Here is a 144,179-nt window from a genome sequence, read left to right as displayed (position 1 = left end):
CTTCACAGAACACACTGTAAAGTGAATTGACTGTATATTTGTGGGCGAACGCGGCAACCAATTGCGCACAGCAATGTCCCACAAACAGTCGTAGATTGAAAATGACCAATTTTATTATTGTTTTTGGTTTTGGAGGGATTATTATTAGGCTCTGTGTGGAGTAAGGAAACTTGCCCAAGGTTTCGCACATCATTGTAATAACAAGATCATTTTACAATCTGTTCATCCACCCGGGTGGTAAAACTACCCTCTGTGATTTATCATTTGTTAATCCCATATCCGGCCCTCTGGACAATGGGATGCTAGAATAAAAGCTTTGCAGAATTATCAACATACCAACATACCAATCCAGTGTCATTTTAATTCAAATTATTTGCCTACTACAATGAGAGCCTTAAATAATAATAGTGATAATCCCTACCTTTGATATAACGACTGTTTCATCGAAACATCTCAAAGAGTCCCTCCAGGGAGAGAGTGCGCATTCCATTTCAACAAATTACTTCTGGAATTTCCAGGTGTAGATGGGATACATTGAATTCTCAATGTAGTTTGAATACTCTTAAGCATGGTGTTGGGTTTCCACATGCGTCAGACACCTGATTGACCCCCAAAAAAATCTCAAAAAGCTTTGCAGAGTTTTGTATACAGTGCAGTTTCTGTGTGTTTATAGGCGAACACAGCAGCAACTTGCATTTAGCAATGTCCCGTGGGCAGTGAATGACTGATTTTATTGGTCAGTATGTTGAGAGAATCTCCCTACTATTTTCAAATAGTGTCATGGGATCTTTAACATGCACTTGGTAGGGCAAACTGATGCTTCAAGTGCTCTGAGACGCAAGTTGTTGTTGTAAATACAAAATGCATCCCATTCCTCATGAGTAAATTAAGGAGAAATGCCCAAAAGTGAGATAAAAATCTTATCTCTTGCTTAGCATTACAAGTCCTCCTTCAAGTTCCTCCTGGGTGGAACTGGTTACTGAGGAGGGAGATTGAGGCTATGCCCCTGGACAGAATGATTGACGGATCGCTTTCCAAGGGGTTTGCCTTTAAAAATCCCTTTAAAAATAAATAAATGAATAATTTGGTCACTCAATCAGCGACTATTTGTGGGACACTGCTGTGCGTAATTGCCTGCTGCGTTTCGCCCACAAAATATACAGCCACAATTCACTTTACAGTATATTCTGTGAAGTGGTTTGAGATGTCTCAACAATGTGATAAGGTACTATATCAATTGCAAGGATTATGATGATTATTATCATTATTATTCCTATTCTAACCAGATGTCCAAATGCATACACCTTCTATTAAAGGGCACTAGCTAATCATAGAATCATAGAATTATACAGAACATGAGGCCATTCAGCCCATCTTATCTTTGCCGGCTCTTTTAAAAGAGCTTCCAATTCAATCCCACTCCCCCACTCTTTCCCCATAGTCCTGCAAACTTGTCCTCCCCAAATAATTATCTACTTCTCTCTTAAAAGTTGCTATCAAATCAGCTTCCACCACCCTTTCAGGCAATGCATTCCAGATCCGAACCACTGTCCTCGGGTTACTGACCCACACGCTAATGGAATGACCAAGAATGTGAATGTGAGGCAATTCTCAGCGCCTTGGGCCGTCCTTCCGATGTGAAATGGGCTTACAAATATAATTTTGTTGTTGTTGTTGTTGATTATCCCTTGAAGTTAATTGTAGCTCTCATCTCATTCCATTGGGCTGTATTTCATGAACTTTGTTGAACAGAAACACACCATTTAAGTCAATGTCCTGCCTGAGAACCAAAGAGAATAACCATTGGGCAAATGGAGTATCTGTGAGCATGATACAGAAATTTACAGCACAGAAGAAGGCCATTCAGCACATCATACTCATATGTGAAGGTAATGCCAGTGAACAGGACACATAATGTACAGCGTAGATGTTAATCACCATGAAACATTTGAACCATTAAGCTGACAGCTATATATGCCATTCATATTGTTGTGTTATCTGGTATCGTTTTAGATAATAATCCTTGCATTTGATACAGCTCCTTTCATGCTGGGCAGGTTTTTTCAAAACATATCGCAGGATTCACTGTGAAGTACAGTGGCTGTACACTTTGCAGGTGAACACAGCTAATAGATTTTAAATTACATTAATGTTTACTTATTATTGTGATCAGAACAGGCAATAGTTTGAGGCTGTGTTTGTTAGCCTGCATTCATTTCACAGCGTAATGAATCATTGCACATGGATCTTGCACTGCACCATATGTGGTGGACTACTGGAGGCTTTGGAGGAAGATCCTGACAAATAAATTGCACGCTGCACGGTTAACATTTGTGGCATCTCACTGGCAGCATTTGAAGTGCAGGCTGGAGGCCTGGAGCTGTCAGGCTTGATAATGGTGTGAATGCCACTGACTTATAATGACACTGAGCTGCAACACGAAGAATTTAAGAGGAAAGAGAGACAGTTCTAAAAGGAGTTTAACCTTCACGTGTGCCAATTATCTTCTTAAGAATACACTTCGGCACGACGGGTTAAACTAGTCCAAAATTGATTGGTTAATGGAGAGAGAATCAAGGGTCATGATGATGACATTTTAAACTGGTTTATCAAGTGTAACGTCTCGTAAACCCCTATCACATGTGGTGTCAAGAACCTCACGTGCCTCGTACCATAATTACCCTAGCTAATGTCACGGACATCATCTCTGTCAAAATGTAATATTCATAAACCCCAATAGATTATTAATACCTAAATGCACTCACTAATTAAATCCAGTGATTTTCTTTAGCATTATTGTGAACAAATGTTGCAAAACAATTTCCAGCAGCTCCACTTAGGGTAATTGATGGCAACGCCCCTACATACAAACCAAAACAACAAAATAGACATGTGCGTGTACCAGTGCACTTTAACCCAACAACAACTTACATTTATTTAGCGCCTCGTGCAAGATAGCATCCCAGAGCGCTTGAGTGAGGGCTATGCTATTTCATTGCTTCACCCTGGCAACCGAAACCAGTTTTGAAAGAAATCCCTCTTATAAAAATACGACTCTTACAATAACCCTTACATGTCGGGAGGACATCTCAAACCGTTTAACAGGAATTTACTGTAAAAGGTAGTAACTCTGTGTTTTGTCGGCAAACGCGACTGCACAGTGACTCTCCACAAACAGCCGTGCAGTGAAAAATCTAATTTAAATCAACATGAAAGCCATTTTGGTCTTTCAACATCCACAGAAAATATCCGTCATAAAATTTAGCCAGGTAGTACCCACTCCAGGAATAAATCTGCTGGTTAGACTCCAGCAGTACCCCAACACACAATCTGGAGTCCCCAAGTCTTGGCTCTAACCAACCTGCACTTTTCGGAATTAGCTAAGCAGGATGCATCCCTCCAGGGAAAGAGTGCGCATTCTATTCCAATAATCTATCTCTGGGATTTCCATGTGTAGGTGGGATGCGTGGAAATCTCAGTTTGGTTTGGATACTGATGGTGACGGGTTTCTGTATGTGCTAGATACCTGTCTTCTGACCAAAAAAAAGAATAACCATATCTCCGATGCCCTTAAATTGCTCTGAGATATGCAGAACAGTTTGCTTTCAGTTGATTTTTTTTGAGGGGGAGGGTCAAAAAAATTTTCTTCATTTGCCTACAAAATACACAACAACAACACCACCAAAATTACATTTGTATAGCGCCTTTCACGTCGGGAGGATGTCCCAAGGCACTGGACAGTGTGCAGCATTTCAGACCCAAGCTGGGGTTGTGGGGATAAGGGAAGGGAGGGGAAGGGTGGTGGCCGATGGCATGGTCAAAGAGGAGGGTCTTGAGGTGGGACTTGAAGGAGGCTAAGGAGGGGACAAGGCGGAGTGACTGGGGGATGGAATTCCAGAGGTTGGGGGCAGAGTGGCTGAAGGCACTCCCGCCAATGGTGGGGCGGATGGGTCAGGGGATGTGGAGCAGGCCGGAACCGGCTGAGTGGAGGGAACAGGCGGGTTGGTAGGGGATTAGGAGGTCGCAGAGGTAGGGTGGGGCGAGGCCATGGAGGGCTTTGTATGTGAGGACCAGGATCTTGAACTGGGTCCTCTGAAGGATAGGGAGCCAATGGAGTCGGGCGAGAATAGGGAAGATGGGGTCATGGAGTTTGGTGCGGGAGAGGACACGGGCTGCAGAGTTCTGGATTATCTGCAGCCTGTGAGGGAGGAGTTGGGAAGGCCGACAAGCAGGGCATTTGCATAGTCGACCCTGGAGATGATGAAGGCATCAACAAGAGTTTCAGCGGCCTGAGGGGTGAGGCAGTGGCAGAGTCGGGCAATGTTACGGAGGTGAAGGAAGGCAGAGCAAGTCATGGCTTGAATGTAGGGGAGAAAAGAGGGTCGAACAAGACACCGAGATTCCTGACTGGCTGGTGAGTTGTAGTGTGCAACCATGGAGGTTGATGCTGGCGCGAGTCAATCAGGAGGGCCTCAGTCTTGTTCACGTTCAACTGTAGGAAATTTGCCCTCATCCAGGACTTGATGTCCAACAGGCAGTCTGTCAGGACACCAGTGGTCCTGGAATTGAGGGTGGAGGCAGAAAGATAGAGTTGGGTGTCATCCACATACATGTGGAAGTTGACCCCATGTCTGCGGATGATGTCACCAAGGGGGAGCATGTAGATATTAAAGAGGAGAGGTCCAAGGACAGAGCCCTGGGGGACGCCAAATGTGACAGTGTGGGGGCTGGAGGAGAAACTATTAGAGGCAACAAAGTGGAGATGGTGAGAGAGATAGGAATTAAACCAGGCAAGGACAGATCCATGAAGATTGAGTAAAGCGGAGAGGCGGTGTATGAGGATGGCGTGGTCGACATTGTTGAAGGCGGCAGAGAGGTCGAGGAGGACAAGGAGGGAGAGGGAGCCCTGATCACAGATGTTCAGAATGTCATCAGTGACTTTGACCAGGGCTGTTTCTGTGCTGTGGGCGGCACGGAAACCCGATTGGAGGGGTTCAAAGAGGGAATGACGAGAGAGAAAGGAGCGGAGCTGGGACGCGACAACTCGTTCCAGGAACTTGGAGAGGAATGGAAGGTTAGAGATGGGGCGGGAGCTGGAGAGGAGCGATGGATCCAGGGAAGGTTTTTTAAGGATGGGGGTGATGATGGCTGTTTTTAGGGGGTGGGAACTGAACTGGTGGACAGGGAGAGGTTGATGACATCGGACAGGAAGGTGGAGCTGGGAGACAAGGAGAGAGGTGGGGATGGGATCGAGGGAGCAAGTGGTGGGTTTGAGTTTGCGGACAGTCGTGGTGAGGGAGAAGGGAGAGATAGGGTCGAAGGAGTATAGAGGGGGATGGGTGGGGGGTGGGTCATGAGGGAGAGATGATGTGGGGGTGGCTGTGTATGGGGCTGAGGTTGCTGAATGTCTCCCCTCGATTTTAGATTTGAGGAAGTCCAGCATCTCCTCACAGTTGAAGTTTGAGGAGAGGATGGACGAGGTATGGGAAGGTCGACGGAGGAGACAGTTAGTTGTGGAAAAGAGAAGCCTGAGATTGTCCTTTGCCTCCAAGATAACCTTGGAGTAGAAGGAGAATTTGGTGGAGGCAAGAGCGCAGCGGTAGGTCTTGGTGTGGTGAAGCCAAATCTGCCGATGGACCGTTAGTTTGGATTTGGTGCAGGCGCTTTCGGCAGCTCGCACTTACGCCTTGAGGGAACGGAGATGGCTGGTGTACCAGGGGGATTTACAGGAATATGAGGCAGTTCAGGAGGTGAGGAAGGCAAGGGAGTCCAGAATGGAGGAGAGGGAGTTATGGAGAAAGGAGAGTGAGGAGGGGAGATCGGTCAGTGAGGGTCAGAGGTGTAGGAGTTCAGATGACTCCAGGGCAGTGGAGGAATGTTTTTTCCATGGACGGTATGTATGGTGGAGGGTTGGGAAAGGAGAAGGGGTACAGAGGTGTTGAGGGAGATGAAGTGGTGGTCCAAGATGGCTTCATTGACGATGGTGATGTCCGAGACTGTGAGGCCCCGGGTGATCACCAGGTCAAGGGGGTGACCACGGACATGGGTGGGGGAGTGGATGAGGAGGGAGAGGTTGAGGGAAAAGAGGAGGGAGGAGAAGTCGGCAGAGGAAGAGCAAGAGGGGATGAAGTGGAAGTTGAAGTCGCCTAAGATAAGGAGACATTCAGACCAGAAGGAGAGGGAAGATAGGAAGGTGTAGATGTCCGACAGGAAGTTAGGTGAAGGCTTGGGGGCACGGTAAACAAGGAGGATTGTGAGGGAGAGCCTGGAGGGTTGGTAGAGGGTAAGGTATTCAAAGGAGGGGAAGGTTCCGGAGGAGTAAGGGGAAAGGCCGAGTGGGGACTGGGAGATGAGAGCCACACCACCGTGGGGGAGGCCGTGGGGGAATCGAGGAGGGAGTCGGGGGAGGTGGAGGGAGAGGAGGGTTGAGCGGGAGTAGTGGAGGGAAAGGGACGGGGGTGAAAACATCTTGGGGAAACGGCTCGGGTCAATTGCAGTAGCCAATGTGCGCACGCTGAGACTCGGAGCGGACAGGAGTATTCAGCGAGCCATGGTTAGCCCGCTGGGCTGAGCTGGTAGGCTCAGTGAGGAGATGGGGGCAGTGAATCACTATACTTAGTAATCTCTGTGAAATGAATTGAGATGATAAGAAGCTGCATCAAATGCAAGGATTATTATTTGGGGAAAAATTAGATAAATGTTTCTGAACTATAGTTTGCAGCATTGGGGGGAAGTCAAAGAAAATGGTTATGGTTCAATTCACTAAGCAACAAGGTTCACTGTTTCCATGATAACTGGAGTAACAATGCATTCCTTTCAATTGGTAACAACCACCTTCCATGGATAAGATAGATTTGACAGAATTATGGAGTTTACTGATGCACACATTCAGAATGACAAAGCTACTAATCGCAAGAGGGGGCATTTGCCAAAAGCCGGCTAACAACGAAAACCTTTGGGATGGCAAAGCTTTTCTTTTTTTTAATTTGTGAAAGAAAATTAAGTGTTCACCAATCAAAAACATAATGTGACCAAGTGTTTATTTTAATTCCTGACTATTCATGATAAGTAAATAGCCAGTCTGAACGGGAAAGAGATTTCTAACGCAATGTGAGGTTTCCTCCTAACTGAGGATGCTTGGCTTACTTATTAGGTTTAAAAAAATAATTATTTGATCCCCTAATCCATGCCTATGTGTGGGACATTGCTGTGCACAATTAGCTGCTGCATTTCATCCACAAAATATACAGTCAATTCACTTTCCAGAATATTCTGTGAAGCAATTTGAGAAGTGTCAAAGACGTGATAAGACTCTATATCAAATGCAAGGTTTATGATTATTGATGCTTAAACAAGCTTCTAGAATTTTATTGATATTGCGCTGCCTGAAATCAGTTATAGACCTTTTTTTTCACAATCTTTTGGGGGAAAGGGTTTTCTCCACTTTTTAACCTCACCTTTAGCCAGAGATATTGCAAGGTCAAAAGATTGTTTCAGATGAAGAAGGCCCTTCAGCCTATCTGATCGCATCCTCCCAGGACACCCACACAATGTCCTCCCCTCCCATCACAGCATCAAGCTGTTTTTAAATGAGTTCAATGTTCCAGCATCAACCACTTCTTGACAACCCTGCTGAAGCCGTTAATGACCTTGTAAAGGGTAATGAAAAAAAATTCCTGGTTCTAAAATTGCAGCTTTATCATAGAATCATAGAATCGTACAACACAAAAAGAGGTCATTCAGCCCATCGAGTTTGTGCCGGCTCTTTGAGTAGAGCAATTAATGTCAGTCCCACTCCCCAGCAATTTGCCCATAACCCTGCAAACCTGTCCTCCACAAATACCCATCCACCGCGTTTTTGAAAGTAGTCATTGAATTGGCCTCGACCACGCTTTCAGGCAATGCGTTCCAGATTCGAACAACTCGATGCATGAAAAAATGTCCTCTCACCTCCCCTCTGCTTCTTTTAGAGACTATTTTGAATCTATGACCTCAAGTCACTGACACACCCACCAGTGGAAACAGTTTTTCCCTTTCTAACCTATCAAATCCCCTCATGATTTTGAAGACCTCTATTAGGTTTCCTCGTAACCTTCTCTGCTCCAATGAGAATAATCCTCACCTCTCTAGCCTTTCCTCATAATCAAGGTCCCTCATTCCTGGTACCATGCTCATAAATCTCCTCTGCACCCTTTCCAATGCCTTAAAGAAATCAAGAAATCAGTGGAGCATGTAGAAAAGGTAAAGCGATAATAGTGGGTGATTTCAATCTCCACATAGATTGGGAAAACTAAATCGTCAAAAGTAGGTCAGAAGAAGAGTTCATTGAGTGTCTAAGAGATAACTTTCTAGAGCAGCATGCCGAGGAACCAACAAGGAGACAGGCCATCCTAGACCTTGTTTTGTGTAACGCAACAGGGCTAGTTGGCAGTGTAGGTATTAAGAATCCTCTAGGGCAGAGTGATCACAATATGATTGAATTCTGCATTCAGTTAGAGAGGGATATAGTTAAATCCGAGGCAAGTATTCTGAATTTAAATAGGGCTAATTTTGTAGGTATGAGGAGAGATTTAGGTAAAATGGATTGGAGAATAAGATTAGGGGGTAAAAATGTAGACCAACAGTGGCAAATATTTAAGGATGTAATGCAAAATTCTCAGCGGTCGCATATTCCCTTTTGGAATAAGAGCACCACAGGGAAAGCAATTCATCCGTGGCTAACCAGAGCAGTTAGGGAAAGCATCAAATTAAAAGAAAAGGCTTATAAAACTGCCAAGAAAAGCAGCAAATTTGAAGATTGGGAGAATTTTAGAAACCAGCAAAATAAAACTAAAAAACTCATTAAGAGCGAGAAAAAGGAGTATGAAGGTAAGCTCGCTAGAAACATTAAGTTTGATTGTAAAAGGTTTTACAAATATATTAAAAGGAATAGGCTAGTGAGGGTAAATGTAGGTCCACTTCAGTCAGAGACGGGAGAAGTTGTAATGGGGGACAAGGACATGGCAGCAATAGAGATGCATCAAAGGGATAAGGACAGGGAGCAACTTAGGGAAATTTTCATTAGTAGAGAATTGGTGCTCGGGAAACTGTTAGCACTAAAAAGTGACAAATCCCCTGGTCCGGATGGCTTGCATCTCAGGGTTTTAAAAGAGGTAACTTATGAGATAGTGGAGGCCTTATGTCTGATCTTCCAAAATTTCTTGGATTCTGGAACAGTCCCCATGGATTGGAAGATCGCAAATGTCACACCACTATTTAAAAAAGGTGGAAAGGAAAAGATGGGGAACTACAGACCAGTTAGTCTCATATCAGTGATAGGAAAAATTTTAGAATCATTGATTAAGGATGTGGTAGTGCGGTATTTAGGGGAGCACAATATAATTAGGCCAAGTCAACATGGCTTTACAAAAGGGAAGTCATGTTTGACAAATCTCATAGCGTTTTTTGAGGATATTTCCAGTAAACTAGATAAGGGTGAATCGGTGGATGCGGTCTATTTGGACTTCCAGAAGGCATTCGATAAGGTGCCACATAAAAGGTTAGTCCAAAAGTTAAGGGCCCATGGAATTGGGGGGAGTATATTAACGTGGATTGGGGAATAGTTAACGGGTAGGAAACAGAGAGTAAGGATAAACGGGTCCTTTTTAGATTGGCGGGATGTGACTAGTGGAGTGCCACAAGGATCAGTCCTTGGGCCTCAGCTATTTACCATCTACATCAACGATCTTGATGAGGACATCGAAGTTAATATATCTAAATTCGCAGATGACACAATAATGACACGGATGACAGCTCTGCTTCAATGTCTGACAATACTAGAAGCTTTGTTGACTAGCTGCGAAACATACTATATTCTCTAGAATATAGAAGAATTAGAGGGGATCTTATAGAAACCTATAAGATCATCAAAGGGCATGATACAGTAGATAGTGGGAGATTGTTACCCCTGGTTGGAGAAACTAAAACCAGGGGTCACAACCTTAAAATCAGAGGCAGCCCTTTCGCACTGAGTTGAGGAAGAACTTCTTCACTCAAAGGGCGGTGAATGTATGGAACTCACTACCCCAAAGGGCTGTTGACGCTCAGTCCTTGAACATATTCAAGACTGAGATAGATATATTTCTTATTGCAAAAGGTATTAAGGGATATGGGGATAAGGCAGGGTCAGGTTATTAGCTGGAGTTAGATTAGAAGATCAGCCATGATTGAATGGCGGGGCAGGCGCGAAGGGCCGGATGGCCTACTCCTGCTCCTACATGTTATCTTATGTTATGTTATGTTATGTTATGTTATGTTATGTTATGTTATGTTATGTTAACATCCTTCCTATAGTGTGGTGCCCAGAACTGGGCGCAGTATTCCAAATGAGGCCTAACCAGTGTTTTATATAGGTTAATCATAACCTCCTGACTCTTGTACTCTATGCCCCTATTTATAAAGCCTAGTATCCCATATGCCCTTTTTACAGCTATATCTACCTGTCCTGCCACCTTCAAGGATTCATTTACCTGCACCCCCAGATCTCTGTTCTTTCACCCCCCCTTAAGATTGTATTACCAGCCCATATTGCCTCCCCTCATTCTTTCTACCAAAATGCATTACCTCCCATTTCTCCACATTGAAACTCATCTGCCATGTGTCTACCCATTTTACCGTTCTGTCTATGTCTTCCTGCAGCTGGCTACTATCCTTCTCACTGTTTACCACCCTACCTTACTTTTTCTAAACCAGTGTTCTCTTGTTCCTCTGTCTCTGGGAGTGTGGATAAATAGTATCACCTACAAAATATACAATCACTACGCTTTAGTACATTCTGTGAAGCACTTTGAGACATCTCAGCAATGTGATAAGGTACTATATCAAATGCAAGGATTATTACTATTATCTGAAAGTATTGTTCTGGGTTTACTATTTCAATCCCTTTTGAAATGTTATACACTTCTATAAGGTTTCCTCTGAGACATCTTCCCTTAAGACTGAAGAGCTCAGGGCTCATTGAGTGAGATAATTGTGTGTATGAAGGACAACGTGAGTGAAGGGAGGTCACAGAAGGGTCTGTGAGACCTTTTCCCTTCCTTAATGTTTATGAATAAGTCAACATTTTTGTCAGAGTTGTGTTTAGATATAAGTTTAGACGATGTTGAATGGGTTTTTCCACCTTACAATATAATTGCTCATTCTCAAAGTCTTTTTATGTATGAGTGGAAATTTCAAGATTCTGATTCATAAACCCTGACAGGGACTGAGACTGGGAGAATGCATTTATCACCTTGAGGCGGTCAAGAAGAAGAAAAAATTCTGGCCCATCCAAATAACTCTCTTGGATTCAGGAATGATTTAGGGATTTGGAATAAATCAAATTCCTTCTCACAATACAAAACCTTGTCCCATAAATTCTCAGATGAGTTATGTCACACTAATAGCTTTCTCTTGGTTCATATTTCATATTAAGACAGTAGTGGCCCACCTCTTTGGTTGGCCAACAAAATAATTTTTTCTTGAGTGAATAGTTCTTGATTTATGGCATAAATCTATGCTATTTTATTATTTCTATGATTATTTTGTTGGCCAACCAAGCCCTCAATAAATTATAGCATCAACATAATAATAATAATAATAATAATAATAGTAATAATAATAATAATGATCTTTACATTAGGCCTAGAACCTATCATATTGGGAGGAAGTCCTAAAGCTCCTTGCAAAATCTATTGTAAAGTGTAATGACTGTGTATTTTGTGGGCGAAACATATGAAACGAATGTACAGCATCTCACCTTAGTAGGAGGCAAAAGTGACACAGTAGTGGAACTTACAATAATAATGATGGAACTTATTGACTTGATTATAAAACTTACTTGAAGCAAAGGAAGCCTGGTCAGAAAATGATTAACTGGAAGAGGATTAGAAATAGTCACAAAATGATATGCAGTTCACTTCAACAAAAATCTGCTGGTTTCAGTGGTACCTAATTACTCTGACACCCTGCTTCCCCCCGCTGCCCTCCACCTTCCCCAATCTTGACCCCCAGCTCAGAAACATTGGCTGTCCAGCACCTTGGAACATCCTCTCAATGTGAAAGGCGCTATACAAATGTAATTTTGTTGTTGTTGTTATCCTGTCTCAGCGCCTTGGGACATCCTCCCGATGTGAAAGGCGCTATACAAATGTAATCTTGTTGATGTTGTTGTCTTATCTTGTGGAGTTGCGACGGTTCTCACCCCTAAATGTAGGCCCGTGTTATGACAATGCGCACAGCGTACTAAGTGGCCTCTGTGTAGATCCATCGCCGTAACATGCAAGTTTCCTCTCTGAGTGAAACTCCAGTAAATGAGAAGTAACACGACAGGTAATCCCAATGCTTCATAATACAGTACTGGAATGCTTCACTCGGCGTCCTTTGCACTACCACTATCTCTCAGTGACTTCCACAGTAAACTGTTCGTATATCTTCCTCCCTCCTTGAATTTAACAGAGACTCGAGATGCACTGTATAGAAAACTCAACAGTGTTTTATTGGTCCTTAAAACCCAATGCCTCACTTACACTGCCCGGAAGATAAACGGTCGCAAAATAAGAAATAGAAAAACCCTGACGCTGTATCTATGACACTAGCAGCTTTACAACAACACAACAACAAATTACACTTGTATAGCACCCTTCACATCGGAAAGACATCCCAGGGTGCTGGACAATCAAGCTGGGAGTTGGGGTCAGAAGGGGAAGAGGGCAGGGGGTGTGGTCGAAGGTACGATCGAAGAGTAAGCTCTTTAGACTGTACGTGAAGGAGGCAAGAGAGGGAGTGAGTCTTAGGGATTGTGGGATAGAGTTCCAGAGTGTGGGGACAGAGATGCTGAATGCCCGACCACCAATCATGGGAAGGGAAGTGTGGGGGACTTGAAGAGGGCTAGTGTCCGTCGAGCAGAGGGAGCGGACAGGCTAATATGGGGTTAGGAGGTCAGAGAGGTGGGGGGAGCAAGACTGTGGAGGGTCTTGAAGGTAAGAACAAGGGTTTTGTACTCAATTCTCTGAGGAATGGGGAGCCAGTGAAGATGGACAAGAACGGGAGTGAGAGGTTCCCACAGCCTGGTGGGGGAGAAGACACGAGCTGCAGAGTTCTGAATAATCTGCAGCTTGTGGAGGGAAGAGTTGGGAAGTCCAGTGAGTAGGCAGTTGGCATAATCAACCGGGACATAATGAAAGCGTGGATTAGGGTCTTGACGGTCTGCGGTGAGAGGCAGTGGCGGAGGCGGGCAATGTTGCGGAGGTGTGGAAAGGCAGAAAGGGTCACGGCATGAATGTGGGGTTTGAAGTGTCAAAAAGGACATCGAGGTTTTGGATTGGCTCGGTAAGGTGAAGAATGGTGATAGTGTCAGCAGCTGAGGTGAGGAGGTGCTGCCTAGAGCCAAGCAGGAGGGCTCCGTCTTGCCAAGATTGAGCTGGAGGAAGTTAGCTCTCATCCAACACTTGATGTCAGACAGACAATTAGCCAGGCCTTCAACAGTCTTGGAGTCAAGGGTGGAGGCGGCGAGATAGAGTTGGGTGTCATCCACATGAATGTGGAAATGACATCGCCGTACGGGAGCAATTATAGATTGAAGAGGAGGGGACCGAGGACAGAGCCCTGAAGCATGCCACGCGTGACAGTGCGGGGGCTAGAGGAGAAACCATTGGTGGCCACAAAGTGCAGACAGTGGGAAATATAGGATTGGAACCAGGCAAGGACAGAACCATTGAGGTGGAGGTGAGAGGAGAGGCAGTGGAGAAGAATAGAGTGGTCAACAGTATCGAAAGCGGTCTAGAAGGACGAGGAGGTAGAGAGAGCCCTGGATGCAGGTGGACAGAATGTCATTTGTCAGTTTGACCAGAGTTGTCTATGTGCTGTGAGCAGCACAAGACCCAGATTGGAGGGGTTCATGGAGGGAATGCTGGAAGAGGAAAGAGCGAAGCTGGGAAGCGACGACTCGTTCCATGACTTTTGATAGAAAAGGAAGGTTTGAAGTCGGGAGGTAGTTGGAGAGCAGGGATGGGTCAAGGGAAGGTTTTTTTGAGGGTAGGGGTGATGATGGCTGTCTTTAGGGGATGGGTACTGTGCCAGTAGACAGTTAACAAGGTCTGTTAGTAGGGCATAAGGAGGTGGAGCTGGAAGGTGAGTGAGGAGAGGGGTAGGATGGAGTCAAGGGAGCAGGTGGTGGATTTCATACGGGAAATGATGCAGCTGAGCGAAAAGAGGGAGACAGGATCAAAAGTGTGTTGGGGGGGATGGGGGCTGGAAGAGGAGCGGGAGGTGGGGATGGGATGCCGGTAGAGGGGCTAGAGGCAGCAGAGCAGATCCCCTCGACTTTGGACTCGAGGAAATCCATCATATGCTCACATTTGGTGTTGGAGGAGAGGATGGCAGAGGCATAGGAGGGTGGACAGAGGAGTTGGTTTATGGTAGAAAAGAGGAGTCTAGGGTTGTCCTTAGCTTCCAAGATAATTTTGGAATAAAAGAATGGCTTAGCTGAGGAAAGTGTAAGAACGGTAGGTCTTGGTGCAGTCCTGAAAGATCTGACGGTGAACCCTTAATTTAACAATTATGGTCTTCACACCAGATGACCATTCGGTGGAGCGCACCTGAGATTTGAGGGAGCAGTGTACCGGTGCTGGTGTACCGGGGGATTTGTGTGAGTGGGAGGTGGTGCGGGAGATGACGTGTCGAGAATGGCCAAGCGGGAGTTGTTTAAAAAGGTGATCAAGGAGGTTAGGTCATTGCAGGAGGAGAGCTAGAGGGGTAGGAGTTCAGATGCCTCCAGGGCAGTGGAGAAGGCATAGACGGGGATTTTTCTCCAGGGGCAATAGGATATGGACGTGGGGTGGGTGGCAGGAAGGGGGATGGAGTAGGTAAGGGAGATGAAATAGCAATCTGAAATCTTTACCCAAAGTAGACAAAGAGAAAACAATCTTGACCTGGAGTTAAGGCTCTCAAGTCACGCATGTACCTCCTTGATGACACTAAAGTCGAAGAGCGATCCCGAGTTCAACGAACCCCCTCCATTTATATTTTTATAACTCCTCCCCTTCCAATGCATCACTTGGTTCTCGCTCCAGGATCCACGTGACCCTTTCCTGACTTTTCTGTTGCAACACTCACCCAGGTCACAGACTTTGTGTTGTCAAGGTTGTATCACTTTAAAATTATATTCTGGTTCCTAGACCATAATTGTGCTTGAAGCGAAAGCGTCTGATTTTACACAAACTCTATGTACACAGACTATCTACAGCAAATATCATTAGAAAGAGGTGGAGCATTAATTAAAACAATTATTTTGGATGCAAAAGATCCCAAGACACTATTCAAAAAGAGAAGGGAGTTTCCTCCCGTGTCCTGGCCAAAAATCAACCGAGGTAAAATTGTTCATTCAATTCATGGCTGCTTGTGACACATTACTGTGCTTAGACTGGATGCCATGTTTGCCTGAAAATACAGTCACTACATGTTGCAGCAGAATCTCCATGAAGCGCTTTGAGAGGTTTTGACATAAAAGGCACTATATCAAATGCAGGATTTTTATTACTGTATTTATAACAAGCTCAGAAAGGGAAGTATGCAGATGACTTGACCTGAACAGATTTGACGTACATTTAGAGACATCTTACTTACAGTACAGTGTGGTTGAAAATAGAAATCTGGAAATAGAGGGATGTAATATTATATTGCTGGTAAAAGCTTTGCTAGTACCCTGCTAAAATTCTTTCCACAGTTTTCATAAGTGTTTTCTGTCTACGTTTATCTGTCCGTGGAAAGAAGATGCTTATTTCTAACCGAATGTGTAAAAGTGCTAAAATTGTGTGAATATTTTTTGTGTGGAGTTGAACCAGGTTTTACAAATATATATTTTCAACCACATTTGTCGGCTTCTGTTCTTTCACCTGGCAGATAGTTCCCAAATCTAAACAGATTACACAGAATTACATAAACTATACAGCACTGAAACAGTGTCATGGTTACCCTGTGTATGCAATCCTTAGTAATATGTAAATAATATATATATTATTCAAGGGAAATGGGGAGGCCTGTAGGGAGGCCTTTAATTAGATTCAGGTTAAGCAAAAGCTTGCAAACGATTTAGTTGCAAAGCTGTTCATAAAAGAAGTAGCAAACAGCAGACACCAGGTGCCCGAGTGGCAGCTTGATCTGGGCTCGAGGTTGTTTGATTGACAGACGGTTAGCAAACGGCCTGGAACGTCACGTGGATGCTCGCGCGGGAAAAAGCCCTCGCATACCGGTCACACGGTCTATAAAAAGCAATGCTCGCTGCCTCATGGCCGTCATTTGGTGTGTACTAGCATGTGCGGCTTACTGTGCAGTCAGGCTGGTTTAAATCACTTCACGCCAATGTAGTTTTGTGCTGCTGGTTGTTACAGTTATGTGTGTTGGTTGAATTTGATTCCATTGTTGTATTACTTAAATTGTTGTGTTTCTTACAGGCAAGATAGCCTGGGGTTACAGGTCTTAATAAAGAGCTATGGTTTTCACCGATAGTATCTTCTAGTCTCTGATATTCTAAAACAAGAAAAGAAGTAAATCAGTTGGAGAGTAGCTGTCGACATCGGAGTTCTGGCAATGCAGACAGATTCAACATCCCAGTTACCGGCATTGGAGTTTACTGGGAATACCTGTGAGTGACTGATTCTGACTCGGTTGAGACACCTTTGAGTAGGGACTCACACTGATAGGGTTAGGAAAGAGCAGAGGCCACTTAGTACATAAGCGTCACTAAAATTCACAACAACAAGGAGTGAGAACAAGTCCATTCAGCCCAAGTAGTTTGTGCTGGCGTGTATACTCCACACGAGCCCCAACACCTCCTATTTTCTTCTCCTATGCCCAATGTATTCCCTGCTCCCTCAGGAATGCATTGAGTTTCCTCTTAAACTCGCCTTGGGATGTCCTCCCAACATGAAAGGCGCAATACAAAATGTAATTTTGTTGTTGTTGTTAAATATATTGTTGCTTTCTGCTTCAACCACACCTTCCGGCAGCAAGTCTCACATTCTCACAATCTTCTGTTGAAGAACTTCCTCCAAAAGTTCCTTTTAAATCTGCTAGCGGCTATCTTGTATTCATGCGCTCTTGTTTTGAAGCCACCAGCAAGTGCATGGAGCTTATTAATGTCCATCTTATTGAACCTTTGATAATTTTAAAGACTCCAAACAGTAACCCTGACCTAGTCATTAGTCCAACAGATGTGGATTGATGCATTTCCTTGACTCTGCTTTTGACGCTAAACACACTGGGAAGCAAACCTGGGTATAGACATTATCAGCGCTAAAAGATACTGTCCTGCTCTATAATTGCAAGTTGTTGTTGGTGGTGTAAATATTACTCTGCAACATTTTAAAGTGTGAAGAATTTGGCTAATTCTTAAATTCGAAGCTGGTTTTCTATAGGTTTCTTTAAAGAAATATCCTCTAAACAACAACAGAACAACAACAGCAAGAACAAAATTGCATTTATAGAGCACCTTTCACTTCATAAGAAGAACAGCAGCAACTTGCATTTATATAGTGTCTCAGAGCGCTTAAGAACATAAGAATTGCTAGACGAAAGACCAAAATCCATCCAGTTCGCCTAACACCATCCTGGCAGTCGCATGCACATGTCATGTCCCAAACTATATACTGTATCCCAAGATAATCCTAAAACAACATTGGGACATTGTTGTTTTAAACAATGTCCCACAGCAGCAATCGTAGTGGTTCAGGTTCATAGATGTGATGAATTGCTTCCTAAATAAACTCAAGCATTCTCTCTCTACAATGTTTCCCAATCTTTCTGAGGGCCATCATAGTGCTGTAAGGAAATTTCATTGGTTTATGTTGTTACTGCAATGGACACACTTTGTTTAGTTCATTATTTGATGGAACGAATGAGAAAAATGACAGATATTTAAAATCTTGACATCAAAGGCATAATTGATGAAATCTAATAAAACATCTGTAATGAAAGCCCTTTTCGCCTGGCCAGCATGATTGTAGCTTCGAAACTTCTGCTATTCTGGTTCTGCATTAAAAACCTAATGACATTTCTAGCCAAGCTTCAGAAGAAATGGCGAGCAAATATGCGAGTCAAAGAAAATTAGAATTTAAATTGAAATGGAAAAACATATGGGAATGTATGTGGTTTCTGGAAATAATACGCAAGGGACTGATAACCTATTCTGTCATTGTAAATAGACCCAGTACTCTGTACAGTGCTAATGAGCTGAAGGGACACGATGCCAATAACTTGGAGGGTCCAATATTGAATCTTGTTCTTTTGAATGCTGCAGTGCTACACTCTGAATAATCAATGTTTTCTGATCTGTTTTTAAAATCTCTGAACCACTGCTGGAATAACCTGCTCCAAGCAGTTATACTATGTGAGGGATGTTATGTAAATGCAAGTTGTTGTTGCTCTTGCTGTCATTGTAGTCATCTACCTTTACATGTGGAAAATGATCATCATTGAACACTCAAGAATCGTTAAGATAAAATGGGTCATTAACTTCATGGCCAGTGGAGTCCTGTAGCTCAGTGGTTAGAGCACTCGCTTTGCAAGCGAGACACCTGGGTTCAATTCCAGGCAGGGCGAAACCTTGGGCAAGTTTCCTTACTCCGCACACCTAATAATAATCCCTCCAAAACAAACATTAATAAATTGGTCATTTTCAATCAACAACTGTTTGTGGGACATTGCTGTGCGCAATTGGCTGCCGCGTTTCGCCCACAAATATACAATCAATTCACTTTACAGTATATTCTGTGAAGCGCTTTGAGACGTCCAGAAGACGTGAAAAGCGCTATATCAAATGCAAGAATAATTATATTATATTATTTGTGAGACATTGTATGCAAATTGGCTGCAGTGTTCGCCTTGAGTTACTACACTTGACAAACTTTGTGAAACACTTTGAGACATTTTCAACATAAAGGCGATATATCAAAAGGAAGGAACATCTTATTAATACAAGTCATTAACAATAACATGAGACCAGATTCTGGTCAAAGTAGCAGCACAAAAACTTCAGGATTAAAACAAAACTAGAATAAATGGGACCAAGTAAATCGCACCTTTACAAATGTTCATGAATGTAACAAACAAGGCAAATGCCACCTTCTTCAGGGAAGATTTCACATTCTCACTTGAAGCAAGGTGAGAGTGATCCCTGCCTTTAGACACTTATCTTGTCCTTTAAGGAGCATAATTGATGTGACCACAGATGATTTAAAAGATCAGGATGTATTATTGGCAATGATAAAGTGTAGCTTTGCTTTTTAAAATTGGACGCGTGCGCTATGATTTTTCGCCAAAAATTGTGTTTTTGAGCTTTTAGTTCCCGCAGAGAATATCATTTGGATGCAAGCCAGACAAACTCACAGCCAGAAACTAAAACATTAATGCCCATGACTCACGCTCCAGATTGTCTGAACACTTTAAATCATTGTTCCCATTCTGCTAGTATCTTTAAAGCTGATCGTAGCTAGACATACCACTGAAAATGTAAACGGCTTCTTAGATTAGATTGGCTGGATTCTGGGCTACCTTCTTACTTATTCTCGTCCGCTGAATCGCTTATCTTTGTTACAATAAGATCCGTCTTCCAATCATTCCTTCTTGCCTCTGAGACGCCGTCCGGCGTGGAGGACGCTATATAAATCCAAGTTGTTGTTGTTGCGTCTGGCGCAAAACGATTCGTATCAACAAAGGACTGAGTTGAAAAAAATCAGGCAGCTCCACTCAAAATTTCTTGATTTCTCAGTTTCTCTACAGAGCAACAGAAACAACAACAACAAAAGAAAGTCTCTTTAATCTGAAGATCTCACTTGTCATCTGATGTCAAAACCTAACTACCCCTGAGTCACAACTTCCTGTTCTTCTCTTTCATCAGATGTTCAGGCTGTGGAATTAATGAATATTTTATTCATTTTATCTCGTGCCCAAAGGCAGTCAGTTTTCTTAAAAAAAACAGTATTTTTCCCCTGAAATCTCTGGAACAGAAATTAAATAATCCTATACATTTACACAGAAATTGTTAAGACTTGCTACAAGTACAATATGTTAATATTTCACAAACTAAAATATGCATTCAGTTCTTAAGAGAACGCTGTTAAAAGTTGCCATAAATAGAAATTATGTAAATGGTGGTCTGATTGTGATTTTAATGAACTGGTGGGGTTTTTTTTGCCTTAAGCTGTGAGGTAAGAGCATTATTATTTTAGGTCTTTGCAACTGACACAGGATTGCGATGGAACAAACCGTTTTTTTTATTAATGGCCAGTTTATAACCGTAGCAGAAAACGTAGCATCAGTCGGCTTTAAGCGCTCTGGGACTCTACTCTCTGTAAGGGTCGCTATATAAATGTATATTGTTGTTTTGAAGTGTCTTGGTGGAGTCTGGCCTGTTGGGATCACCTAGGCGTAGTATCCAGGACATTGATTTGTGCAAATTTGTTTGGTGCAAAACCATCAGTCTCTACTCAAGCACAATGCTTAAACATTCATGGGTAACACAGTGATTAGTGGAGCACTCCTGAGTCCTTGGATGTAGCATTAAGGAGAGGGGGGCATATAAATTTTGCATCCTGCTCAGCTGGTGGAAGACAATATAACATCTCTTCCAGCAATATTAACCACAGCAACTAGACACAGCAATGGGCCTTTGCCTTTTTTTTTGATGTCAGCATTCTTGAATTTGTTCTGTCCAGATGTGAAATATATTATGAGGCAATAATTGTCTTGTTTGTTCCAAGATATGACATTTATTTAAGCAATTATTTGTCCTAAAAAAAATCACCTTTTAGTAATTATAATTATATTACATTATAATAATAATCTTTGCATTTGAATTAGTACCTTATCAAATCATCAAAACATCTCAGAGTGTAGCACAGGATTACTGTGAAGTGGAGTGACTGTATTTTGTGGGCAAAACATGGCCACCAGTTTGCACACAGCAGTGTCCCACAAAAGGTGATTGAGTGAGCAACTAATTCTATTTGGGGGATTTGTTGGCCAGGACACCAGGAGAGAGAAACTCCCTTCTTATTTTGAGGAGCGCCATGGGATAATAATAATCCTTGCATTTGATATAGTACCTTATCACATCTTCAAGATGTCTCAAATTTTCGGTTGTACATGTGAAGGAATTTTCACACAAAACACACATATTGCTTTACTGCCAATGGAATGGAAAAGACGTCAAGTGGAAACTCTTTAAAAAATGTAGGAAAACAAGTTTTATTATTAGCTTGAAAACCACCTTTTCACATGGATGTTATAGATCCCACGGACTGCTCATAAAGATGAGTTTTTCCCCAGTGTCCTGGCTGACAATCACCTAATTAAATGGGTCACCATGTTTGTGAGACACTGCTGTGCACAAATTAGCTGTCATGTTTACCTTGAAAATACACAGTCACTACACTTCATGGTAAATTATGTGAAGAGCATTAAGACGCCTTCTCGGTGTGCAAGATGCTATATCAAGTGCAAGTATTGTCATTGTTAAAAATCGTAAAATATAGTAAACCAACGATTTGACATCTATTCAGTTCACTGCAGCTGATACCCAGATTTTGAAAATCTGATACTCCTGCAAAAGTATTTAATCTTTTAAAGATTTTTCATACAGAATCAAAACTAGTAACTTATAGTTGAATAATTGCAGCAACTTATGAAGAAAGAAATTCTCTACATAATCCATGATATTATGCTACGATTAATGGATATCAATCTTGACAGCATGCAGCTTTCTTTTCAATGATTTAACACAGAATATGTCACATGAAACATTCAATAGGAGTGTTGTGAGGACTACAAACTCTTTATTCCATTGAATTCCTGGGTCAAGTACATTTAAAAATTCTAAACATTTTGTTCATTATACAACAACAACAAAATTAAATTTGTATAGTGCTTTTCACGTCAGGACAACATCCCAAGGCGCTCGAAAATCAGTTTTTCAGAACCGAGCTGGGGGTCGGGATCGGGGAGGGTGGAGGCGGGGGGAAAGAGGGTGATCAAAGGCTGCAGAGTTCTGTATGATCTGCAGCCTATGGAGGGAGGAGTTGGGGAGGCCGACATGCAGGGAGTTTGCATAGTCAAGCATGGATGTTATGAATGCATGTATGATGGTTTTGATGGCCTGTGGTGTGAGACAGTGGCGGAGCCAGGCAATGTTGCAGAGGTGAGAGAAGGCAGAGCAGGTCATGGCACGATGTGGGGTAGAAAGTTAAGTTGAGGATCAAACTAGACACCAAGGTTATGGACTGGTTTAGTAAGTTGGAGTATGCAATCATGGATGGTGATGCTATCAGCGCCTGAGGTGTGGAGCCGCTAACTGAAGAAAGTTAGCTCTCATCCAAGACTTGATGTCTAACAGATATTCTGTCAGGATAACAGGTGTCCTGGAGTCAAGGGGGGAGGCAGAGAGAGTTGGGTGTCATCCACATACATGTGGAAGTTGACCCCATGTCTGCGGACGATGTCATCAAGAGGGATCATATAGATATTGAAAAGAAGGTGACCAAGGAGAGAGCCCTGAGGAATGCCACACAAGACCATGCGGGGGCTAGAGGAGAAGCTGTCTGTGGAGATGAAGTGGAGTCGGTGTGAGAAGTAGGATCTGAACCAATTCAAGGACAGATCCATGAAGGTTGAGATGAGTGGAGGGCGGTGGAGAAGGATAGAGTGGTCAACGGTATCGAAGGCAGCAGAGAGGTCAAGGAGGATGAGGAGACAGAGGGAGCCCTGGTCGCAGATGGACAAAGTGTCATTTGTCACTTTGACTAAAGCTGCTTCTGTGCTGTGGGCAGCACGGAGTGGTTCATGAAGCAAGTGGTGGGAGAGGAAGGAGCAAAGCAACAACTCATTCCAGGACCTTGGAAAGGAAACGGAGGTTGGAGACGGGGCAGTAGTTCGAGAGCAGGGATGGATCTAGGGAGAGTTCCTTAAGGATAGGAGTGATGATGGCTGTTTTTAAAGAGGTGGGAACAGTGCCAGAGAACAGGGAGAGGTTTATGATGTCAGTGAGTAAAGGTGCAAGGAAGTGGAGCTGGGAGGTAAGGAGAGGGGTAGGGCTGGGTTCGAGGGAGCAGGTGGTCGGTTTAATGCGGGTTATAGTGGTGGTGAGTGAGGAGTGGGAGACAGATTCAAAGGCATGGAGGGAGGGATGGGAGGAGCCGGGGTGTGAGGGGAAGATGGGAAGCGGGTAGTAGATGGAAGGGCAGAGGCAGTTGAGTGGATCCTCTCGATTTTGGTTTTGAGGAAGTCCAGCATCGCCTCACAGTTGGCGTTGGAGGAGAGGATAGGTGAGGTATGAGAGGGTGGGCGGAAGAGCCAGTTGGTGATGGAGAAGAAGAGCCTGCGGTTGTCCTTGGCCTCCAAGATAGTCTTGGAGTAGAACAACGATTTAGCGGAGGTCAGGGCGGAGCAGTAAGATTTGATAAGGTTCAGCCATATCTGCTGACGGATCGTTAAATTGGATTTTGTTTCATTCTGCGACATGCACCTGTGCCTTAACGGAGAGGAGGTGGCTGGTGTACCAGGGTGACTTTCATGAGTAGGAGATGCATCGGGAAGTGGTGGAGAGTGAGTTGTGGAGGAAAGTGACCGAGGAGGATATGTCATTGCGGGAGAAAGCCCAAAGGGGGAGGAGTTTAGATGACTCCAAGGCCGCCTGGGTGGGGGGGGGGGCATTTTTTTCCAGGGGTGGTAGGAGATGAAAGGTGAGTTGGGTGGCGATGGGGAGAGGGATTAATGAGTGAAGGAAGATGAAGTGATGGTCCGATACATACAAGTACACCAGAAATATGTGCAAGTCTTTCTGTGATGCATATATACATCTCCTGACCTATTCTACCTCATGATGTAGTAAAGTGTCTGAAACATTGGCTGAGCTTTCCAAAGCTTTTCTCAATGGTAAAACTGAGTGCCTTGGGACGTCCTCCCGACGTGAATGGCACTATACAATTTTGTTGTTGTTGTTAGTCTTATTCGCCTCATTGTCAGATTGCTCCAAAGAGATTTGCAGACTGCACCAAGGCTGAAACCAGCCTGAATTGATAGATTAACTTAAATGTAACAAGTCATCAATTGGCAAATGCATGCAGGAAATTGCAGGAATGATACAATGAAAAATGTTAATAATCCTTGCATTTGATACAGCGCCTCGTAGAGATGTCTCAAAGCGCTTCACAGTTTAAGGGATTGACTGTATCTTGTGAGCGAAATACAGCAATCAGTTGGGCATAGCAATGTCCCACAAGTGAGTGAAGCAAGTGATTAATTTTATCTGGGGGATTGTTGGCCAGGACACCAGGAGAGAGATCTGATAACTCAGAGAGAACTCCCTTCTTTTATCGAATAGTGCCATGCGATCTTTAATACAGTACAAAATTACATTTGTATCGTGCCTTTCTCATCGGAAGAATGTCCCAAGGCGTTGGACAGTCAGGGATTTGAATCCAAGCTAGGGGAGTGGGGGAGGGTTGAGGTCAGGGAAGGTGTAGGGTAGGAGGGTGGCCAAAGGCATGATCGAAAAGGAGGGTCTTGAGACGTGCCTTGAAGGAGGCAAAGGAGGGAGTGAGGCAAAGGAAACATGGGAGTCGGGTGGGGTCGGAGAGGCAGAAGGTCCGACCGCCGAAGGTGAGGTGGGCCTCATGGAGTAGGCTGGAGCAGGCTGAGTGGAGGGAGCGGACAGGTTGATAAGGGGTTAGCAGTCACTGAGGTAGGAGGAGCCAAGGCCGTGGAGGGCATTGAAGACTAGGAAAAGGATTTTGAACTCTATCCTATGAGAGTTCACCTGAATAGGCAGACGGGATCTCAGTTTAACATCTCATCTGAAGGATGGCACTTCCGACAATGAAACACACCCCCGTCAATGCATTGGTGTCATCTTAAGCTATGTGATTCCAAGTCTCGATGTGGGGCTTGAACCCACAACCTTCTGACTCAGAGGTGAGAGTGCTACCAACCGCTCAAGGCTGACTCACAAGTTAAATCTTGGAGTCACTATATTCCACTGAATTGAAGTTTGACTCCCACAGCTCTACACAGGTCCAATTGAAAATTCCTGGAACTGGAGCAAAGGCTGTTATGGTGAAGCACTACAGTCATTTGGCTTCTCGCTACTACCAGATTTGGGGAAATTAATAATTCTAGAAACCAGGATGCTGAATTGCTGTTAGAAGTTGTTGCCATATAAAATGTTACTGTGTAGTGCATGGAAGCAATCTGTTGTGTAAAAATTCAAAGCCGCAGTCACTTTCACAGCTACAAGCAGTGCACTTGCTACCAATGAGGTGTGATTCCAAGTTAAAATTCAGTGCAAGGTAGAGTTCATTGAGCCCATCTCTGTTCAGACAACATCGATGCCGATTGTGATTCCGGTTGTTTTTCTGACTGGAGGGAAGTGTGCAGTGGTGACCCCCAGGGGTCAGTATTGGGACCACTGCTGTTTTTGATCTATATAAATGACCTGGACTTGGGTACAGGGAGTACAATTTCCAAGTTTGCAGATGACACTAAGCTAGGAAAAGTAGTAATCAGTGAGGAGGATAGCAGCAGACTGCAAATGGACATAAACAGACTGGTAAAATGGGCAGACACGTGGCAGATGAAGTTTAATGTGGAGAAATGAAAATGAACCTCAACCCCTCCCCCCGCCACCCCAACACCTCAAATACTCCTCCCACCACCTCAACCCCAACCCCCCTCCACGCCAACCACCATCTCCACCCCACCCCACCAACCACCTGAAAGCAGCTTCAAGTTAAAATTATTGAATGGGCAGGTCACTCGAAGTCTTCCTACAGTATTGCCCAGGAATTCATTGGTCTCTCTCCTATAGGGCCTCACCTAATCGCCCACAAAACAGCACTTACTTTACAGCATTTGTTTTTGATCAGCTGGATGTCAGATGCTTGTGAAAACTTGTGAATCACCTGGAGTATTCAAACAACAACAACAAAATTACATTTTATAGAGCACTTTTCACTTCGGGAGGATGTCCCAAAGCGCAGAACAGTCAGATGTCGGGGCCTGAGTATGGGGGAGGGGTGGTGTAGGGGTGAGGGAAGCAGAGAGGTGGGAGGGACACCAAAGGAACAGTCGAAGAGAAGGGTCTTGAGACCAGCCTTGAAGGATGCAAGGGAGGAAGCGAGGGGAAGGGACCATGGGATGGAGTTTCAGAGTGTGGGGGCAGAGAGGCTGAAAGCCCGGCCACCGATGGTAGGGCCGGTCGAGCGTGAGAAATGGAGCAGGCTGGAGCCTGATGAATGGAAGGAGCGGGCAGGTTGGAAGGGAGTCAGCAGGTCAGAGAGGTAGGAGGGGGCAAAGCCATGGATGGCATTAAAGGTGAGGATGAGGATCGTGAACTCGATCCTCTGGGGGATGCGGAGCCAGTGGAGTCGGGCGAGGGTAGGAGTGATGGGGTCGCGGAGCCTGGTGCTTGAGAGTACACGGACTGCGGAGTTTTGGATGATCTGCAGCTTGTGAAGGGAAGAGTTGGGAAGGCCGATGAGGAGGGAGTTCCTGTAATCAAGCCTTGAGGTGACGAATGTGTGGGTGAGCGTTTCAGCAGCCTGAGGGGTAAGGCAGTGACGGAGTTTGGCAATGTTGCAGAGGAGATGGTAAGCAGTGTCGGTCATGGTTTGATGACATGATAAGGTGCTGTTTCAAATAAGGTGCTGTGTTAAATTATTTTAATTAAAATTTTCAAAACATCTGATTTCTGTTTATTTTTATTTTTTCCATCTTTACTGCACAGCTTAAGACACGTTTACTTACAATCAGTTGTTTCCTCTTAATTATGCTTGGATGGATGCTTGTGCCATCGGCTTATGAATGTGCATCTGAAGTGCTCTTCATTGGGAATGAAATGACACTCTACATATCACAATCCATTTGGAGCACACCTCCTACTCACTGAGACATTGCCATGAGAACATAAAAATTGCTAGGCGAAAGAAAACCAAGGTCCATCCAGTTCGCCATACATCATCCTTGTAGTCGCATGCATAGGTCGTGTCCCAAACTATATATTGTATCCTGAGATATTATTTACTTTTAATTTTCCATTTAATGTATGTGCCTTGTTTTTCTGGCCTTCCAGATGCCAGATGATATTTTACAGTCACCAGGCTGGGACCCCAAATTCTACATAGTCTTGGCCTGTAAAGACCATTCTGCCTTGAAATTTAAGGTTGCGCAGAATTTTGGAAAATTCTTCAATTCAGTCCCAGTTTCAAAGCTGGTTTTCTGCAGATTTTATAGGAACCGTCTTCCAAATTAAGGCTGCATTGGGGTATTGTGCTGCGTTGTATTGTCCACAAATCTTAATCACATTCTTACCTTGGTGGAGTTCTATTCAGATGAGCTACTGTATTGACACTAGTAAAAAGAAGCTAAGATGCCTGTGTGAATTGTTTTTTTAACTGATTTGAGGACAGACTGTCTTTAAACTGTAAACCCCTCAAACTCTTGGACCACAGAACCCTAGAAATTTACAGCACAAAAAAAGACCATTCAGTCCATTGTGTCTGTGCCATTCCCTCAAGAGTAATCATTTCAGTCCCATTTACCCGCCCTTTCTCCATACCCCTGTAGCTGATTCTTTTTGAGGTATTTGTCTGGTTCTCTCCTGATGACTAATATGGGCTCTGCCACAACCCCAACTCCAGAAGAGCATTCCTTATCCTAACTACTTTGTGCTTGAAAATATTTCTCCTAGCAAGATGTTGGAATAGCCATTTATATCTCCCACCCTAACCTGACCCCACCCCACACCCCACTCCTGTAGGGTGGATCAAGCAGAACAAACGCACTTACTATTGCACTCACTCAATACAGTCCTGTAAGTACCTTCAGTCAGAATCAGCAGTCCATCGCCAGTTAAATGTTAAAGCAGTGTCAGACCCAGTGGGGGTTAATACTAGCAAAGTGAATGGGTGTGGAGCATAGCATTTGTTCTGCTTGATCCACCTTACAGGAATGGGGTGTGGGGTGGGGTCAGGTTAGGGTGGGAAATTTAATGTTTGCAAGGAAATTAGCAAACACATAGGAAGCAAATATGCCAAAGGACAGCCATATGTTTGTTCAGGCATTCCGCTGAAGAAAACCTGATTAAAATGATCCCATTTGAGTATATTTTCTGCAAATAAAATTTATTGAGATAATATTGAACTTTCTGTTGAAAATTAGTATCTCTTATGTTGTCATATTTCAAGTTACATTTTGTTAATCTCAAAATCATTCCCCCCCACCTCTGTAATATTACTTGATCCAAATCAAAGATGCGTTTGTAGCTTCTTTATTTGGCTTTCCAAGCACTCAATAATTCACCGCTCTCAACCACACATCCTTTGTCCCCACTCCAGTGTCCTTTTTATACTTCCTGCGCTTCTTCTCATTGTCCCTTTGTTAATTGTCCAACTGCCACTTTATAGTACAAAATACCCAGTCACGACACTTTACAGTGTATTCTATGAAGCACTTTGAGACATCTCGAAGACATGTTAAGGCTCTATATGAAATACAAGAATTATTATTATTATCAGCCAAGACTCTAATTCAATGTCCCAAAATGGGGATTGAACCCACAACCTTCTGTCTCAGAGGCAAGATGACACCCTTAAAGGATTAATCACATTCTGATTAATATTGAACGGGGCAGAGTCCATTAAATTAAATGAAGATGCACTTTCAAAAGACAAAGCTTGTATTTTTAAGCCCTTTTGTAACGGAATTCATGCTCTTTTTGAATGATAAGAAAATTAAGTCCAGCAAATGTAATATACACAGATGAATAATCTCTCCTTTGGCAACTGCACTTATCACAAATTATTGTTTTACTTCCTGCTGGTTTGAACTATTTGTTCCGAGGTCTTGTTTCAGAACATTAAATTTCAAAAGCATGTGCTTTTGAAGATTGCTGACTATGCAAACCTATTGGTAATGAGTTATTATATTATCTTCAAATATGCTAACCTAACCCTTGCTGCTCCAGAGAAATAGTCCGATAAAGACGCCTTTAAACTGAGGAGAGAATGTCTTCAGAAGTAACTTGCTCAATTTAGATAACTTCTAAATGGATGAATTCATCAGAGGTTGCCCACTGATGCTTGCTTATCTTGGAGAGGTTGAATACTGTACAAGCATTTATTTAGCAGAACCTTGCGCATGTTAAACGCCATATACTGTTGCCTTTGAGTGTGCATTCCATTCCAACAATCTATCTCTGGAATTCCCACGTGTAAGTGGGATGCATGGATTCCTCAGTTTGGTTTGGATGCTCTTAAGCGTGGTGATGGGCTTCCGCACGTGTCAGACACCAGGCTGACCGAAAACAATCAAGAACATTGGAATTATAGATTCATAGAAGGTGCAGCTCACAAACAGACCATTCAGCCCATTCAATCCAGCTGCGTTTATACCCCACATAATTCTTCCTTTTAGATCCCAATCCTAGTCCTATAGTTTTCATAGATTCATAGAATGTTACGGCACAGAAGGAGGCCATTCGGTCCATCGAGTCTGTGCCGGCTCTTTGACAGAGCAAATCACTTTCACTAACCCCAATCACCAGCTTTCTCCCCATAACCCTACAAACCCGTCTTCCCCAGATACCTATCCAGTTCTCTCTTAAAAGCTGTTATCGAATCGGACTTCACTACCCTTTCAGGCAGATCATTCCAAATTCAAACAACTTGCTGAGTGAAAACATTTCTTCTAACCTCCCCTCTGCTTCTTTGGGTAGATATCTTAAGACTGTGACCACGGGTCACAGACACACCTACCAGCGGAAACAGCTTTTCCCTATCTCGCTTGTCGAAACCTTTCATGATCTTGAAGACCTCTATCAGGTCCCCGTGTAACCTTCTCTGCTCTGATGGGAAAAGTCCTAACTTCTCCAGCCTGTCCTCATAGATAAGGTTCCCCATTCCTGGTATCATTCTCGTGAATCTCCTCTGCACCCTTTCCAGTGCCTTAATGTCCTTCCTGAGTAAGTAAGGTGCCCAGAACTCGACGCAGTACTCCAGCTGAGGCCTAACCAGTGTTTTGTATAGATTAACCATAACCTCCCTACTCTTATACTCTATGCCCCTACTAATAAAGCTCAGTACACCAAATGCCTTTTTTACTGCCTTATCTACCTGCCCCGCTACCTTTAATGATTCGCTTACTTGAACACCCAGATCTCTCTGTACGTTCACCCCCCTTAAGATTGAGCTACCAAGTCTATATTGCCTCCTATCATTTTTCCTACCTAAGTGTATCACCTCACACTTATCCACATTGAAATCCATCTGCCACATGTCAGCCCATTCCACCATTCTGTGTATGTCTGCTTGCAGTTGGTTACAGACCTCCTCCCTATTTACTATCCTACCTAACTTTGTATATCCTGATTTTTTTCCCATATCCCACAACTTTATTCTCTCTTAACCATGTGTCCAGTCTTTTTTTTGGATGTGCGCATGACAACCGTGTAATTGACATCATTACAACTGATTTCTCAATCCTTCCTCCACCCCCCCAACCCTAATCTGTCTGCATTTCCTCCCATTCATTTGAAACATTCTGACCACCACCCACCCTGTTGATTTCTTGATCATCAAAGGGGCTTGTTTCCTGCTTCTTTAATGCGCAGAATTGTGATTATTTCAGCCAAATGCTGATTGTGTAAACCAGTCCTTGTTGGAAAGTGGATGATAATGGAGGCAATTACTTAACAACGATCTCTCTTAAGGGCCTGGGTGACCTTCAGACAGATAATCACTGCTGTTTCCTTTGTGCAAATTACACTTTACTTTCCTGAATCATGTCCATAATTGACATTTCCTTAATTTCAGACATTTGCTGAGAAATATGACTTCTCACATGCGTCAAACTGGGAATAAAACCAATGTTCTTTGTCTAGAACATTTCCTATCAGTCTCCTCATCTAATCTAACATTGGGGAGACCTTCCATTGACCTTGGCAAAGATTGATATGTACAGTATATTGCTTTATATGTTTCTGTTTTTAAGTAAATTGTAGCAGCAGAAACTAACAGTAATTGGTGTCACTTTCATTCACATTCCACTCCCTTCCAAGTTCTCTTTTATCCATAGAGCTCTCTGTCAGCAGTTGGGCCTTTAGCCTTTTTGCACTCACCCTCTGGAACACCATCCCAGAGCAGATACGGTGGGTAAATAGAGGTGGTCCCTTGGAGCTTCCATCATACCCTGTAGCTTGTAACCATTGCTCCTATTCACAACAATGTTGTTGGTTAGTGCAGTGTAACAAAGGAGCATAAGCCCATTAAACGTCCTTTAAAATCTGATCAAGATGATGATGGACACATGCCGTTATAATTTCTCTGGGTATATTTATTGGGTGTTCTTATGACTTGGGATTTAATATTCCCTATGCAGCCTCCCTGCTATCATCATTTTCGTAGGAAGAAATGAAAAACTAATAACAGTTTAGTCACTCAATCATTGACTGTTTGAGGGACACTGCTGTGCACAATTGGTTGCTGTGTTTCGCCCACAAAATATACAGTCAATTCACTTTACAGTATATTTTGTGAAGCACTTTGAGACCTCTCAAAGATGTGATAAAGCGCTATATCAAATGCAAAGATTATCATTATTATTAATATAACACTTTCTATAGAAGAATATAACATTTAATTTCTCCAAAGAGTTAAAATAGCCTGACTGACTGGGCTTTTTATGCAGACTGCAGTGCTTTCAGATGTGAATGTACATTCAAATCATCACTAAATCACTTTCATTAAAAGCCATTAACAGCAAGTCTTTAATGTAAAAGTCTAGCTGAGGTGTCTAATCCTTCAGAAGTGTGAACTGTAAATCTTCCCAATAAAGCAGCAAAACCAATCTCATATTCCATCAGCTATTTCCATTTGAATGCATTGAGAATCAAGTCAACCTGAGAAAATTTCCTCTATGAAGGATCACCTTATTTGCTAAATCCTGTTTCACTGACACATCCTCACACTTCCTTCCTCGGTCCTCAAATTTACTTCACCACCCTATAATATAATAGTAATAATAATCCTTACATTTGATATCACGACTTTCACACTAGGAGGAAGTCTCAAAACGCTTCACAGAATTTACTGCAAAAGTGTGTGTATATTGTACGCAAACACTGCAGCCTACTTGGGTACAGCGATGTCTCACAAACAGGCGTGAAGCAAATGACCAATTTTATCTGGAGGATAAAAACTCCTTTCTGTTTGAATATCACCATGGGATCTTTTAACAATCACCTGAACAGGCAGATGGGACTTTGGTTTACATCCCATTCAAAGGCCCTGAATAAGGCTTCCCTTTTCTTCCACATGAACACATATGAAAAGCACAGCTCGGAATCCTCATTATGTACTGCTGCTAACTAAACATTAATAATGCATTAAAACATTGTCACAAGAAGTTATTGAAAAAGAAAAACATCAGTAATTGTGCACTTATTTCCTTCATATTGAAGAATACATGAAAAATCAATCAACTGCTGTGATCTCCTTTAATACTGTCTCAAAGAACATCTTGAGAGAGTTGTGAGTTTTTTGTGAACATATATCACTGCATTGGTTAGGGATTTAAGGATTATGCAGTAATTCTGTCATATGTATTGGGATGAAAAAAAGTCCATGAGTTTCCGACTTATCCATTGCAACGCTCATCCTGCGTGGAGTAGCTTTAATGATGGTAATTATTTCACAAAAGTATTCGTACAATGTCAGTCTGAAAATTACTTGCAAAAGCTATGCTGAATGCATTTGATACCACGGCAAGATTCGTCCCCAGAGGAGGGTGGAGGATTAATACAGTCACAGCATCTATTTGATTCACTTTTAAAACCAGTGCACTGAATGACACTCGCTATCTGGTGAGAGATGAGGAGTCAGCCTGCACTGGTGAAACTATAACCTCAGTGAGTCCTGTAGGTATTGGTTAGAGCACCCGCCTCACAAGCGAGAGGACCTGGATTTGATTTCCGAGCATGGCGAAATCTTAGGCAAATTTCCTTACTCCAACTCTTCTGTTTATCTAGCAATAAGTAAGAACCCAGTTGTTAATCGATTGGTAGATCGCTTTCAGACTGAGGTGGATAGATATTTGTTAGGTCAGGGTATTAAGGGATACGGGGCAAGGACTGGTAATTAGACTTGAGGTACAGATTAGCCATGATTTTATAGAATGCCAGAACAGACTCAAGGAACTGAATGGCCTACTCCTGTTTCTGTGTTTCTACCTTTCTATGTTTCAGGGGATAATAATTCCTTCCAAAAATAAACAAGTGAATTAAAATAATAATTTGGTCACTCAATCTACGACTGTTTGTGGGACACAGCTGTGCATAATTGATTGACACCTTTCACCCCAGTTCAGCCTGAGGCACTTTTCAGTTAACCTGCTCCCAGACGTTAATTATCCTCTGTAAAACCTCACTGTCCGAATCCCAAATAAACTGCTTGTCATTCAGACTTGGTTTAAATTTCTAAATGCCTGAATATAGTTTAATGCTATGATCAAAGCATACCAATTTTAAACATGGCACTATTTGGAATATCCTGAATTAAATTTGAAAAATTTATCTTTTTAATATCTTAATACAATATCTTAATACAATATCTTTTTAAAACATGAGCAAACAGCCACTGGACAGAAAGGTACACACTGAGACCTGTGTTAATCTCATTATCTTCGGGTTTGGAGATTTCAGACGTGTTGTGTTGCTTAATGCAAATACTGTACATCCAACTGTTGTCAATGTAATCTGATCTGTTTTGCATTGCCACACTTTGACCTGCACTGACTGTGGGGCATTTTATTACTTCATTACACTTCAGAAACAGATCTGGAATAAAATTCACCTGATTCAATCTATATAATCTGTAAACACGATGTTCAATTTTGTACCTGCATTTTTTTTTAGCTCTGAATCAAACAGTGGAGTCCTGTAGCTCAGTGGTTAGAGCACTCACCACAAAAGCGAGAGACCTGAGTTTGATTCCCGGCAGGGTGAAACCTTGGGCAAATTTCCTTAATCCACACACCTGTTAATAATCCCTCAAGAAAAAAAACAATAATAAATTGGTCACTTGAATCCACGACTGTTGTGGGACATTGCTATGCGCAATTGGCTGACGCATTTTGCCTACAAATATACATATATTATACATATAACAGTCAATTCACTTTACAGTCTATTCTGTGAAGCGCTTTGAGAAGTCTTGAAGACATGAAAAGCGCTATATCAAATGCAAGGATTATTATTTATATTATTATAGAATATACAATGAGAGGCAGTGTGCTATTGCAGCACTGACCTTGGCTAGTTCACATCTTACTGTATTATGTAGGATTCTGAGACAGACGTCCCTGCCCGCCTTCCCCTCCCACCCCCCACTCCCCCCCCCCCCCCCCCCCCCCGCCCCCCACCCACACACACATATTTCATCCCCTTTAGTGGATGTTAAAATATCCCACAGGACTATTCAAAAAGGGAAAGGAGTTTCTGTCTCCTGGTGTCTGAAACAACATCCCTCAGATAAAATTGATCATTGAGTTCAAGGCTGTTTGTGGGCCATCATTGTGCGCAAATTGGTTGGCACGTTCACCTGCAAAATGCACAGTCACTACACGTGTCTATTAATATTATCATTAATATTATCATCATATTTAACAATGAGAGCTGATTCCCCAATAGAATATGGGAATGTTTTGGTTTTATTCTACAATGAAATAAACGAAAGAGAAGTAAAGCGCTTCGAAACAATTTTGCTGTAAGAGTTGGATTTGCTTTCATTTATTCTTAACTGCATGAACTCCTGTGTAATAGAAAAGCCAGATATGGTACACTGACTCATAGTGTCTTCTTTCTTAAAGGACCTGGAAACACTTTCATTCCACTTCAATGCTCCACATTATTCAATCAGCCCCGATCTTGTGTGTTCCGACTGTCAAAGTTAGTTCTTTGCTTTGATCTATGTCTTTCCAATGCTGCCTCCCTGCTCTGTCCTTGAGATTTTTATAGTGTGATACAGACCCGCGAGAAAAGATCAGACCAACGAATGTTCCTCAGAGTTTATGCCGCAGCCTTCTGCTCATGTATATCAATAAAATAATTTTTGGAAAAAAGATGGGCTGAAGGTTTTCGTCAACCAGACCAATCTTGCGATCCTTCAGGTGAGACATTAAAAACTCAAATCCGACTTGGCTGATCAGATCCCCAGGCACAATTTTGAAAAGGAGAAGGGAATGCTCCCAGTGCCCTGCCTATCACTGCTTCCTTCCTCTTTGACCCTGCCGTTGGTCATCCTCCTACCCCACTTACCCTCCACCCCTCTTGATTCCAACCCCCAGCTCAAGAGCAAACCCTTAACTGTCCAGCATCTTGAGACATCCTTTTGATGTGAAAGGCGCTATATAAATGTTGTTGTTGTTCTTCACCAAAATTAATCCGAAGCAAAATGAGTCATTCTTCATATTACATTGCTGGTACAGACCAGTTGTTGCAGTTGACACAATATTGTGACCATATTTCCCATTGTAAGCAGGCAACAAAGAATTCACAACAGCATGTAAGCAGCTCATGGAAATTGCCATTCTGTGAAGTACTTTTGAAACATCTTGGTGTGACCATTATTTTTATAAAAATCCATTTGATCCCATGCAGTATAATAGGATTCTGCTGTGTCCGGTATATATCTTAGTTTTAATAGAGAGATGGGTCTGTTTTCTTCCTAGCCCTGACCACTTGAGCCCTATTATACATTGCGTTGTGTACCATTGATGTTTTTTTCATGCTGATAATTCAGATTTCCAGTTCACAGTGCAGTTCATTTCACAGCAGTCTTAGCAAGGTCGTGGAAACAGGAAGACTATGCAGGCATAATTGCTGCTAAGAAATATGACTGGAGGTCATAAGCAGTGTGAGCTCCACATCAAAATCAAGACCATCTCTTTCTGAACACAAGTAAAGCTAAAATTAAGTGGGCCTGGGGAAAGTTGAAGTTACTTCAACCCATTGCATTTTATAATTACAGTTTCGATGCATATTACACCTTTCATATCTTTGAGGACTTCTCAAAGCGCTTCATGCTGTATGGTGTTACTTTTATTAGCATGTTTGAACCTCCTAACTCAGCTACGTTTTGCAGGCAATTGATATTTTGTTCACCTGGTATTTTGTCAAGCCATTTCTGAATAGTTTTATTAACAGTCCCAGTTGCACCGATGATTATAATATGTACTTTATTGTTACAATTATGATTATTGTCACTAAAACATTTTCAGGGCACTAATGCACCCTTGGTTGCTTTGTAGCAAGAGGCTCTTGCAACCATTTTGCTCTATCACCCAAACACAGTGACAGGAACTCAACTGAATTATGCATGAACACTTCAACCTCCAATGCTATGAATAATCAAAGTAGCCACTGAGGCAGAACAAATTCATTTGGATGATAAAGATGCACTTTGCATCACTCTGAAATCCTTCCCTCGAGAAACCTATACAATATTCGCATTGCAATCGATTATGTTTTATATTTATCTTTAAATATATTCCCACAATGCCTGTGATTTGTGTGTGCGTGTGGGAGTATAAAAGCCACTCTTTGCATTAAGTGTTACATTTTGGTTATGTGTGATTGTCATGAGCTATTAACTTTATTAATCGATGTGTACATCATCTCTGTAATGCAATGAATCCTCTAAGGCAAATTGTGGAGTCCTGTTGCTTAGTGATTAGAGCACTCACCTTGCAAACGAGAAGAGCTGGGTTCGATTCCCGGCAGGGCAAAACATCGGCCGTGTTTCCTTACTCCACATGCCTCTGTTTCGCCCACTAGACATACAGTCAATTCACTTTACAGTATATTCTGTGAAGTGCTTTGAGATGTCTAGAAGGCGCGATAAGGCGCTATATCAAATGCAAGGATTATATTTATCAAACCTCAACAGCTTAAAAAATGTTTGCTCTTGTACAGCATTGAATGTATTAGAAATTACATCTCACCCTTCAGACCACAATTCAGCCCCTCCTTTCTGGAACTCCGCCATGGATGGACTCATGGAGCCCTGTAGGGTATTGGTTAGACCTGACTTTGCAAGCAAGAGGACCTGAGTTTGATTCCCAAGCAGGGCGAAATGTTAGGCAAGCTTCCTTACTCCACATGCCTCTGTTCACCTGGCAGTGAGTAGGAAGCAGGTTATTAGTAGATTGGTGGATCGCTAATTTCTTCAAAAATAAATTTAATTAAATAATTATAATAATTTGGTCACTCATTCCAAGACTGTTTGTGGGTCACTGCTGTGCGCAATTGTCTGTTGCATTTCGCCCACAAAATATACAGTCAATTTACTTTACAGTATATTCTGTGAAACACTTTCAGATGTCTCGAAGACTAGGTTTCACTCGGTTAGTTCCTGGGATGAGGGACTGACCTATGAGGATAGGCTGAATAAACTAGAACTATATTCTCTAGAGTACAGAAGAATTAGGGGAGATCTTATCGAAATATATAAGATTCTTAAAGGGCTGGATAGAGTAGACACTGAGGGATTGTTTCCCCCGGTAGGAGAATCTATAACCAGGGTCACAGTCTTAAAATTAAGGGTCAGCGTTTTAGAACAGAGTTGAGGAAACATTTCTTCAATTCCATAAATTCACTACCCCAGAAGGCTGTAGATGCTCAGTCCTTGAACATCTTCAAGGCTGAGACTGATAGATTTTTTTAAAAATAGAGGGATTAGGGGATATGGGGATAGAGCAGGTAATTAGAGTTAGGTCTGAAGATCAGCCATGATCTTATTGAATGGCGGGGCAGGCTCGAGGGGCCGAATGGCCTACTCCTGCTCCTAATTTTTATGTTCTTATGTTCTTATGTTCTTATGTTCTTATGTTCTTATGTTCTTATGTTCTTGTGTTCTTATGTTCTTATGTTCTTATGTTCTTATGTTCTTATGTTCTTATGTTCTTATGTTCTTATGTTCTTATGTAAGACGTAATAAGTCACTATCAAATGCAAGGATTATTATCATTCCATTCCATTTTCCCAGTTCCTCCGCCTCCGCCGCATCTGCTTCAACAATGCAACCTTTCACTCCAGAGCAACCGAGATGTCCTAATTTCTCCTCAACCGAGGATTCTCATCAACAGTAACAGCTGAGGGCCGTGGCCGTGTCCTCCCTATTTCCCACACCTTCTCCTCCTTCCTGGAACCGGGATAGGGTGCCCTTAATCCTCACCTACCACCCCACCAGCCAGCGTGACTCATCCACCAAACACATATTTCCCTCCCCTCCGCTCTCTGCATTCCGAAGGGGTTGTTCCCCTTCGTTCGTAAGGATTCCTTAGTTCATTCCACTGTCAGCACCACCAGCTGCTCTCCTTCTCCTGGCACCTTCCTATGCCGGCCCAGATGTAATACCTGCCCTTTCACCTCCTCCCAGACCACTATCCATACCCCAAACACAGGTTCCATGTAAGACAGCAGTTTACATGTAATACCACCAATGTAGTATACTGTATCCACCGCTCATGGTGTGGTCCCCTCTATATTGGGGAGACTAAGCGCAGATTGGGTGACCGATTTGCAGAACACCCCTTCACTGACCCCTCTTCTGCTCTCACCCTCCTCCACAACACCCTCTCCTCCACACTTGACACTCTTGCCCCCATCACCTCCCGTACTGTCTCCTACTCTCGCTCCTCCCCCTGGTTCATTACCCACCTCCGCTCAATGAAGAGCCAGTTGCGGGCCGCTGAACGCACCTGGGTCAAATCTGGCCTAACGGTCCACCGACAAATCTGGCTGGACCTCCTCAAAATCTACCGCTCCACTCTAGCCTCAGCCAAATCGTCCTTCTACTCCAGGATAATCCTGGAGGCGAAGGACAACCCCAGGCTACTGTTCTCTATGACATCCCAACTCCTCCGTCCCCCCCGCCACCCCGCGCAGGTCATCTCCTCCAACCTTCACTGCGAGGAGATGCTGGATTTCCTTGAATCCAAAATCAAGGGACTTCGCTCCGCAGTCACTTCCCCTCCAACATCCACCCACCCACCACCCCTTCCCTCCCACACTCCGACTCCTACCCATCCTCCCCTATACACTTTCGTACCCGTTTACCCACCCTCTATCACCAAACTCATCCTATCCCTGAAACCCACCACCTGCTCCCTTGACCCCATCCCCACTCGACTCCTTATCTCCCAGCTCCACCTCCTTGCCCCACATATCACAGACATCGTCAACCTGTCCCTCTCCTCTGGCTCTGTTCCCATTACCTTAAAAACTGCCATCATCACTCCCACCTTGAAAAAACCTTCCCTTGATGCGTCGCAGCTATCAAGCTACCGGCCCATCTCCAACCTCCCCTTCCTGTCCAAGGTCCTGGAACGAGTTGTCGCCTCCCAGCTGCGCTCTTTCCTCTCCAACCATTCATTATTCAAACCCCTTCAGTCGGGTTTCCGTGCTGCCCATAGCACAGAAACTGCCCTGGTCAAGGTCACCAATGACATCCTGACCATCTGTGACCAGGGCTCCCTCTGCCTCCTCGTCCTCCTCGACCTATCAGCAGCATTCGATACGGTCGACCATGCTATCCTCCTCCACCGCTTGTCCTCCCACCTAAACCTTCAAGGCCCTGTCCTTGAGTGGTTTAGGTCGTACTTCTCCCACCGTCTTCACTTTGTCTCCACAAATGTTTTTTCCTCCAGCCCCCGCACTGTCTTGTGCGGTGTCCCTCAAGGCTCTGTCCTCGGTCCCCTCCTCTTCACCCTCTATATGCTCCCCCTCGGTGACATCATCCGCAAACATGGGGTTAACTTCTACATGTATGCGGATGACACCCAATTCTACCTTTCCTCCTCTGCCCTCAACTCCACGACCACCGATGTCCTGACAGCTGCCTGTCCGACATCGAGTCCTGGATGAGAGATAACTTTCTCCAGCTCAACGTGCGCAAAACTGAGGCCCTCCTGATTGTCTCGCGTCAGTGCCTCCGCACCTCAGGCGCTGACAGCATCAACATCCAAGGCTGCACTCTCCACCTCTCAAAGCCAGTCAGAAACCTCGGGGTTCTGTTCGACCCTGAGCTGTCCTTTCTCCATCATATCCGCGCCACAACTGGCACCGCCTTCCATCACCTCCGGAATGTCGCCAGACTACGGCACTACCTCACCCCTCACGCTGCTGAAACTCTGGTCCACGCCTTTATCACCTCAAGGCTGGACTATGGGAACTCTCTCCTCGCCGGCCTTCCCGGCCCTTCCTCCACACTGCAGGTCATTCAGAACTCTGCAGCTCGTGTACTGTCCCGCACCAGACACCGCGACCACATCACTCCCACCCTCGCTCGCCTCCACTGGCTCCCCATCCCCCAGAGGATCAAATTCAAGATCCTCATCCTCACCTACAAGGCCCTTCACGGCCTTGTTCCCTCCTACCTCTCCGACCTACTATCCCCCTACCTACCTGCCCGTACCCTCCATTCCTCTGGCTCCGGTCTGCTCCACATCCCCCGCCCCAACCACCCTACCATCAGTGGCCGGGCCTTCAGCCTCTCAGCCCCGAGGCTCTGGAACTCCATCCCCCAGTGCCTTCGCCGCCTCCTCCCTTTCCTCCTTCAAGGCCGGTCTCAAGACCTTTCTCTTTGACCGAGCCTTCAGCTCCCCTCTCGAATCTCTACCCCTCCTCGCTCCCTCCCTTCCCTCCCCCTAACCATTTCCCCCCTGCTCGGGTCCTGACCCAACTGTACAGCGCCTTGGGACGTCCTCCCGACGTGAAAGGCGCTCAATAAATGGAATCTTGTTGTTGTTGTTGTTCTGTGCGCAAGGTCATCCCTGATCTTCCAGTCTCCTGCCATTTCAACTCACACTCCCATTCACAGTCTGACCTCTCCATCCATGGTCTCCTACGCTGTTTCAGTGATCCACAGCGAAAGCTTGTGGAACAGCTTCTTATCTATCTGCTAGGGACCCCACAGCCCTCTGACCTCAATATCGATCTCAGCCCTTCAGACAGACCATAACAGCTCACCTTTCCCCCCTCCCCCTCTTTCTGTTACCAGAAGAGCTATCTTCTGTTATCATTACAATCATCACCCCAGACACTCTGGTGTGTTGCCAGTTCTGCACCATTAACACCTCTTCTCTCCAGTTTTGTTTCAACACCACCTCCCTTTAGTAGAAAAAAGACCCCCTTTTGTTTTACGTCACTCTTTAACCCATCAACTAACACATTCTCTCCTTTGTCTTCTCTTTTTTTTAGTCCTCTTTGTCGTCCTTGTCCTGCCTCCCCCTCTCAACGTGTCCTTAAAAGCCTCTCCCTCCCAACATGCCCCAGTTCTGACGAAGGGTCGCAGACCCAAAACGTTGACTCACTTTCCTTTCTCCATAGATGCTGCCTGACCTGCTGAGTGTTCCCAGCTCTCTCTGTTTTTGTGCACGGATTATTATTATTATTATTATTATGGAATCTGGAGTCCCTATCAGAACTGTGGAAATTTCTTCAATTCAGTCAAATACGTGTTTTTTGTAAAGAACAGGTTTACTTTTCCTAAAGAAAAAGAAATTCAAGAAAAGTACATTTTTTAAAAATTACGGCTGAATTTGAGATTATTCCTCAGTTCTGAGCAGTATCAAATTGTATGATAAAATTGTCCAGCAGTCTAACATTAGACAGGTTTTTTGAGTTTCGGGTTTGTTATTATATTTCATACACATACGAGTGCCAATTTTCTGAAGGTCAGGAAATGTACAGGTTAGTTAATATGAAATGTAATTTTAACTCCAGTGTTTCATTTTTCTGTATTCATTTAAGAAGGAGCATTGTTTAAATAAGGAGTGCTAATAACATGGCGAGGGATAATTGCCTGGGACGAATTATTGAGTCTGCTCACGGAACCCAGGTAAAATTAACATTAGTAGATGTTTCTCATTAACCAAACGTAGCTATTTCAGTTCTGTGTGTGTGGTATTTTTTTTCAGTCTTCCCTTTGATGTTCTTCCCTTTCCCATGACTGGTTTAGATTCTACCTTTCACACTGTCTCCACAAACGGCTTCTCATCCAGCCCCGCATCGTTTCGTATGGCGTTCATCAGGGCTCTATTCTCTGTCCTCTCCTCTTCAACATGTATGTCATCCCTCTTGGTGACATCATCCGCAGACAGGGTGTCAACCTCCACATGTATGCGGATGGCACCCAACTGTATCTCTCTGCCTGTACCTTCGACTCCAGGACCACTGCTGTCCGGAGAGGATATCTGTCAGACATCAAGTCCTGGATCAGAGCTAACTCCAGTGAACGTCAAGAAGACCGAGGTCTTCCTGATTGGCTCCGCTACTGCATCACCCCTCAGGCCACCAAAACCCTCATCCATGCATTATCAATCTAGGCTCAACAAAGAAAACTCCCTGCTTGTTGGCCTTCCCAACTCTTCCCTCCACAAGCTGTAGATCATCCAGAACTCTGCAACTCATGTCCTCTCCCGCATCCGGCTCCATGACCCTAACACCCCCACCCTCGCCTGGCTTCACTGGCTCCCCATCCCTCAAAAGGGTAGAGTTCAAAATCCTTGTTCTTGCCTTCAAGGCCCTCCACAGCCTTGTTCCTTCCTACCTCTATGACAACAACAACAAAATTACATTTCAGGTTGGGAGGCGATGGACAATCAGTGTTTCGAATGCAAGCTGGGTGTCGGGATCAGGGAGGGTGGAGGGCAGTAACCCGCTAACCCGATATCAACCTGTCCGCTCCCTTTGCTCAACAGGCTCTGGCCTGCTCCACATTGCAGCCTCTCTGCCCCCACAATTTGGAAGCCCATCCCACAGTCTTTTTGTCTTGCTCCCTCCATTGCCTCCTTCAAAGCACATCACAAGACCCTCCTCTTTGACTGTGCCTTAGGCCACCCTCCTACATTTACCGTCCCTGCCCTCTTATTCCCCCCCACCGATCCCAACCCCTGCTCTGTCTAAATCCCTTTCATGTCTTCCTGATGTAAAAGGTGCCATACAAATGAGATTTGATGTTGATATTGTTGTTTTCCTCTTCATCTAAAGCCAATGAGATGGACAATATATAATTCTGTGGGAAGCACTGACTCGCTTGCTCAGTGGCTATTCTCCAGATGTGTTCCTGGTCGGTTAACACTGGTGGGTACTCAAGCACTAAACAGCTGAGTTTAAAGTCCCGCCAGGGTTCGCTCATGAATACAAGCCACACCGCATTCGAGCACTGGACTGATACACTCACTCCAGACTAAAATTATCAACAGCAACTAGCATTTCTATCCGGGGCAGTCTGGCTATAACAACAACAACTTGCATTTATATAGTGCCCTTCATGTGGGGCAGCGACATGGAGTGCTTAGCAGTGGTGGAGCCTGACCCTGAGCCACGGGGTGGGAGGGGATGACCGTAACCATAAAATTGGCAAATTTCTCGCGTGCCCCTGTGATTGGCTCTTGATACTGACCAATCCAGAGCATGCCATCCAGGTGAGTGACTGCCAGACCAGCCAATCATTACCCACAGCCCACCCTCCCTGATGAGTGCCAATCACCACCCAGATCCCGCCCTCTTGTTTAAGTCCCGCCAAAATGTTTAAAGGTGTTTTAAAACCGTTTTATGTCGAATCACTCTCCCATTTTATCTAAAAATCCTGACCCCTTTCGGGAAGCCAGTTCGCCACTGTTTATACATAGGGTAAAGTCTTAGAGCACTTAATAAGAATTTTTGTGAGGTCAGCCAGTGTCTAACACATGTGGAAACCCTTCATTATGCTTAAGAGTATCCAAACCAAACTGAATTCCATACATCCCACTTACACATGGAAATTCCAGAATGGAATGGAATGTGTTCTCTCTCTCTGCAGGGTTGCATCCTGCTTACCTAATTCCGGACAGTATTGGACGCAGGTTGGCAAGAACCAAGGCTTGGGAACCCCAGAGCGTGCATTGTGGTAACTGCTGGAGTCTCACCAGCTAAAACCACATAGCTTGCCATTGATAGGAATGGAGTTAAATGTTAAGCAATGGAGAGGGGGGCAAGGAGGTGGCCAAAGACATGTTCAAAGAAAAGAAGTCAGGTAGTGCATGCAAATCAAGATTTCCGTCAGACACTGTAAAGTAAATATTGAGAGGAGGAAATTCGGTTGATTGTCAATTACGTGGACAACTAGGGATGTCTCTCTTTGAAACTTACACTGCAAGAGATTCAGATAATAATAATAATAATTCTTGCATTTGATATAGTGCTTTTCATGTCTTCTAGCTGTGTCAAAGCGCTTCACAGAATATACTGTAAAGTGAATTGACTGTATATTTGTGGGCGAAATGCGGCAGTCAATTGCACACGGCAGTGTCCCACAAACAATCGTGGATTGAGTGAGCAAACTATTGTTATTTTTCTTGAGGGATTATTATCCCCAGAAAAGCGATCCGCCAACCAACTAACAACCGGGTTCCTAGTTACTGCTAGGTAAACAGAGGTATGTGGAGTAAGGAAACTTGCTCAACATTTCGCCCTGCCAGGAATAGAACCCAGGTCTCTCACTTGCAAGGTAAGTGCTCTAACCACTGAGCTACAGGACTCAGTGGTTACAAGATGGCTTAATCCTATGATTCTACGATTTACATCCGAACAGGATGGCAGCCCGTTTAACCAAGATTTTTTTTTAGTGGTGCATTTAATGTTCATTTAATGTTCGGAACATTCATTCCCTGGTGCTATTTGATGATTTTGCTTGCTTTGGAGCCTGAGGAAATATCGATTTTAACATAAATGCAAAAGGCATATTGGATTTGCAATGTAGTACCTATGTTTGCAATGTACATCAACCATTGTTGCTTGTGATCATGGAAAATTAATTACCTAGTAGAATACAACATGATTAGAGAGTCATGCAGGCAAGTGTACATTACAGTAAATTACTTACCATTGGTAAATTTGCAACATGAAAATACCCACAAAAATTAAAGGCACTCACTGTCCAGTTCAAAACCCCAGAGTGCCAATAGAAGGCTATTTCCATTTCAAGCCCTCTGGACACAAGTTATTAGAATCCACCTGAGGCGTTTATCATCTGAATGAAGATCCCATAAAGGTGATTTCAGTGCAATTTCACACCTGTTACTGTCGTAACAAGACTGTAAATTGAAGGAAACCAAATGAAGATCTCCAAATTTGGACGGTGGTGTTCTGCTCAGTAATTACTGGTGTTTCTTGAACTTTCTCATTTCTAGAGCTCGCTTGGTTATTGCCATCTCCACGTGCTGGCCAAAAACCCAGTTGAGATGCCTTCAGGTTCAAATTCTTTCATAAACATTTGGGATGTTCCAACCAATGACAGCCTGCCAAAAACTTGCAGCAGAAAAGATTCTGTAGCTTAATGGTCAGAGCACTTGCCTCACAAGCACGAGGACCTGGGTTCGATTCCCAGCAGGGCAAAACATTGGGTAAGTTTCCTTACACCACGTTTATCTTGGAACCCAGTTGTTAGTTGATTGGTGGATTGCATTTCCAGGTGTAATAATTCCTTCAAAATAAATGAAAAATAATTTGGTCATCAATCCACTGCTGTGTGCATATAGCTGCCGTGTTTCGCCCACAAAATATATTCACTTTACAGTATATTCCGTGAAGCGCTTTGAGATGCCTCAAAGACGCGATAAGGCGCTAAACAAATGCAAGGATTATTATTACTATTATTACTGTGTTTGACTACAGATAATTTAACACAATATTCTTGTGACTGGTGATAAATGGGGAGTATTAAAACAATACAAATGACCTATTTAGGTTTGTGGCTGATTACCAAAGTTGCTTTATTATTCAGTTTCCACTTTTACGCTTGTCCTCAGAGAATCTGCTCTATTTCTTGCTGTTTCTTGTAATTTCAATAGATCTGTGTTTACCTTAACAAAGAGGGTTATCACTAACTGCGCTGTCATTCTCTGAGCACACATATCACATTGCGTTTTGTACATAAACAAAGGAATTTTAAACAGGTGTTTTCCCAAACCTGTGCCATATTGTAACATTCACATTCAGGTTTCTGAAAGACGGAGATTATTTCCTTCTAAGGCTCAATTAAACTTTTTTTTGTCTGAGATTATACAATAACATTTGTTTACTTCATTTTATTAATCCTTGCATTTGATATAGCACCTTATCACGTTGTTGAGATGTCTCAACGCACTTCGCAGAATATACTGAATTGAATGTATACTTTGTGAACGAAACATGGTAGCCAATTGTGCACAGCAGTGTCACACATAGTCGTGGATTGAATGCCCAAGTTGAGATATCTTCAGGTTCATACCGGTTCCCTCCTTGTTGGCCTCTCCAACTCTTCCCTCCACAAGCTTCAGATCATTCAGAACTGTGCAGCTTGTGTCCTCTTCCCGCACCAGGCTCCGTGACCCCATCACTCTCACCCGGCTCCACTGGCACCCCATCCTTCAGAGGATAGAATTCAAAATCCTTGTCCTCACTTTCAAGGCCCTCCATGACCTTGCCCCCTCCTACCTCTGCGACCTGCTAATCCCCTATCAACCTGTCCGTTCCCTCTATTCAGCAGGCTCTATGTATCTTGCCCGACCCGCCCTACCATCAACGGCCAGGCATTCAGCCTCTCTTCCCCCACCTTTTGGAACTCCATCCCACAATTCCTTTGCCTTGCTCCCTCCCTTGCCTTCTTCAAAGCACGGCTCAAGACCCTCCTTTTTGACCATGCCTTCAGCCACCCTCCTACCTCTTTGCCCTCCCTCATCCCAACCCTGCCCCCTACACTCGGGTCCTGATCCCTGACTGTTCAGCGCCTTGGGACGTCCTCCCGATGTGAAAAGTACTTTACAAATGTAATTTCTTGTTGTTTTCTACGTATCTCACAGAATCATAGAGCTTAGAACATGGCAATGTTTCATAACCGATTCGAACGTGATAATTGGCATATGTGAAACGTTGCGTTATTTCACCCTAGTTCACTAGATTCAATAGAAATTTATATTTATTACATGGCGGGAGGACATCTCAAGGCATGTAACAATCCTGGTTTAGCACCCCAGCTGAGGATGGAAGCCAAGGGAGTGGGGAGAGGAAAAATGAGCGAAAGCACGGTCAAAGTAGTAGGTCTTGAGACAGACCTTGATTGAGGTGAGGGAGGAGGGCGAGTCAGAGGGACTTCTTAATGGATTTACAAAGAGTGAGGGCAGATAGGCTGAAAGCCCACCTGCCTGCCTTATTCATGTACAACTACACAGTCACTTTGTCTTACAGAAACATTGCAACGCACTTTAACACCTTTTTTTGATATCGGCGCTATATTGGTATAGGCGCTATATCGAATGTATTAATTGAAACGTAATGACCTGATCTCAATCTGTTTAATCCACATATTCCATTTCCAGTATCAACATTACTGAGGCTGATGTACGATGTTTAACAACGACGATGATTGTTGTTTAGTCCAGGTCTGGAGACTTCAGAGAGTTTATTGTTCTAAGCTGGGGTGTTGGACTTCACCGGTCTAAGCATTGCAATAATGCTCAAATCTTGAACATCAAAGAATCTTCAATAGTCACATCACTATTCAATAATGGGGAATAAAGGAGATATACATCTTCTGGTCAATTCTGTGTATGTGAGCTTTGGCAAAATGCCAATTACATTACTGCCAAGCTAATTTATTACTGATATATCGTTTCAGTCTTTCTGATTGATGCACACAGCACTAATGCCTATAATAATATTGGACATTGATATTAGAATTCTTTCTGTAAAACTAATGACACAGTTTCTGTTTAAATTATATTAACTAAATGAATCATGAAACAAGTAAAGCAATCATCTCATCCCTATATTTCAGCATTACATTTTGGATTCAGGCTATCAAGCCATCAAATGATTGCTTCCGATTATAAACAGTGCCAATTAGGAGCAAAAGGCAACTATTTCAAGGATCAATTCCTCACTCAAAATCACCATTTTCAATTGTAATGAAATAATAATAATAATCCTTGCATTTGATATAGTGCCTTATCAGGTCATTGAGACATCTCAAAGTGCTTCACAGAATATATTGTAAAGTGGATTGACCTTGTTTTGTGGGCAAAACACAAAAAATAAAGAAAAAAAACAAAGAATGGACCTTGGTGTAATATCTCATCTGAAAGACAGTAACTGCAACAACGTAGCATGCTCTCCAGCACTGTATTGGAATGTCAGCCTAGACTATGCGAGTTCAAAGTCCAATGTGGGGCTTGAACAACAACAAATTACACTTGTATACTGCCTTTCAAGTTGGGAAGATGTCTCAGGGTGCTGGACAATCAGGGGTTTGGGATCCAGCTGGGAGTTGGGTCAGAAGTGGAGGAGGGCAGGAGGATGGGTTGGGAGGGTGGCCGAAGGCACGATCGAAGAGGAAGATCTTCAGATGGGATGTGAAGGAGGCAAGAGAGGGGGTGAGGCAGAGGGATTGCGGGATAGAGTTCCAGAGTGTGGGGGCAAAGATGTTGAATGTCCGACCCCCAATGGTGGTGGAGAAAGTGTGGGGGACCTGAAGCAGGCCAGTATCCACCGAGTGGAGGGAGTGGACAGGATGATACGGGATTATGAGGTCGGAGAGGTGGTGGGGGGATAAGATCATGGAGGGCCTTGAAGGTAAGAATGAGGGCTTTGTACTCGATTCTCTGAGGAATGGGGAGCCAGTGAAGCCGAGTAAGAACGGGGTGATTGATTTCCAGAGCCTGATGCGGGAGAGGACGCAAGCTACAGAGTTCTAAATAATCTGCAGTTTATGGAGGGAAGAGTTGGGAAGTCAGCAGGCAGTTGGCGTAGTCAAGCTGGGACATAATGAAAGCATGGTTCATGGTCTTGGCGGCCTGTGCTGAGAGGCAGTGGCAGAGGTGGGTAATGTTGCAAAGGTGTTGAAAGGCGGAATGGGTCACAGCACGAATGTAGGGTTTGAAGGATAGCTGAGGGTCGAAAAGGACACCAAGGTTTTGTATTGGCTCGCTGAGGTGAGGAGTGCAGATTGATGGATGATAGTATCAGCGGCTGAGATGAGGAGGAGACGCTGCCAGAAGCCAAGCAAGAGGGCCTCTGTCTTGCCAACATTGAGCTGGAGGAAGTTGGCTCTCATCCAGGACTTGATGTCAGACAGTCAATTAGCCAGGACATCAATGGTCCGAGAGTCAAGGGTGGAGTCAGCGAGATAGAGTTGAAAATACATGTGGAAATTGACCCCGTGCCTGTGGATGACATCACTGAGTGGGAGCACGTATACATTGAAGAGGAGGTGACCGAGGAGAGAGCCCTGAGGGACGCCACACATGATATTGCGGGAGCTAGAGGAAAAGCCGTTGGTGGCCACGAAATGTAGACGATGGGAAAGGTAGGAATGGAACCAACGATTGGAACCCACAACCTTCTGACTAAGCAGGCAAGAGTGCTACCAAATGAGACAGGGGATAGACAAGTTTAAGTACATCCCTGGAGGGACGAAGGAAGAAAGAAATCAGAGCATGAGTCAATTGTGAACTGCACTTTTCACCATCAATTTTATAGGCAGAGTTCCCTTTCTAAAGCTACATCTGACTATTGGGATTCTTCCTATAGACAAGATTGCTTGGTCTGTAAACTTCTCTACTGCTGTGATATATTCTGTGAAACACTTTGACATGTCTCAACAACTTGATAAGGCATTATATTAAATGAATGGATTATTATTCTATTATTATAATTCGAGGTGTTTCATGCCTGGACAGCACTTTTGTTGAGTTGGGGTTTTGAGGTCTTCAACCAATACCCAGTTCCCCAAAAGAAGAGACAATATTCAAATTGAACCCAGAACAACATTTTCAGATACACAATGGTAGCCAGTCCAGAGGTTATACTTAGGAAGGGCAACTTAGGATAGATACCAGGATGTGTTTCTTTACACAGTGTGTAACTCAATGCTTCAATGACTTACCAGGAATGAATAATGATTATTATATAAACTTGTAACCCTTTGAATTAACTATCTAATTTTCACTACCTATAACTTGGGTGGGTTAGGACCATTTAAAGTCATATGGGTTAATTCATTGCAATCCAGGGAACGTAAATAAATCCTTGTTGCTTGTGCTATGGATCTTGCCATTTCTTAATATTATAGCTTTATCTCATCACACGGCAGCTTTTTTTTAACAGGGAATATTTTGTGTAAATTCTTCCAAAAGAGATCTTTCATGTTTGACAACCTATGTGAGGGAATATCAATCACTTTGGTTTCAGTGATTGATAACTATAATTACACCACGGGGATTCAGTCATCCATGCGTTCACTGTAACAGCTGCATTACGTGAAGCAGAAAAAACAACAGCTACAGTACACAATTGCGAATGTGGTGATTATGTTTTCAAATGATGTGCCTATGTTTTTCCGTGTTGTAAAAATCCTAAATGCTTCAGTCTTTCAATCATTCTCAATCAATTTCAATTTTCACAGCCTCTTATTTTCCCACAGTTTTGTAGTTTTAAAGTCATTGACCGGGACTGACACCAATCATTTCCATCACTTTCTTACCAAACTGATGAAAAGTGGAAATTAATTTGCCCTTATGTTGAACTAATAACTTTTCATTAAAAAATTTCACTTATTGTTTTTGCTTATTACTGAAAAGGAGTACATAACATTAATAATAATAATAATTCTTGCATTTGATATAATAATAATAATAATCCTTGCATTTGATATAGCGCTTTTTACGTCGGGAGGACATCCCAAAGCGCTTCACAGAACACACTGTAAAGTGAATTGACTGTATATTTGTGGGCGAACGCGGCAGCCAATTGCGCACAGCAATGTCCCACAAACAGTCGTAGATTGAAAATGACCAATTTATTATTGTTTTTGGTTTTTGGAGGGATTATTATTAGACGTGTGGAGTAAGGAAACTTGCCCAAGTTTTCGCCCTCCACTTACACTGAGCGTGAGCCTGGCTCAGCTAGGTGTCAGCCTTGTAGCACTCTCACTTCTGAGTCAAAAGATTGTGGGTTCAAGTATGACTTTGAACTCACAGTCAAAGATGACACTCTAATAATAATCAATCTTGCATTTGATATAGCGCCTTATCATGTTGTTGAAGCATCTCAAAGCGCTTCACAGAATGTATTGTAAAGTGGATTGACTGTATTTTGTGGACGAAACACAGCAGCCAAATCCTCACTGCAGTGTCCCACAAATAGTCGTGGATTGAGTGACCAATTTTTTTAAAGGCATTATTAAAGCAATCTACCAAACAATCAACTAACAAACAGGTTCCTACTTACTGCTAGCTGTGTAGAGTAAGGAAACTTGCCTATGGTTTTGCCCCACCCGGGAATCAAACCCGGGTTTTATCTGGGAGATTCTTGTCCAGGAATCCAGAAGAAACTTCCTTCTCTTTTCAAATAGTGCCATGGGAACTTTAATGTCCACCCAAACAGGCAGACGGGACCTCGGTTTAACATCTCAAAGGAACCTTGACAACTGGATTTCATCCCATGACCTCTGGCTCTGTTCTGGAGACATTTTCTTTGTCCCAAACCACCAATGGGGAGTTTTCTCAGCATTTCGTTCGCTGACGTATTCTCCCCCATTAGCTCACAGCTTGTTCTTCCACACCTCTGTTGCACTTGTTTATTTAGCATTGATATAACAATAACAAATTACATCTGTATAGCGGCTTTCACTTTGGGAGGACGCCCAAGGCGCTGGACAGTAAGGGATTTGGACTCGAGGTGGGGGTTGGGATCAGGGAGGGGGGGTGTGGAGGGCAGGGAGAGTAAGGGTAAGAGGGTGACCGAAGGCACAATCGAAGAGCAGGGTCTTGAGACGTGCCTTGAAGGAGGCAAGGGAGGAGCAAGGCAAAAGGACTGTGGGATGAAATTCCAAGGGTTGGGGCAGAGAGGCTGAAGGCCCAACCGCCGATGGTGAGGTGGGCCGGGTGGGAAACATGGAGCAGGCCAGAGCCTGCTGAATGAAGGGAGAGGACAGATTGATAAAATGAACACTTTGTGATAATTTGCCAAAATTTGCAGCAGAATTATTGCTGCCGTGAGGCCAAGCAAGAGTTCCTTGCAATTCACTTGATGTAATCCAGTCCTTTTGAAAAAAAGCATCGCTTGTTGGGTTAACGTAGAGAGAATTGATGATGTGCATCTTACTGATCTGAAAATCAGATTGTATTTTAATAAGAAACTGCGCGCATCATTCCTGGCTCATGAGATATGATTTCACATATAAAAAGATTATAACAGAAACAGCTGAAAGGAGTAGTGGGCCAGCCTCCCAGGATCTGCGGTCATGGCCAGGTTATATTTATCTCCAAAGCACAGCTGCGGTCACCGCAATGTTCCTCGCAATGCATCAGAATTGATTGGTGATTATGTATTCCTTTTTAAGATGCTGCCATGCTGTTAGTGGTCCCTTGTGCCAAGGCACACAGTACAGAGTAGGGTTCATGTGAAGAGGCCCTGTGTTTTTATAATTACAGTGAAGCTCGTTTATAGTATGCTCTGCTGAGATCAAACCCTGTTGAATTCAACCTTCCAGATGTTTGTCTCGATATTCTGTGAAGAGCTTTTGAGACATCTCAATGATGTGACCAGGGCTCCCTCTGCCTCCTCATCCTCCTGGACCACAGTCGACTACGCCATCCTCATACACTGCCTCAGCCATCTCAGTGGGACCTCACTAGCCTGGTTCAAGTCCTACCTAACAAACCGCCTTCACTTTATCTTCTCAAATGGTTTCTTCTCCCATCCCCGACCAGTCACCTGCGGGGTATCCCAGGGTTCCATCCTTAGCCGCCTCCTCTTCCTCATCTATATGCTCCCTTTTGGCAATGTCATCTGCAGATATGGCGTAAATCTCCACATGTATGCGGATGACACACAAATCTACTACTCCTCCTCCAGCTGCGACTCCAGGTCTGCCGACGTTCTCTCTGCTTGTCTGGCGGGCATCAGGTCAGGTCCTGGATGAGCGAAAACTTCCTACAACTCAATGTTGACAAGACGGAAGCCATACTCTTCATCAACGTATTCTATCTTGCGACTCTGACAATAACAATAACAACAACAAGATTATATTTGTATCACGCCTTTCATGTCGGGAGGACGTCCCAAGGCGCTGGACAGAGTACAGCATTTCAGACCCGAGCTGGGGTCAGGGGGGAGGGGAAGAAGGGTGGTCAATGGCATGGTCGAAGAGGAGGGTTTTGAGGCGGGACTTAAAGGAGGCAAAGGAGTGTTCAAGGTTTAAGAATTACTAAGGAAAGAGTTAAAATCATTGATATGATGTTAGTGAAAAAATACCTTGGAATGTGAGAACAGATTCGAACCGAATGGAGTTGAGACCTGCGTGACATGTTTGGTGAAAACTTGATGGACAGATGCTATCCCTTATTTGGAAAGATGGTGCCTATCAGTCTATCTCAAGTAAACAAATTGGAGATTGTATTTATAAAGAAAGAGTTTATATTCAACTTGAAAGACCAAATGCCTTGGATGCGTCAACATTCATGAAGGGGGACAGTGTGAGTTGTCTGGAATGTGACCTGGGGCCTGATTGATGTAGCTCTTGGTGGCTGGCGGTCTGGTTGGGGAAGATCTTGGAAGGATTTTACAACCTGAAGGTGTCCAACTAAGATAATTAAGTGTTGAGATGAACTTTTCAACCTCAGTTTGCCAGAACGTGAAAGAGTCTCCAAATTCCTGTAGGGTGAAGTTATTGATGACCTATGGGCGTACCTGGGTAAGGAAATATGATTGGACAATCAAACTGAACTTTCACTGGGTGGAATGGCCTCTGGCTCCACCTTATTGTTTTGTCATCATGTGACCAAACTTTGGGGTATAAAAGAACTAAACAAATGCTATTGGATAGAATACCGTGAGCTAAACAAATTAGCTACTCATTCGAGCCAAAGGATTGCTTACAAATAAAGTTGCTCTGGGTGTCCGCAGGGAAAAGTCAAGATCAGCCTGAGCCCTGAATTATCTTCCAAAATTGTAAGCATGAAATTTGTAACTGTTTAATAACCATCATATTGATTAATAAATTAACCCTTTGATTTATTCGTCGTCTCTGTCCACTATTTTACCTGAGGGTCAACCACATTATAAAAGGAGAGGGTTATAATTGTGAAACCCTATGTAATACAGCGCTATAATGTCTCAAAGCAATTTGCAAGGTTTCCGTGAAGTCTAGTGATTGTGTCACTGTACTTGAAAACAGCAGCCAATTTGTATCCATCAATGAAGTAAATGATCAGACTTATCTGGAGCATTGTTGGCTTGGACACTGGGAGAAACTCCCTTTTCACTATTTAGACCCATAGAATCTTTAACATCCACATTAACAGACAGATGGGACCTCAGTTTCACACCTTATCTCAAAAACTGCAGTATATTGGAGTTAGCCATGATCTTAAAATCCCAATGTATTGCTTGAATCCACAACCTTCTGACCCCAAGTATCCTACAAACTGATCCAGGCTGACACTCAGGTCAAGACTGATGTAAGGCTGGGTCTTGTCTTTTCCAAGTGCAGTGTTGTGCAAAAAAGTTGTGAGGTTCTCATGGCATCTAGACAGCGGTCTCTGATAGCAATCCCTGTCTGAATTCTTGGTCCAATTTATTCTTTTTAACAGAGGTCTCTTGCCCCCTCCTTCCCCTCTTTTAGATCATGACTGAAGACCTCCTCTTCGACCATGCTTATGGTCACCTCCTCCCTCCCCCAGCTTGGTGTCAGGCTCCACAACTGTTAAGCGCTCCGAGACTCTGCCCCACGTGATGGGTACTATATAAATGCAAGTTGATGTTGTTGTCTCCCCACACACAGATAATTCAACCATCTTCACAGTCAGGATAGCTTTCCAATATTTTTTACACCCACACACAAATTGCTGAAGCCATTTTAAAGCATTTATTCTCTGCTTACACAGCAGTATTGATGAAATAATGTCCAATTTCCTCTTTGCAATATTTACCGAGATGATTTTACACCTCATCATTTTTAGAATTAATGTGTGAAAGAGCATGTTCCGCAACAATTTGAACTTGAGCAAGAATTTTGATACCGCTCTAGGCATTTGCTGAATTTATTGCCATTTACCTCAGTCTACTTAGCCTTCACTGCAGAAGGGATAAAATCGTCAAGCAAACTTGGTAATAATTTAAGAAGTAATTCGGTTCAACTAGTCCAACTGCCTTTCATCTCCAATCTTCCTTTCTGTCAAGGAGTTTCCTTTTCTCTGATCCTATCACAGTGTGTGATTTATCAGCGAGTGTGTCTGTGTGTGGGGAAGGGGAAGGTGGAGCGCATGGGATTCAGAAAGGAGATGAAAGATTATAAACTGTACAACTTTGTCATCCTTATCTGCAGAGAGAGTGAGAGAAATAAAATAGGAAGATGGTCCCATTTCAGAACTGTCACAACACTCATTGTTCATTCCCATTGATCCTTCAGACACCTTTGTCTTGCATGGCTCCAATTTATTTGTTCAGTAAGAAAGTTATCACCATCCTTGTTAAAAGAGAGCCTTTCAGGATTCACATCAAACTCTGGGTCAATTGAGTTGATAACAGTATGACAGCTCCTTTGCGTAAAGAACTGGTGGACGGTTGTATTTATTTTTATCTTAGATCCTTCAACCCCATTTCTTTGCTTTAATTAAACATTTCAGCTTGCCCTACATTTGTGTTATCTCACACTTAGGATTGCTGTTGGTACAAGGAACTTCTGAAATGTGTTTTGAGGTCCTCCAAATCTGAACTGTAGAATTGCCAGACTACACCTCTCTACTTTGTCAGATGGAAAGTAAAGATCGCTACTTGTAAAAAGAAGGGAGTTTCTCTCAAAACATCAAAACATTGCTGACTGCTTGCTGCCTACAAAACACACAGTTACTGTGCTTTATGGTAAACCCTGTAATGCGTTTTGAGACAGTTCAACAACGTGAAAGTCGGTATATCAAATGCAAGGATTAATTTAATAGGAGGGGTTTTGATAGAGTAAAAAGGGAGAAACTGTTCCTCTGGTGGGTGGCCGGTAACTAGAGGACACAGATTTAAAATAATTGGCAAAAGGACCAGAAGGGAAATGAGGAGATTATTTTTTACTAGGAGAGTTACGATGTGTACTGCCTGAAAGGGTGGTGGAAGCAAATTCGATAATATCTTTCAAAAGGGAATTGGATAGGTACTTAAAAAGGAAAAAAATACAAGGCTATGGGGTAGGAGCGGGGGGAGTGGGACTAGTTAGTTAGCTCTTTCAAAGAGCCGGCATAGGCACGATAGGCTGAATGGCCTCTTTCTGTGCTATAAGATTATATGATTCTGTGATTCTAGGAATAACTTGATTGTCACTTGAGGAAAGCAAAGCTTTCCTGACCAGGTTGTCAGTCAGTAATCACCCTCGCCTTCGACCTTCCCAAACCTAGATGAATGAGGCTATTCTAATTGTGGTAGATATCACTGATGAACTTGGTATTGTATTCACTGTATGTAAAGACATACACACCTTCAGAAGGAGTAACAAGACAGAAAAATGGAAGCGAGAAGCGTAGCTAATTATCTTTTTACTCTAGTCTATGGTCACTGATACTTTCATCGATATTGATTAATTCTGCACAAACCAACCAAGATATTTGTTGTCTTCAAGGCTCAAACTAGATCACATGGTTCGTTTACCAGCTAAATAAACATCCCTTCCTTTTCTTACGGATTCTTCAATTACCCACATATAAGAGGACAAAATTCCTCTTGCCGACAAAGCAACAACTTTGTTATGAATACACATCGTCAATGTGCTAAAACCTATTGGCAAAAGGAATTTCCCCCCCTGGAGTCTAAAACACACATTCCTGCAGTGTTTTGAGCGATTGTGATGTTATTCAGTGTTTAATCATCTTCAGCTGCAGTAAGGAATGCTGAGGATAAAGATCCCTGAGAATGAAATTTTAAACACAGCTAGAATTTGGTACAGTCACATGCATCCCAAGCATAGGTGTTTTATGGCTTTATCTTTGCATTGTTAAGCCACAACTGGTTAAAATGCACTGTTGGGGAATTGCTACATTGTCGGAGGTGAGATATTACACTGAGATTCTGTCTGTCTGTTTATGTGGACATTAAGCTACATGTTGAGATTTTGAACTCGAAGTTTAGACTGGCAGACAGGTGGACGTTGAAGATCCTGTGGCACTATTCAAAAAGAGAAGGGATTCTTTCCCTGAGACCCGGCCAACAATCCCGATTTAAAACAGTTACTAATAGAAATAGAGGGGAGGTGCGAAGAATTATTTTTCAAATAGCGAGTTGTTAGAATCTGGAATGCATTACCTAAAAGAGTGGTGGAAGTCGATTCAATAACAACTCTTAAAAGCGAAGTAGATAATTATTTGGGGAGGACAAGTTTGTAGGGCTATGGGGAGAGAGCGGGGGAATGGGATTGATTTGGATAGCTCTTTACAAAGAACCAGCACAGACACGATAGGCCGAATGGCCTCTTTTCAAAAGTGCTGTCTATTTACAGTCTGTTACTATCCTTCTGCCCGTTTACTACTTTTCCTAGGTTAGTATCATCTGCAAACTTGGGAATTGTACTCCCTATACCCAAGCCCAGGTCATTTATATAGATCAAAAACAGCAGTGGTCCCAATACCAACCCCTGGGGGACACCACTGCTCAGTTCCCTCCAGTCAGAAAAACAACCATTCACCACCACTCTCTGCTTTCTGTCTCACAGCCAGTTCTGTATCCATACTGCCACTGTCCCTTTAATACCGTGGGCTTCTATTTTGGGTACAAGTCTCTTTTGTGGCACTTTATCAAACCCTTTTGAAAATCCATATAAACTACATCAACTGCACTACCTTCATCCACCCTCTCCGTTACTTCATCAAAAAACTCTATCAGGTTTGTTAGACATGATTTGCCTTTAACAAATCCATGTTGGTTGTTCTTTATCAACCCATATTTTTCTAAGTGAAAATTTATTTCGTCCCGGATTATAGTCTCCAGAAGTTTCCCCACTACTTACGTCAGGCTGATTGGCCTGTAGTTTCCAGGTTTATCCTTCTGCCCCTTTTTTGTACAGGGGAGTATTGTGGCATTGGCTGCATCCTCTTCTTTTGTGAAGACAGACGCAACACATTCAGTACATCAGCCATGCCCTCTGCCTCCACAAGAAGATTTTCTCTTTGGTCCCTAATTGAACCCACCCTACTTTTGACTAACCTTTTATTCTTTATATGCTTATAAAATACTTAGGGTTCCCTTTTATGTTAGCTGCTGATCTTTTCTCATACAATCTCTCTGTCCCTCTTATTTCCTTTTTCAGTTCTCCCCTGTATTTTCTATATTCTATTTGTTTATCTTCGGTATTTTGGCCCTGACATTTATCAAAAGCCTCCTTTTTCTTTGAGATTAAAGTACTTCCCATTGCTCATTAGCTGTTTTACCTGCCAATCATTCTTTTCAGTCCACCTTGGCTAGGTCCTTTTTTAACTCATCAAGTATCTTCCTTGTCCCTTTCCATAAGTACTCTTAACCTAATGATGTTGTGATCACTGTTGTCCAGATGCTTTCCTACTGAAACCTGCTCCACTTGTCCCACTTTATTCCCCAGAACTAGATCCAGCACTGCTTCCTTCCTCATTTGACTGGAAACTGATCCAGAAAGTTATCCTGTACACATTTCAGGAATCCTTCCCCCTCCTTGCCCTTTTCACTCCTGTGCCAGTCTGTGTTAGGATAATTGAAATCCCCCATTATCACTGCTGTATTGGTTTTGCATCTTTCTGAAATCTGCTTGCAGATTTGCTCGTCTATCTCCTTCCCACTATTTGGTGGTCTGTAGTATAAACCTAACAGCTCATTTTCTGCTCCTTAACTCTAACCAAATAAATTCTGTTTTTGGACCCTCTAGCACATTGTCTCTTTCCAGGACCATTACTGTGTCTTTAATCAATATTGCCACCTTCCCTCCTTTTTTTCTTTCCCTATCCCTCCTGAGGACATTGTAGCCAGGAATATTCAGCTCCAATTCCTGCCCTTGTTTGAGCCAGGTCTCTGCTATTGCCACTACATCATAACCCCATGTGGCAACTTGAGTCTACAGCTCACCATCTTATTTGTCACACTCCGTACATTTAGGCACATACACTGCAAGACTGATTGAGTCTGCTCGGCATTTCTCCCTGTCTAATCTCTCCTTTTTCTGGACTACACTTTATTACATTGCTCTTCGTCTCTCCCAGCCCTCTATGTAACTTGTTTCTCCTCCCTGATGCTACATGCTGATTCCCTTCGCCCCTTGAAATTAGTTAAAACCTGTCCCTAAAGCACCAGTTAACCTCCCTGCGAGGACATTGATCCTGGCCCTGTTCAGGTATAACCCTACCTTGTACAGGTCCCACCTGTCCCAGAACTGGTCCCAAAGTTCCAGGAACCTGAAGCCCTCCTTTTTGCTCTATTTCTCCAGCCATGTGTTTGATTCTGCTATTTTGATACTCGCTTGCACAAGGCATTGGGAGTAATCCAGAGATCACCACCTTTAAGGTCCTGCTCTTTAGCTTTTTCTCGAGCTTCTGATACTCTCCCTGTAGTATCTCAGCCCTTTTTTTCCCTACATCATGGATCCCAACATGGACTACGATTTCTGGATGTTCCCCTTTCCCCTGTGGAACTTTTTGCACGCGTTCCATGATGTCTTCAACCCTGGTGCCAGGGAGGTAACATACCATATGAGAGTCACGTCTTTGGTTGCAGAAACACCTGTCTACTCCTTTGTTAGAATTTACACTTTTTGTATACTGCTAGAATCATAATAGATGTTGTGAATGGGTTAACTTTTAAGTTAAGTGTGGGGGACAACTGGACTGATAGTCATGGGATAGGACACATCTGGTTTTCTCTGTTTTTGAAAGAATAACTGACAGGGGCAGGGGGTCACCTCTTATCAGTAAATGACAACAAGCCCACAGAGGTAACGGTCCAAGGTACCAGTCGACACAGGATCTCGACTGAGCAATAAGTCGCTAGATTCTGACAGGGCCTGCCAAGCAACAGAAGGCAACCCTCAAGAATAGCAACTAATGAGCAAGTTGCTTAAACTAGAGGACCTTGGTACCATCCCGAGATACTGCTAAGAATATAACCAGTCACTTAAAAGGAATGTACTAATAATCCCACACCACAAAATAATGAGCACCAGATACAGCCCTAAACTGATCAATCCTCTATCTTCGACAATTAGATCAGATAACAGGGGTCTTAAGGACAATGTGTATGTGTGCTGAGGCATGATTTCGACCAGGTGATCTAATGTCCGCACCATGCTTGGACGAACATCGGTATAAGAGTTCTAATAACTTTGTGGACAGGGCCATCCCGGGCTGCGGAGACAAGGATATGGGAGATGGAAGACTGAGAGCTGGAAACACTAAGACTGAGGATATCAGATGGAAGATTGAAAGCTGTAAGCAAGAGGACTGAAAGCATGAAGAATCAAGCTTGTGTGCTGTAAAGTCACAGTGTTGAACTCGAGATATCTACGGTGGTATTATTCTGTTATAAGATCTGTTGATTGTACTGGCCTTTGGTCTGACCCATCGGGATATTGGGGAATAACGAATGAATAATAATAAAACAGTCTGATATCTGGTTAAAGGAATTAGCGTTAGTTCCTTACAGATTTGGCTGATTTTATTTTCTAACACCTTTCACCGTTGTGTCCCCAATGACAATTGCATTGACACTCTTCCCTGTTTCCCCCTGTGCAACCATTTGCTTTTGCCTCCCCTCCCCAGAGGTGTCATCACCCTGGCCGGTATTGAGCACAGAGAACCGGTTTGGAGTGCCACACACTCAGGGGATTTCTGCACTGCACGTCCCCTCTTCCTACCATGCTGGTGATCACCCACTCATTCTCCTTCTGAACCCTCTGTTGCTGTGGGGTGACCACCTCCTAAAATGTTCGATCCATGAACTCTTCAGCCTCCTGTATGCTATGTAGTGACACCAGCCTCTCCTCGAGCTCAGAAATCCCGAGCTTAAGCTCGAGCAGCTGGAGGCACTTCCTCCACACGTGTTTGTCCAGAGCACGCAAAGCATCCTGGAGTTCCCAACTGGTCTCAGCTGCCCTGCCATATCATAAAATTATACAGCACAGGAGGCCATTCGGCCCATCGTGTCTGTACCAGCTCTTTGATAAGAATTATCCAATTCAATCCCACTTCCCTGCTCTCTCCCCATAGCCCTGCAAACTTGTACTCCCCAAACGTTTCCAGACACGTTTTATATTATTTTAATATAACTATTATATAATTTTGTAATTTTTATATATAAAAAGCCCTGACTGACTTGAGGCTTGAACCCATAACTTTTTCACTCAGAGCTAAGAAACCTATCAAGTTGATACCTAATGGGAGGGTGGGGGAGGGAGGGGAAGTGAAAAAGACACAGGGACTTTCAAAGAAGCTGTCCAGATGGAGTCTTAACACATCAAGTGTGGATGGAGCACAACACTCCCAGATCCACTGATTAATGGAAAAAGCTAGTTTCAAACAATGACAAGACTTGCGGAGCAGGTCATTGACCTGCTTTAAAAGGAAGATTAAAAAGGGTACCTTAATACATCCGACAAGGTGGGGGATGGAAAAAAATCAAAAAGAAAACCTGCAATGCACAGCAAATCTTCTGTCAACCCAACCACAGTGCTTTCTTATACTAGTGCAGCAAACAGCCTGGTGTGAAATTCCAGATATCAGGATAACACCAGATTAGTGAAACATTCACATCTATCCATCTTTATGCACTGCTTCAGGGTACATTCTGTGCAATGGGATAGATTTAGGCAACTGGTGTGCAAAAAAAAACCCTGTAAATATTCCGGCATCAAAATAAGAACATAAGAATTACAAGGCGAAAGAAGACCAAGACCATCCAGTTTGCCTTCCACCATCCTGGCACATCATGTCCCAAACTATATACCGTTTCCTGAGATATTATTTCCTAACAAAAATCTATCTAATTTGAACTCTAAACTCAGTTTATAGCAATGGAATTTCTGGATATTATTTACATTTGGGTGCGAAAACCTAAATTCGATTTCAAGTGTATCATACATGATTTATCAGACACCACATAACATCACTACCTTATAAATCCACATACAGCACTGCTGACACACCGCATTATTATTAACCAAACTGACATTTCAGACTGAAGTGTAGCAATGGATGTGAAATGATGCATTTAATTCCTGCTTCAGAGAAAGAAAACCATGCTATGTGTAAGGTAAAATTAGTAATTCAAACCACTCAACAAAATCAACCTACATTTATATAGACCCTTCACGAAGGGTAGCATCTTGGAACCACGCCTATTTCAGCAAAGAATAGCAAAAGATCCAAGGCTTTTTGCCTGAAATTTGACACTCTTTGTCTGATCCTAGACTCCATCCAAAACTCAGTAGGTCTTAGAATTATTCCCGCATTAAATGTATCCCCACCCCCAACCACCTTGCAGTGCAGGGTCTTATTAATGGGAAATCAGCTGGCTGACACTGAAGGGTAGGCATAAGGAAAGGAAAGAGCCAATGTCCTGAGATTCATGTTGTGGATGTCTCAGTGTGGTCAGTGTGGCCCAAGGGCAGCAAAATACAAACAACAACAACAAAATGACATTTGTATAGAGCCTTTCAAAATGCACCAAATCGCTTAAAAGCATGGATATATATAATATTTAATATTAATCCCTTACTCATAGGGTAGTTGCCGCCGCTGAGACAAGTTGCCCCTGTTCTCTCCAAAACGGCCTCACTTTTGTCCCACCCATCCTCAATTCTATCTTTTCATGTTAACAAGGTGCAGAAACCCATCTCCGTGCCTAAGATCATCCAAATGAACCTGAGAGCTCTACACCTCACCTTCTCATCTGAACTTTCCTGTGACTGGAATGAAATGCGCATTCTCTCCCTGGAGGTACGATCCCTGCTTACTAATTCTGGAAGGCTTTAAGGACAGGTTGTTGAGGACATTAAAGATCCCCATGATACTATTTGAAAAGAGAAGGGAGTTTCTCCCCCGAGCTCTGGTCAATAAACCCCTGCTAAAATCCATCATTCATTTCAAGGATGTTTGTGGGACATTGCTGCATGCAAATTGACTGCCTTTGGACCTACAAAGTCACTATACTCTACAATAAATCCTGTGAAGAACTTCGAGACATCCTAGGAACAAAGGAGCAGGAATAGGCCATTCAGCCCCTCAAGTGTTTCACCATTCATGGCTGATCTGTACCTCAATTCCACTTACCTGGGTTCAATCCCCAGCAGAGCAAAACCTTGGACAAGTTTCCTTATTCCACACGCCTGATAATGATCCCTCAAGAAAAAAAACAATGATAAATTGGTCACTTCAATCCACAACTGTTTGTGGGACACTGCTGTGCGCAATTGGCTGCCACATTTTGCCCACAAATGTACAGTAAATTCACTTTACAGTATATTCCATGAAGTGCTTTGAGATGTCTGGAAGACATGAAAAGCGCTATATCAAATGCAAGGATTATTATAGAGGTAATAGTCCTTTTGCAAAAAGTCTTATGTTAAATGCAAGAATAATTGTCACAAATGATAGTTACTTCTATCTCATGGGTTATTTTCCAAATGTTCATTGCTCTGATAATGGAGCCACATAGGAATAAAACAGACAACACAATATCTCTCAGAAATCTCAGTCAAAGAGCAAAAGCACCTTTTGGCTTCCACGTTTGTCTTTAGATTGCTTGCATTGCCAAGTGACCATTACCATGAGCATAATAAACATTGTTTTCTCTTTGATATGAGCTCTGATAAAATTTTACTCTTCATCTTGTAAAAACATTAAGATGAAACACACTACGCTCCCAGTAGCATAAAACAGCCTCTATTACAGTCTCCTATCACCGTTCTATGAGTAATTAAAGAGAGAGACAGGGTTAGAACTGAAAGCTTTATAATGAGATTGAGGTGACCTTATAAAACGCTCCACAATGCTTTGAAAGTCTATAAAGTTTTAATTACACTTTATTTCGAATTGTGCTGCAACGTTTGCAATTAACATTGATGACTTACTATTAAGCATGTTTTTAAACTGGGGGAAGGGAATTGTCTTGGGTTGATGGTAAGGCTATTCAACAGTAGGTCAGTAAATGCATGAACCTTGCATGTGTACCCCTGAACTGTAAATATAGCATTTTTTTTGCATTCCAAGAGGTAATTTTACTGGTAAAATGAGACATAGATCGAATTAGGCAAAATTAATGGCATAACAACCCAAAGTTAGTCATGTGGTCTTTAAAAACAAATGTGGCTTATTGTACGGTTCCTCAAAAGGGAACATGACTGTATAACTTCATCAACATTTTTTTTCATTAGCGAACCTTCATGCTCCAATTCCTCTGCTACAATACCAATGGCTAAAAATCCCCCAAATGATCCCATATCAAGAACATCATATTTGTCATGAAAAACTCTTTCTGCTGATAAAGGATTTGAGGAGAAGAGATCATGAATGCAAGATTGTGGCTTCAAAATTATGATAATAATCATAAGAACATAAGAGTATAAGAATTATTGGACGTAAGAAGACCAAGACCCATCCAGTTCACCTTCCACCATCCTAGCAGTACCATGCACATGACATGTCCCAAACTATATACTACATATTCCAAGATATTATTTCCTTACAGAAATCTAACTAATTTGCTTTTGAAAGATTTCATGCTGCGAGGATGTCCCAAAGCAATTCACAGGATGTAACTCTAAGTGCTGCCACGGTGTGTTTTTCATGGGCAAAATTGGGAAGCAATGGGACAGGGTTGCAGCACTTCATCTCACCAGAGGGTTGTCAGATTGTGGAAATGATTCACCGGGATGGCTATTAGGGCAGAATTAGAAAAGCACAGAGAGAAAGAAATTAGAGGGTGTGTGGAAAGAGCTGGGAATTGGTCTTGGGATGGACATCTTGTTGAAGAAACAAACACTGACACACACACACACAAATAAAAACTCTTACAGCGCAGTGTAAGTTAATAATAATAATAATAATCCTTGCATTTGATATAGTGCCACATCGCCACTTTGAGACGTCTCCATATACACAACTATTGTTAAACATTGGATGTACAGGACATTGAACTGGTCACATTTATTGTATTTTCCCTTCTGCCATTTGGAGAATGACAACAATGTGTGAGGGTTAATCTAAATTCATGACCCTGCGATGAAGTAAGGACTGACACAAATGTTGTACAAACATATAGATGTTTATTAATTCAGATTAGTAATAGTTATAAGTAATTAAAAGAATACATCACAATAATGTTTACATATCGACGCATAGTTCACAATGATTTAAGTTGACCTAACCAAATGCTGCGGAAGAGATAGAAGAGCAATGTCCAAGTTAATGTCCATTTTAATGTTTTTTCTTTAAACCAAATATATATATCCATCAAAGGGTATCCAAGTTTTGTTGTATGTTTCTCATTTCGATCACCCAAAAGTATCCAGCTGTCATGGCACATCCAATATGATCCCTCTCCCTTCAATTCTTTCTTCTGATTCTCTTCCGAACTGATCTCTGTTTATACAGTTCATTAGAGGTGACCTTTCACCTATTGTCTTTTGCAAGATGGTTCCTTTGTAAAGAATACTACACAGCTCTCCCTCAAGCTGCAGACCATTTTTCCATGAGAAAATGACTGATAAGGACTGAAAACAGTTTGTTGTTTATAAACGGTCTTTTGTTTCTTCTACGAAGCTAGTCACAACCAGCTCCCATCATATGAGATTGATCATAGGTCTCAAATATACAAACATCACAAATATAATTTGAGATATTATTTAACACATTAATTAAAGAATCTTACAAATGAATTATGTTTTCTTCCAAATTGCAAATCACAAGAGATGACAAGGTTTAGAGGTTCGGATGAAGAAGGCCCTTCAGTCCATTGGTCTCATCCTCCCATAACATCCGCCCAACCTCCTTCCCATTACAGAATCAAGCACAAGAGCTCACAGGGGAAATTCAGATGATTCCCTTTGATCCAGTTGTAATGATCATTTTATCATCTGGTGCCTGAATGGTTGAATTTGATATACACATATTTGGATTCCTGGATGGATGGTGTGATGGACAGTGAGTTTACTGCAGATTTGAAGATGGAGTTAATTAAGTATTTTTTATTGCTTCCATCAATGATGATATTAATAATAATAATCCTTGCATTTTATTGTGCTATCCTCAAAATGCCTCACAGAATACACTGTGAAATGCTTGTAGCCAAACACAGCAGCCAATTTGCGCACAGCAATGTCCCAAGAAGTGAGTGATTAATTTTATCTGCAGGATTGTTGGCCAGGACACCAGGAGAGAACTCCCTTTTCTTTCTGAATAGTCTGTGGGATCTTTAACGTCCACGTGGACATGCGGACAGGACCTCAGTTTAATGTCTCATCCGCATATTATGTGCAAATTGGTTGTTGCGTTTCCCTACAAGATACAATAGATAGTCACTACGCTTTACAGTATAATCCTCTGAAGCACTTAGACATTCTCTTGGCGGGAAAGGCACAGTTATCAAACACAAATTATGACGATTTATAAGATCACGGCAGATCTTTTAATCCCATTTCCCCACCTGTTTGCTGTATGCATTTTAATACCCTCACCTAGCATGTATCTATCTAACTTCCTTTTAAATATCCTATTTAATTATGCCCTCCCGCAATGGATGATGATGCCCTGAACTCAGGGTGAGTGTGCCTGCCACTTAAAAAAGTTTCCACCCCCAGTCGCTTATGTGCTTTGTTCAAATTATTTCTATTTTCTTTTTATTTCCTCAGAGCATTGTATGCCGTAAGTGACTGAGAAATTGCCAGCAGATTCTTAGTAAGGATCAGGAGCTGAGTTGGGGGAGGGGAAACCTGAATGAAGCGGAGAATGCAAGTGGCGAATGTGTGGTGTTCTGTGAGACACAAACTGTGAGGTGGAGTCACGTTGGGAATCACTAAGCTGCTGTCTTAAATCAGTCCACAGAATTAATTAGTCCCTCGTGATCTGTGCTCTTTGGCTCTCTTCTGATGAACTCAGCATATTGATGCAGTGAGATAAGCATGAATTTCAAGGCAGAACAACAATATAGGCATCAACCTGTTTCAATTGGGCCTATAGATTTTAGATTCAAAATCATCCCCTTGTCTCAACCTTGTCTTGAAACTGTGGCCAGGTAAGCGACATTGGGGAGATGGATGACATCAGAAAGGAACTGAGTTACTGAGGCAGATGGCAGAAAGGAGCAGATGGGTTGTAATGCAGATAAGTGTGATTTTTCGCACAGGCTGGTAGGTAATTAGTACAGTGTAATCTCACCAAGAAACTTGACAAGAGTCTCCCTGGTACAAAGAGGAAATTACAAATATTATGTGTTGCCAGGGAGCTTGCCCAAACTGATTTAATCAGCAAAATACATTTGTATAACTTCAACTAAAATGGTACAGTTGGGTGCAAAGGAAACAACATTTCTGTCACTGATGAACCATTGTGAAGTCCTGTAGGGTATTGGTTAGGTCACTCACCTTGCAAGCGAAAGGACCCGGGTTTGATTCCCAGGCAGGGCAAAACCTTAGGCACGTTTACTTACTTTACATATCTCCGTGTACTTTGCAGTAAGTAGGAACCTGGTCGTTAGTCGATTGGTGTATCGCTTTCCAGGAGTAATAATCCCTTCTAAAATTAATAAATAAATAACTAAATAAACAAATTGGTCACTCAATCCACGACTGTTTGTGGGACACTGCTCTGCGCAATTGGCTGCCACGTTTCACGTCAACCACACTGCTGCTATAGTGCAGGTCTGCAAAGGATTTAGATCACCTTTACAGTGTGTTAGATTAGATGACACTGGGCTCAAACACACTGATTTCACATCACGGCGCTTCTGTCTTGACTTTGCCACCCACATTCTTTCATCTCATCTCTACTGTGACCTTCTCACAGTCAATGTGCGGTTAGAAAGCTGGAATACTTTTGCCTTCAAATCACAACCAAGAGTCAGTGAGAACCAGGGTCAGGAAACGTTTTCTCACACAAAGAATTGTGAAAATGTGGTACGCTCTATCCCAGAAAGCTGAGAAAGTGGAATCAACAATGATGTTTAAAAGAGAAATAGACAGAGACTTGGGTCATAGATGTATAAATGGGTGAAAGGGCAAGCCGTGATAAGGTGCTTTATCAAATTCAGGGATTATTATTATTATTGTGAGACAAGAGTTGTTTGCAATGCTGCTGTGCATGAGAAAGGGGAAGAGTGGAGGTAGGAGAGGGAACTGCGATGCTGTCCTGATGCAGGTGTTTTCCATGATCTGTTAACGATGTTCTCTCATGTAGAACTCTGCGGACAGAACGCACAGCCCTTCACACCACGGTTTCCCATAATAAATCACACTTGCTGCAGTAAACCCTAAAACATTGCAATTCCTTAGCAAAATACATTCTGCATCCTGGGCCAAATGTATTCCATTTCCTTCTTAGTATTTCTTTTACCCCTGGCAATTTCCTGTGAAGATGTATCGGAATTGAAAGCACATCACCTCTCATATTAAAATTGTATGAACAAGCCATCCAATAATAAATAATAAGAATAAGAATTATTGCGATGTCTCAAAGGGCTTCATAGGATATACTGCAAAGTGATTTAACTGTGTATTTTGTGGTCAAACCGCAGCAGCCAACTGCACACAGCAGTGTCTCACAAACAGTCTTGGATTGAACGACCAAATTTGTTATTTTTTTAAGGGATTATTACCCCTGGAAAGTGATCCACTATTCAACTATCAGGTTCCTACTTACTACTAAATAAGCAGAAGCATGTGGGGAAAGGAAACTTGCCTAAGTCTTTGCCCTGCCCAGGAATCAAACCCAGGTCCTCTTCCTTGCGAGGTGAGTGCTCTAACCACTACGCCACAGGACTCCAGAAGATTGCTGCATTTCTCCCTCCCCCACACCTTCCCATAACGTTAATCTAAATCAATTTTGCGCAACACCATCTAAATTGGATTTTGTCCTTGTCGTATATGGAAGGTAGCCAATACTGTTTGCAATTCACATCAGGGAGAAGGAACCCAGTAATAGTACAACTTTCTAATGTCATCAATTCAATATTTACTACACTGTTCATCGACGTGAAATGCAAACGGTGAGGGGTGAGTTTATCTTTTGCAAACAAGGACATATTTATTGCTGATGTTAAAGGGACGCGTCACCCATCATTAACCAGGCCTGCAGAGAGAGATCCACAAACAATTGGAATGATGTCTGTGCTAAAGCAATGTGTTAAAAATTTGATATAAGGAACAATAGGATCTCTACGCAAAGCGCACACTGCAGCAGCTACAGTAAGTGAGGAAAATAGCACTTAGAAAGCATTTGCTTCGAACATTGCTCAGAAAACTAATTTCCTGAATTCCTCTGATAAAGCAGTGTAATTAATAATAATAATATATTAATAATCCTTGTATTTGATATAGTGCCTTATTATGTATTTGAGGAGTCTGAAAGAGTTTCATGTACAATACAATTTATACATATGTAGCACCTTTCACACAGCGAAATCCGACATGGTAAGGTGTTATATTAAATGCAATGAATGAAAATCACGATTGATGTAAGGTTGTGAGAAGTGTGAAAAATACGTTAAAAGCATTAAGTTACATTGACTGCCAATCTCTCCCAATTTACATAATTGTATACCCTCAAATGCTTCTATATTTAAATAAGCAGCAGCTAATTGACCATCAAAGTCCCACAAATAACCATGAGGTGAATGTCAAAGTAATCTAGAGGATTGTCGACCGAGTCATTCCATGGGGCATCTAAGAGATTAAATGGAGATTAAATGGATTGTCTTTGATCGCTCTATAGATATAATTTTGTTGTTGTTGTTAATGCATTTGATTTGAACATATTATCATACAGAAAAACTGTAATGTAACTGAGGCAAAATGCAATGTTTAAGCTTACTCACTGAGTTTTACTGAGTGTTCAAGCACACCCACACACACTCATGTATGCATACAGAATCTAGCTTAACCACAGCATTTTAGCCCCGCTGGGTCAATGGTAACGGGATTGACTGAAACAGATTTCAGTCTCTCTCAGCCGACTGGCGTCAGATCCAGCATCTCCATAATAAATTCTCGCCACATTCGAAACAGATTGCAATTCTGATACACAAGCTTTTGCCCTCCCAACCTGCTTGGAGGTTTCAGTAATACAGTAAATAAACTAATTTTAGCTGAGTCCTATACTCTAATGTCCTATTTAATCTCAATAGCAGCTATAGCTCAGACAGTCTTTCTAGATATAGTTCAGAGGTATAGTGTTGCACAGTACCCAAGGGCAGTTCATACTTCCAATGTCTAACAAAATGAACCAATAACACACAGCTTTAATATAGTCGAGCTCCCATGTGTTGGACAACATCTTATGGAGTTTATCCTGACTCTCCAATACAGTCCTGTGGGAGCGCTGTATTGTCCCAGATGCTGTTGTTCAGATGAGACATTAAACCAAGATGAGGTGTAGAAATGTAATCATGTGATGGAGGAAATGCTGTTGATTGCTTTCCACTGTATTTTTTGTGCTTCTTTTTCAATTTGTGGTGGTGTCACGACTCGGATTCAGGTTCCGCCACTGTTAAGCACTCTGAGACGCTAGCGTGCATGAGGGTGCTATATAAGTGCAAGTTGCTGTTGTTGCTGCTATTGAAACCTTAATGTTTGCGCTATTGGAAAGCTCACTCATGGCAGTTATGCAGCTATGACGCGTAGCTTTAAGAGCGATTTAAAGCCAGTATTTTAATTCAAAGGTAAACACTTCTTTGGCAACATCAAGTTTAGATTTGGCAACAATTTGGCGGGCAAAAGAGGATCTGAAGGATCCAGGGGGTGGAGCTACAGAATTGTAAATTCACAGGTTAATATTAGGGATAAGAACCATCGCAGATAGGACCTCGGTATTAATGTCTCATCTAAGGGATGGCACCTCCAACAATGCAGTGTTCATTCCCCCACTGTATTGGACTATCAGTCCAGCATCAGTCCTATGAGTTCAAAGTCCTTACTGGGGCTTGAACCCACAACCTTCTGACTCAGAAGTGACAGTGGTACCAACTGACCCGGGACAACATCTAAATTATCTTAGAAATAAATATCAATGTGACTTTTCTGATCTTTCTTGCAAATGTATACAATAAATTAATTGATCACTGGAATCAATTTCTGAGCAGATTTCAGCTGCAGAACTTCACAATAACAAATCTGCTCAATAATAATAATCCTTGCATTTGATATTGCGTCTTATCACATTGTCGAGATGTCTCAAAGCTCTTCACAGAATATACTGTAAAGTGAATTGACCGTTCAATTCACCTTTCTGTTTGTTCTGTTGATTTGTAAGCACTTTGAGATGTTCAGTCATGTGAAAGATGCGGTGTAAATGCAAGTTGCTGTAGCACATGAAAATATCAGTGATCTAGAGGTAATCTTGGCAAAGATAGTTAGTAAACAAACAAATAGGGAGGTTAGGAAGAATTTTTTTACCACACGGGCCAGTTGGGATATGGAGTGATCTGCAGGTAGTGGTGTTTGAGGCAGAGTCCATATCAGTTTATCACCATATGGATGATCAGTCCATATCACCAACTATATGGTGATAAACTGATATGGGTTCTGGGAGAAAGGCCAGGCAAATAGAAGTGAAACGGTTGCTTTTCAAATTATTCGAACAGAGATTCATACTAAAATGATGGGCTAAATGGCCTTTTCCGGGATGTAAATTTCTATTGTTCTATGGTCCTAGATTTGCATAGATAAATAGAGATCTAAATGTTATTTTATGAGCACTCTGGGCCATTTCAAAGTCCTTAGAATTGTTACTTAATATTTGTGAAAAAGCAATTAATCTTCAGAAGCAGTGGCACATAACATTTAGCCCATATTTCTTAATTTTAACTATAATTTTAAAAGCTGAAATAATTAACAATTCAGGTGCTCTTGAATTGCGGGTTGCACCTGTTTATTATTTATGAATTTTTTCTATAAATAATATTACTAATAATCATATTAATCCTTCCAGTGTTATAAAACACTGGTTAGGCCTCAGCTAGAGTACTACAACAACAACAATTTGGATTTATATAGCGCCCTCCACGCCGGATGGTACTGTGTTCAGTTCTGGGCAACACACTTTAGGAAGGGCGTCAAGGCATTGGAGAGGGTGCAAAGGAGATTTATCAGGATGGTACCAGGAATGAGGGACTTCAGTTATCAGGAGAGGCTACAGAAGCTCGGGTTATTCTCCTTGGAGCAGAGAAGGTTAAGAGGAGACTTAGTAGAAGTTTTCAAAATTATGAGGGCATTCGATAGGGTGAACAAGGAGAAACTATTTCCACTGGAATTTTTTCACACAGCGAGTTGTTCAGGTCTGGAATGCATTGCCTGAAAGAGTGGTGGAAGCCGATTTGATAACAACTTTTCAGAGAGAAGTGGATAATTATTTTGGGAGGATAAGTTTGTAGGTCTATGGGGAGAGAACAGGGGAGTGGGATTGATTTGATAGCTCTTTTAAAAGAGCCAGCACAGACACAATGGGCCTAATGGTCTTCTTTTGTGCTGTATAATTCTATGATTCTATGAGTACTTGTAGCGTATTGGCGAGAGTACTTGCCTCATAAGCGAGAGGACCTGAGTTCGATTTCTGGGCAGGGCAAAACCAGTGAGGAGGGCATTGCAATAGTCGAGCCGGGAAGTGATGAAGGAAATGGTTTTCGTTGCATTGGTTGTGAGGTATGGACAATGTGATGGAGATGGAAAATAGGGGTCCTGGTCACGGATGTGTGGTAAAAAAGAAAGCTGGGGATTGGTGGAGGAGGATGGCTTGGTCGACTATGTCGAATGCAGCAGAGAGGTCCAAGAGGATGAGGAGGCACAGGGAACCCTGGTCACAGAGAGAGAGGAAGTCATTTGTTACTTTGCCAAGCGCTGTCTATGTGCTGTGGGATGGGCGAAAAACAGACTGGAGGGGTTCGAGTAGGGAGTGGAGGGAGAGGTGTGAGTGAAGTTGATTTGCAACAAAAGTTTCCAAAACTTTGTCCAGGATAGGCAGGTTTGAGATGGGTTTGAAGTTTGTGAGGTTGGAGGGATCAAGGGTAGATTTTTTGAGGAGGACTGATGACAGCGTTTTTTAGTGGGAGTGGGACAGAACCTGAGGAAAGGGACTGGTTGATTGTATCAGCCAGCAGTGGGCAGAGGAGGGGGAGTTAGGTGACCCGAAACTAGGTGGGGAAGGGGTCGAGGCAACAGGTGGTGGGCTTTGTATGGGTAATGCTGGGGAAAAGGGAGGAGGGAGAGAGAGATGGAGGCAAAGGAGTGTTGATTGGTGGCCATGTTAGGAGGAGAAGGTGATGAAGGAGGCATGGGGTGGGGGGTAGGCGACATGGGTGGGGGCTGTGAAAGAGGAGGAGGCAGCCAGATGGATGTTGCCAATCTTAGAGATAAAGACCTCTTCACACTTAGCATCGGAAGTGGGAATCGAGGGTGCTTGAGAGCGGGTGTGGAAGAGGTGGTGAGCTGTGGAGAACAGGATTTGGGGGTTGTTTTTGGCCTCGGGAATGAGCTGTAAGATGTAAGCATCAGAAGGTAATCTCAAAGGACTTCATAGGTTATATTGTAAAGTGTAGTGTAGTGATTGTGTGTTTTGCATGTGAAAGTCTGTATTGCAGGTTGTGTGCCGGCACCATGTCTATCATTGCTTTCTCTATATCACTGAACTTTATTTGCAAGTCACTGGTCATGTGTTAAACCTCCACCCCCCCACTCCACCATTAATACCGTGGCACCTTTGGAAATGTTTTCAGGGAAACGTACATCCATGGGTAAAAACACTCCCAGATGCCAGTGTCTGTCAATGTACCAGCTCCCATGTTGTCAAATTGAAGAGCACAAACGGAAAAGCAACGTTGTACGGCTGTTTCATTGCCATGGAGACCATCCGAAAAATGAACGTCTGCCCGCATCATTTAAAACTCTTCCCCGCTCCAGATAAATCTGATGGAATTCTTAATTTTTTTTTGTGGAAATCGCATATGAGTTTTTACAGGTTTTTTTTTTACATTTACTTAACTGATGCACTCTTCCCTTTCGCACACAACAACAAACCAATCACCCTGACAGCCAGGCATTACTCGGAAATCACTTATCTGAAAACTAGGCCACTGTTACCTTTAGTTCCAGATAAATACTAAAAGATCTGCAGGGACCCTGTTGTGTTTCTTACTGTTCTGAACAAACAATGCAGACTGCAGCAAGCAAGACTCTACACCTATCATCCTTCGATGATCATTGATTTTGCTATGGGTCAAAGACCTGACCCTTTCTGCATAACAAACAATATAGATGTTATCCTATGCAGCCTTTCACTAATGCGACTGTCAATGTCACAGGCGATTGGGATGATTGAAGCCTTGGCCGAACCTGAAATTGCTTTCAATTATTTTCCAATTAAAGTCAACGTCAACCAGAAAATCTGGAGTTACACTGCATTAGATTGCTCGAGATACATTTTTAAAAATATATTGATACAATTCTAATGTAGACAATAACAAGCGAATACTACCAGTGAACTAAATGGAGTGACCCACTTTTTATGCCTGGTTAGTTATGATGATGGCAAAGTCAGATTCATTAGTACACCACAGCAAAGCCATAAAAAATAATGGTTTCATTATTGATCTAAAATTCATCACTAATAATAATAATAATCTTTGCATTTGATATAACACCTTATCCCATTGTTGAGACATCTCAAAGCGCTTCATAGGATATTCTGTAAAGTGAATTAACTGTTTATTTTTGGCAAAATGTAGCAGCCAATTATGCACAGTAATGTCTCATAAACAGTCCAAAGATTGAGTGACTGATTAATTTTTTAATTAATTAATGTTTTTTTGAAGGGATTATTACCCCGGAAAGTGATCTGCCAATTGGCTAACAACTGGGATCCTCCTTAGTGCTAGGTAAACAGAGGCGTGAGGGGTAAGAAAATTTGCCTAAAGTTTCACCCCGCCCAGGAATTGAACCCGGGGCCTCTCACTTGCGAGGCGAGCATGCTAACCAATATGCTACAGGACTCCACAATAATTATTTGCTTGGCTCCTTTACTATACACACTCTGATGAAATTGACTTGCTCCCTGTGTTTTTTTTAATTCAAGTACTGAATTCGCATTAAGTTGGATTAAATGAATATACAGTATACGTGTTTATTTACAAGATTGTCTTTCATACCAAACTTGTCACAACACTGCAGTACTTATTGTTTTATTCATCTTCATACTGTAGTAACATAGCAACAATTTTCAATCAGGCATTGCCAAGGACACCCATTGAATTTCTATTTTGAATAATCTCATGGGATCTTTAACATTCACCCGAACAAGCACACAGGGTCTCGGTTTAACATCTCATCAAAGGAAAGCACCTCCGACAATGCAGCACACCCTAGCAGTTAACACAATATGAGTGTTTCAAGTCCCAACATCGGGCTTGAACCCACAACCTTCTGACTCAGAGACGAGACTGCTACCAACTGAACCAGGCTGACACTTGTGTCATTCACTCGATGACTGTTTTATGGAACATTGGCTGTGCACAAATTCGTTGTCATATTCGCCCACAAATTACTAAGACTAATTAATTAATAATCCCTCCAAAACCAAAAACAATAATAATAAATTGGTCATTTTCAATCTACGACTGTTTGTGGGACATTGCTGTGCGCAATTGGCTGCTGCGTTCGCCCACAAATATACAGTCAATTCACTTTACAGTATATTCTGTGAAGCGCTTGGGACGTCCTCCCGACATGAAAAGCTCTATATCAAATGCAATGATTATTATTATTATTATTATTAAGACACTACACTTTACAGTGAATCCTGTGAAACGCTTCAGACATGAAATGTATCAAATGCACGGAATACTATTATTATTCTGCATTGTTCAGGAATTATTTTTTTCTGCGTTCCGAACATGACCTTTAGAAATGTGAATGAAACACTTATGATACCTCCAGAGACTTAATATAGTTGACCAATCAACCCTCTGAAAATGAAATCACTGAACTATCAATCCGCTGTGTCAATTTCACAAAGGAGAAATCATTACCTCAATATAATTACCTGGCTCCTGGGGAACAATGGTATTTATTGCAAAGAAAGAAAATAAAACAACATGAAAAGAAGACTATTTTACTCAGTGAGCCAGTGTTTTAAGTAAAAAGAGCTCAGAAATGAATGATTCCAATGGAGTCCTGTAGCTCAGTAGTTACAGCACTCGCCTCATAAGCGAGAGACCTGGGTTCGATTCCATCAGAGCGAAACCTTGGGAACGTTTCCTTACTCCACACGCCTGATAATAATCCCTCAAGAAAATAAATAATAAAATAATAATTTGGTCATTCAATCCACGACTGTTTGTGGGACACTGCTGTGGGCAATTGGCTGCTGCATTTCGCCCACAAATATAGTGAATTCACTTTACAATATATTCTTTGAAGCGTTTTGAGATGTCTCAAAGACGTGAAAAGCGATATATCAAATGCAAGGATTACTATTATTTATTATTTCTTAACTTCAAAGGAAGCGGTCCTTGTAAAATTGTGAAGCTGATTCAGGAATAGCAATGACAACAGATTAAATGATGCACTGGTGAGATGAGATAGTGGCAGCTGAACACTAGAGTACTTTCCAATCAACTATCTGATTATGAGTAAACTAATTATCTGGCGTGTTCCAGTGAGCGTGGCAGTTCTGAACCTCAACAGGTAAAGAAAGGGATCTGCTGAGCTACACATGGAGGAAAATGCTCAGAGAATCTACTGTGAGCATCCATTGTGCCAGTTCTCCATCTGGTATTAATGCTAATCTATCTTAAGAATGTGGCCCACAAAATCAAGCTGAATAAAGGAGCTCTATACAGCCAAAGTGAATGGGCAACTGAGGAACTGGAAAGTAAGTGAGGCAACAACAACAAATTTGATTTACACAGCACTTTTCACATCGAGAGGATGTCCCAAGGTGCTGGATAGTCAGGAATTTGCACCCAAGCTGGGGGTTGGGATTGGGGGGGTGGAGGACAGTGAGGGTGGAGTAAGAGGGTGAATGAAGACTCGGTCGAAGAGGAGGGTCTTGACACGGGTCTTGAAGGAGGCAAGGGAGGGAAGAGAAACAGTGGTGATGTGGGTACACAGATCTCCTGGCTCATTTCATGAAGAATGCAGAATATGTCAACCTGCAATAACAGCTGGGAATGAATGGACTGTTTTTTTGGAAAAGTTGAATGCAGTATATATGTATGAATCATGTGAAGCGACTTCAGACATCCACCCGACTTTAACAGTGGTATACCAAATGCAAAGATTATCATTATTACGATCATTTCTCCAAGGTAATGGGGCAGCCCACATATTTGACCCTAGAAAAGCAAAATGTGCAACATTAAATGGCAATGGGGGAAAGGCAAGATGCAATGCTGAACAGAACAATTTCCGCAGAACAAATAGTCTAGGAATCATCTCCATCAGCTCAGTGCAAGTAAACTTGATGATGACTTCAGGCTGATTGCTGATAGCATATGCCAGTCCTTTCCATTGCAAGTGATATTGATGACTTTGTTTTAATGCATTGGCATAGCCACGACACAAACTGTTAATTCCTACAGAACATCCTTTGTGACAGCCTAACAGCTGGTACACCTCAGTTGCAGAACTGAATGCACGTAATAAACACAATCTGGACTTGCAAGCCTGGATTGGCAGAACCTTTCAATAATTTATAAATTTGAAGGGTGTCTATGTTACACTATGAAAGCTGCGTTTTTTTCTTCTCAGAATCACCACATATCAGTGTCTTTGCAATAATCTATATATTGATTGCAATGGTTATAGACGACTGACCAGGAATTCTTTTTCAACATTAAGACATCTTAATGAAAGGAACCCTAAATTAGGAGAGCCCCATCTTCGGTTAGATTTTGAGTGAAACTATCATGAATTGCAAATTTATGTTCATTACTGCGCATGCCAAATTGACTTATTCATCTTATATTGCTTCCAGGACTTTTTATTTTTGTTATGAAGGAGGCACAGCTTGCTGCACAAGTTTAAATTATCTTGATATTAATATTAGTATTTTATATTAATAATATTAATATTAATAAATACTAATTAGTAATTACTAATATTTGCAGTTTGGTTTGTACAATCTGGTACAGGCAAATGTATTCAGCTTAAGATATTTTCCAGTGCAGTGCTGGGGGAGCGCTAAAATACCACAGCCGCTGTCCTTCAGATGAGATGTTAAACTTCTCATTTTCAAATCCCTTCACACCCTGGCACCTCCCTACATCTCCAACCTCCTCACTCCCTAATCCACCATGCAGCGCCAGCCTCCACTCCACTGGCACCAGCCTCTTGCTTGTCTGTTGCGCCCTCTGCGTCATTATTGGAGGTTGCGCATTTAGCCACTACAACAACAAAATTACATTTATAGAGTGCCTTTCACGTCGGGAGGACATCCCAAAGAATTGTATAGTCAGATGTCGGGGCCCGAGCATGGGGGAGGGGTGGTGTAGGGATGAGGGAAGGCAGAGAGGTGGGAGGGAGACCAAAGGCACGATCGAAGAGATGGTTCTTGAGACCAGCCTTGAAGGATGCAAGGGAGGAAGTGAGGCGAAGGGAACTTGGGATAGAGTTCCAGAGTGTGGGGGCAGAGAGTCTGAAAGCCCAGCCACCGATGGTAGGGCGGGTCAGGCGGGAGACATGGAGCAGGCCAGAGCCTGATGAACGGAGGGCGGGGCAGGTTGGCAGGGAGTCAGCATGTCAGAGAGGTAGGAGGGAGCAAGGTCATGGATGGCCTTAAAGGTGAGGACAAGGATCTTGAACTCGAAGGTGAGGACAAGGATCTTGAACTCAAAACTACGCCCCAAAGCTCTGGAACACTCTCCATCAATCCCTCCACCTTGCCTCTTCTCTCCCCTTTTTCAAGTCCTACCTGAAAACCTTCCTCTTCGACCGTGCTTATGTCCACCTCCCTCCCCCCCACCCCCAGCTTGGAGTCAGTCTCTGCCACTGTTAAGTGCTCTGAGACGCTACCCTGAGTGGAGGGCACTATATAGGTGCAATTGGTGGTGGTGTTAAACCGAAGTCCCGTCTGTGCCTACTTAAGTGAATGTTAAAGATCCCGTAGCACTATCCCAGTCTCCTGGCCAACAATCCCACAAATAAAATTGTTCACTCATTTTACAGCTGTTTTTGGGGCACTGACGTGACCATTTCGTTACTTTACAGTGAAATCCTGTGAAGCGCTTTGAGATGTCTCAATGTGATAAGGCACAATGTCAAATACAAAGATTATTGTTAAGCAGATGTGAATAATATGTAGCGTGAAGGGTGCTATATAAATACAAGTTGTTGTTGTGGTACACTTTACAGTAAATCCTGCGAAGTGCCTTGAAGTGCTCTCCCAACGTGGAAGGCGTCATATCAAATGCAAGGATTATTATTAATTCTGTTTGTTTGCTTGCTGCATTACTGCTAAGATTTCTCTGTGCAGGTTTTTGTGCTCCCATATACACGCTAGGAAGAGTTGAATTATAAATGGTGAACCCCGTGTTGTCGTTGAGCCGCTGCTTTAACTCAGTGCTTCTTTTTAACACATACACCTTGGGCTTAGTTAGTCCCGGAGCTGAAATAATGATGAACCCAAGAAGTCTGGCTCAGGGCAGTCTATGTGTTAGTGTGGTAGAAAACTGTGATGATTGAACCACAGAAGATGAAATTCACTGATGTTGGCAAAAAGCACATTATCATTGTTATTATGCGTAACTTGGCATATAACAGTGCCTTGCGGAATGTTTCAACTAAATCATTGTATATTGCAACAAGTAAATGTGTTTAATATTTTATTGCAATCTACATGTGACCTTCTATGGAAATAAAAAAGCAAGAAACAGTTGAAAATGTCAGAAACATCCAGCTTTATTTCTTTTGTCGGTAAAATCCCAAGAAACACAACCAAAAAATACTTTAGTTTCTGCTAGATAATGACAAAAATACACCACGAGGAGTTATAAATTATTCCTTTTTTTTACATTAGCTGAAAATCAACACAGTCGACGATGAAAAAATTACAAGTGAAAACATGAGAAAGATGTTCTGTGCTTGTGTTAAGTACTAGTCATTACAATGTTCTACCAAGCTTTAACTACAAATCTGTTAATTCATGTGAAATCTAATGTATAAATCCCGAACTAATCCCTTGATAACAAGAATTCATATGTACAGCAACTAACCAGTCTATCCCTTTAGAAGCATAAACATTACTGTTGTATCCAGGAACAGCCTGTGGGCATTAGAAAAATGTACGTGATCAGCTGTATTATATAAGCCTACGATACGTGTTTTACTTCTGGAGAATGCACAGCCTTTGTGGATGACAACCTCATGATGATGATAACTAACCCTGAATACGTCAGCCACACTTGCAACACTTTCATGCACATAAACTGCTCATGCGGGAAATGCTCTATTCCAAAGAATGATGCGAAGCACACAGCTTTTGCTCTGGGGAGTGGGATGGGGCAGGGCGGGGGGAGTGGAATGGGACGGAGAGAGGGGAACAGGGTGGGAGGGGGAGTGGGGGGGGGACAGGGGAAGGCGGAGTGGGAGAGGAAGTGGGATGGGATGGGGAGGGGGAGGGGGGAGTGGGGTGGGGCGGTGGAGGGGGGAATGGGGCGGGATGGGGGAGGGGGGAATGGGGCGGGATGGGGGAGGGGGAAGTGGGAGTGGGACAGGATGGGGGGGATGGGGAGGGGGCACTCACCAACGCCGGATTTTCTAAAAATGCAATCAAACAATAAGAGGCAAAGTCATCGAGGGTAAGATGTCCTCACATGGGTTATTCAAAAATGAGCTTATAGTGTGTGAAGTGCAGCAACATCAAACATGCCTTTGTACAAAAGCTTCAGAATCAATTACAAATCAATAAGGATGAGGGACAAAAGAAACGACTATCGTATAATCCAAACACCGCTTTTTTTTTTGCACTGCTTAGTGCGGTAACATTTTCGATTGATCAGCGACCTAAACACCTTTCACACTTGTGTTGTTTTACAGAACCTCACTCTGTGTAAGTTGCTCAGTGACTATTGTTGCTTGAAGATTTTGAATCATCTTCTGCTGTCTTTTCATCTGAGGTACCAGGCAGCCAAGGTGACACCGAACGGGAGGTGGTTTGTTTGGCCAGGCTGTAGTGGCTGATGACAGTGTAGAATCGTCCTTGGGAGGTGGAGTCTTGTGCTGAATAGTAGGCTTCAAGGGATGCTGGTATACAGCGTTTATGCTGCAGGGAGGGTTGAGGAAAAAAAACAGTGTAGAATTATGTAAGCTTAGTAGACACATAATAATAATAATCCTTGCATTTGATATAACGCCTTACCATGTCTTGCGACGTCTCAAAGCACTTCACTGAATATACTGTAAAGTGCTTGTATATAGTGTGGGTAAAATCCAGCAGTCCATTGCACACAGTAGTGTCCCACAAACAGTTCTGGATTGAGTGACCGAATTATTATTATATATATTTCTTACCCCCAGAAAGCGATCCACCAATCAACCGGCTTCCCACTTACTGCTAGGTAAACAGAGCCATGTGGAGTCAGGAAACTTGCCTAAAGTTTCGCCCCACCCGGGAATCGAATCCAGGTCCTCTTGCTTGCGAAGTGAGTGCTCTAACCACTAAGCTGCAGGACTCCACAGGAGTAGCAATACAGTATTTCTAAATCTTTCCATATGGATCCCCAAAGTGTCTGCCAGCATCACCCTCCCACACAGCTGAGTAAGGCTTCTGAATATTTGTATTACTTATACTGGGAAGGCATAATTCAATAGTGTGAAGTAAATAGAATTAAACATATGGGAAATGTAGCAGATAATTGTTTTCACTCAGTGTGAGCGTAATTATTATGGCATTAAAAATCATTTGTCTCATAATCAGGCAATTGCAAATCAGACTTTAAAACAAGATCTTCTTCAATTACATAGTTGAATTTAGTGGTGAATATCAAAGCCATACACAGTCTTGTTCAATAATAAAAACAGAAGTCATTGGGAACACACAGCACCATGAAGAGAGGAAAATGAGTTAACATTTCAGGTCGATGACCTTTCGTCAGAGCCTGAAACTTGTAATTGAAACTGAAACATCAACTTGAAACGTTGACTCATTTTCCTCTCTCTATAAATGCTGCTTGACCTGCTGCGTGTTCCCAGCGACTTCTATATTTATTTCAGATTTTGCAGCATCTGCAGTATTTTACCTACAGTCTTGTTCAGCTTGTTCAGGTAGACTTTAAGGATCCCATGGCACTATTTGAAAAGAAAAAGGGGTTCCTGCCCCTATTATGGCCAACAATCCCACAAATAAAATAAAATGTGATCATTCAGGTCATGGCTCTTCATTGACATGCGCAGATTGCCTGCTGAGTTCACCCACAAATGCATAATCACTACACTTTACAGTGAATCTTTTGAAGCACTTTGCGACATCTTGACGCGTGCTAAGGGGCTGTGCCGAATGCAAGGATAATTACGTTATTATTTGTAGCAAATATTGCTAGCAAAAAATATTATTCTGTAACCAAACCTATGATTCATTTCATCCTATGAAATAATAGGATCTTGTTTTGAATCTGCTAGATTCTGCACACATCTTAAATCCATTGATGTTATGATGATTCGTAATTGAGCAGAGTGCTATAAGAAAAGTTCATACACTTGGGCAAGAAACTGCAATAAACTGCAATAAAGCTTTAGCAATAGATCATTCATGATTGCAATTTAAATGCTAGAATATTTTTAATATGAATATGTTCATTCTGCAAATCCTGCTGTTGGAAGGATTTCTTCCTTTCTAAACCCCTTACCTTGTACACAAATCCATCTGGGCAACTGTGATCATAGGTGAAGGCTTTGTATACCACTAAGAAGACTATACAAGCAAGGAATGCAAGAGCGAGGAATATGAGAATGGTGACCTGCAACAAAAGAAAGAAAATGCAAAGAAATTTGTAGGTTTTCTTAATAAGCTAATTTGTTACATTCAGAAATACAATAACATACAACACTAAATTACATTTGTATAGCGTCTTTCACATCGGGAGGAAATAAACATAATTCAGCAACTATTTATTTATTCGCCCACAAAATACACAGTCAATCCACTTTACAATATATATTCGGTGAAGTGCTTTGAGACCTCTCAACGACACAATAAGGAGCTATATCAATTGCATGGATTATTTTATTATTATTTACTTGGATTATGAGGTTGGAGCTAAATGATATAGGTTCAAATTTAACAAGACCTCTAAGTGAGATGAAAGAGCATTAGATTATGCAGACTGGATGGTTATAAGTTATAAGTCCTTGCAGACAGAGAGTACACATTCCATTCCAACAATCTATCTGGAATTTCCATGTATAAGTGGGATGCATGAAATTTGCATGGAATTCTCATGGTGATGGTTTTCCAAATGTATCAGACACCCAGTTGACCAAAAAAAAATTGCTGAAAGAAGCAGAAATAATCAAAAAAAACATTGTTGGAAACTGTAGGTATGTGGACACTGATTAAAATCAGCCTTCGGTGGTATGCTCCCTCCCTATAATTGAACTACCACTCACTGTTCTAGGTTCAGACAGAAAGAACGGTGCTTACAGAAGCGCTGAAACATTACAACTTTCAGGACAGTGGGATAGGGAGAAAATAAATTGTGTGAAAGGGATAGAAACAACTCTGAAAACTACAAATAAAGTTACCACCATCCGGTAATTTATCCCAGCCAAAGATTGCAGAAGCATTTCCAAACCTTTGTTCAGCTTTGGAAATGCCTGAGAAAATACTTATTCATCCATAGTGCCTCACAACCTGAACATACGGAGGACAGCAGAAAGTGCTGGGTTCTCCTGAGGGGCAGCCAGATTGACATCACTTATGCCTCATCAATGCTTTCTTCCTTGAAGGGAGAGCCAATTTCCACAGCTTGGACAGCAAAGAACTATTGGAGAGTTCTGTGTTCAATGGGAAATTCCATCTTTGACCAATTAAAAATAAAATTTGGGCTAAATAGCTCAATCCTTTTCTAATTCCTGATATCTATCCACAGCTTGGTCATTTTTCCTGGACACGCTTACTAAGGAAATATTTGATTCATGATATAATGAAAAGATCACTCATTTCAGCAATCAGCGTTGCAGTACTTAGAATGTTCAGTGTTTCAATATTTAAAATGTTCTTGATTTAGCGAGTTGTTCTCAAAATCTTAACTGAAAGTGAAAACCTAAAGGCTAAGTTGAGATCAAATGAGCCAAAGAGGCTTCACCCAGACCAATCTTGTGATCTTAACATATTTCACAGGAGACAAATCCTGCATTATTACAAAACGGGTTTGGTTCAGTAGTTCTAGAGATTATACCATTATTAGCCATAGTAACTAGTCATTTTTAAAAATGATCTTTACATTCGATATAGTGCCTTTTCACGTTGGAAGGACATCTCAAAGCACGTCATAGAATTTACTGTCAAGTGTAGTGACTGTGTATTTGGCAGGCAAACATTTAAAAGATCCTTTCCCGCGCACACCTCAGGACAAATTGATCAAATATTGTTAACGTAGTTGACAGTGAGGCATGTTTCAGAAGTACAATTGGTTACAGATAAAACTGGCTCAATCTGTTTTTTTACACATACACAGTTCACAGAAATTGCAGAAGGTCAGTAACTGAGATCTGAGATGTCTTTTAAGAAACTGTAAGCTGACACTGATGGCATTTAAAGCTGCAAAGTACAGTTTGTCAGATAGTCCATGCACTGTGAGTTGTTATTGTACAGGAGACAGCTCTGCCACTCACATCTTTTCCGATGGGTAGAAAAGAACATAGGACCATGGTTGAGAGTTTGTGTATTAGATGGAGCTCTGTGACAGTGTACCACAAGGAAACATTAGGATTTGGAGCAAAGTGTGAATTGTCACATTTATTATTACTAATATTACAAGATTAATCCACTACAATACATTGGTGGGCCTCCAAAATGTAAGAGAGACTGAGAGATGACAATGCTGGACAATGAATTTTATTATATCCAGTTATCATACCAAATCACATTTTAATAGTTCTATGGCCCACAAATGATTCAGATGCAAAATTGAAACACTTTTGAGTTTTTATGTGCTGCTGGTTGAGATTGCCTGAACTCTGGCATCGTGAGCTACATAGAGGCATTATTTCTGGGTCAGTTTTAAATCAGAATTTACTCTAAATTCAGAATGTTACTCTAAACTTAATGTTTACTCTAAATGTTAATGTTACTCTAAATTCTAAACAAGGAAGAAGGGAGAGATTTGTGAAACACTGACAGATATTTTGAGGGAGTCCATTAAGTACCACTTGGTGAGATTACCATAGATTTAGAACATGTAAATGTGGTTCCCATATTTAAAAAGGTTGTCAGAGCCGAAACTGGCAGCTATTAACCTGACATGAATAGTTGGAAAACTAATGGAACAAACTATCAGAAGTCAAATGGTAGATTACTTTCATAAAATAATAAATGTAATAATAATAAATGTAATAATAATCTGGGGATAATAATCCCTCCAAAAATAAGGGTAATAATCCCTTTCCCCGCAAAAAATTGTTTTTTCCCACAAAATATAGTCAATTCACTTTACAATGTATTCTGGTAAGGACTTTGAGATGATCTTTCTGGTGGTTGCCCCGACATATTTTGATCAATGGCTCGACATAGCAGTATTACACTGCAGTTAACTGGACTGCTTCTACTCGGTTGTATGAAATATATGCACTTGTTATCAGGTTGAGTGGTGTATAGTTCTACAACAAGTAATTTTCTACCACTAATAAAATATTCTGTGCAAACAACAGTAGTTGCTTGATTTAAGTTGTTTGCTCAGTTGCATGAATAATATTGGTTACTGAAACAGATTTAATTACACGTATGGGTGAGTTTGGTTTCAGGGTGGCATATGATTCATGTTCGTGATTGATAACCTGTTTGCTGAGTCTCAATAATCTGCTTCCAAACAATGTTAAATTGATATTGGAATTATAGTGACTCGGTTTGCTGAGCACTGGACTGGAGAAAGGGGAGAAAGGGTCAAATCTCAATGGGTGCACCCAAACCTCTTTCAAGGTTAACTAATGCTGTACCATGTCTTTTGGATATGCAGTACTGTATATCCTTTCAGCTTCAGAATTTAAATGAAAGATACTAATGTAGGGCTTCACGCTGGTAACCTTGCTATTATATAAATCTCAGGAGATTTCACGCACTATAAAAATAATAATAATCCTTGCATATTATACAGTACTTTTTCACTTCTTCTCGACGTCTCAAAGTGCTTCACAGAATAGACTGTAAAGTGAATTGACTGTATATTTGTGGGCGAAACATGGCAGTCAATTGCGCACAGCAGTGTCCCACAAACAGACGTGGATTGAAAATGACCAATTTATTAGTGTTTTTTATTATTTTGTTTTGGAGGGATTATTATTAGGCGTGTGGAGTGAGGAAACTTGCCCAAGGTTTCGCCCTGCCTGGAATTGAACTCAGGTGTCTCACTTGCAAGGCAAGTACTCTAACCACTGAGCTACAGGACTACAGGACTATAAGCAAACTCATGCTCAACCGGGCTGAGCTCTAAAGCAGGTTGCCATGCAGAAAGGTCAAATGGACGCATTCTATGCCCGGCTCCATTGGCTCCCCATCCCCCAGAGGATAGAGTTCAAAATCCATGTCCTCACTTTCAAAGCCCTCCACGGCCTTGCTCCTAACTATCTCTGTGTCCTGCTAACTTCATACTGACCTATCAACTCCCTCTGTTAAGTGGACTCTGGTCTTCTCCATGTCTCCCGCCTAGCCCGCCCCACCATTGTCAGACAAGCCTTTATGTACATACATATAAACTACATTTGTATAGCGCCTTTCACTTTGGGAGGACGTCCCAAGGTGCTGGATAGTTAGGGATTTGGACCCAAGCTGGGGGTCAGGATCAGGGATGGTAGGAGGGTGGCCGAAGGCTTGGTTGAAAAGGAGGGTTTTGAGACGTGTTAAAAGAGGCAAGAGTGGGAGCAAAGCAAAGGGATTGTGGGATGGAGTTCCATAGGATGGGGGCAGAAAGGCTGAAGGCCTGGCCGCTGATAGTGGAGCAGGCCAGGCAGGGGACATGTTGCCAGCCAGAGCCTGCTGAGCGGAAGGAGCGGACAGATTGACATGGGGTTAGCAGGTTGCAGAGGTAGGCAGGGGCAAGGCCATGGAGGGCCTTGAAGGCGAGGACAAGGATCTTTATTCTATCCCCTATGGGATGGGGAGCCAGTGGAGCTGGGTGAGAGTGGGGTGATGGCGATACAGAGTCTGGTGCAGGAGCAGACACGAGCGTCAGAGTTCTGGATGATCTTTATCTTGTGGAGGGAAGAATTGTGAAGGCTGACAAGCAGGGAGTTGACGTACTCGAGTCTAGATAATAATAATAATAATAATCCTTGCATTTGATATAGCGCTTTTCACATCGGGAGGACGTCCCAAAGCGTTTCACAGAACACACTGTAAAGTGAATTGACTGTATATTTGTGGGCGAACGCGGCAGCCAATTGCACACAGCAATGTCCCACAAACAGTCATGGATTGAAAATGACCAATTTATTATTGTTTTGTTTTTTGGGAGGGATTATTATTAGGGGTGTGGAGTAAGGAAACTTGCCCAAGGTTTCGCCCTGCCTGGAATTGAACTCAGGTCTCTCGCTTACAAAACGAGTGCTCTAACCACTGAGCTACAGGACTCCAAAGATGTGATGAATCCGAGGGTTTCGGTGGCCTGAGGGGTGAGGCAATGGTGGAGCAGGCGATGTTGTGGAGGTGGGGGAAGCCCGAGCGGGTCATGACATTGATGTGATGTAGAAAGGACAGTTGTGGGTCAAACAAGACACCTAGGTTCTGGATTGGCTCAGTGAGGTGGAGTGTGTATCCTTGGATAGTGATGCTGTCAGTGCCTGAGGTGTGGAGGCGCTGACCTGAGCCAATCATGAGGGCCTCGGTCTTATTGTTGTTCAGCTGTAGAAAGTTAGCTCTCATCCAGGACTTGATGCCTAACAGACATTCTGTCAGGACAGCAATGGTCCTGGGGTTGAGAGTGGAGGCAGAGAGCTTGAATTGAGTGTCATCTGCTTACATGTGGAAGTTGACCCTATGTCTGTAGATAATGTCATCAAAAGGAGCATGCAGATATTGAAGAGGAGGGGACCAAGGACAGAGCCCTGAGGAACGCCACACAAAATGGTGTGGGGGCTAGAGGAGAAGCCGTTTGTGGGGATGAAGTGGAGACGGTGTAAGAACTAGGATCCAAACCATGAAGGTTGAGGTGGAGCTTTTCTGCCCCCACTGCTTGGAACACCGTCTCACAGTCCAGTCCCTTTACCTCACTCCCTTCCTTGCCACCTTCAAAGCCCGTCTCAAGACTCTCTTCTTTGACTACGCTTTTGGTCACTCTCCAAACCCCACCCTCCTTGCCCTCCACCCCCCTTGATCCCAACCCCCAGTTCAGATGCAAATTGTTGACTGATCAATGGCTTGGGACATCCTCCCAATGTGAACGGTGCTATGTAAATGTAATTTGTTGTCGTTGTTGGTGTAGACATTGCAAACATAAACATTGAATTTGGAATGTGCAACAAATACCACATACTAAAACTTGCTGATATGTAACAATATGGAATTCCATAGCAATACCAGGCAGGAAGTCTTGTCAGGTTGGCATTGAAGCCAAGTTCTGAATACTAATTTAATGCTACACTGCTTTGAACGAAAATAATAGATAACAACAACTTGCATTTGTCCTTCATGCGGGGCAACATCTCAGAACGCTTAAAATAGGAAACAGCAACTGTTCTTAAATCATCTGCCTCACCAGGGTGTGGTTATAGCTTTATTAATACCACAAATAGAATACAGATATGAAATCACTATTCTTGTTACATTGGTGTAGTCTTTAATGGAATAGCTAAAGTAATCCCAGATTATTATTTCAAAACCAGCCAATGAAGTAACACCAGAGGGCATTAGCAAAAAATAAATCTGGAACACCTTTGAGAAAAATGCTTTAACTCAAAAACAAATGTTTGAAATAATCTTTTAAGGATGGTATTCGAGGCAAAACCAGCAGGGTGATTCACAATATAATTTGATGCCACAAAGGGAGAGTTAATGTACTATAAAGACAAGCTTCTTTTCTCATTTTGACATTTCTTATAATCTGCCTAATCAAATAACGTTTAATTACTAATACCAGTCATTTTTAAAGCGCAGAGTCCTTACACGGAGCCCTCCCGAAAGGAGTCCTCCCACAGGAGTCCTTCCAGATGAGTACAGATAAAGATGAAATGTCTATTTGTGTGTCTGTCTGTGTGTCAATCTACATTCCATATTAGATCCTTTGGTTGCAAGTGAAGCTGCAAAGGGTACAGCTAGTAGATAATAATAATAATCCTTGGACTTGATATAGCTTCTTATCACGTCACTGAGACGTATCAAAGCGGTTACATTATACAAAAGTTGCTGATCAGATTTTCAGCCGAACCGCTTCAACACAATCAGTGCAGAGCAGCTCTGTAATGGGCGCCAACAATCATTGACTGCTAAAACAGTGACTGGTTCAGTTTGTCTTTACAATAGGAAATCCTTGCCATGACTCCTAAAGCAAGACAACACCATAAAATGGAGAAAAAAGCAAACATGTCTGCACTTGCAGAAGTCGGAATACAAAAGGATCTTGTTATCTGACTTAGCAATACCACATTGTACAGTGGGTTTCATTGAAACATCATCGTGTTTAGCAACAAAAATAAAATTCAGAGAATAAAGAATACACATTGGACCTGTGCCAGACTTGCTACCAGCTATATAAGGTCTCAAAGGTTCTTGAAATTGTTGTCCTGTTACCTTAGTCACCAGTAGACTGGATCCCAATTATCAATTAAAAGTGTCTCAAAGTTCCATTTAAGAAGAGCAACTTATTTAATGCACCAGTAGCTCAATAAAGATAATCTATATTAGAGCAACATTTCGGCTATTATCAGCATATCCAAATAATCAAAAGAGAAGGGAGTTTCTCCCTGTGTCCTGACCAACAATTCCCCATATAGATAAAAGGGTTGAGCATTCACTTTATTATTGTTTATGTGCATATCTGGCTGCCATATTTGTCTATGAATACACAGTCACTACACTTCACCGAAAACTCTGTGAAGCATCCTGAGTTTCAATGTGGTAAAGCACGACAGCAATTGTAAGGATTATTATTATTAAAGAGACATGTGTGCTCCCAGCCCACGGCAATGTTATTTCCTGCTAACCCACCATCTTCTCTGAGCCACCTTTGTGCAATATGGAGTCCGATGTTCACAAAAACAGAAGTTGCAATTAGTAACTGAAATACCATGTGCAAACATTGCAGAGTCCTGTAGCATAGTGATTAGAGCACTTGCCTTGCAAACAAGAGAACCCAGGTTTGATTTCCAGCAGGTCAAAACCTTAGGCAAATTTCTTCACTCCACATGCCTGTTTACCTAGCAGTACGTAGGAATGTTAGTCGATTGGCTGATCACTTTGTGGAGCTAATAAACCCTCCAAAAAAAAGGACAATTTGAACAACAACAATAACAAGATTACATTTATATAGCGCCTTTCACGTCGGGAGGACATGCCAAGGCGTTGGAATTTCACCGACAAAATACAGTCAATTCACTTTACACTTTACATATGCTTCTGTGAAGCGCATTGAGACATCTCAACTCTGTGATAAGGCACTATATCAAATGCAAGGATTAATATTATTATAAACCAGATGCAATATAAGTCTGGTGATAACTGAATGGATACTGTGGTTTCTTTATGCGACCTACTTTTCTCTTACTATGCAGTTCTTTTCATCTCATTAATTTGAAAGCGCTATAACTCCTTGAACATGTGATTTCAATTACTTCTGCCTCCCACTGTTTCTAGATGCCGGCTGTGAGTTGCTTGCCTTGCACAAACGGATCATCTACATAGGCGCAAATTTGTTAGCTCAAATCTTGCAGCAACTGCAATGTCACAACAGCTGCTAGTCCGGTAGCAACCATTTACTTAGCACTTCACAAAGCACTGAAACTTTACTCTTTATTCATATAGATTAGATGTGACGATAAACTGTCATGATAGACATCATAGGAACATAGGAACGGGAGAAGGACATTCAGCCGCTCTAGCCTGTTCCTCCATTCTATTAGATCATGGCTGATCTATACCTTAAATTCAATGACCCACCTTTGCCATCAACAGAGAGTCCAGCAACGTGAGGAGGGATCTGAGTGAGGTGGAACAGAGTGAGAATTCTGTTAAGGAATTTGGGGAGAGTGGGAATTCAGTGCAGAGGGATAAAGAGGTGCATAATTATAAAATATATAATAGTTATATTAAATAAAATAAAATATGTCTCAGACTATGGCAGGGCAGCTGAGACCAGTTGCATGCACAATGTGTGTTATGTGGGAACTCCAGGATGCTTTGTGTGCCCTGGACAAACACGTGTGTAGGAAGTGCCTCCGGCTGCTCAAGCTTGAGCTCAGGGTTTCTGAGCTCGAGGAGAGGCTAGTGTCACTACATAGCATACAGGAGGCTGAAGAGTTCATGGAACAAATGTTTCAGGAGGTGGTCACCCCACAGCCACAGAGGGTTCAGGAGGTTAGTGAATGGGTGATCACCGGCATAGTAGGAAGGGGGACGGACAGTGCAGTATTCCCCTGAAACTGTGGTACAAACTGTTTCTCTGTACTGAATACCGGTCAGGGTGATGACACCTCTGGGGAGAGGAAACAAAAACAAATGGATGCACAGAGGGACACAGAGAAGAGTGTCAATGCAATTGTCATTGGGTCACAATGGGGAAAGGAGTAGAACGGCATTTCTGCAACCAAAGAGGTGACTCTCGCATGGTATGTTGCCTCCCTGGTACCAGAGTTATAGACATCACAGAATGGGTGCAAAACATTCTACAGGGGAAGAGGAACATCCAAAAGTTGTGGTTCATGTTGGGATCCATGATGTAGGGAAAAAAAGGACTGAGATCCTGCAGGGAGAGTATCAGAAGCTAGGGAAAAAGCTAAAGAGTAGAACCTCAAAGGCGGTGATCCCTGGATTACTCCCATTGCCTTTTGCAAGTGAGTAACAAAACAGCAGGACCAAACACATGAATCCATGGCTGAAGAAATAGAGCAAAAAGGAGGGCTTCAGGTTCCTGGAACATTGCGACCAGTTCTGGGGCAGGTGTACAAGCTGGATGGGTTACACTTGAACAGGGCTGGGACCAATGTCCTTGCAGGGAGGTTAACTACAACAACAACAAAATTACATTTATATAGCACCTTTCACGTTGGAAGGACGTTCCAAGGCAGACAGACAGAGTTTCAGACCTGAGCTGAGGGTCGGGGTGAGGGAGGGGGAGGGTGGGGGGGAAGCAGGGTAATCGAAAGCACGGTCGAAACGGAGGGTCTTGAGGTGGGTCTTGAAGGTGGTGAAGGAGGTGGCGAGACGGAGACACTGCAGGATGGAGTTCCAGAGGGTGGGTGCAGAGTGGCGGAAAGCCCACCTGCCGTTAGTGGGGCAAGCAAGGCGGGGGACGTGAAGCAGGACAGAGACCGCTGAGTGGAGGGGGCGAACAATATGGTAGGGGGTTAGGAGGTCAGAGAGGTAAGGGGGAACAACACCATTGAGGGCTTTGAAGGTGAGGACCAGAATCTTGAACTGTATCTTCTGTGTGATGGGAAGCCAGTGGAGTTGGGCAAGGATGGGGGTGATAGGGTCACAGAGCCTAGTGCGGGAGTTCTGGATGCAGCCCATGGAGGGAGGAGTTGGGGAGGCCAACAAGCAGTGACAAATACAAACTAGTACCTTAGGGACAGTTTTAAACTAATTTCAAGGGGCGAAGGGAATCAGCTGTAGCATCAGGGAGGAGAAACAAGTTACAAAGAGGGCTGGGAGAGACGAAGAGCAATGTAATAAGGTATAGTCCGGAAAAAGGAGGGATTAGACAGGGAGAAATGCAGAGCAGACTCAATCAGTCTTGCAGTGTATGTGCCTAAATGCACGGAGAGTGACAAATAAGATGGTGAGCTGTAGACTCAAGTTGCCACATGGGGTTATGATGTAGTGGCAATAGCAGAGACCTGGCTCAAACAAGGGCAGGAATTGGAGCTGAATATTCCTGGCTACAATGTCCTCAGGAGGGATAGGGAAAGAAAAAAAGGAGGGAAGGTGGCAATATTGATTAAAGACACAGTTATGGCCCTGGAAAGAGACAATGTGCTAGAGGGTCCAAAAACAGAATTTATTTGGTTAGAGTTAAGGAGCAGAAAATGAGCTGTGAGGTTTATACTATAGACCACCAAATAGTGGGAAGGAGATAGACGAGCAAATCTGCAAGCAGATTTCAGAAAGATGCAAAACCAATACAGCAGTGATAATGGGGGATTTCAATTATCCTAACACAGACTGGCACAGGAGTGAAAAGGGCAAGGAGGGGGAAGGATTCCTGAAATGTGTGCAGGATAACTTTCTGGATCAGTATGTTTCCAGCCCAACGAGGAAGAAAGCAGTGCTGGATCAAGTTCCAGGGAATGAAGTGAGGCAAGTGGAGCAGATTTCAATAGGAGAGCATCTGGACAACAGTGATCACAACATCATTAAGTTTAGAGTACTTACGGAAAGGGACAAGGAGCAGTCAAAGGTGAAGATACTCAACTGGAAGAGGGCCAAGATGAACTCAAAAGAAAGATTGGCAGGTAAAACAGCTAACGAGCAATGGGAAGCCTTCACGGAGGAGATAGTTTGGAGACAGAACAAAACATTCCCACTAAGGGGAAAATACAGAAGATAATCAAATAGAACATAGAAAATATAGAGGAGATCTGAAAAAGGAAATAAGAGGGGCAAAAGATTTCATAGGAAAAGATTAGGGGGTATCATAAAAGGGAACCCTAAGGTATTTTATAAGCATATAAAGATTAAAAGGTTAGTCAAAGGTAGGGTGGGTCCAATTAGGGACCAATGAGCAAATCCTCTTGTGGAGGCAGAGGGCATGGCTGACATACTGAATAAGTACTTTGCATCTGTCTTCACAAAAGAGGTTGTAGCCATGGCCACAGTATCGGAGGAGAGGGCGGAAACATTGGATAAGATAAGAATAAACGGAGAGGAGGTACTAAAAAGGTTGACGGTGCTCAAGGTAAATAAGTCACCCGGTCCGGACAGGATGCATCCAAGGAAGTAAGGGTGGAAATAACGGAGGCTCTGGCACAATCTTTCAATCCTCCTTGGACACCGGGGCGGTGCCAGAGGACTGGAGGGTTGCAAATGTTACTTCCACAACAACACCAACAGCAAGATTGCATTTATAGAGCGCCTTTCACGTCGGGAGGACGTCCCAAGGTGCTGGATAGTTGGGTTGGGACCCGAGCGGGGGGAAATGGTCAGGGTGAGGGGAGAGAAGGGAGGGAGCGAGGAGGGGGTAGAGAGTCGAGAGGGGAGCTGAAGGCACGGTTGAAGAGAAAGGTCTTGAGACCGACCTTGAAGGAGGAGAGGGAGGAAGCTGCGAAGGCACTGGGGGATGGAGTTCCAGAGCCGAGAGGCTGAGAGGCTGAAAGCCCGGCCACCGATGGTAGGGCGGTTAGGGCGGGGGATGTGGAGCAGACCGGAGCCAGAGGAATGGAGGGTACGGGCAGGTAAGTAGAGGGATAGTAGGTCGGAGAGGTAGGAGGGAGCAAGGCCGTGAATGGCCTTGTAGGTGAGGATGAGGATCTTGAATTCGATCCTCTGGGGGATGGGGAGCCAGTGGAGGCGAGCGAGGGTGGGAGTGATGTGGTCGCGAAGCCTGGTGCGGGACAGTACACGAGCTGCAGAGTTCTGAATGACCTGCAGCTTCTGGAGGGAGGTGGCGGGAAGGCCGGTGAGGAGAGTTCCCGTAGACCAGCCTTGAGGTGATAAAAGCTGTGTTTCAGTGTTTCAGCAGCATGAAGGGTGAGGTAGTGCCGTAGTCTGGCGATGTTCTGGAGGTGGTGGAAGGCGATACCAGTTGTGGCGCGGATGTGGGGAAGAAAGGACAACTCAAGTTCGAACAGAACACCGAGGTTCCTGATTGGATTTGAGAGGTGGAGAGTGCAGCCTTGGATGCTGATGCTGTCAGTGCCAGAGGTTCGGAGGCGCTGACGCGAGACAATCAGGAGGGCCTCGTTTTGCGCAGGTTGAGCTGAAGTAAGTTGTCTCTCGTCCAAGACTCGATGTCAGACAGGAAGGCTGTCAGAACATCGGTGGTCGTAGAGTTGAGGGTAGAGGAGGAAAGGTAGAGTTGGGTGTCATCCGCATACATGTAGAAGTTAACCCCATGTCTGCGGATGATGTCACCACAGGGGGAGCATATAGAGGGTGAAGAGGAGGGGACCGAGGACAGAGCCCTGAGGGACACCGCACGAGACAGCTGTAGGAAAAGCCGTTAATGGAAACAAAGTGAAGACGGTGGGAGAGGTACGACCTAAACCACTCAAGAACAGGGCCTTTCTAAGGTTGAGGTGGGAGGACAAGCGGTGGAGGAGGATCGAGTGGTCGACCGCATCAAATGCGGCCGATAGGTCGAGGAGGACGAGGAGGCAGAGGGAGCTCTGGTCGCAGATGGTCAAGATGTCATTGGTGACCTTGACCAGGGCGGTTTCTGTGATATGGGCAGTACGGAAACCCGACTGAAGGGGTTCAAATAATGAATGGGTGGAGAGGAAAGAGCGCAGCTGGGAGGCGACGACTCTTTCGAGAACCTTGGACAGGAAGGGGAGGTTGGAGCTGGGCCGGTAGCTTGATAGCTGTGACGCATCAAGGGAGGGTTTTTTTCAGTGTGGGAGTGATGGTGGCAGTTTTGAGGGGAATGGGAACAGAGCCAGAAGAGAGGGACAGGTTAATGATGTCTGTGAGAAGTGGGGCAAGGAGGTGGAGCTGGGAGATAAGGAGTGGAGTGGGAATGGGGTCCAGGGAGCAGGTGGTGGGTTTCAAGGACAGGAACAGGTTGGTGACGGAGGGTGGAGAAACGGGTTCGAAGGTGTGTAGGGGAGGATGGGTAGGAGTCGGAGTGTGGGAGGGAAGGGGTGAGGGATGGGTGGAAGTTGGAGGGGCAGTGACCGCGGAGTGGATTCCCTTGATTTTGGATTCAAGGAAATCCAGCATCTCCTCGCAGTGAAGGTTGGAGGAGATGACCTGCGTGGGGAGGTGGGGGGGATGGAGGAGTCAGGATGTGGTAGAGAACAGAAGCCTGGGGTTGTTCTTCGCCTCCAGGATTATCCTGGAGGAGAAGGACGACTTGGCCGAGGCTAGAGTGAAGCGGTAGGTTTTGAGGAGGTCCAGCCAGATTTGTCGGTGGACCGTTAGGCCAGATTTGAGGCAGGTGCGTTCAGTGGCCCGCACCTGGCTCTTTAGTGAGCGGAGGTGGGTGGTGAACCAGGGGGAGGAGCGAGATTAGGAGACAGTACGGGAGGTGATGGGGGCAAGAGTGTTGAGTGTGGAGGAGAGTGTGTTGTGGAGGAGGGTGAGAGCAGAAGAGGGGTCAGTGAGGGATGAAGGCCAGAGGGAGAGGAGTTCAGAGGACTCTCTGTGTTCCCTGTACAAAAAGAGACAGTAGGATCAACCCACGAACTACGGGCCAGTCAGCCTAACATCAGCAGTGTGGAAAACTTCTAGAGGCTATAATCCAGGACAAAATTAATTTTCACTTAGAAAAATATAGGTTAATAAAAGTCATCCAACACAGATTTGTTAAAGGCAAATCGTGTCTAATAAATCTGATAAGAGATTTTTGATGAAGTAACGGAAAGGGTGGATGAAGGTAGTGCAGTTTATATGGATTTTCAAAAGGCGTTTGATAAAGTTCCACATAAGAGACTTGTAAGCAAAACAGAAGTCCACGGTATTAAAGGGACAGTGGCAGCATGGATACAGAACTGACTGGGAGACAGAAAGCAGAGAGTGGTGGTGAATGGCTGTTTTTCTGACTGGAGGGCAGTGAGCAGTGGTGTCCCCCAGGGGTCAGTATTGGGACCACTGCTGTTTTTGATCTGTATAAATGACCTGGGCTTGGGTATAGGGAGTACAATTTCCAAGTTTGCAGATGATGCTAAGCTAGGAAAAGTAATAAACAGTGAGGAGGATAGCAGCAGACTGCAAGAGGACATAGACAGACTGGTAAAATGGGCAGACACGGGGCAGATGAAATTTAATGTGGAGAAAAGTGATGCATCTTGGGAGGATGAGCAGAGGCAATATACGCTGATGGTAGAATCTTAAAGGAGGTGAAGGAACAGAGAGACCTGGGGGTTCGTATAAGGAAATCTTTGACTGAACAAAAACAGGATTTGATCTGTGTCAGTGGCCTGTTCTGAGGCTAATAATATTGTAAATTCTGTGCAAAGAGTAAAGTATATTGAGCCTGTGTAAATACTTTGTGCACTATAACAACGTAGAAACAAGAAAAGCCTACTCAGTTTGCCCTGTAATTTAAGACACTAAAAAAGAATATTTTATCTTTAGCTTTTCTCTTAGCACGTTGATCTCAATCTGGAATCATTTATTTAGTCTCTTTCAGTCCTTTTTTGAGGGGAGGGGATTTGTATAGAGTCATAGAATGTTACGGCACAGAAGGAGGCCATTCGGCCCATTTTGACAGAGCAAGTCACTTTCACTAACCCCAATCACCAGCTTTCTCCCCATAACCCTACAAACCCGTCTTCCCCAGATACCTATCCAGTTCTCTCTTAAAAGCTGTTGTCGAATCGGACTTCACTACCCTTTCAGGCAGATCATTCCAAATTCAAACAACTCGCTGAGTGAAAACATTTCTTCTATCCTCCCCTCTGCTTCTTTTGGTAAATATCTTAAGATTGTGACCACGGGTCACAGACACACCTACCAGCGGAAACAGCTTTTCCCTATCTCGCCTGTCGAAACCTTTCATGATCTTGAAGACCTCTATCAGGTCCCCGTGTAACCTTCTCTGCTCTGATGGGAAAAGTCCTAACTTCTCCAGCCTGTCTTCATAGATAAAGTTCCCCATTCCTGGTATCATTCTCGTAAATCTCCTCTGCACCCTTTCCAGTGCCTTAATGTCCTTCCTGAAGTAAGGTGCCCAGAACTCGACGCAGTACTTCAGCTGAGGCCTAACCAGTGTTTTGTATAGATTAACCATAACCTCCCTACTCTTATACTCTATGCCCCTACTAATAAAGCTCAGTACACCAAATGCCTTTTTTACTGCCTTATCTACCTGCCCCGCTACCTTTAATGATTCGCTTACTTGAACACCCAGATCTCTCTGTACATTCACCCCCCTTAAGATTGAGCTACCAAGTCTATATTACCCCCTATCATTTTTCCTACCTAAGTGTATCACCTCACACTTATCCACATTGAAATCCATCTGCCACATGTCAGCCCATTCCACCATTCTGTGTATGTCTGCTTGCAGTTGGTTACAGTCCTCCTCACTATTTATTACCCAACCTAACTTTGTATCATCTGCAAACTTGGAAATAGTGCTCTCTATGCCCAAGTCCAGATCATTAATATATATTAAAAAGAGCAGTGGTCCCAATACCGATCCCTGGGGACACCACTGCACACCTCCTTCCATTTCGAGAAACACCCATTAACCACCACCCTCTGCTTTCTGTCACTCAGCCAGTTCTTAATCCAAACTGCCACTGTCCCCTTAATACCGTGGGCCTCTAATTGTTTTATTAATCTCTTATGCGGTACTGTGTCAAAAGCCTTTTTGAAATCCATGTAAATTACGTCCACCGCATTTCCCTCATCAACCCTCACAGTCACCTCTTCAAAAAATTCTATTAGATTTGTTAGGCAAGATTTGCCTTTAACAAATCCACGTTGGCTGTCTCTAATTACCTCATGTTCCTCTAAATAGAGATTTATTCTGTCCCGGATTATGGTCTCCAGTAGTTTTTCTATTTCCAAGTTAGGTTGACTGGCTTGTAATTTCCGGGTTTGTCTTTCCGCCCCTTTTTGTAGAGGGGGGTAACATTAGCCACTCTCCAGTCTCTTGGCACCACTCCTGTGTCCAATGAAGATTGAAATATAATGGCCAAAGCCTCCACTATTTGAACCGTATCTCCCACAGCAACCTTGGGTGAAACCCATCTGGTCCTGGTGACTTATCAATTTTGAGCCCAATCAATCTTTTCAGAACTTCCTCTCTGTCTGTAGTAATCTGATTATATAATATTATATAAAAACAATTTGGTCACTCAATCCACAACTGTTTGTAGGACATGCTGTTGCAATTGGCCTCCGCCTTTCACCCACAAAATGCAGTCAATCCACTTTACAGTGAACCCTCTGAAGCGTTTTGAGATGTCTCGATGACGTATAAGGCGCTAGATCAAATGCCTTGGGGAATCAAAGCAGAGCACAATAGGGCAAATGCAATGAAAAATGTGCGTCTTTGAAGCAGTCGTGTAGGTGATCGTGGACAGGATCTGTTCGTAAAGTTTGTCAGATCTTGAGGACAGAAATCAGGCATATAATATAATACAATAATCCTTGCATTTGATATAGCACCTTATCACATCTTCGAGCCATCTCAAAGTGCTTCACAGAATATACTGTAAAGTGAATTGACTGTATATTTTTTGGGTGAAATGCGGCAGCCAATTGCACGTTGCAGTGTCTCACATTAGTCGTGGATTGAAGTGACCAATTTTTTTTTGGAGGAAATTATTACCCCTGGGAAAGCAATTCGCCAATCAATTAACAACTGGGTTCCTACTTACATCTAGGTAAACAGAACCATGTGAAGCAAGGAAACTTGCCTAAGGTTTCGCCATTCCATGGAATCGAACCCGGGTCCTCTCGCTTGCAAGGCTAACCACTACACTAGAGGACTCCACAAAGGTCAAAAAGGGTTCCAGCTCCCAATGCTTATTTAATGACAATTGATGCAATGTGCACATATGCAGACATAACTGCAGAAAGTTTGAGCAAGGAGGAAACTGTGATGTCCTCCTTGCTCAAATAGACAGTGTTGGACTTGAGTGTGATACTGCAGAGCTGTCAGTGCCTATGGAACCATCTATTTAAGAAACGGCTTGATGCTGTGATGGGAGGATGGGACAGTGAGCATTCAGGAAGGATGAGATCAGATGGACTGAAGGGCCTTCTTCATCTGAACCCATCTTGTGACCTTGTAAAATATCCCTATGTGAATCATTGTAATGGTGTCCAATAACCGCTAAGTAATTCACTGAGTTAAGGGTTTAAAGGTCTTAGACAAGCATTTTGATCCTAAATATTAGTCTCGGCTGCTCTGTATATTTGACATGTGATAATGTTCACCCTGATTAGTAAATGATCGTGTTAATTGTGTGGCAGTGGCCCATCTTTGGGGAGATGAAAATGTCTTATTAATTCAGCATTTTCTGAACACGTCATTCCACCGAAAGGTGTGTATAAATGCAAGTTGTTGTTGTTGGTCCCTCAAAACTGTATTATAGTAGATATAAAATTCTGGTCCGGTAATCTAGCATTTTTTGTTTTTAAATACAGATTTACCTTGTGAGCCCACATTCATCCTCATAATACATCTGAACTATATAACATTAGTCTCTATTACAAGACTTAGTGATCTTGCTTTGCCCTTTGTTGCATTATTTCCTATGTCTAATATTGAACATTGGAGCAGTACATGCCTTGTTATAACCTTGGATGCCAAAGGCTACTTTATTATATGAAGGTAAAAGATCCTTATTTTATTGGTTATTTTCAAGATAAGTTCCTAATTTCATTACCAAATATGAAAAAAGAAAGATAGCTAACATAAAAGATTGCTTTCGAAAAAGGATTTTAAAAGAATGCACAATGAACAAACTAAAAATAATATTTCTGCACGACATAGTTGGAAAAAAACCACTCAATAAGACTTGAAGTTGATTGTAAATATTGATATAGCTAACATGATCTGCTTGGGTTTTTCTGAGAACAATTACATGTATTTGCCATGTAAGTGCTACAAGTCTTGCTCTATTGATGCAAACCTAAATTAATTGTTCTGGATCAAATGGATGGATCTTCCATTAGAGGACTCCAGTGAGTTAAGTTTCACTCGCATCACATCAGGTTTGGCTTTACAATTTACAAAGTAATAGATATGCCAGCTACACGTCAATATTTAAGCATCCTTTTACTTTGTTTGGGGAATAATTGCTGGAATGTAAAACAAAATGTAATTGCCAAAATCAGTTATAATTGTATTGCTTTTTAAAAAGAAAACAATTGTTTTATTCTTTATTTGCCACTAGTTTAAAAACGAGCATAGAATTTTATAAAGATCAATTCATTCAGGAATACTTTGAACACCTATTGCCAAATGCAACTCAAAAGTAACCATGTTAAATTATAATGATAATAATAATCCTTGCATTTGATGTAGCGCTTTATCTGGTAGAAACATCTTAAAACACTTCACAGGATATATTGTAAAGTGGTTGACTGTATTTTGTGGGTGAAATAGAGCACCCAATTGAGCCAGGTGGGTACTACAAACAGTCGTGGAGTGAGTGACCAAATTGTTGTTGGATTTTTTGGAGAGATTAATATGCCCAGAAAGAAATCCCCCAATCAAATAACAGCCAGGTTCCTACTTACTTCTAGGCGATGGAGTAAGGAAACTTGCATAAGGTTTGCCTGGGAATCAAACCCAGATCATCTTGCTTGAGAGGAGAGCTCGCTAACCACTAAGTTACGCGACTCCACATACGAGAAATCTAGTACAATTTACCTTCACTGCTTCTGAGCTCTTATGAAAAAAAAGTGATAAATGATCCAGCCACCACCAACAATCTTTTTTCACACGTCTCCACAATCTTAAACCCCTTTTAAAATCGAACAGTGGGAATCAAAGCAGAGTAGAGCACAATATACTAGGGCAAATGTAATGAAAAATGTGTATCTTTGAAGCAGTCGTGTAGGTGATTGTGGACAGGATCTGTTCATAACGTTTGTCAGAATCTTAAGGACAGAAATCTGGCACACACCTATTAATCTCTCTTGCAGGGGCTTGGAATCTGACAGCTTCACAGAAGTTCAGGGTTGTTGTGACTATCAAAGACACCAGTAGAGATGCTGAATTGTGTCTCCAAGGTTGTTGGTGGCACAATTCAGTCACTGATCCTCCCAAATTCCTTGCCCTCCTTATGCACTGGTCCTCAGACATAGCAAATGACGTGGCATTTACAGTACATCTGAGCTGAGTAACTTCACATACTCATACTGCGTCTTCTATGGTGGGGTAATTCTCGCTAAAGTCCCTTCGCATCCACAATGAAGCAAAGGGAGCGATTCCCAACAGTTACCACAATAGTAGCAACACCAGAAGAGCAGGAACATGGCAAAAACAAGGACATATTTCTGCATCTTGAATTTGCACAAATTTAGTCCTGTTAAAGTGACTACATAGAATCAAACCACCAAATTAAAAAGGATGCTTTCTTCACTTTATTGGCTGACTGGGACATTGTTGTACCAAAATTGGCTTCTGCCTTCACCAGCAAAAACACTGTGAGGTGTTTTCATGTGATAAGATGCTTTGTTAAATGCAGAATTATGATTCTAAGCGTATGCATTTTTTAAGCTAATGTTATTTCTGAAAATAACATCTGTTGCAATTTCTTTTCGTTAAGATTTCTTTTTAGGTGAAACAGGAAGTCATTCTGTGGAGTCACAGGGTTGCTCAATAGGTTGCCAATATCATTTCACTGCTGGGATCTGCATCCAAATTTAACCCAGGCTAATGGGCTAAAAGCTTCATCACACACACACACACACACACACGTGTACATATAGATATATTATTATAGATATATTATTCCATCAATCTATCTCTAGAATTTCGGTGGGATGCCTGGAATTCTCAGTTTGGATCCTCTTAAGCGTGGTGATGGGTTTCCGCATGTGTCAGACACCCGCTGACCAAAAAAAGGGTCCTAAGTGATCAACTTTAATTGCTTGTTCATATTATGCTTCCCAAATGATGTATCAGCTCTATGAAAGGGCAATGAAACTGTTTGAACCAGTATAAATCTAAAGGAAATGAATCAGACAACTCTGCTTCAATGTCTGACAATACTAGAAGCTTTGTTGACTAGCTGCGAAACATACTATATTCTCTAGAATACAGAAGAATTAGAGGGAATCTTAAAGAAACCTATAAGATCATCAAAGGGCATGATAGAGTAGATAGTGGGAGATTGTTTCCCCTGGTTGGAGAAACTAAAACCAGGGGTCACAACCTTAAAATCAGAGGCAGCCCTTTCGCACTGAGTTGAGGAAGAACATCTTCACTCAAAGGGCGGTGAATGTATGAAACTCACTACCCCAAAGGGCTGTTGACGCTCAGTCCTTGAACATATTCAAGACTGAGATAGATAGATTTCTTATTGCAAAAGGTATTAAGGGATATGGGGATAAGGTAGGGTCAGGTTATTAGCTGGAGTTAGATTAGAAGATCAGCCATGATTGAATGGCGGGGCAGGCTCGAAGGGCCGAATGGCCTACTCCTGCTCCTACATGGAGTCCTGTAGCTCAGTGGTTAGAGCACTCGCTTTGCAAGCGAGAGACCTGAGTTCAATTCCAGGCAGGGCGAAACCTTGGGCAAGTTTCCTTACTCCACACGTCTAATAATAATCCCTCCAAAACCAAAAACAATAATAAATTGGTCATTTTCAATCTACGACTGTTTGTAGGACATTGCTGTGCGCAATTGGCTGCCGCGTTCGCCCACAAATATACAGTCAATTCACTTTACAGTGTGTTCTGTGAAGCGCTTTGGGACGTCCTCCCGACGTGAAAAGCGCTATATCAAATGCAAGGATTATTATTATTATTATTACATGTTATGTTATACTGTAATATTATTTCTCGTAAAATAAGTGCTCTTTAATGTAGTAATAACACTGCTGTGATTTTTTAGTACAAAAGAAAGGTTGAAATGAAAGCTTGAGGGAAAAGAATCAACTGTTTTGACTCCATTCTTCAAGGATCATAGGCTTGTAAGCTTCATAAGCCTTATGCAATATATATCCAAATCCTTCTGGACATGATGATTTTTACTTAACACTGATATTGTATGAAGGTTCAACCACATAATACAGCTCTCCTGCAAGGAGCTAACGTCTGACCGGTTTCATACTTAGTCAGTGACAAACATTTATTTTGGTGTAAGTTATTAAAAGTCTCTGTTTCATTTGGCATTTTGTTCCACTGATGCATCGCCACGCCACCTCTCACCAGACAACACATTGCAATGCAGACTTCCAAATTGTTTCAAATGCAAAGCCGCATTGTGTGTTCAGCAGAAGGAACTACGGGAGTGGTGCATCCAACATAGAAGATGGACAGACTGCTATGTTTCAGCTATCAACCCAACTGAGTGCAGGCCACACACACTCTACAGGATGGACGTATAATGAAATGGTTAGTCTCATCAATATTAAACTTGTAGTCATGGAGATGGGAACAAAAATACATGATTACCGAGTCACACAGACACACTTAATCGAATGTCAAAGCTGACTACTCCACAGTCAATCTATCCCAAGAGTTCTGATGTATGCTGACGTGATTTAGCTACTAATTAGGTGTCAATGACCATACAATTATTCTTATAGTTAGAACATTTAATTCCCATTTAAGGGAAAACAAACGCAGCAGCATGAAAAAAAGAACTTTGCACTGAAATCATCCACAAAATACAGTTAATACACTTTACAGGAAATCCTGTGAAGTGCTTTGAGACATCTTGATGACATGATAAAACGCTATATCAAGTGCTTTTGTGACCATCTTAATTTTAAATGTTCCACCAAATTTTCCACTTGGGCACCACTAGAATGGAAATGGACTATTCCTGAAACATCTCCCACAAACTTTAATGCGTATCAGATCGAAAGTAAAATAAAGAAAAGGATTTGGAGGATTTTCTCAAAAGGTCAAAGTATATAGGCTTGAACTTAGCGTGAAGTACAGAAACATGCATTCAAAACTAGAACAAGCCACAAGCCAGACAAGGAGTCTAATTATGCAAGCAATCATTTGAGACATAGCATTAAACTGGGGCTAGATAACTTATTTTTAAGGAAGGAACAAAATTCACCATAGAATTAATTTATCAGTCAGTAGGTTTAGAGGAAAATTGGCTTTTGGAGACAACCTCATTAAAAATGCTTTTTAAAACCTTCCACAATATCTAACCCCATGCAGCCCACTTAAGATCATCTCAGGTCAAGCAAATTCTAATGACCACTGAAATGGCCCCAACACTTTGGGACATCCTCCCGATGTGAAAGGCACTCTATAAATGTAATTTTGTTGTTTTTGTTGAAATGACATACATTGTCTGCTTGTATTACTGCTTCCTTCATACACTATACTAACCACCAACAATACATCTCGGCAAATGGTTTCTCCTCCTGCCCCCGCCCAGTCACCTGCGGGGTACCCCAAGGCTCCATCCTTGACCCCCTTATTTTCCTCATCTACACGTTCCCTCTCGGAAATGTCATCCACAGGCATGGGGTTAACTTCCACATGTATGCGGATAACACCCAAATCTACTTCTCTTCCAGCTGCAACTGCACTGATGTCCTGTCAGCTTGTTTGACGGACATCAAGGCCTGGATGGGTGCAATCTTCCTGCATCTGAATGTTTTTTGGCTCCTGTCAACGTCTTCCCTCCTGCGGGTCTGAACTCCTCAACCTCCCCGGTTGACTCACTGAATCCATGTGCAACTTAGGTGTCAGGTTCGATCGCTAGCTTTCCTTTCTACCCACATACATTCTCTGACCAGGACCGTTTTTTTCCACCTCCACCATATTGTTCTCCTCCATCCATACCTCACAACTGATGCAGCTGAAACCCTCATCCATGCCTTCATCACTTCCCAGCGCACAATTCCAATGCCCTCCTCGCTGGTCTCCCCAGCTCCATCATACACCAAATTCAATTCATTCAAAACCTTCTCCTCCCAGGTTTTCACCTACACGACAACAACAACAACTTGGATTTATATAGCGCCCTCCACGCTGGACAGAGTCTCAGAGCACTTCACATAACGGATCCTGGGGCCGAGCCAGGGGGAGAGGGAGGAAGGAGAACAAAGGCACGGTCGAAAAGATCTTCAGCCGAGACCTTAAAGTGGGAAGAGAGGGGGCAAGGTGAAGGGAGTGAGGAAGGGAGTTCCAGAGCTTCGGGGCATAGTGGCTGAAGGCATGGCCGCTGATGATGGAGCGGAGGACTCGTGGAAAAGGAGGAGGCCAGACCTGGTGGAGCGTAGGGAATGGGCACTTTGTGAGAGGAGGTCAGAGAGGTGGGGGGCTGCAGAGGAGTGGAGGGATTTGAAGACAAGGGTGAGGATCTTGAAGTCAGGCTGTGTGGTCATGGCTGGGATGGCAGTGGAAGAGAAGGCTTTGGTACCCACATCACACCAGTCCTTGCCAGGCTCCACTGGCTCCCAATTACTGAATGGATTGATTTCAAGATTCTCTCACTCATTTTCAAATCCATTCATGCCCTCGCACCTCCCTTACCTATCTGATTTGCTTATCCTCCACTTCTCCACTCGCTGCCTCCACTCGGCTGGCTCCAGCCTCCCATTCGTCCCTCATCCCCTCCACTCCACCATCTGTGGCCGTGTCTTCAGCCACTACACCCCAAAGCTCTGGAACTCCCTCAAGCCCTCCACTTTGCCCCCTCCCTCCCCACTTACAACTCCTGCCTAAAGACCATCCTTTTTTGATCGTGCTTGCGGTCACCTCCCTCTCCCCCTGGCTTGCGGTCAGACTCCGTAGCTGTCAAGTGCTCCAGGATGATACCTCGCATGAAGGGCGCTATATAAATGCAAGTTGTTGTTGTGCTACAATTTGTCAAACAAAAGCATATTCATCCCAAAGTACTCTGATATTTTTCAGACATAATTGGGAATTGTTGGGGTTTACTGGCAGACTTCAGATGAAGTGCACTCTACTGGATTTTGCAGTATATCTATTACAGGATTTTAGAAGGAGCTTAGGGTAGTTTATAATTAGCAATTCTGAGAGGACACAAAGAAACCTTTTTTGCTCAAAAATATATTTTTTGCATATGTTAAATAAGGGCATTAAATATTTTGTCTCTATCCTCCCCCAACATATTCTTTGAACTTTAGTACAGAAAATTGATAAAAATTAACGGGTTCTTGGAAATGTACAGCTAATGTACACCTGCAGCTTTAAATATTGTCGTGAATAATTAGATTTTCACGAATAAGCTGATATTAAAATAAATAATCGTTATATTTGATACAGGGCCTTTCAAGTAGGGAGGACATCTCAGAAATCTTCAGAGGATAAAGTGCAGTATTTTGTAGACAAAAACAACTGTAAAACAGCTGATACACAATACCAATTATAAAGAAGAATTTGCTTTGACCACAGTGTTGTAATATTTGATGAATTGTTACATCTGACAGTGCAATACCACTGAGTAATATGTAATATTTTACATTTTTAAAAACATGTCTTAAAATGTTCAAACCATGCTTATGTTTAAATAAGTAATTTCCCCAACCTTTCATGCATTTAGATATTCTCCATATTGTCAAAGAGTAATAAGTATCCAGTGTATATAAATGTTATTGTCTACACCATTATTTTCTTTGATGATCCTGTATGCCACATTACAATTGGTTTGTAGTTCCAGAGTTAAATGCATCATTGTTTCTGCTTTAATAATACTTGCATTATGATAGAGTGCTTTTCATGTCTTCTAGACGTCTCAAAGTGCTTCACAGAATACACTGTAAAGTGAACTGATTGTATAAAGCAGAAGTGTGAAAAAAAATCAGTAGTAGATAAGATAAATAATAATAATCCTTGCATTTGATATAGTGCTTATCATGTCGTTGAGACGTCTCAAAGCGATTCACATTGTAAAGAATCCAAAGAACTATCCCCCAACTTACCTGCCCGTACCCTCCGTTCCTCTGGCTCCGGTCTGCTCCACATCCCCCGCCCCAACCGCCCTACCATCGGTGGCCGGGCCTTCAGCCTCTCAGCCCCGAGGCTCTGGAACTCTATCCCCCAGTGCCTTCGCCGCTTCCTCCCTTTCCTCCTTCAAGGCCGGTCTCAAGGCCTTTCTCTTTGACCGTGCCTTCAGCTCCCCTCTCGACTCTCTACACCCTCCTCGCTCCCTCCCTTCCCTCCCCTCACCCTCACCATATCCCCACTGCTCGGGTCCCGACCCAACTGTACAGCGCCTTGGGACGTCCTCCCGACATGCAAGGCGCTCTATAAATGAAATCTTGTTGTTGTTGTAAAGTGGATTGACTGAATTTATTTTTTAAAAATGCAGCTGACTATTCTCAATACTTTCTGAATGCACACTTACGAATACACTAATTTGCAATATTTTATGAATGTTAATCAAGATTTCTAATTTAGAATATGAGTATTCCATGTTCATTGTCCCTCGGGATATAAGTAGGGAATTACGTTTTCAATTCAATTCTCATTAATAGAATGTGCAAATGACATATGAGAAAATGATGCATTGAGATATTTTGAGTTGAGGTAATTATACTAAGAATACAAATCCGGTAATAGGGCAAACATTTTCCCATCATCTTAGCTTTTATTTCCTACATATTCAAATTCTCTTCCTCCCCGACCCCCCAAAAATTAAATGTCTCTTCACCTCATTGTTTTTCACAGGATGTTGCTGATGCAAACGAACTGCTGTGGCTGTCTGGATTAACATTCACTTCATTTCTAGTTAGTCTCAAGCTGTAAAGAGCCACTATATTCATACTATGAATATCAACAAGCAGAGAGACTCTGATATACCTTCTGGTTTCTTATATCAAATGTATTCTGAATAACATTTTGCCTTGATTCATTTCACATTTGACACTATTTTGTTCGCTTAACAGTTCTCCAAGTTGCATGAAGCGTTCCTAAAATTAATCATTGATCTAAATGAGTATCAGTTGCACTAAATGGCAATTTGCCTCCTTACCACAGTGAACGTTACATTGATGATTTCACATAACATGATGTGAGATGGGAATTAATTGACAATAAATGTTTACTATGGTATGACACACTCCTGTTTCGCCCCCATCCTTCTTGATCATATAATAACAACAACAAAATTACATTTGTATAGCGCCTTTTACTTCGGGAGGACATCCAAAGGCACTAGAATCGAATGCTATAATCGAATAATAATAGCAGAAAGTCGCATTATTATAATAATAATAATCCTTGCATTTGATATAGCGCCTTATCATGTCTTGTTATTTCATATAAGATTGCAACACATTTAGGACAAGCTATAAAATAGATAGCTACAATTAAATTCTGCTAGGCATATTGAAATACTTTTGCAAATACTCATCCCAGCTGCCATGAAAACACTTTACCTTCCATTGATCAATCATATGTCAGGACTCTAATTAACCATGGCTATTGTCTACCTTGTTCACCTTGATGGATTAGTAAATATTTTCAGTTCCACATCCATTATGGAACAGATTTCACTGCTACTCATTGAAAGTAACCAATATGTGATGCAAAAATAGCAATAGCTTCTTCTGTCAATTCTCAGACTGCCCTTAACAATGTGTTATGGGAAATGCAAATGTTATCATAGGCCATCTCCAGATGGTTTCTTCCTTCAGTTTCCAAGTGGAAACAATCCAATTATTTGCTTAGTGGGTTTATAATAATAAAATAATAATCCTAATATAGAACCTTATCACATCTTCGAGACATCTCAAAGTGCTTCACAGAACATACTGTAAAGTGAACTGACTGTATATTTTGTGGGTGAAACGCGGCAGCCAATTAATTGTGCACAGCAGTGTCCCACGAACAGTCATGGATTGAAGTGATCAGTTTTTTAAAACTTTTTTGAAGGAATTATTACCCCCGGAAAAGTGATCGACTAACAACCGGGTTCTTACTTAGTTGACTTGGGACTGTCAATCATCTTGAAGGACTGAAAGACTGTTTTGATCTTTCCAGTGATATGATTTATACAGCTAAAGTAATAGACATTATTGAAACATACAATTATATAAAACTCTTTTAATTAAAAAAAAGCATTTACTTAAAGTAAATGCAATGATTTTTTTTAGTATAGGTATAACTTTACACTGAACATCCCCATGGATAAATTCAAACAGCCTATTTGAATTTGCCATTCGATAACCATTGAAAATGTAATCTTTGTGGGATGCTTAAGGTGTGCGTGGACTGATCTGATTGGGATAAGAATTCTGGAAAATTAGATTCAAATCCTGTAGTTATTTGATCTTTTGATGCAGATAACACATCCGTGGAATCACACTCCATCTCACTGACCCAGTCAGGAACCTAGGCATCTTGTTTGACCCTCCTTCTTACCCCACATCTGTGCCATGACTCGCTCTGTCACCCCCCAATCCCGCGCACACACCTCCAAAACATCACCCAGCTCTGCCACTGCTTCACCCTTCAATCCCCAAAACCCTCATCGACAAATTCATCACATCTAGGCTCAACTACACCAACTTCCTGCTTGTCGGCCTTCCCAACTCTTCCCTCCATAACCTGCAGATCATCCAGAACTTTGCACTTTGAGTCCTCTCCTGCACTGGACTCTGTGACCCCATCACCCCCACCTTTGCCTGACTCCATTGGCTCCCCATCCCTCAGAGGATAGAGTTCAAAATCTTTGTCCTCGCCTTCAAAACCCTCCAAGGCCTTGCCCCTTCCTACCTCTGTGACCTGCTAACCCCTTACCAACCTGACCGCTCCCTCCGCTCAACAGGCTCCTGATCCCAACCTCCCACCCCGAAACCCCCGCCCCCGCTCGGGTCTAAATCACTGACTGTCCAACGCCTTGGGATGTCCTCCTGACATGAAAAGCGCTTCACAAATGTAATTTGGATTTATCTTGTATAACATAACTGGATCATTGTGGGAAGGATTGAGCTCCTGGCTGATGCTATGCTTTCAGCCCTCTGTTGGTTGGTATTGCAGTAATAATAATCCTTGCACTTCTGATCTGAGGAGTTTGATCTGCCCTCACACAGAGGAAGTGGAGATACTGGAACTCAGAGCTCACTTGAGCACCTGGTCACTTGGCTCAGTCAGGCTTGTCCTGCTGGAGAGGCCATCCGGTCACCTGACTTGCTCGGGTGGTCGTGAAGACATGGTTCAGGTTTGCATTGTCCTTTGACAATTTGGGGCCAAGAATAAATGGGGGTATTGGGGCTCATCTGTGGGGGAAACCCTTGTTCCCAGAGTGGAATGTTTTGGTCTAATTCGGTTAATGGGGGTGATTAGGCCTAACCTCGCTCAGCAATAATTTTTTAAAAAATGTTATTTAAAATTCTAAAACTTCAAACAAAAAGAGAGATATACAGGCAATGCAAAGGTAGTGAAACCTGTCTTATAAGTTGCTTCTTCTGTAGTGACTGCAATGCCAAATATCATTTACTTTCAAAATAATGGTTCGCACTTAAACCTGTATTAGTGCCTGTCTCTGATCATCTGTTAAAGATAATAGAAATCTCACCAAAAGCAGAATTTTCACTAGTAAGGCGACAATTTATAACCAGTTGAACTTTTGGAAAATAAATGGTGTTTCACAATTGCATCACTATTTTCTCATTTAAACTGGAAGTGGGTTGAGTGTATACAGAGTGATTCTTGTCTACAGAGAAACGCAATGAAAGTTTCTATTCGTAGAAGTTTTTTTATTTTTCGTCACAAGTTTTTTTTATTATTAATTTTATAAATATTATTTTCTGGGTGGAGCAGAGAATAAGATGTCCCTGTGGAGTAAACATGTAGGCAATGTAATTTCCTGCAGAATTGGATGCCAGATTCCCTCCAGCATTAGTCTGCTTCATAAGTGGTTCACTTTCAAATACACAGTGCCTCACCCAAACAGCTCATTTTTTGTATTATTTACACTAAGAAATTAAAACGATAAACATATTCATCTGTTTGAAAACAAAAACTAATCTGAAATGAATTTCATAGCAAATACTCATACTGTAATATAAGCAATTGGTTGCACCATGGGATTATATATAAAATACGTTTTTTACTTTCATTGCATGAAAATGCAATCTCTTAAAAATCCATCCCTTGAATATGAGACAGTACATTTTAAAAGTCTATAAGTCTTTGAATGAATCGCTTTCCAAATATGTTTTACTTTAATATTGCAGGTTTTTAAAAAATACTGTTTGTGATTTAAATTTGATTTTTTTAATTACAAAAATATCATTCAGGACCTGAATATGAGACCGAATGTGGTTGTTTTTTTGCGGGGGGATGAAAAAAAATTCAGGATCATTCTTTTGTTTGTTTATGCCTTAAAAAAGGGTGTATGGTCTGCCATTATTAATAATATGACATCGGGAATAGTGTTGAAATATTTCTTCTGCTTTTTCCAAAAAAAGGGGGGAAACGATGTTTTGGCACTGCACAGCACTGCAGAGCTCTTTTTCACAGAGGAAGCAATTTTGTTCCTTTAATCCATTCTGTGAATTCAATCATTCCTCTTTCCATACCAGGATTTAATGGGAATGAGGTTGGCTTTCAGACATGTTGCCAGTCAGTAACTGTCTGGAGTGTTTACCTTAAGCCTTTCAGAAACACCGTCATTGAAGCTGATGGTGAACTCGGCGATCTTCGGTACTCTCAGTCTCCCTTTGTTCTTTTGATCGGATTGGAACTCAGTTCTTGTTTTCACCACAACCTACAGAGCAAACACACACCGCGGGGCCGTCACAGGGCTGAGCTTCAAACTCCTGCCGTTCAGGTTAGCTGTAATCATGCCTTGGAATTATTTTTGTGCCCTAATTTAAATTATAATAATCCTTGCATTTGATACATTATACATCGTTAAGACATCTGTATGCACAGTATACCGCCAGTTTTATTTCAGAAAATTCTGTTTGCATTAATTCTCTACCACGAAATTATGTTGCGAGACAGCGACATTGGTGACTGCAAATGTTCTCTTACCTTGTTAACGTGTTAATATTAAAGGGTTTAATATTAGTTGATAAATTCTGAAATGCGTCTGGGGGAAAACCTTCCAGGTTTGCTTCACCTGTCGGCGTGTGTTTGCGAAATCGACACATTAAACTGTACCCAATTTAAAAATGTTACAATTCCTTCTACACGCGTTGTGTGGTTTGTTGCAGAGATTGAGGTTATTGTGCAAAAATACTATTTTCTCAGATCCTGCGGGTAAGTTTGCAGCGTCTCTATATATTATTACAGGGAAACAACTACCCATTATTTTTGAGCTTCGCCAATTGCCTTGACTTTGAGGTGCTGGGAACTGCTGTCTCCACAAATACCTTGTCTGGAGCAGGGAACTGCAGGTGGTTCACATCCAGGGGTGTGATCAAGGGGACGGTGTGAAAATTCTCATCGCTACAAGCTTGTTGTTTGCTGTTCTTCTCGTTCACGTTACTCCCCAGTTTCACCATTATTCACGACGTTATTTGTTCTGCCTTTTTCCCAAACAAAAAACTGCTAGAAAAAANGAGGGAAACGATGTTTTTTTNGGCACAGCACAGAACAAAACAGAGCATTTTTTACACAGAAGAAACATTTTTGTCCATTTAATCTTACACTCTATGAATTGAATAAGAACGATATCATTCCTCTTTTCAGACCAGGATTTACCAGGAACGAGGTTGGAATACTAATGTATTCCTGTATGTTCAAATCTGTGACAAATCTCTCAAAGCGATTTAATTATAACAAAAAACGCCATCTGGTTACCTAAACATTATAATTTTGCCATCACTGTCACAGTAACAATTTGTTTTGTGTCAATGACACAAAAAATAGGTCTTTAACCCACGAATAAAGACAGAGCGTCAATATTATCCACACAGAAATCAGAAATACTGTATGTGCATTTTGAAGATTAATACAGTAGAAATGGAGAGTATAACAACGCTTTGTTCGATCCTTAGCACCCCTGGAAGGTTTATTATGTTAAAGCAGAGACATTAGATGAAAGAAAGAGACATTTCTATTCCTTTCGTGTCACGTAGACTGCACTGTTATGCAGTGCAGTTATCCTTCCATGACCATTTCACGTTAACATTTCTTATCTCCTCTGAAGAATTATCAAGGAATATGGGTCCAAATAGGATGGATAAGAGAGAAGATGCGCAGGGGGTGAAAGCATATGCACCTCCCACTCTTGCAAAGTAAGAAAACGCCACATAAAGTCGGTGTTCACAAGCCATTGTCTATGTCCTTGATGTCAGTCTGTGTTTGCACTGCACTGCACACAGAAAATCCTCATCTCCAATTTGGGACAGAGAATTTCACAATCAAACACTCTCACACACATAATAAAAGACTACCCTTCTGCAATACGTTAACTCTTAGCAACCGTGCAATATTTTGACATTTAATATTAGAAAGGAGATGACAAGGAGGGAGGAAACTATTATACTTTGAAACTGGTGAGGCTTGTTTAAGAATAAAAGCTCTCGACTACACAAAGAGTAATTTTAAATGGTGGGGGACGAGGGAAAGATTCCTTCGAAGGTTTACTTACAGAATAGGTGGTAATACCTTGACGAGAAAAGCACCTCAATCACAAGATGGCGTTGGGTGAAGGGAGGCTTTTGCAGTACAACCTAAGCAGAGAGCGCTCCTGCCGCAGACTGAGCAGGTTTGGTGCTGGAAGTGAAAGCTCCTTTGCGATGCGGGACACTGTCATCCAACCCAGTCCTTCCTTCACTGCTTTCCTCTATGCATTGCACTGTACAAACATCGCCGCCTACAGCATTTGCTAACTAAACTTCTAGTGCTCTCTTGTCTACAACAGTTCTACACCGTTTTATTTTCCTATTTGCACACAAAAAAAGTTGCAATAAATGATATATTGCAATATATTTCCGGTATACATTTTTTTTAAATTCTTAAATTTATCATATTGATAACATAAATATTATTCCCTTTGAGGCCCGATGGTGTTGATAATGTATGTATGTATATATGCGTTGAAAATTGTAAGCAAATAAACATAAAAAATGAGATATTGAAGATAACGTGGAAAATTAACTAAATAATGAATGGAATAAAATGAATGGTAAATAAAACTGGATTTCCTTCCGCTACAAGATTCTTTAAAAAGAGAACCCGCATCGAACCACCATCCACCCCCTTGCACTTGAAATCTCTTTGTAGCATGAGTTAGTTCAAAATGAACCAGTGTTATATTGTCTAACATATACAATGGGAACTGCCTAGTTTGCTAACCTGAAAACCTGATGCATAACGCATTAAATGGAGACGGGTTCCTGTCCCTAATGAGTTTTAAGACATTGAGTGGTTTATTTTCGTGGCTTAAACCCACCAGTCTTTTGTTATTTGTGCTTTTGAATCCACGTGTTAATTGCTGGACATTACATTACATGTTTTACCATTGAAAAGAAGCACAATGCAGTTCACTCCTATAGTTTTCTGGGAAACTATATTTCAGTAAACTGCAGGTTCTTTGGTGAGAAAAGGGTACCATTTTCCAGTCGTGTTGAACGTCAGACATCCAACCATTGTCTCCTTGCGAGCTCTTAAGTCATGCCAATGTAGTTAGCCCCTGACTTTCAGAATATTCAATAATGGGCAAATATACTGTGTATATCTTAAGCAAAATGGACGGTGTGGGATAAACCCCAATCTCTCAATAGGCGTGTTTGCCAAGGAAATTGTTTGGCACAAGATCAAGTTGGTACCATATCTGCGTCTGCAATTCACACCTGACCATTTGTACTGAGAAACCAACTGGCAATGTTTGCTGACTATTTGAACCTGAGCAACATGCTAGCTAATAAAGAGTACTTTAAGTCAGTCCCAAATATTCTGCTTGACACGCTTCATTCTGCACTGAAACCTTGGAAAATAATTCCTTTTTAAGTTGACGTCTTCTGGAGGAAGTTTATCGCCAAGTATCGCCCACAAAATATACAATAAATTCACTTGATAGTATATTCTGCAAAACACTCAAGATGTCTCAACAAAGTGATAAGGCATTTTATGTAAGGATTAAATTAATTCAAATAGCCACAGTACAGTGCACAAGAATGTTGTGATATGTGACTGTCCATTTAGTTTTGATAATATGAAGAAGTCAGCTATAGGCAGAAAATTGGGTTATTCTCACTGTTTAACTGATTTATGACACAAAATAGTGTCAATACAAAGTGTTAGTGGAGTACAAATAAAAATTGGGAAAACATTAAAAACAATTATAATTTGTAATAGGAGCTCCAACAATAGCAATATTTCTGAAATACTGGGTAAAGAACAGACAGCAGCCCAGGAAAAGTGCCATGAATGAATTCTGCATTAAGTTAGAGAGGGATATAGTTAATTCAGAGGCAAGTATTCTGAATTTAAATAGGGCTAATTTTGTAGGTATGGGGAAAGATTTAGGTAAAATAGACTGGAGAATAGGATTAAGAGGTAAAAATGTAGACCAACAGTGGCAAATATTTAAGGATCTATGCAAAATTCTTAGAGGTTGTATATTCCCTTGCGGAATAAGAGTACCACAGGGAAAGCAATTCATCCGTGGCTAACCAGAGCAGTTAGGGAAAGCATCAAATTAAAAGAAAAGGAGGCTTATAAAACTGTCAAGAAAAGCGGCAAATCTGAAGATTGGGAGAGTTTTAGAAACCAGCAAAATAAAACTAAAAAACTCATTAAGAGCGAGAAAAAGGAGTATGAGGGTAAGCTCGCTAGAAACATTAAGTCTGATTGTAAAAGTTTTTACAAATATATTAAGAGGAATAGGCTAGTGAGGGTAAATGTAGGTCCACTTCAGTCAGAGACAGGAGAAGTTGTAATGGGGGACAAGGACAAGGCCAGTTAGTCTCACATCAGTGATAGGAACAAGTTTAGAATCATTGATTAAGGATGTGGTAGTGCGGTATTTAGGGGAGCACAATATAATTAGGCCAAGTCAACATGGCTTTACAAAAGGGAAGTCATGTTTGACAAATCTCATAGAGTTTTTTGAGGACATTTCCAGTAAACTAGATAAGGGTGAATCAGTGGATGCGGTCTATTTGGACGTCCAGAAGGCATTCAATAAGGTGGCGCATAAAAGGTTAGTCCAAAAGATAAGAGCCCATGGAATTGGGGGGAGCATATTAACGTGGATTGTGGAATGGTTAACGGGTAGGAAACAAAGAGTAGGGATAAACGGGTCCTTTTCAGATTGGCGGGATGTGACGAGTGGAGTGCCACAACGATCAGTCCTTGGGCCTCAGCTATTTACTATCTGCATCAATGATCTAGATGAGGACATCGAAGCTAATATATCTAAATTGGCGAATGACACAAAACAAGGAGGAAGTGCCAACACAGAGGACGACATTAAAAAAATGCAGTGAGACAGATAGGTTAGGTGATTGGGCAGGTAGGTGGCAGATGAAGTATAATGTAGGGAAGTGTGAAGTCATCCACCTAGGCAGCAAAAACAGAAGAGCGGGTTATTTTTTAGAAGGGGAGAGATTAGAATGTGTTAGCGTCCAGAGGGACTTGGGTGTCCTTGTACACCAATCACAGAAAGTTAGTCTGCAGGTGCAGCAAGGAATAAGGAAGACGAACGGTATGTTAGCATTCATTATGAAAGGATTAGAGTATAAGAGTAGGGAAGTCTTGCTGCAACTGCATAGAGCCCTGGTGAGACCTACCCTAAGTCCAGTTTTGGCCTCATTTAAGGAAGGACGTACTTGCCTTGGAGGGGGTGCAGTGTAGATTTACTAGGTTAGTACCAGGGATGAGTTACGAGGATAGGCTGACCAATTTGGGCCCCTATTCTCTAGAATATAGAAGAATTAGAGGGGATCTTATAGAAACCTATAAGATCATCAAAGGGCATGATAGAGTAGATAGTGGGAGATTGTTTCCCCTGGTTGGAGAAACTAAAACCAGGGGTCACAACCTTAAAATCAGAGGCAGCCCTTTCGCACTGAGTCGAGGAAGAACTTCTTCACTCAAAGGGTGGTGAATGTATGGAACTCACTACCCCAAAGCGCTGTTGACACTCAGTCCTTCAACATATTCAAGACTGAGATAGATAGATTTCTTATTGCAAAAGGGATTAATGGATATGGGGATAAGGCAGGGTCAGGTTATTAACTGGAGTTAGATTAGAAGATCAGCCATGATTGAATGGCGGAGCAGGCTCGAAAGGTTGAATAGCCTACTCCTGCTCCTACATGTTATGTTTATAGAAAAGAGCAACATTTGACAAAAAAGATTTAGTGGGATCTCTGTGACTCTCCCTATTGTTGGTGCTGGCCTATGCTGTACCTATTATACATGTTGAAGATGCTGAATGAGAAAGACTGTCAAATCTCAGACCAATTAACTTACGTCCAGTTTACTGCCGTAAAGCCCAAGTTGTATATTATATTCTGCATTTTCATTGGTCAAGGGCTAAGAAGACATCTGTGCATGTACAACTAAGTATATAAGAGCACTCGCTTTGCAAGTGAGAGACCCGAGTTCAATTCCAGGCAGGGCGAAACCTTGGGCAAGTTTTCTTACTCCACACACCCAATAATAATCCCTCCAAAAACCCAAAACAATAATAAATTGGTCATTTTCAATCTACGACTGTTTGTGGGACATTGCTGTGCGCAATTGGCTGCCGCGTTCGCCCACAAATATACAATCAATTCATTTTACAGTGTATTCTGTGAAGCGCTTTGGGACGTCCTCCCGACGTGAAAAGCGCTATATCAATTTCAAGGATTATTATTATTAAGTATGTGTACAGAACTAGATTTAACAGGCAAAATGCCAGTCAATTGTTTTAATTTTAATGGAGCCAGTTTTAATACCTTTATAAAATGGTCCCTTAAAAACTCTTGAGAATCTATTTTTGAGTGATGACCAAAGCAATTTACACTCCTTGCGTTCCTGGTAAAGGTACAAGTGGGTTTGACAGGATGGCTCCATCAAAAATCACTTTGTGATCACACAACCCAAATCTGATTTACACAATTTGATGCATTGATTGGGTGCAAATTAACTAGTATTAACTAAGATGCAGAAGACAATTTCATATCAGTATATATTATACCTAGATGAAATGACCATTAATTAGTTTAACATTATATGATCTTAAGTATTTTTTATTGACAGTGAGAAATATAGTGACTTCAATTACATTGATATGCATTACAACAACAACAACAAGATTCCATTTATAGAGCGCCTTTCACGTCGGGAGGACGTCCCAAGGCGCATTACATCTTTCAAAATAAAATTAAGAAATTGAACTCACTGGATTCAATATATAATTGTAAATTTTTTGATTCAAATCAGAACTCTCAAATATTAACTGTAAATACAATTCTTCAATTCAAATCCATTTCAAGGATTTATAATAAATTAACTGCAAATATAAATATTACACAATAATAATCAAATGAATTGTATGCAAAATATGACAATTGTAACTTTAACAAATAATCCTAAAATTTATATCCCGAGTCTAACAGCTTGAAGCGATCTTTGAGGATTCTTAAAATCCTACACCCATCCAAAAAGAGTTGCATCCTAAAATAAAAACACAGAATAAAGTTACCTCTATGGAATATGACAATCTTAAAAAATATGTAACCAATATTAAAAAAAGACTATGGGAGTAAAAGTCATCAGTTCCAAGCTGTCAAAACTCAACGGCACTTATGTATAAGTTTCATAATCAGTAATGAAACTACATTTATGTACATTATAAAATTGATTCACTGTTCAAAATTCAAGCTATTTTGAAATGTTACTGAAGACTCAGCACATATCAAAATATCATAAAAGTACAAAAAAAAGTTTGCAATACCATCTTTTTAGATTTATTGCCAAATCAACGTAAATCTTAAGAGAATTTTTTTAATAAACATATAGGTGAACACAAAAACATCCATCAGTCCTTAAACAAGGTCCCTTTTCCCAATTTGTCCACAGTATTTTTAATGGGACATTCAAGCAATTAATTATTTGTTTTATATATTGACCCATTTCCTTTATCTGCCTTTATCTATTGTTAAGCACAAACACTTTCCCAAAGGCCACAATCACAATGGATTGTGGCCCTTGGGGGAGGTTTGTGTCAGCTACTCTCGGGAGTGTTATAACATGCTGTACTAAGGAATGGGAGGATGTCAGTGCACAACTGAGATTTTCCACAGAATGAGCTCCTGATTTTAGCCATGTTATCATGGCTGGTTACCAAAGAGAGACCAGATACTTTCCCACAGGAGAAACAAAGTAAAAGACCAATTATTTTATTGATATCCTTTCAATTGCTTTGGGGAACTTGCTCCTCCTGTTCTGGGGCTTCCTAGTTAACTGTGTGAATTGCTTTGAGATGTGCTTCTTACTTGAAAGATGTTGTATAAATGTAAATGCTCGTTGGAACAATAAGTTCATAAAATACATACGAACGTTCCAGTAGATCCATTCTCTTTCGCTGATATTTCTTCCTCTTCTGTAACTATAATAAAACATTACAGCAACATATAAATAATATTGATACGATCACAAGATCACAAGAGCAGTTCAGATGAGGAAGCTCAGTTGATCTTATCCATCCATCATACACATTCCAACATTCTCCACTCCACTCGGGGAGCGGCGGCAGGACAGCGCGGGGAGGAGCCCAGGCCTACTGACCAGGTACTTAAACTCGACGCCGGAGCGAGTTCAGCCCCGGGGGGGGGGGGGGGGGGGGAGGGAGGTGTGGGAGCGGAGCGGGGAAACTGCGACGTCATAGATTAGTTTTCAGGTGCGTGCGCACGCGCAAAAAAAAAAAAAAACCCTCTGCGCCCCCCCCCACCCCAGGGCTCACATCAGAGCCCACTATGGTCCTGTTGCGTTCGCTGCCCCAATCTACGGGATAATGCCATCCACCTGACCGCTCGCTCCCGGTCCCCGCGTGCGCACTATGGCTGCCGCTTTGACCCTCACCCCCTCACCCCCTCCCTCCCCCCCCCCTCCTCTCTCCCCCCAAACCCTCCCCCCTCTGCATCTCTCCCGCTCTCTCCTCCTCTCTCTCCGTCCCTCTCGTCTTCTATCCCCACTTGACCCTCCCACAACCTCCCTCTGCTCCAGCCTGGGAATCCTCCGCCGGGCTCACCGCGGCACTCGGCGTTGGCTGTCCAGCAGCAGCCACACCGACTGCCCCATTCCCCACCACACTCGCCACCCACCCCGGACACAGACCCGGGGAGTCAACCTCTCCTCCCTCATCCCCATTCCCCCCACCCCTGCCTCACAACCTGGACCCCCTCCCCTCCCACACACCCTTCTGTCAACCGCTCCCTCCACATCGGACTGCAAAATGTCCGCTCCCTCTGCAACAAGGCCCTGGTCATCAACGATCTCATCCTTGATGAGAACGTTGATATCATGGCCTTAACAGAAACCTGGCTCACCCCAGGCGACACCTTCCCCCTCACGGAGGCCACGCCACCCGGCTACACCTCCCACCACATCCCCCGCCCCAACCGCCGTGGCGGTGGTGTTGCCCTTATCTCAAGGACACCACTTGCCCTATCCCCCTACTCCACTGGCTCTTTCCCCTCCTTTGAGCACCTCACCCTCTCCCACCCCTCATTCCTCTCCCTTAAAATCCTCCTCCTCTACCGGCCCCCTAAAACCTCTCCCACCTTCATCTCTGACATTTCAACACTCCTCACATCTCTTTGCCTCTCCTCTGATCGCCTCATCATCCTGGGCGACTTTAACCTACACTTCACCCCCTCCTGCTCCATCTCCACAGACTTCTCTTCCCTGCTCTCCTCACTCAACCTCTCCTTACACATAAACTCCCCCACTCACAGTCACGGCCACCCACTCGATTTGGTGATCACCCGGGGCCTCAGTGTCTCGGATGTCACTATTACCGACAAGGCCATCTCTGACCACTACTTCATCTCCTTCACCACCTCCACCCCCCTCCCCACCTCCACCAGACCCACCACCATCTTCTACCGCCCTTGGAAGAAGTTACCCCCACAATCCCTAACCGATGCCTTGGAGTCCTCTGAACTCCTCTCCCTCTGGCCTTCAACCCTCACCGACCCCTCTTCTCCTCTCTCCCTCCTCCACAATACCCTCTCCTCCACACTCGATACTCTTGCCCCCATCACTTCCCGCACTGTCTCCTACTCCCGCTCCTCCCCCTGGTACACCACCCACCTCCGCTCACTGAAAAGCCAGGTGCGGGCTGCTGAACGCACCTGTGCCAAATCTGGCCTAACGGTCCACCGACAAATCTGGCTGGACCTCCTCAAAATTTACCGCTCCACTCTAGCCTCGGCCAAGTCGTCCTTCTACTCCAGGATAATCCTGGAGGCGAAGAACAACCCCAGGCTACTGTTTTCCACCACAACCCGACTCCTCCGTCCCCCCCGCCACCCCGCGCAGGTCATCTCCTCCAACCTTCACTGCGAGGAGATGCTGGATTTCCTTGAATCCAAGATCAAGGGAATCCGCTCCGCGGTCACTTCCCCTCCAACTTCCACCCACCACCCACCCCTTCCCTCCCACACTCCGACTCCTACCCATCCTCCCCTACACACCTTCGTACCCGTTTCCCCACCCTCTGTCACTGAACTCATCCTATCCCTAAAACCAACCACCTGCTCCCTTGACCCCATCCCCACTCCACTCCTTATCTCCCAGCTCCACTTTCTTGCCCCACATATCACTGACATCATCAACCTGTCCCTCTCCTCTGGCTCTGTCCCCATTCCATTAAAAACTGCCATCATCACGCCCACCCTGAAAAAACCCTCCCTTGATGCGTCGCAGCTATCAAGCTACCGGCCCATCTCCAACCTCCCCTTTCTCTCCAAGGTCTTGGAAAGAGTTGTCGCCTCCCAACTGCGCTCTTTCCTTTCCACCCATTCTCTTTTCGAACCCCTTCAGTCAGGTTTCCGTGCTGCCCATAGCACAGAAACTGCCCTGGTCAAGGTCACCAATGATATCCTGACCATCTGTGACCAGGGCTCCCTCTGTCTCCTCGTCCTCCTCGACCTATCGGCAGCATTCGATACGGTCGACCACGCTATCCTACTCCACCGCTTGTCCTCCCACCTCAACCTTCAAGGCACTGTCCTTGAATGGTTTAGGTCGTACCTTTCTCACCGTCTTCACTTTGTCTCGACGAATGGCTTCTCCTCCACCCCCCGTACTGTCTCATGTGGTGTCCCTCAGGGCTCTGTCCTCGGTCCCCTCCTCTTCACCCTCTATATGCTCCCCCTTGGTGACATCATCCGCAGACATGGAGTTAACTTCCACATGTATGCGGATGACACCCAACTCTACCTTTCCTCCTCTACTCTCAACTCCACGACCACCGATGTCCTGACAGCTGCCTGTCCGACATCGAGTCCTGGACGAGAGACAACTTTCTTCAGCTCAACGTGCGAAAAACCGAGGCCCTCCTGATTGGCTCACGTCAGCGCCTCCGCACCTCAGGCGCTGACACCATCAGCATCCAAGGCTGCACTCTCCACCTCTCAAAGCCAGTCAGGAACCTCGGCGTTTTGTTCGACCCTGAGCTGTCCTTTCTCCCTCACATCCGCACCACAACTGGCACCGCCTTCCATCACCTCCGGAACATCGCCAGACTACGGCATTACCTCACCCCTCACGCTGCTGAAACCCTGGTTCACGCCTTTGTCACCTCAAGGCTGGACTATGGGAACTCTCTCCTCGCCGGCCTTCCCGCCACCTCCCTCCACAAGCTGCAGGTCATTCAGAACTCTGCAGCTCGTGTACTGTCCCGCACCAGGCTTCGCGACCACATCACTCCCACCCTCGCTCGCCTCCACTGGCTCCCCATCCCCCAGAGGATTGATTTCAAGATCCTCATCCTCACCTACAAGGCCATTCACGGCCTTGCTCCCTCCTACCTCTCCAACCTACTATCCCCCTACCTACCTGCCCGTACCCTCCGTTCCTCTGGCTCCGGTCTGCTCCACGTCCCCCGCCCCAACCGCCCTACCATCGGTGGTCGGGCCTTCAGCCTCTCAGCCCCAGGCTCTGGAACTCCATCCCCCAGTGCCTTCGCCGCTTCCTCCCTTTCCTCCTTCAAGGCCGGTCTCAAAACCTTTCTCTTTGACCGTGCCTTCAGCTCCCCTCTCGACTCTCTTCCCCCTCCTCGCTCCCTCCCTTCCCTCCCCTCACCCTGACCATTTCCCCCCTCCTTGCTCCCTCCCTTCCCTCACCCTGACCATTTCCCCCCTCCTCGCTCCCTCCCTTCCCTCCCCTCACCCTGACCAGTTCCCCCCTCCTCGCTCCCTCCCTTCCCTCCCCTCACCCTGACCATTTCCCCCCTGCTCGGGTCATGACCCAACTGTGCAGCGCCTTGGGACGTCCTCCTGACGTGAAAGGCGCTTTATAAATGGAATCTTGTTGTTGTTGTTATAGCATAAAGCTTTTTCTCAACCAACCTTTCCAGTAGCCCATTCATCCTTAATTACTTTCTGTGTAATCTAGTATCTGTATTGAAATTGTTGTTTGCAACCTTGAATCTGTCTTCTTGTTCTATTTCATTTGCATATCTGAAAGTATTGTTCTAGATTTAATTTCTCAATCCACTTAGAATTTTATATACCTCTAAGTTGTCTCTTTTCAAGGCTGAAGAAGCTTAACTAATCTAATCATTGCTTAATCATAGCCTCGGCCAATAGAAAAGTGTGGCCGCATTTTTTCCGTGGGATTTGCTCGAAAGAACACCCTTTCCTACAAACATGCTATTAAATGTAGTTTCAGGCCCGCAGGCCTTTTGCTGCTTACCTGACCTCACTGTGAGTGGGGTGGCTCCAGGCACGCATGTGCAGCGCAAGCAGGAAATGGGCTTCACTCAGAGGCCCGCTGGTGTGATTGTTTGTGTCCCTGTGTGTGTGTTTGTGTGAGTGTCTCTCTCTTTATGCGTTTATGTGAGTGTATATATGTGTGTATCTACGTGTTTGTCTCTATGTGAGTGCTTCTCTTTCTGTGTTTGTATCTATGTGTCTCTCTCTCTATATATGTTTGTGAGTGTCTGCGTAAGTGTGTCTCTCTCTGTATGTTTTTCCTTTCCAAGATCCTGGAACGAGACGTTGCTTCCCAGCTTTGTTCCTTCCTCTCCAGTCACTCACTTCACGATCCCCTCCAAATGGGTTTCCGTGCCACCCACAGCACAGAAACAGCTTTGGTCAATCTGCGACCAGGTATCCCTCTGAATCCTCGTCCTCCTTGACCATTCTTTCCTCTTCAACCACCTTTCTTCTCACCTCAACCTACATGGTTCTGTCCTTGACTGGTTCAGATCCAACTTCTCACACCGCCTTCACTTCATCTCCACAACGGCTTCTCCTCTAGCTCCCGCAACTCTCGTGCAGAGTTCCTCAGGGCTCTGTCCTTCGTCCCCTCTTTTTCAATATCTATATACTCCTCTTGGTGACATCATCCACAGACATGGGGTCAATTTCCACATGTATGCAGATGATACCCAACTCTATCTCTCTGCTTACAGTCAGGAACCTTAGTGGCTTGTTTGACCTTCAACTATCCTTTCTACCCTACATCGGTGCCATGTCCAGCTGTGCCTTCCCCCACCTCCACAATATCGCCCAGCTCCACCACTGTTTCACACCGCAGGCTGCTGAGACCCTCATACATGTATTCATAAAATCCAAGCTCGATTACGCAAACTCCCTGCTGGTCGACCTCCCCAACTCCTCACTCCCATAGATCATCCAGAACCCTGCAGTCCGTGTCCTCTCCCGCACCAAGCTCTGCGACCCTATCACCCCCATCCTCGCCCAACTCCACTGGCTTTCCATCACGCAGAGGATACAGTTCAAGATCCTAGTCCTCACTTTCAAATGCTCAGCGGTCTCTGGCCTGCTCCACATCCCCCACCAGCCCCATCATTGGCAGGACTTCTGCCATTCTTCCCCCACCCTCTGGAATCCCACCCTCGCCCTCTTCCTTGCCTGATTCAAGATCAAGACCCTCTTCTTCGACCGGGCCTTCGGTCACCCTCCTTCGTCCTCTGCCCTCCACACGCCCCGATCCCCAGCTCAGGTCTGAAACACTGATTGTCCAGTGCCTTGGACATCCTCCTGACATGAAAGGCGCTATACAAATGTAATTTTGTTGTTCATGAGTGCCTGTGTGAGCATTTCTCTTTCCTCTATATGTATTTGTGAATGTCTATCTCTCGTCTGTATGAGTGTTTTTGAGTGTGTCTCTCACCTCTCTATGTGTGTATACGTCCTGGGTCTATGAGTGCATGGATCTCTCTCTGAGAATGTGTGTGTCTCTGTGTCTGACTCTCTCTCTGGGTGCAGTGTTGGACCCTGAGAGGCAGGAGGTGGGGAGAGCGGGGGGGAGTGGGATTGAATAGCTCTTTTCAAAGAGCTGGCACAGACACGATGGGCTGAATGGTCTCCTTCTGTGCTCTATAAATCTATGATCCTGTAGCCTCGCTAGTGTCCCTGCCCCCAAAAAAGGCCACAAAGTTTATTAAAGAAGCAATCAATAATTTTTTTTTGCAACAATCTAATATGTATTTTTCCTCACGCTTAGTTTTTATTAATAAAGTGAAAAAATGTAGGTTGGCAGTAAAATAGCCCCTGCAATTTTCTGTCAAAAGCCCCCACAAATTTCCCAATTAGGAGCAGGAGTGGGCCATTCGGCCCCTCGAGCCTGCCCCGCCATTTGATAAGACCATGGCTGATCTTCTGACCTAACTCTAATTACCTGCTCTATCCCCTAATCCCTCTTTTTTTAAAAAAATCTATCAGTCTCAGCCTTGAAGATGTTCAAGGACTGAGCATCTACAGCCTTCTGGGGTAGTGAATTCCATAAGTTCACTACCCTCTGAGTGAAGAAACCAGGAGTCACAGTCTTAAAATTAAGGGTCAGCCTTTTAGAACAGAGTTGAAATTTCCTCAACTCTGTTCTAAAAGGATGACCCTTAATTTTAAGACTGTGACCCCTGGTTATAGATTCTCCTACCAGGGGAAACAGACCCTCAATGTCTACTTTATCAGCCCTTTAAGAATCTTATGTTTCAATAAGATCTCCCCTAATTCTTCTGCAATTCCCGGCAAATATTTCTGCACTTTTCTGTTGACCCAGATAATAGCTCATTCCTCTAAAAGTAGTGCCAAGATAGATCCTTGATGTTGTGGTAGCCAGAATTCTACGCAGTACTCTTGGAGCAGCCTGAGCAGTCTCAGTCTCTTTGCCATGACGTTTGAGAATCTGAAATCAATTGACTTGGAAATATAACCCAGCATCCTGTTTGTAAAGGCTTAGAAAACTGGAATTGATTTTAAAAGTTTCTAATTTCAATAAAGTACTATCTGCTAAGTCAAGACTGTTACTAAATACTTTTTCCTCAGTAAAGTGAATTGCCAAATGTTTTGATACAGACCTTTAGTATTTTTGTGACCATTGCTCAGAAATCGTCTTCTGAGTTTTTGATTCTCATTGAGCATTTTGGATATTACTCTAAAAACCTCATGTTTCTTGGCAGGCTATATTAAAAAGAATTTGAAAGATCACTTGGATTTGTTAAAACATATATTTCAAATAATAATCATCTAATCCTTTCTGCACAAGAATAATTCTTGAACACGGATTACAATATTCTAATACATGTTTAAGAGTAGTGATAATGGGGGACTTCAATTATCCTAACGAACTGGCAAAATAACAATGTAAAGGGCAAGGATGGGGAAGATTCATGAAATGTGTGCAGGATAACTTTCTGGATCATTATGTTTCCAGTCCAATGGGGAAGAAAGCAGTGCCGGATCTAGTTCTGGAGAATGAAGTGGGGCAAGTGGAGCAGGTTTCAGTAGGAGAGCATCTGGACAACAGTGATCATGGCATCATTAAGTTTAGAGAATTTATGGAAAGGGACAAGGTGCAATCAAAGGTGAAGATACTCAACTGGAAGAGGGCTAATTTCAATGAGTTAAAAAGGGACCCAGCTAAAGTGGATTGGAAAGAAAGATCGACAGGTAAAACAGCTAACAATCAATGGGAAGCCTTCAAGGAAGAGATATGTTTATCAACATATAAAGATTAAAAGGTTTGTCAAAGGTAGGGTGGGTCCAATTAGGGACCAAAGAGGAAATCTTTTTGTAGCGGCAAAGGGCATGGCTGACGTACTGAATGAGTACTTTGCATCTGTCTTCACAAAAGAGGATGCAGCCAATGCCAGTTTCGGGAGGGTAGAGAAATTGGATAAGAATAAGATAAGAATAGGATAAAGATAAGAATAAACCGAGAGGAGGTACTAAAAAGATTGTTGGTGCTCAAGGTAGATAAATCACCCAGTCCAGATGGGATGCATCCTAGATTACTGAGGGAAGTAAGAGTGGAAATAATGGAGGCTCTGACCATAATCTTTCAATCCTCCTTGGGCAGCGGGGTGGTGCCAGAATACTGGGGGGTTGCAAATGTTACTCCCCTGTACAAAAAAGGGCAGAAACATAAACCTGGGAACTACAAGCCAGTCAGCCTAACCTCAGTAGTGGGGAAATTTCTAGAGACTGTAATAAATTTTCACTTAGAAAAATAGGGGTTAATAAATAACAGCCAACACGGATTTGTTCAAGCAAATCATGTCTAACAAACCTGATAAGAGGTTTTTGATTAAGTAATGAAAAGATGGATGAAGGTAATAATAATCTTTGCATTTGATATAGCGCTTTTCACATCTTCTAGACGTCCCAAAGCGCTTCACAGAATATACTGTAAAGTGAATTGACTGTATATTTGTGGGCGAACGCAGCAGCCAATTGCACACAGCAATGTCCCACAAACAGTTGTAGATTGAAAATGACCAATTTATTATTGCTTTTGTTTTTGGAGGGATTATTATTAGGCTCTGTGTGGAGTAAGGAAACTTGCCCAAGGTTTCGCCCTCTGCCTGGAATTGAACTCAGGTCTCTCACTTGCAAAGCGAGTGCTCTAACCACTGAGCTACAGGACTCCACAGGTAGTGCAATTGATTGGCTCCCGTCAGCGCCTCCTCACCTCAGGCGCTGACAGTATCACCATCCATGGTTTCACACTCCACCTTGCTAAGCCAGTCTGGAACCTTGGAGTCTCGTTTGATCCTCAACTATCCTTTGTGCCCCACATCTACACCATGACCCGCTCTGCCTTCCCCCACCTATGCAACGCCGCCGGACTCCCAACACTGTCTCACACTGCAGGCTGCCGAAACCCTCATACGTGCCTTCATTACATCGAGGCTCGACTATGCAAACTCACTGCTTGTCAGCCTTCCCAACACCTCCTTCCACAGAGTGGCAGATCATCCAGAACTCCGCAGCCTATATACTCTCCCATACTAGGCTCCGTGGCCTTATCAACCCCATCCTTGCCCAACTCCACTGGCTTCCCATCACACAGAGGATACAGTTCAAGATCTTGGCCCTCACCTTCAAAGCTCTCCACAGTCTTGCTCCCCCGTACCTCTCCAACCTACTAACCCCCTACCACTCTGTTCACTCCCTCCGCTTAGCGGGCTCTGGCCTGCTTCATGTCCCCCGCCTTGCTCACCCCACCATTGGCTGGCGGCCTTTCCGCCACTCTGCACCCACCCACTGGAACTCCATCTCGTAGTCCCTCTGTCTCACCCCCTCCCTCGCCACCTTCAAGACCCTCCTCTTCAACTGTGCTTCCGATCTCCCTACTTCCCCCCCTGCCCTCCACCCTCCCCCACCCCAACTCAGGTTCATAACTGTCTGTCCAGCGCTTTGGGACGTCCTCTCAACATGAAAGGCGTTATACTAATGTAATTTTGTTGTTGTTGATGTAGTTTATACGGATTTTCAAAAGGCGTTTGATAAAGTGCCACATAAGAGACTTGTAAGCAAAACAGAATCCCACGATATTAACGGGACAGAGGCAGCGGATACAGAACTGACTGGGAGACAGAAAGCAGAGTTGTGGTGAACAGTTGTTTTTCTGACTGGAGGGAAGTGTGCAGTGGTGTCCCCCAGGGGTCAGTATTGGGACCACTGCTGTTTTTGATCTATATAAATGACCTGGACTTGGGTATAGGGAGTACAATTTCCAAGTTGCAGATGATACTAAGCTAGGAAAAGTAGTAAACAATGAGGAGGATAGTAGCAGACTGCAAGGGAACATAGACAGACTGGTAAAATAGGCAGACACGTGGCAGATGAAGTTTAATATGGAGAAATGTAAAGTGATGCATTTTGGGAGGATGACGAGAGACAATATAATAATCCTTGCATTTGATACAGCACTTTTCACATCTTCTCGACGTCAAAGTGCTTCACAGAATATACTGTAAAGTGAATTGACTGAATATTTGTGGGCGAAACGCAGCAGCCAATATCGCACAGCAGTGTCCCACAAACAGTTGTGGATTGAAAATGACCAATTTATTGTTTTGTTTTTTGGAGGGATTATTATTAGGCGTGTGGAGTAAGGAAACTTACACCAAGGTTTTGCCATGTCTGGAATTGAACTCAAGTCTCACGCTTGCAAAGCAAGTGTTCTAACCACTGAGCTACAAGACTCCACAATATAAGCTAGATACTAGGCTTTATAAATATGCTACGGGATACAAGGCTTTATAAGTAGGGAGCATAGAATACCAAAGTCAGGAAGCTATGATAAACCTTTGTAAAACACTGGATAAACCTCAGCTAGAGTGCTGTGTTCAGTTTTGCGCCCCACACTTTAAGAAGGATGCTAAGGCATTGGAAAGGTGCAAAGGAGATTTACAAGGATGGTACCAGAAATGAGGGACTTCAGTTATGAAGAGGCTAGAGAAGCTAGGGTTATTCTCCTTGTAGTAGAGAAGGTTAAGAGGAGACTTAATAGAAGTTTTCAAAATTATGAGGGGATCAGTGCCTTTGGGTAGTGCTGTTGATGTAGTTTATATGGATTTTGAAAAGGCATTTGATAAAGTGCCACCAAAAGACTTGTAAGCAAAATAGAAGCAGGTGGATCACCTCCAGAACATCGCCAGACTATGGCACTACCTCACCCCTCACGCTGCTGAAACTCTGGTCCACGCCTTTATCACCACAAGGCTGGACTATGGGAACTCTCTCCTCGCCGGCCTTCCCGGCACCTCCCTCCACACTGCAGGTCATTCAGAACTCTGCAGCTCGTGCACTGTCCCGCACCAGACTTCACGACCAAATCACTCCCACCCTCGCTCGCCTCCACCGGCTCCCCATCCCCCAGAGGATCAAATTCAAAATCCTCATCCTCACCTACAAGGCCATTCACGGCCTTGCTCCCTCCTACCTCTCCGACCTACTATCCCCCTACCTACCTGCCCGTACCCTCCGTTCCTCTGGCTCCGGTCTGCTCCATATCCCCCGCCCCAACCGCCCTACCATCGGTGGCCGGGCCTTCAGCCTCTCAGCCCCGAGACTCTGGAACTCCATCCCCCAGTGCCTTCGCCGCCTCCTCCCTTTCCTCCTTCAAGGCCGGTCTCAAGACCTTTCTCTTTGACCGTGCCTTCAGCTCCCCTCTCGACTCTCTACCCCCTCCTCGCTCCCTCCCTTCCCTCCCCTCACCCTGACCATTTCCCCCCTGCTCGGGTCCTGACCCAACTGTACAGCACCTTGGGACGTCCTCCCGACTTGAAAGGCGCTCAATAAATGGAATCTTGTTGTTGTTGTTGGATAGGTAACCTGAGTACACTGATTTAAATAGTTGTTAAAAAAACAGAGGGGAGGTGAGGAGAAATGTTTTCACACAGCGAGTTATTCGGATCTGGAATGCGTCACCTGATAGGGTGGTGGAAGCCGATTTGATAACAACTTTTAAGAGAGAAGCAGGGTCTATGGGGACAGAGCAGGGGTGTGGGAATGAATTGGATAGCTCTTTTCAAAGAGCAGGCAAAGAAAGACACGCTGGTCCAAATGGCCTCCTTCTGTGCTGTATAATTCTATGATTCTAATGCAAGGGCTTTGAGATTGCAAGAGTGGTGGAGCAGATTTCTACATAAACTTAATAATCATAATCCTTGCATTTGATATAGCACATTATCACGTCGTCAAGATGTCTCAAAACACTTTACAGGATATACTCTGAAGTGGATTGACTGTGTGTTTTGTGGGTGAAATGCATATCATGTTTTTGTGTAAATCAGCTGTACCAAAATATAGAAAAAATAAATACTCCATAATCATTTCACAGGATACTTGTACATGGGATATTTAATCATCTAGTAAACAAATGCCAATACATACCATGTCAGGCTTCTGTTTTTCAGCAACACTTTTCACAGGTAAGGGAAATTTAAAGACATCAGCATTTTCTGCAATGCATATAAATATATTATACATTAGCAACTAGGCTTTTGAAATATGATACTGTCTGTCTAAAATTAAGCAGAGATTATTATACTTTGTGTTCTGAATAAAACAAAATGAAGAATATTTAAGTTGGCTTGATTTGTTTATCATTCTACAAAGGCTATCACAGACACGGGAAGGCACTGAGGAGATTTGGAATGATACCAGAGATGAGAAGCTAGAATTGATATTTGAAATTATAATTATATTTTAATTATATATTATATTTTAATTTTAATTATATAAATTATAATATATTTGAAAGTTATAATTGAAATGTTGGGACTGTTTATAGAGATTAATTTGATGGAGCAAGTTTAAAATTACAGCACAAATAGTTTTGATAGGGTAGCTGAAAGGAGCCTATTTTGACATTAATAAGAGGGCATCAATTCAGAAATATCATAAGAATACTCTGGATTCTTGCTGTTAGGACAATGGGAAAAACTCCCTTCTCTCTTCAAAAAATGTCATGGGATCTTTTAACATCCACATAAACAGGCAGTCAGGACCTCGGTTTAACGTCTCATCCAAAGAACGGCACTTCCAACAATACAATGCTTCCCTGTAATATATGCAGCATCAGCCTGGATTGTGAATCCAAAGTCCCAATGTGGGACGAACCCACAACTTTATGACTGATAAGGCACAATACCAAATGCAAGGATTATAATAACATAATTATTAAAAATCATACCGTTGTTTTGAAGCAATTTTCTGGTGTCCACCTGTGCTGGTGGAGACTTTTGAATTGTAAGTTTGGGAGAGATGAAGGAGCTCTTCTTTGTGCGATTGCCAACTCTCAGCCCTGTTCTCTCTGTTTCTCCGCCAGAACTCGCACTTGGCCTTTTCGACGCCAGCGGATTCCTCTCCTCTACAGCCCGGTCCCCAAACCTGAGCACGGCGCCCGATGAGTGTTTGCCGAAGCGGTTGACGTAGACAGCGCTGAGCGCTTTCTTCTTGGTGGCCTTCACCATCGTGGCGGCTTCTGCCTTTTGCGCCATTTAAAATTATTTTGTGCTGACTTGGGGTTAGGAGAATCGAAAACCTAATCTCTCGCGCTGTCTCAGATGAAATACGTACTCTCTGCAGAACCGGGTAGTAGTTATAGGATCGCTAACTAGTAATTAAACAATTAAAAGCTGAATATCTCCCAGAAAGGCAACTACTTGGTCAAGAAGTGCCACGCGCCACGATCTGGCAGTCCGCAGCCCTCCATCTTTCCCGCCCAAACCCCGCGCTGCCATTGGTGAGTGTCAGGTCCCACGTGACCTCACCCGCGCCTCCGCCCCAGCGCGGCCGTCACGTGTTGGCTCGTGCTGGGTTTGAAGAAGGCGCGGGTGCAATGGCCGGTTGCTGTCGGCGTTATGTGGCCCAGATTGGGCTACTTTGGACGGGTTTCAGGCCAAATTGGGCGAATTTTGTTATACCACAGAAAAAAACTCGGATGTCTTTGGGCGGATGCCTGATTTTGGTGAGTTAAATTCTGCGAGGCTTTAGGCCTCCAGCCGCTGGGGGGCGACCTGGACCGGGAGCTGGAGTATTTTGTGTCCACTCTGGAGCTCTCTGGTTTCCTTGTCTGTTGTTTTGATCCAATCCTGGTCGCCCGGTGTCGTTTAAAACAACGGCGGGAAGTGAAGGAATCCCAATCCGGAGGCCCGGTCGCTGTTTGTGTGGATGCGAATTCAGGTCCAAAGCGTTGGCATTGTAATCTGGTAAGTGATTTTTTTGAGGTATTTTCATTGTTGCTTCTTAACACAATAAACCGGTCTCTTTTACAGTCGGAGCTGTGTTCGCCATTACGTTTGTTTCAAAGCATTCAAACAAATAAAACACATAGAAATAATAACCTCCTCCAAAGGTGTACCTGTCGGCCTGGCGCACGTGGTATTACTCTTTTTTTCCCCCAAATGTTGTGAATTGTGTTCTCTAACTGCAGAATGTTCGGGGGATTGTGAAACTTCGCTTAACAACATAGTTTATAGTTTTGATGAAGGGGAATTGCTTTAAATATTAACTCTTTTCTTAGATGCTGTTGACGGAGGGGGTTCATTCTGGTGCTTTACAGTGACTACCAAGGAATGTCAGCACAACTATTCATGGCCTACAGAACTCCAACCCCTCCCCTCTGCCCCCTCCCGGCTCTCCCCTCCCCCACTAGTTTAGCCCAAACAAAACTATTTTATAAAATATGTTTTTTTCCCAGAGGTCGAAGTGAGATGGCGGTGAGAATCTTTGTGGAAAAAGAAAATGACCTATTGAGCACCCATAAAATAAGCCGTCCAAAACTGCTTACTTCTTCCTGTAAGTAACTTTGATAGTATTAATCTGTTAGTTGACAAAAAACTAAAGGATATATTTGATTTGCAAGGCATTCAGCATTTTTTTTCTAAATGCAAGATATCCTGATCAAGACCACTCTTTACTTCTCTATTTAAGACATTAATTTGTACTGGATTGCAATTCTATATGTACCACGTGATCTGGTGGCCTGTTGTCCATCCAAATGAAAATTCTTTGTATGTGGAGTTTGCTCTAATTGAATTCAAACTTTGTGTAAAAATAAGTTAATTCTCTTGCTGCCATAATGTAACTTTTTTTAATATTTCAGCTCCTATCTTCTCAGAGAGATCTGTTCCACAGACTCCACAGCCCAATAAAGTGTTAAATGCTACTCCTGGCTTAAAGCAGTCTGCAAGGAAAGCTCTCGGCGACTTGAATTGTCCAGTGCGCGTGTCCACCAAAGCAAATGCCTCACAGAAAAATAAAACTATACACAAAGAGAAGAATAACTCATCGATCTTAAAAGCAGCCAAGGTATTTAAACTTAATTTTATACATAATTGGAGGACTTGAAATGACTTGTCCAGATCTAACAACTACTAGAAAGTTGAGAATTTTTTTCCTTTGATGTTTAGGTATGATTTCATCACTTCCCATTTCCTGTATTAGATGATTTTATAATGATAATCCAAGCACCTCATCACTACTGAGATAGTGTATCTCAGAATACACTATAAAGTGATTGGGCTATTTTGTGGGTGAAACGCGGTAGCCAATTGCACACTAACAGCCATTGAATAAGTTAACATTACTTTTTAAGGGATTATTACCCCTGGAAATGCGATCTGTTAATTGACTAACAACCAGGTTCCTACTTATCGCTAGGTGAACAGTTGATAAAATTGTAAACAACAACAAGATTAATAGTGCCTTTCACATTGGGAGTACGTCCCAAGGCACGGGGGAGGGAAAGGGTCGGGTCACCGATGGCATGGTTGAAGAGGATTTTAACATTGCTGTTCCATTTCTTCAGGGCTTGTCTTTTAGATTGACCGATGTAGTTGAATGAATGTTCAGTCCATTATCACATCAGGGTCAATTTCATGTACTATTTCAGAGCTGATATAATTTCTAATTGTATACTTCTAGCCCACAGAAATGGTGATCTCAGATGTATCACATATTCCTATTGAGATGTCTGAAGACTATCCTGAAATGGAAATCTTCATCCCTTACAATCCCCTCGGTAAGGTTGTTTTTTTAAAAAAGGAAAAGCAAGCCTATGGGTTGCAGGCCTAAACCAATGTATGATCACAATAGATCGGAAAACTATATTTGGAGATGCTTCAATAACCTTGTAATGTGGTAAACCAATATTAAGTACTGGCACCGAGTAAGTGATATATTCTAATATGAACCTTAAACTTGAAGGGATGTTTTAGGGAAAGTGGTGAGTTATTGGGTTACAACACATGATTCTATATGGACTGCATTGATGTTCTTAACTATATGGTCCTCATGTGGACACTTTGAGCAGGGACAGTGCAGTTTTTCTTCTGGAAAGTTTCTATAGCTTGTCTTGGTACTTTCTCTGCACCTTAAAAGAGAAGCATTAATCCATCTGTACAATGGGACACTCCTTGTACACTGTTTTTTTTCTTCCTGTCCCCATCACTAACAGCTTTCATTTCCTCTCGAGAAACGACAAGTTGAAACCTTCATGCTTAAGTATTTCTCTGAAAATTTGCAGAATTTGAAAATGTTAATGTACCCGAAGAACATCAGCTGGATTCCGCCTGCCTGGCAGGATTACCACTCTCTCTGCTTGAGAAAGAAGGGGAGCTAATAAATAACTTGCTAAACAAAATCACTTCACCTATGGAATGGCCTTCTCTTCCACAGGAATTCAGTAAGTAATTAAAATTATTTTGTGCTTTTCTGCACCTCTAGAGGGGAAAGGTGCCATCTTATCTTTGTTTAATTGGTTTCAGATTTTTTGGACTGGGACATGAATCCTGATTTATCCAATGGATTGACTGTGGAATTACCATCAATGGATTTTGAATTCTGAAGATGTTGCTTCAGATTTTTGTTTTATCCCATCTTTGTGAAATAGCTAGTGATTGTAGTCTTGATTTATTAATTGCACTAAATTTGGATTTACTATTTGTTCTTAATGCTTGTACAAACTTTTAATAAAGGATTGTTTGTGAATATAAAGTATTGTAGCATTTTTTTAAAAATCCCTGGGATGTGTGGGTACTAGAAGATATGGGCCAGACTTAGACTGGAAGGGGTTGTCTTCCATCTATCAAGTAGCAATACCTAATTAGTGAATTGAGTTGCATTAGCAGAACTAGCCATTCGTCAAGAACACCTCAGTGTGCTTTGCCTGTAGCTTTCATGGAGGAAGCAAACTAGATGGAAAATCATTGAAAGAAACATCCAATATAAATTTACAACAATATTGTTTTTTTTAACAATGAAGGTTTGTAAATACCAGTAACTTAACATCTATGTTTAGAATCATGTTTGACAGAAATTGTTCAATGTAGAATGGTCACAGTAAATTCTCACACTGGTGGTCACAGATTGCAATTACATTTTTAATTCTAAACCAGAAAAAAAGTTGTAAAATCTGGGTAAGACTGAGAAATGTCACAAAGACCATTAAATTCACTTCCAATACACTTTTGTATAATAATAGGTACTATTACTAATTAACCTTTAGAGCAGTTATCAAACAACAAAATTACATTTGTATAGTGCCTTTCAGGTCGGGAGAACATTGTGGAGTCCTGTAGCTCAGTGGTGAGAGCACTCGTCTTGCAAGCGAGACACCTGGGTTCAATTCCAGGCAGGGCAAAACCTTGGGCAAGTTTCCTTACTCCACACGCCTAATAATAAATTGGTCATTTTCAATCCACAACTGTTTGTGGGACACTGCTGTACGCAATTGGCTGCCCTGTTTTGCCCATAAATATACAGTCAATTCACTTTACCGAATATTCTGTGAAGCTCTTTGAAACGTCTAGAAGACGTGAAAAGCACTATCAAATGCAAGCATTATTTATTATTATCCCAAGGCACTGGACAGTCAGAGTATCAGAACTGAGCTGGGGGTCAGGATTGGGAAGCAGGGTGATCGAAAGCACGGTCGAAGAGGAGGGTCTTGAGATGGGTCTTGACAATATGACCCCATTGACCAAAACAAAATTACCTTTTTAACTTTGTTCAACCCTGAACAGTTTTCCCTTCCCATCTCAGTAATACTAAAATCGTATTCTGTGGAAATATTAATAATACTCTGCAAGATCATGCTCAAAATATTGGCCTATATCTTTTCCAGATATGTGCTGTGGATTTCCTATTTTTGTGGAAATATTTGATCATTGTACTTAACCTCTAACCTGCAATCCCATTCCAAAGTAAATTTAATTCATTTAAGTATGAACTCAGGATGAATTGCTTTAAGTGGCTGTCTGTTGCCCTGGTCTGTGAGTAGAAGATAATCAATCTACTCGCTATTTTTGCTTGAGGCTAAAATGTAGTTTAATGTTCAATTCTAATTTTGCTAATTAAACGACTATAAATATGAATGCAACACTTAAAATGTATTTTGCAGGTATTCATCTTATTTTCAGTTTCCCTACTTTCTGACTGATGTGTATGTAAACTACATTTAGCAAACTAACTTTGATTCTCCTGCAACGCTCAATTTCTTTCTGTGTCCCCAAGAACTGGCCATAGAGCACAGACTCTGATGCTGTACTGTTTGGGAACCTAGCTTAACAGTAGCTAATTTGTCTCCAGACATTTTTTCAAATGTACAATAGAAGATTAGCTGGTTGCTCATGTTCATCCACAAAATAGTGTTTTGAGATGTCCTGTTGGCGTGAAAGGTGCCTTACCAAATGTAAGTATTATACACGAATAAAAGTCAATTCACTTCATAGCCATTTGTTGGACAAGCGAGAGATCAGAGTTTAATTGCCGGGGGCAGAGCAAAACTTTGGGCAAGTTTCCTTATTCTACACGCCTTTGTTTACCTAGCAGTAAATAGGAATCCAGTTGGTAACTTCCACATGTATGCAGATGGCACACAATTGTACCTCTCTGCTTCCACCCTCGATTCCAGGACCACTGCTGTCGGACATCACGTCCTGGATGAGAGCAAACTTCCTGCAGACGAATGTCAACAAGACTAAGGCCCACCTGCTTGGCTCCTGTACATCTCCCTCCACGGATGCACTCTACATCTCACAGAGCCAATACAGAACCTCAGCGTCCTGTTCAATCCTCAACTGTCCTTCATATCCCACATCCATGCCATGACCCACTCTGTCTTTCCCCAACACTGCAACATCGCTCTGCATTCTCATATCGCAGGCCGCCGAGACCCTCTTACGTGTATCCATAACATCCAGGCTCAACTACGCAAACTTCCTGCTTAGCAACCTCCCCAGTTCCTCCCTCCAGATCATCCAGAACTCTGCACCCCGTGTCCTCTACCGCATCAGGCTCTGTGACCCTACAACCCCACCCGACTCCACTGACGTCCCATCGCATAGAGCATACAGATCAAGATCCTGGTCCTCGCCTTCAAAGCCCTCCATAGCCTTGCTCCCCCTTACATCTGTGACCTCTTAACCCCATACCAATTCTGCTCAGTGGGTTCCAGCCTGCTTCATGTCACCCGTCCCACCATTGGTGGGTGGGCCTCGGCTACTCTGCTTCCACCTCTGGAACTCCATCCCACAGTTCCTCTGCTTCGCCCCCTCCCTTGCCTCCTTCAAGACTCCTCTTTGACCATGCCTTTTGTCACCATTCTTTTCACCCTCCCCGATCCTGACACCCAACTCGGGTCTGAAACACCGATTGTCCAGTGCCTTTGGACACCTCCTGATGTGGAAGGCGCTATACAAATGTAATTTTGTAATTATTAGTTGATTGGTGGATTGCTTTTCCAGGGATAATAATTCCTTCAAAAAAATAAATTGGCCACTCAATCCACAACTGTTCGTGGGACACTGCTGTGCACAATTTGCTGCTGTGTTTCTACCACAAAATAGTTAATTCACATTACAGTATATTATGTGATGTGCCTTGAGACGTCATGAAGATGTGATAAGGAGCTATATCACACCAAGGATTATTTTTTATACAATAATTATATTTGTATAGCGCTTTCGCAGCGGGAGGACGTCCCAAGGCTCTGGACAGCTCGGGCTTCGGACCCAAGTGGGGATTGGGGTGGAGGGCTGTGGGGGGGGAGGGAGGGAGGGAGGCGGCTGAATGTGGAGTTGAAGAGCATTGTGCATCAATTGGCTGCTGTGTTCACCTATATTTTATTTAGAAAACCATATGGACTATGAGGCGTTTGGATGTGATGAGATGTTTGATACGATGTGTCGGTTGGGGTGAGATCTCGTTGGGTGAAGTGTCGCGCGATCTGTGAATTGACTAGTGTCACACGGCGCATGCGCTCCTTCTCTTTTTCGCAGGCGGCCATTGTGGTGGCGGCAGAAGGTAAGGGCAGAGAAAGCGGTTAAAATCCGACAACATCCTCTCTGCACAACCCGACCGCGGCCGAACAGCCCGGTGTGCAGATTAGGCGAACGATTGGCTCCGCAGCCGTATTAATATTTACCGAAACGGAGCGAAATGAATATAGATAAAGGATTGGAAGTGCAGCGGCGGGGCCTAAAGGCTCGGGTCTGATCTGGGACCAGTCGCGGGTCGAAATTAGTGCCAGAGGAATTATATAGTAAATACATTTATATATTGTTAACTGTATATTAAATATATACTGTGAAGTGACTCTTGTGGATGGACGTGCACTTAGTGTGTTAATTATTACTCAGTATATTAATGGAGCTCAGGTGGCTGCCTCCATTCCCGCCCCTTGTGCTTTGATGGAAGCCTTTGATTGCAAAACCAAGCTCTGGCTCCCCATCCCCCAGAGGATCGAGTTTAAGATCTCCGTCCTCACTTTTAAAGTCCTCCACAATCTTGCCTCTCCCTATCTGTGACTTGTTAAATCTTTACTAACCTGTCTTTTTCCTCTGCTCAGCGAGCACTGGTCTGCTCCATGTCTCCCATCCTGCTCGCTCCCTCCTCTGCCTCCTTCTAGGTCCATCCATCCTCTTCAACTGTGCCTTCTCATCCTCCATACTTCTTGGTTCCAACCCCCAGCTCGGATACAAACCTGTCAACTGTCCAGCACCTTGGGAATACATCCCAACATGGAAGGTGCTGTAATATTTGTTGTTGTTGTTCAACAGTTTACATGTTTAACTAATCTCTCCTCAGCCAAACATGAAGTTCAATCCCTATGTTACCTCTTCCCGGAGGAAGAACCGTAAGAGGCACTTCAATGCTCCATCTCACATCCGCAGGAAGATTATGTCCTCTCCACTGTCCAAGGAGCTGAGACAGAAATACAATGTTCGGTCTATGCCCATCCGAAAGGACGACGAGGTTCAGGTGCGTGTAGCGACCCTGCAGCCCTTTCTGTGGTGCTCTACAGAAGGCACGGTCAAAGAGGAAGATCTTGAAGGAGGCCAGGGAGAGGGCGAGGTGGAGGGACTGGGATGGAGTTCCAGAAGGTGGGGGCAGAGAGGATGAAGGCCCGCCTGCCAATGGTAGGGCAGGCAAGGTGAGGGACATGAAGCGAACAGGTTGGGAGAGGGTTAGAAGGTCACAGGTAGGGAGGAGTAAGGCTGTGGAGAGCTTTGAAGGTGAGAACTAGGATCTCAAACTGTATCTTCTGATGGGGGAGCCAGTGGAGTCAGGCGAGGATAGGGGTGATATGGCGCGGAGCATGGTGCTTGAGAGGACACGGGTTGCAGAGGTCTGGATGATCTGCAGCCTGTGGAGGGAGGAATTGGGGAGGCCGACAAACACAGTTTTGTGTATTCGAGCCTGGATGTGATGAATGCATAGATGAGGGTCTTGGCAGCCTACGATGAAGACAGTGGCAGAACCGGACAACTGGGGGTGGGGAAAGGCAGAGCTAGTCATGGCATCGATTTGGGGAATGAAGGGCCTGTTGAGTATCAAACAGGATGCCGAGGTTCCATATTGGCTCCATAAGGTGCAGAGTGCATCCATGATAGGTGATGCTGTCAGTGCCCGAAGAATGGAGGCGCTGACAGGAGCCAAGCAGGAATTGCCTCGGGCTTGTTTGAGGAAGTTTGCTCTCATCCAGGACTTGATGTCCGTCAGACAGTCTGAGAACAACAGTGATCCTGGAGTTGAGGGTGGAGGCGGAGAGGTAGAATTGGGTCTCCTGCATACATGTGGAAGTTGACCCCATGTCTATGGATGATGTCACCAAGGGGGAAGTATGTAGATATTGAAAAGAAGGGGACCAAGGACAGAGCTCTGAGATACGTCACGGTGTGCGGGGGCTGGAGGAGAAGGCATTAGTGGAGATGGTGGGAGACGTAAGATTTGAACAAGGCAAGGGCAGGTCTGTGAAGGATGAGCTGAGAGGAGGTGGTGAAGGATAGAATGGTTGACAGTTTCAAAGCAGCAGAGATTGAGGAGGACAAGAAGGCAGAGAGAACCCTGATCACCGATAGTCAAGAATGTCATTAGTGACTTTGACTAGGGCTGTTTACATGCCATGGGCAGCGCAGGAAACCGATCGGAGAGCTTCATAGAGGGAATGGCGGGAGAGGAAAGAGGATGGGATGCGACGACTCATCCCGACGGAGGAGTTAAGGGAGATGAAGTGATCTAAAATGCGTTTGTTGGTGATGTCTTAGATTGCGAGGTGTCCGGTGATCACCAGATCAAGGGGGTGGACGTGGGTGGCAGAGTTGATGTAGAGGAAGAAGTTGTGGGAGGAGAAGTCAGCAGAAGTAGAGCAGGAGGGTGTGAAGTGGAGGTTGAATTCACCTAGGATGAGGAGACTTTTGGAGCAGAGGGAAAGGGAAGATAGTAAGGGTGGAAATGTCTGAGGATGGTGGGGGAGGGGTGATAAAGAGGATTTTGAAGGAAAGGTTGGAGGGATGATAAGGTGCTCGAAGGAGGGGAAGGAAGCTAAATTGTAGACTTGTCTTCTGGTCCAGCAAACTGGATTTTCAGGCTGATCCTAACATTTAAATTCTAAATACTGATCCTAACATTTAAAATAAATTAACTAATTGAAAACAAATCCTCTCTAGCATTTAAAATAAATTTTAAATAAATAAAATAGACAAAAAAACAATAGTTCTGTACTCACCACTGTGCAACTCCATTGATGCCCATCTCTAAACCAATCAGTGTTGAGCTGTGGGCATCACATGGGCTGGAGAGGGTTTGAAAACGCAGGGTGGATTTTTACCACATGGAATATTTTCAGACCCGGTCTGGCTAACTCCAAGTTCCAGATGCATAGGGTCTACAGCTTGACAATGATAGCTGGGGTGGGGGGGGAGGGGGTAGTGTATTAAACATACAGTTCTTTGAATAGGTTCATGTTTGGCTGATCGTACTCGTGAGAATGTTCTGCGTGGCTGTAGCAATCCCTGAGCCATTTAAACATCCTATTTCACATGTGGATTACATGCTGCCAATCTTTTGCAAAGTGTGATTTCATACAGCATGTAGTTACTACAACAACATCAACAACTGCTTGCATTTATATATTTATATAGCCCCTTCATGCAGGGTAGTGTTCCAGAGCGCTTTGTTTACTAATTCCTAAACATTAAGGATTCTTGTTATAGAGCAGCAAAGCAAAATGTATGCTAGTATGGTGATAGAAATCGTATGGCTATCTCCTCAGAAAATAATAGGAAATTTTAAAATCTTAAAGTTGCTGATTTTATTTTTATTATGTATTTTGATAGTAGTATTTTATGTTTACTACCCCTTAAAGCTAGGCATTACCTTAATATGAACAAACCAGCTTTTTTTATAGACTAGACATTATCCACTTACAGTTTCTGGCAATAACATATCTTACTATATATATTTTGCATAGGTTGTCAGGGGACATTACAAGGGACAGCAGATTGGCAAAGTGGTCCAAGTTTACAGAAAGAAATATGT

The 144,179-nt window shown here is 42.9% G+C and overlaps 4 protein-coding genes across 9 annotated transcripts in view; 2 read left to right on the top strand and 2 right to left on the bottom strand.

Moving 5' to 3' along the window:
* Nucleotides 1-81,023: 81,023 nt before the first annotated feature.
* On the bottom strand, nucleotides 81,024-115,154 carry nsg2 (neuronal vesicle trafficking associated 2). Of its 3 annotated transcripts, none has more exons than XM_007906640.2 (5): nucleotides 115,022-115,154; nucleotides 113,799-113,976; nucleotides 113,069-113,188; nucleotides 83,171-83,281; nucleotides 81,024-81,588 (listed from the first exon to the last, which is right to left on the bottom strand). In XM_007906640.2, exons 2-5 carry the CDS (start codon nucleotides 113,928-113,930, stop codon nucleotides 81,385-81,387), a joined length of 567 nt encoding a protein of 188 aa, XP_007904831.1. In that variant the 5' UTR covers nucleotides 113,931-113,976; nucleotides 115,022-115,154; the 3' UTR covers nucleotides 81,024-81,384. The 3 variants fall into 3 exon arrangements, with proteins under 3 accessions (XP_007904831.1, XP_007904830.1, XP_007904832.1); XM_007906639.2 differs by having other exon boundaries at nucleotides 113,799-113,973; XM_007906641.2 differs by having other exon boundaries at nucleotides 115,039-115,154.
* A 4,452-nt stretch (nucleotides 115,155-119,606) lies between these two features.
* On the bottom strand, nucleotides 119,607-134,097 carry LOC103187230. 4 transcript variants are annotated; one of them, XM_007906637.2, is made up of 5 exons: nucleotides 133,549-134,097; nucleotides 132,747-132,814; nucleotides 127,922-128,024; nucleotides 120,924-120,976; nucleotides 119,607-120,042 (listed from the first exon to the last, which is right to left on the bottom strand). In XM_007906637.2, exons 1-5 carry the CDS (start codon nucleotides 133,853-133,855, stop codon nucleotides 120,016-120,018), a joined length of 558 nt encoding a protein of 185 aa, XP_007904828.2. In that variant the 5' UTR covers nucleotides 133,856-134,097; the 3' UTR covers nucleotides 119,607-120,015. The 4 variants fall into 4 exon arrangements, with proteins under 4 accessions (XP_007904828.2, XP_042195908.1, XP_007904829.2 ...); XM_042339974.1 differs by having other exon boundaries at nucleotides 120,928-120,976; XM_007906638.2 differs by lacking the exon at nucleotides 127,922-128,024.
* Nucleotides 134,098-134,389: 292 nt separating this feature from the next.
* On the top strand, nucleotides 134,390-137,346 carry pttg1 (PTTG1 regulator of sister chromatid separation, securin). Its single transcript, XM_007906635.2, has 6 exons — nucleotides 134,390-134,566; nucleotides 135,058-135,155; nucleotides 135,463-135,668; nucleotides 136,284-136,380; nucleotides 136,885-137,043; nucleotides 137,126-137,346. The coding sequence occupies exons 2-6, from the start codon at nucleotides 135,071-135,073 to the stop codon at nucleotides 137,203-137,205; spliced, it is 627 nt and encodes a 208-aa protein (XP_007904826.1). The 5' UTR covers nucleotides 134,390-134,566; nucleotides 135,058-135,070; the 3' UTR covers nucleotides 137,206-137,346.
* Nucleotides 137,347-140,625: 3,279 nt separating this feature from the next.
* rpl26 (ribosomal protein L26) overlaps nucleotides 140,626-144,179 on the top strand; it is a 5,292-nt gene continuing 1,738 nt past the window's right edge. The window contains 3 exon segments of the mRNA NM_001292222.1: nucleotides 140,626-140,663; nucleotides 141,447-141,620; nucleotides 144,112-144,179. The exon segment at nucleotides 144,112-144,179 is cut by the window's right edge and continues 73 nt beyond it. Of these exon segments, the coding sequence (NP_001279151.1) occupies nucleotides 141,453-141,620; nucleotides 144,112-144,179 (236 nt within the window). The 5' untranslated portion in view covers nucleotides 140,626-140,663; nucleotides 141,447-141,452.

This window comes from Callorhinchus milii, unplaced genomic scaffold (genome assembly GCF_018977255.1).
Source record: "Callorhinchus milii isolate IMCB2004 unplaced genomic scaffold, IMCB_Cmil_1.0 Scaffold13, whole genome shotgun sequence".
NCBI classification, from domain to species: Eukaryota; Metazoa; Chordata; class Chondrichthyes; order Chimaeriformes; family Callorhinchidae; genus Callorhinchus; species Callorhinchus milii.
This window is presented reverse-complemented; position numbering and strand designations above follow the sequence as displayed.

What these genes read in the sequence shown, in the direction of transcription:
- nsg2 (XM_007906640.2), bottom strand. Translation starts at nt 113,930, where the DNA reads ATGGTGAAACTGGGGAGTAACGTGAACGAGAAGAACAGCAAACAACAA. An exon ending in AGTTCCCTGCTCCAGACAAG is followed by an intron (nt 113,189 to 113,798) that starts GTATTTGTGGAG and finishes TTTGCTCTGTAG; the next exon opens with GTTGTGGTGAAAACAAGAAC. An exon ending in GTGTTTCTGAAAGGCTTAAG is followed by an intron (nt 83,282 to 113,068) that starts GTAAACACTCCA and finishes CTTTTGTTGCAG; the next exon opens with GTCACCATTCTCATATTCCT.
- LOC103187230 (XM_042339974.1), bottom strand. Translation starts at nt 133,855, where the DNA reads ATGGCGCAAAAGGCAGAAGCCGCCACGATGGTGAAGGCCACCAAGAAG. An exon ending in AAAATTGCTTCAAAACAACG is followed by an intron (nt 132,815 to 133,548) that starts GTATGATTTTTA and finishes TATGCATTGCAG; the next exon opens with AAAATGCTGATGTCTTTAAA. An exon ending in GAGAATGGATCTACTGGAAC is followed by an intron (nt 120,043 to 120,927) that starts GTTCGTATGTAT and finishes TTTTTATTTTAG; the next exon opens with GATGCAACTCTTTTTGGATG.
- pttg1 (XM_007906635.2), top strand. Translation starts at nt 135,071, where the DNA reads ATGGCGGTGAGAATCTTTGTGGAAAAAGAAAATGACCTATTGAGCACC. An exon ending in AAAACTGCTTACTTCTTCCT is followed by an intron (nt 135,156 to 135,462) that starts GTAAGTAACTTT and finishes TTAATATTTCAG; the next exon opens with CTCCTATCTTCTCAGAGAGA. An exon ending in TTCTCTTCCACAGGAATTCA is followed by an intron (nt 137,044 to 137,125) that starts GTAAGTAATTAA and finishes AATTGGTTTCAG; the next exon opens with ATTTTTTGGACTGGGACATG.